Genomic DNA, 130,507 nt, shown 5'->3' on the forward strand with positions numbered 1-130,507 from the left:
CTGGTTAGAGTGGCTCAGTTGGTTGAGGGGCATCCTGTGCACCAAAAGTTTGCCAGTTCAATTCCCGGTCAGGACACATACTTGGGTTATGGGTTTGATTCCCGGTCAACCAATTGATGTTTCTCTCTCACACTGATATATCTCTCTCTTTCTCCCTTCCTCCCCCTAAGCATCCCCTTGGGTGAGGATTTAAAAAAAGAAAAGATAAATGTTACACTTTAGCATATTTTAGGACAATATTCTAGTGTGAAATCCATTCCAGAAATACTAGGATAAGTTCCAGGCATGGAGGAAACAAGAGAAATATCAAGAGACAATCAATTGCAATAGTCACTTCTTGGGGGAAAAAAGCAGATTAGAAACACAGTTATCAGTCTGGAAACAGGAAGCCTTCAAGGGCAAGACTGAAGTCTGTAAAACCATGAAGATCAGAGGTAGAGTGCACTGACTGGTTGTCAAACTCAGGATCCCAGAACTGGGGAGACCCTCCTTCAATTCGGAAGAGGCAAATATGCTACTTCTCAAAGAAGGTATTCGTTTTTCACAATTAGTAAATTCATGGAACTCCTTATCTGTAATCAGCAATAAGAAGATTTAAACAGCTTGAACAAAAAACAAAACAACCCCCTGGCAATGGGCAAGGAGACACCTGATTGGTGGTGTTGCTCTTATATCAGTCAGGGGCAAAGCAGATGTACAGTCCTTAGTTCATCCTAGCTTGATGCCTGTGTCGGTGGCCAGAGCTATTTTATGCCTGAGGCACATAAAACAAAACAAAACAAAACAAACAAAAAAACAACTTAGCCTTGGTCAGCGTGGCTCAGTGGTTAGAGCGTTGACCTGGGCACCAAAAGGTTGCAGGTTTGATACTCAGTCTGGGTCAGGGCAACTAATCGATGTGTCTCTCTCACATCAATGTTTCTCTCTCTCCCTTTCCCTCCCTCCCTCCTTCCCTCCCTTGCTCCCTCCCTTTTACTCCCTCTAAAAATCAATGGAAAAATATCCTTGGGGGAGGATTAAAAAGAAAAAACAAAACAAGAAGATTTAAATGGCTGAAATGAATTGGGGGTCAAGTTACAAATTACCATGAAGGAAAGTGGGATATTTAACCATCTGATGTCAGCAGTGAGAACAATCGCACCACTCACCATGCACGCTTACACCACTCTCCTAGGACCAGGAGCCCTGGGCTGGTGGACCTTGGGTCACTGCAATGATGACTTAAAAGCCCTCGCAGGTGGAGGCTGCCATCATCTCTGAGGAAACTGCGTGCCTTTAAGGCAGGTTAAAGTCCTTGTCAATTCAAAGAAATAACTGTTTTCAAGTTATTGGTTTTATGCCAAACAAATGAATATCACACATCATTTATGTTATTTCACAAGGCCAAAATTAGGGGTAAAAGTATCTTTTCTTAGCCTCGTAAAGTGCTTAAGTCCACTTTGGTCGTTCCTCTAAATATTTATGATTCACAAATGGTCTTTCCCCTAAGTGCCTTTTGAATCGTATTTAATCAGCATTTATTTATTTATTCATAGCGAACACTTATTGAATGGCAATATATCGATATTGGGATATAGGTATTAATAAAATGTGGCCTCTGCCCTCCAGGAGTTCACAGTCAAATGGATAACTCACGGGATGACTGGTGAGGGCTGTGTCCAGAGGGTGCTCTCAGTGTCTGGCCCTCATCCCAGCCCTGACCGTTCCTGGGCACCTGAGACACCTTCCAGAGGTTGATGAAAGAAGGAACCACGGAAGGAGACAGAAACAATGATCAACTGGTTTTACAGAACCCGGAAAGAAGGGTGTTCCTGACACCATGGAAAGATAGTAGTCTAACGCTGGGGAGAACTCCAATGGGATAAGCTCTGATCTGGGCAACTAGGAGACCATGGGTGACCTGGCGGATGCCGCAGAGGGGCTGTCTGTAAGGATGAGAACAGGATGGCGTTGGGAAAGTATCTCACATGTGGGCATCATCGACTTGCCTGTGAGGTTTGTCCGTTGGAATTAGTGCTACTGAGGCACAGAAAGAGTTAGGTAGATAGGGGCGGGACCGCGGGAAGGGAAAGTAAAACCAAACGAGGTGGCGTTACTAAGACACCCCAACCTGGTGGGGAAGGAAGGGCCTGTGTGAGAGGCATGAGCTTTACAACGTTTGAATGTTAGTGGTGGAGCCACAATGGATACCCGACGTTCCTGTTGCAGGAAAGCACATCCTCCGCAGGCACATGGACTATTAGACTTTAATTAGCTTGGATGCTAAACTACTCTGCATGCTGGCAAACGGCACTTCCCATCGCCCACATGGCTTATGGCCTTGTGGGACTCTACACACAGACTAATAGTCTTTAATTTGCATGGATGCTCTCAATAAACTTTGCTCCCATTAATTGTTTTTGTCTTCATTCTTTGTTTTTGAGAGACAAGAACTCGGACTCAAACACCCACATTTTTGGCTCCCCTACAACTTAACTATTCAGCATCTTAGCACTGACAAAACCATGTTGCATTTGTTGTACCGTATACTCATCACAGCCCCATGAAGTAGACAGGATTGGTATTTTATCCCCAGTTTCCATGGAGGTGATTCACCATTAAAAAAATGAAAAACAAAAGAGTGCTGAGTTAAAAATAAAATGGCTAGCTGTTGTTTTCATTGCATTTTGTCAGAGGTCAGAAAGAAGAGTCAAAATCTAGAGGCAGTAAGAGCAAGGCCTTGTTATGAGGAAAAGCAGAGGGAGCCAGAAGCCTGAGGTTGGGAGAGGGGATGGAGGACAGAGGGATGGGTACATCTCATGCTATCCCCAGGGATGAGGCCTAGGCTGCACATGAAAATCACTTGGGGAGATTTTTTTTTTTAAAAAAACACCCATCCTGGGCCCAACCCCAGAGATCCTGATGGTATTTTGAGAGAATTCTTCCCATAATTTGTGCAGCCAGGATTGAGAACCATGGCTAAAGGTGTCAGCTAGTACATTTTCAGGGATTGTTGTGAGGATAATTTATGTAACGTTCCTGGCACTTAGTAGGCACACAGTAAATTTTGGTTTCCTCTCCATCTTTTTTACTACCTTCTACATAATTTAAATATATGACAATGGCTTTGCCCCCACCCCCCAGCCACCTGCCACATATTCTGCAAGCCTTGCAAGAAATGTGTCCTTGCTTTCAAAATTGTGACCTATGAGATCATTGCAAAAGAAAACCATTTTTTAACCATCATTTTCTTTATTTTGCCAAAATTGCATTTTTGAGTCTATTGTTGGCAGGGACCGCAGCATCATTTTTAAGCATTATCGCACAGTCTACGCTGGCATTGTGGAAACCTGACATAAAACACTCTTTCTATCCTGCTTTGATATTGATTTAATATCAGAAGACCATTTTCTCTTCATCTCCACCAGATGCTAAAAGGAACTTTAGGTGGATAAGAAGGACATTTCCTGAGCAAGATAATGCTCATTTAACCTACAATAGAAGTCAACTTTTTCCTTTCACTTGAAATATCTTGTTGTATTTATATAGTTAGAAAGGGACATATAACTGTGTTAAGAGTCAGAAGGATTCTAAATAATAAAGATAAATCTAAAGGACACATTTACCTATTTAATTTATGTGTACCCTTCATTTTTCCAGTTTTATTGAGATATAGTTGATAAATAACATTGTGTAAGTATAAGGTGTACAGTGTGATGATTTGATATGCATGTGTATAGTGAAATAATGACCCCATCAAGGCTAATTAACACATCCATCACCGCACACAGTCACTATTTTTTGTGTGTATGTATTATGGCAAGAACATTTACGATCTTAGCGTTTTTGTTATGGTTGCTTTAAAAATCTTGTCAGACAATTTTACTATCTGATTTGCTGTAGTGTTTATGTGAATTCATTTCCTTAACAAGTTGTGCTTTTCCTGCTTCTTATTATGACAGGTGATTTTCCTTTGTATTCTGTACATCTTAGATATTACATTAGAAGATTTTTGCTCCTATTCAAGTCTCTTATTTTATATCTTTTGTTATTGATTTCAGAGAGGAAGGAAAAGGGAGAAAGATAGAAACATCAATGATGAGAGTGAATCATTGATTGGCTGCCTCCTGCATGCCTACATTAGGGATTGAGCTTGCAATCTGGGCATGGACCCTGACTGGGAATCGAACCATGTCCTCCTAGTTCATAGGTTGATGCTCAACCACTGAGCCGTGCTGGCCGGGCTGCTGGGGTCCAATCCCAGCGGGTCCAGGGGTCCCCAAAGGTGTGGACGGAGTCGGCGAAGAAGGAATGACACGAAGACAGCCTTCAGTTGATCAGCAGCCTAGTCAGGACCTATAGCCAGGATTTCCAGCCAAAGTTCTGGTCGGAGCTCTGGTTAGGAACTGATGAGGTTCTGATGTTTATTGTCTTGTTACATTCGTATTTATACCAGCTGATTTTAATCCTGTCAATTTCTATTACAAAGGTTAGGGCGTTTCTTATCTCCATTCCAGGGAGTAAAGATTATGTAGCTTAACTACCCGCCTGGCACTTAATTAAGGGGTTGTATCCCCTCCCTAACCTCAGGGAAAGATCCCCACCTGGGGAAACAACCTTTCTCGGAGAGGTGACCTTGGTTAAAACACATGGCGCTAAAGAGAGCAAACATATTAAGAACAATATGCTATATATGCCAGGTCCCTTGAAACATATGCTGTGCAGATGTTTCTTTCCTGCAGCGACTGTGTCAAGCAGCAAGGATGGACCGGCTCCCGGCACCGGGCAAATCTCCTATTTTATCAGGAAGTCATTCTTGGTTATGCTTAGTGTATAAGGCCTGGCTTATACTTACATTTGTGAGCTGTAATTACAATGACAATTTATTGTTCAGAGCCCTTTCAATGCTATTTTGGCCTACTTCATATTTCACCAAGGTTCCAAATTTTACTAAGCATGCATTTACTTTCTACTTAGAAAAGTGAAACCTCAATATGGACATGTATTTTATATCCCATGTGTTAGCATGGAAGACCAAATGAACACCAAAATAATGACCAGGATTCCTGGCTGGGAGGAGAAGGAGCAAATGAACAGTTCTGGGATCAGAGGAGAAGCAGCAGTCGGACTTAATCCCAGGTAGCAGTCGTTTGCTGGTATGAGGTCTCTTGGTGCCTATGGGTTAAGATGTGTCCATCTCAAAGATACTCTCCAGCACCTCAGAAGTGTTTGCCCAGTGGCCAAATGTGGATTCAAATGTAGGACTTCAGACTCTGGAGCCGGAATGCTCTTTCAGAAAGTAAGACATAAAACAACATGATCTGAATTCATTAATAAATTAGTTAACTTTACTCATTTAAAACATGGTTGCAGAAGTTTTCCCTCGTATATGTGATCTTGTTTGTGACTCATCTATTTCAAGTGGACGGTGATACTTTAGAAACAGGTAGATAAACCTCTGTGCTTACGGAATCAGTGAATCTCTACAGACCAGGCCTCTGATCATTGATTACTACCATTGAAATAATTTTACATATTTAGGCCTTTTGCTACTTTTCAAATGATCTTTGATTAATTTTTAGGACATGAAATAATTCAATATTCACATGTATGGAATGCTGAATTAGGTTTCATTTTTAAATAGCTTCAGTGTGATAAAATGAATCTCTCTGTTGGTCTTTCTAATGTTATCTTGAAAAATTCATATATTGACATCTACTAATAGACCTTCCATAACCTCTGGTATAGCTATGACTTTCTTTCTTTTTTTCTTTTTCTTTTTTCTTGCTTTTCTTTCTTTCTTTCTTTCTTTCTTTCTTTCTTTCTTTCTTTTTTTCTTTCTTTCTTTCTTTCTTTCTTCCTTTCTTTCTTTCTTTCTTTCTATGATTTTCAAATACTCCCCCAGGTACTTTAAAAAAAAAAAAAAAGCTTGTAAGGTAAAAAAAGATGTTCATTTTATCTTAAGGATGAGAAAACTGAAATTTGAAGAAATAACTTATTCAGAGTCACACAGGTAGTAGCAAGATTTGAACCAAAGGCTTTCTGAAGAACTTTGCAATATGCTTGGCTGCCTCTCACTTTTTCTTACTGATGGCAGAGTGGAGCAGTCTGGCAAGCATTCTGAAAATGAGATAGACTATTCCAACAATAGCTTTTTTCAGTATAGCAAAGATTTAGGACTAGTATAGGAGAGACTTATTTGCAGAATTATGAAAATTGTGTTATTAACGTAACGCTTACTAGATTTGTTCTCTAAACCAATTGATCTGATTAAGCTCCAATTCCAGTGTCTCAGGGCAGCAATTCAGATCCTTTGGCCAGCAGAGGGCAGCACTAGGCTGGCTCATGGAGGATGGTCCCAAGCAGGACTAACATCATCCTGACCTGGTGAAGCTCATCTCAGGCCCCTGAAGGGCACTGGTGGCCTGGCTCTATAAGTCATGAAGGATCTAGTGGGCACGAGAATAGAAGAAGGGTGCCCTTTCTTCTTCTCCAGGCTTCCTCTCTGGTCCTCTGCATGCTTACAGAATGGAGAAAAAAATTGGGACAATTCTGAACCAAATACACATTTTCGCAAGTAACTCATTCCACATAGTGATCCTGTCAGTAACTGATAGTGCAGTTTTTTTTTCTACACCAAACACATTAATTGCTATCTTCAAAAGTATTAATTTTTTAAAAAATATATTTTATTGATTTTTTACAGAGAGGAAGGGAGAGAGATAGAGAGTTAGAGACATCGATGAGAGAGAAACATCGATCAGCTGCCTCCTGCACACCCCTACTGGGGATGTGCCTGCAACCAAGGTACATGCCCTTGACCGGAATCAAACCTGGGACCCTTCAGTCCGCAGGCTGACGCTCTATCCACTGAGCCAAACCAGTTAGGGCCAAAAGTATTTCTGACTGTATGTCCTGCAGCAAAAATTACAAATGCTTTCCTGGAAGCTAGATGAAATTACAAAAAAATCTTAAGTTTTTATGCAACACACCAGTGACTTTTGGGAAGAAAACAGTGCTCACCAGGGGAAAAAAATGCTGTGCTTTAAAAAAAACCACACAGAAAGAAATAGCAGCTTTGTGACATGGTAGAAGTCAATTGGTAAAGATTTTTTAATATACAATTTTATATTGAGTTTTTATCTCTTAATTTTTAATAGTATTAAAATAAGAAGTATTAATATATTTATAGACCATTATTATTTAAATAGAGATTTTAAAATTAGATTTCAATTGGTAACATTTTTGATAAAGACATAGAGTGATTGTCTGCTCCAAATTCATAACTTTACAAATGGAATTTTAGAAATAGAGCTTAAGCAGTGAGTTTTTTTTGCCTGGAAATCTGTTAGAGCAGCGGTTCTCAACCTTCCTAATGCCGTGACCCTTTAATACAGTTCCTCATGTTATGGTGACCCCCAACCATAAAATTATTTTCGTTGCTACTTCATAACTGTAATTTTGCTACTGTTATGAATTGTCATGTAAATATCTGATCTGCAGGATATATTCTCATTGTTACAAATTGAACATAATTAAAGCATAGTGATTAATCACAAAAACAGTATGTAATTATATATGTGTTTTCTGATGGTCTTAGGCGACCCCTGTGAAAGGGTTGTTCGACTCCCAAAGGGGTCGTGACCCACAGGTTGAGAACTGCTGTATTAGAGGATCCTAGGGAGAAATGCTAATCTGAACAGAAAAGTTAGACAGTTTGACAGTTAAAATAAGAAGGTTGGAGTGTACATTTGGAACAGAGCAAGCAAACAAAATTCCCACCAAGCAAGCAAAACCAATTTCTGTCCTTTCCTCCCTCCTTCTTGGGCTTCTTTCCTTACTCCTTCCTACCTGCTTTGCTTTCCTGAACATTATTTTTGACCTCATTCCGTAAACCAAAGATGAAAAAGTCAAGTGCGATACATTTGTGAATGTGATTAACATTTTGGATGGTTATGTTGAACTCTTAGTAGCTTCTGAGCTTAAAACCAAAGCAAAATAAATTTACCAAAAAAAAGATAATTCGTAATTAAATAAAATGATCAAGAAAGAACAAGGACTAGCCCAGTTTGAGGTGAGGTAAATTCTGAAACAACCTGCATATAAACACAAGGACAGCCTGGGAAACTGCAAAGACGAACATAGCTGTTACCTTGGGGTGTAAATCTGTGACTGCTGATGGAGGAGCCTGAAGTGTAACAAAATTAATAAAATACTAGTTTTGTTTTTCTGATTGGAAGGCAGGCTAGGAGAATTAAATGATTCGCCTTTGTAAGTAGCAGGGCCACCCTGTCTTTGGTTTCAGTGTTCTGTCTGTCCTTTAAATCTGTTGCTTTGAAACTGCAAATTGAGTTTGGACACAATGGACTTTAGAATGCAGATCTTGATTTGGGAATATCTACACAGTAATTTTATTTTATTTACGTTATATACTGGCTGTTAATTTAGTAAGGGCTTGTCTAAGAGTGTAATTAGTGTAAGTTGAAGAGTGAATGTGTGAAACACAGGACAGAGGCATTTGGTTGTAATTCTGTACTTCATATGCTATAGACTTGCCTTTTCTATTCCAGCTGTATCTTTAAAAATACAGTAAATGAATTTTATGGAGAATGAACAAACAGTAGCGGTTGTGCATGTTAGGGCTCCAGTCCATTCAGTTGTTTTGTGAGGCACAGCAAATATAAAAACATGACAAAGGACAAATGTTGTTCTCTACTCTGCAGAGGTGCACCGAATTCTGCTGCTGCCAAGGTAATTTATAATAGATAATTATAGAAATAAATGAGCCGTCCAGTCACTCATGTGCTTCAAATCAATCACTGAGCACAAAGCTCCGTGCGCGGAGGGGACGGGGGCGTGAAGAGCCTCATTCAATGCCTGTGAGGACTCTGCTCACCGCGAGGGCTCCTGGAAGAGTTTGCAGCTGAAGGTTTTGTGGGCAAAAGAGGCTTCCTATCTCCTTCACATTATTAACTCGGTGAAGCATTTGCTCAAGCGAAAGGGGAATAAGCACTCTAATCATCCGTAAAACTAATTAACTTCTTTTTTTTTTTTTTCAAATGTCTTATCAGATTTCTCCTTTGTAGCTTTCCTCCAATTCCTCAGGACTCAAGGGCTCGAGACTGGTTATCAAAAAATGTATTAAGCAATCAAACATGTCTTTGAAGGAGAGGTGCCTTTGCAGCCCTGAAAAGCTCCAGTCTCAGAGGCTTGCACCAGGGATTTGAACCCTGGGTCTTCCCCTCCGCCCCGCTCTCATCTTGGATGGGCTGTTTATAACTTTAGCTTGTAGTTTCCGCTTCTGTAAAATGGGGTGAACAGAAGTGACCTTGTGAAGTTGTTATGGAGAGATGAGAGATGTAAGTATACTGTGCTTGACCCAGAGACCAGCTAGCACGACTGACGCAAAACAGCATTGGTGCACGAGGTAGTTCTAGTGGCCAAACAGAAGTGTGTGACCTGCAACGTGGAGGACACAGCATTCCTGCGGATTTGGCCCCGAGAGGCCAGGGAGTCAGGAACTGGACAGAGATGGTCTGGGCCCCAGAATTTTATAAGGCTTATTTGGCACATGGTAAATCCTTCAGTGGAAATCAGACAATGTCATGGGCAAGTCTGGTCCAGTGAGTGCTTTACTAAAGGTTTATCGGCCCTGGAAGGAGAAGACATGTAAGCCCACTGCATTTGCCTGGGGATGATGAGGCGAGGGTGGAGGGGACAGAGGAGCTAATCAGGAGGGTCTGCCCAACTGTAACTTCAGTGTGACTTCAGAGGTGTGGTCCTGTCCTTAATCTTGGAGGTAGGTTTAATCTTCCAACAAATTAGAACCTGGCTCATGCCGACCTCAGAGCCCTGCATGCTCCAAGCACGCAACAGCCTTCACTATTTGCTCTCAGCTCATTTCTTTTTAGATAGAGAATTCATCTATCCCTACCCAAGCCCCAGACAACAGCATACGAACATTCAACCAGTTTATGAGTGAACTGTGAAGATAAAGTTCACAGTAAGTGCACTATTAAATGAGGGAAATTTGAGAAGTGACAAGATAAGAGAAGGATTAAAATCTTAGCCATAAAATCCTGTGCCCAAACAAAGATATTTCATCACCATTATGAAAAGCCATTTGTATTCCTTTTTTTTTTATAATGTTTTAAAACTATTAAAATACTTTTAGAATCAAAGAGGCAATGTTGTCCTAGCCGGTTTGGCTCCGTGGATAGAGCATCGGCCTGCAGACTGAAGGGTCCCAGGTTCGATTTCAGTCAATGGCATGAACCCAGGTTGTGGACTCATTCCTCAGTAGGTGGTGTGCAGGAGGTAGGCAATCAATGATTCTCTCTCTCATCATTGATGTTTCTATCTCCCTCTCCCTTCCTCTCTGAAATCAATAAAAATACATATTAAAAATAAAGAGGCAACGTTTCAGTTGAATACCATACTAAAAAATGTAATATGCTTCAAACATTCTAAGTATATAATTCTGAGCAATAAAACAATACAGGTAAAAACAATTATAGGTACTCGCTTCGGCAGCACATATACTAAAATTGGAACGATACAGAGAAGATTAGCATGGCCCCTGCGCAAGGATGACACGCAAATTCGTGAAGCGTTCCACATTTAAAAACAAACAAACAATCAAACAAACAAAAAACAATTATAGAAAAGAAGGGGGTAGTGGCTTTCCTTTGCTAATGTGGAGAGATAGGCGGAAGCAATATTTAACCCCAGTGATATTTAGAGGAAAGCCTTGTCCAAAGTTAACCTTTGAAAATCAATTTTAATTTTAAAAAAGAAGAAACACTACATACTCAAATCAAGATAACAGAAAGGACAGTGTTTCAAAAGACTTCTTGACTTCAAAGTAATTTATTCATCTACTTACAATGGTTAAATGACATTTTCCTGAAATATATGACTTTTCAAAGCCTAATTGACGTTTCTTTCTGTTGATCTGATGTCAGAACAATAAATCATTATGATTGCAAAAAAGAAAAGTTAATCTTAATGTATAAAATATTTGTAACTTGAAAGGTTGTCTACTAGTTTTAGTCAATCAATCCGAACATCTATCTATACTAATAAAAAGGTAATATGCTAATTAGACGGGAGACCTTCTGGAAGACCTTCTGGATGTCTTTCCGGACAAAGCCATGGTGGCAGGGCCAAGGCAGAGGTAGTTAAGGGCGATCAGGCCATGAGGGGAGGGCAGTTGGGGGTGATCAGGCCGGTGGGGGGGGGGCAGTTGGGAGCCAAAAGGCTGGCAGGGGGGCAGCTTGGTGTAAGCAGGCCAGCAATGGGGGGCTGTTGGGGGCGAGAAGGCCAGCAGGCAGAGTGGTTAGGGGCAATCAGGCAGGCAGGCAGGTGAGCGGTTAGGAGCCAGTGGTCCTGGATTGCGAGAAGGATGTCCAAGGGATCGAGCTTAAACGGGCAGTTGGACATTCTCTGAGCGGCCCCAGATTAGAGAGGGTGCAGGCCGGGCTGAGAGACACACCCCCTCCACGCACAAATTTCATGCACTGGGCCACTAGTCCTATATTATAAAAGCATAATGTGCAAATTGCTGGATGGCGGAACGACCAGTCACTATGATGTGCACTGACCACCAGGGGGCAGATGTTCAATGCAGGAGCTGCCCCCTGGTGGTCAGTGTGCTCCCACAGGGGGAGCATTGCTCTGCCAGAAGCTGGGCTCATGGCTGCCCAGCAGTGGGGCAGTAGTGTAGGACATCAGTTGGACATCCCCCGAGGGCTCCCAGACAGCGAGAGGACACAGGCTGGGCTGAGGGAACCCTCCCACCCCCCACCTCCAGTGCACGAATTTCTTTTTAGTCCATCAATCAGAACATCTTTACAATAACTGAGTTGGGTACTGATATACTCCCATGTCTTCTGAAGGCTGAGGCTTGGATTTAGAACAGCTCTTCCACTACATCTCAAAAGGCCCCCTTTAAAATACCATCTGACATCGCTGCGCTCCAGCAGGATGCCTCAAGGTGGTCCTGTTTGTAAGACTGGGCATTCTCCTCTCACCCTGGAAAGTGAGATGTAGACATTTTTCTCTTACTCAGCTCACTTAGTTGTTGAAAGGTAATTTTTTTTTTTTCCTGTTATAGTTCAGGCCATGTAGAGATATAAGTTCTTTTTATCTTAATCCCCAAATTCCTGGAAAGAAATTTAGGTTGATCCAAGGTGGGATACTCTACTGTAGCTTCCAGGATCCCACACCTTGATCAGTTAATGTGTGTATTGCATCATTTTTTCCTGAATTGGGCAGTTCTCAGTACCTGTGGGTTTTCTCCCACTCACGTTTAAGTGTCTATAATTGTCTTTAAAATTACTTGCAATTGCCTGTTTATCCTTTTCTCTTTGGCCTTTCCCTTCTCTTCATCTGACTGCCTCCAATGACTATACCATAGTTACCTGGGATTAGGAGAGTGAGGAATGGGGCTAGGGGATGGTGAAAAGCTGGATAATGTAGCAGGATAATGTCAGCGCCCAAGCAAATGTTAAAATTATTAAATCCTGTATATCTTTAAACAGACTTCTTACACCAAAAGTGTGACTCGAAACGACTTTTTTTTTTTTTTTTTTTTAAATTATGGACTATAAAAGCGCTCCTGGACACCAACCAGTTTCACAGCAAGTCAGTGACCGCACCTTTTGGGGCCAGAGCACTTGGAGCAACACTGGGCGGTTGGTGCCGGAACTTTGCGCGCCAGGCGGCGGTCAGCTCGGGGAACCTTTAGGCCAGCGCACAGGCGGCCCCGCGCGCCCGGAAGAAGCGGGGCATTGTGGGAAGCGCCCTCAGTTTCGGCGGGTTCCGTTAAAATGGCGCCCTTGTCGCCGCCGGTTCCCGCGGGGCCTTAGGGTTTTGGGGACACCGGGAACCCGTGGCGGGCACAGGCGGCGGGGCGCGCCGGCCTCGAGGCTGGCGGGCTCGGGCCGGCGGCTCCGCGGGGCCCCCGTGGGCAGTCTCCGGCGAGGATGGCGACCCCCGACCAGAAGTCGCCGAACGTCCTGCTGCAGAACCTGTGCTGCCGGATTCTGGGCAAGAGCGAAGGTAGCGGGGCTGGGCCGGGCTGGGCGGCTCGGGGTCCGAGGCGGGGCCTGGAGGCCGCCCCCTGCGAGTGCCGTTCGGAGGCATCCCAGGGGCTGGCGGGGCCGTGGCGGGGCGGCCCCAGGCTCCGCAGGCCGGCAGTAGCGGAGCCGCGAGGGGCGCGGCCGGCCGCAGGGATGCTGCTGCCTCCCGGCCGAGGGAGGGGAGGCCGGGGTCCCCGGGCGGAGGGAAGGAGGACAGGGCCTGGCGTGGGCTGAGTCACCGCTCCCCCCGCGCTCAGATCCCGGGAGGGAAGCCTGGGAAGACGTCAGCGCGCGAACCGCGTCCACCTTCTCCGAAGCCCCAGGACGGGCGGGCGCGAGAGCGGCGGGCTGGCCCCGTCACACGTCTGTGACCGCGCTGCGTGCGGCCGCGGAGGGGCTGTCAGGCGGTGCGGCCACATCAGGTGCCCCTGCCCTTAGGAAAGGATCGCAGCTTTGAGTGTGATGCAGAGTGGGTGCTTACGACCTGGCCCTGCCATGCGTTTCTGTGAAGGGCTGAAGGCTGGATTTCATGCAAAGTTATTTCTGGAGAGCTCACATAGCGAACGAATACTGCTACCCACACACAGTTCTGGACAGTCTGCAAAGCCATTCTGTGGTCGTGGTACTGTAAACCAAAAAAAGGGGGGGACTGTATGTCGTTTCTTGATTATATATATTTTTTTTTTGGCGGGAGGGAGTGGGGAGTGGGGATGCACTATGAAGGAATTTTCTGGGTAATCGTAGCAACTGGGTTACTTATTCCTTAAGCACCATAATGTGCAAAAGAACTCGTGCAGTGTTTGCGAGACGACTTGAAGCAAAATTACGTTTCAAATAGTAATTTATGATTGTGTACATACTTGTGTCATGATTTATGACAGTGTACATACTTGATTTGGTGTTCTGTGATAATGTTATGGGCAAAAGATGACGTTTTTGGGGGTCAGTCTGTTAAATGGCACTGACTTCACATATATCTTGCTACTTATGTGAAGGTTCACTCTGTCAAGAACTCTTGGGGCGTCCCCACCCCCAGGCCCTCTGCTAGGTCCTGGCGAGGCAGAGCTGCACAGACAGGGCTTCCCTCTTGCGCGCTAGTGGAGACCTGACACAGTAGGTAAATGGATGATGTTAAGTAGTGATAAATGCTGTGATACAGCTACAGTCCTGCAAAGGGATGCTGGGGGAAAGCCTGTGAGGAGAGACCTAAACGCAGACCTGAATGGAGGGAGGGAGGGAGGGTGGGCCCGGGGAACACCCGGGGAGGGGTCGGTAGAGGGTGCAGTGGCCGGTGATGGGTGTGAGTGTGCGGTGTGGGCTGTGTGTCCTCCTTGTTACCCGTCCGACTTGCTGTTTCTAATCGTGGAAGAAACCAAAGAGCGAAGGCTGTTGGTTGTGATGCACTCACTTTAGCGCCAGTGTTTGCGTTATGCGGTGGATCTTAACTTGTTCTCAAGGATAAACCCCACATTCCCGTGGTCACAGCTGGACTTTGGAGGCACTCATGACGTAGCATGATGTTTCTGAATTTTAAAAGAAGTTAAATTTGAGACTTCTTTTGGTTGACTTACTTTCTTCTCTTCAAGTAGGTTGAAACACCTTTAGCAGAGTGCTGCATCTCCATTTAGAATTGTGTCTAAGTTAAGAATAAATAGGCTTTCTAGGATATTCTGAGGGGATCCTCTCTGAATAAAATATAAAATCCGTTAACGATGATGGTCTCTTTGCTCTGGACAAGTAGGGTTGTCAATCATTATATTTGTAATTCCAAATACTGCTATTAATAAAGAATTTACAAGTATTTAATAGCTTGCCTTGTCCTATTTTAATTCGTCCTACCTTAGCAAAGGAGCAATATTAATTGCTGCCTTTATAATTTTGACATTAAAATTTTTTCTTTTCATTAGTGTGTATTTTATCTGGTAACTAAGTAGAATATTTGATTAATTTCTTCATTTTTTAATGACGTTACAGTATGCCTTATGCTTTTTTAATACTATGAAATTGGGGCATAATAGACACTTGTTACTTTTAATGTGAATTTTATGAGTCAATTTTTTTTTTTTTAAATATATTTCATTGATTTTCTACAGAGAGGAAGGGAGAGAGACAGAGGGCTAGAAACATCGACGAGAGAGAAACATCGATCAGCTGCCTCCTGCACACTCCCCACTGGGGATGTGCCCGCAACCCAGGTACATGCCCCTGACCGGAATCGAACCTGGGACCCCTCAGTCCGCAGGCCGACGCTCTATCCACTGAGCCAAACCGGTTTTGGCAATGAGTCAATTTTTGATAGATAATTAAAAAATTTTTTTTACAGTTGGTTTTAAGAGATTCAGAAACAAAGCACCTACCTTAAATAGTGCTTGACATTTTTATAAAGTTATATAACCATTATTTCCTACCTTTCCCATCTTATAACAGCTGTGAATTTGTTTGAAACAATTTTGCCAACCAGTGACAGGAAAATTCTCTCTCCACATCCCTGCCCCTTCCCCAGAGCACATTTTACTTACTATATTTTTGGAAACAATTTGCTTGATGTTATAGTGTTTTAACTCAGAGGCAATACTCCTTTTCATACTTTGTAATTCACGTTCTAGCTGCAAGAGAAAGGAGAAATAAAGGAATTTTTATTAGATAAGTATTTCAACATAAATGCTTAAGTATGACTGTGGTACACTACATATTAAAGTAAGGTGATTGTCCTAATCTGTGACACTTCTGAGTGTACTGTGAGCCATGGTTCAGACAGATAAAGGAAGGGTGTCATGTTGATTCATGGACCGACAGGAGAGGGAGAAAGAGAGATAGAAACATCAGTGATGAGGGAGAATCATTGATGGGCTGCCTCCTGCACGCCCCCTCACCGGGAATTGAGCCTGCAACCTGGGCATGTGCCCTGACCAGGAATTGAACCCCGAGTCATAGGTCCATACTCAACCACTGAGGTACACCCAATGGGCTAAACAAAAACTTTTAGGGGTCTTCAATCATAAGAGTATAAAGGGACCCCAAGACCAAAAAGTTTGAGGACTGAAAATCTAGAGCAATGTTTTTTATTTTGTTTCAGTTTTAGAGCATTGCTTTTCAACTAAAGCTGTGCATCAGAATCATCTGTGGTTACACAAGAAACTGGTAGCATTGATTGTTTGTGGCAAGAGGAACTGGTGACCAGACAGTAGTCCAGGGAAGAGGACTTTATTTTATTCTGTCTTGGTGCCTTTGGGATTTGAATTCTCTAAATGTGATACTTATTCAAAATTAATTTTATGGATCCCATCTCCAGAGATTTTGATCCTCTAGATCAGTGGTTCTGAACCTGTGGGTCGCCGCCCCTTTGGCGGTCGAACGACCCTTTCACAGGGGTCGCTTAAGACCATCCTGCATATCAGATATTTACATTACGATTCATAACAGTAGCAATATTACAGTTATGAAGTAGCAACGAAAATAATTTTATGGTTGGGTCACAACATGAGGAACTGTATTTAAAGGGCCAGAAGGTTGAGAACCACTGCTCTAGATCTTTTTGCAGCTTAGCATCTGGAACATTAAACCTTCGTCTGGCATGGGGAATTGCTGGTTTAGGTGCTGGACAGTGTTAGTTCGCTTCCCTTTGCAACTCACTGTCCCTTTTCCTGTCCTTTAGAAAAACAGCATCATGTGCAGAGAGGAGATGCAGGATGGCAGAAAGTTTTCTTGCCAAACAATTCAACTTTCCCCCCATCACTTTCTGAATCCCTAGAAAGCGTACAATTGTAGAGTTTTTGTATTCACTTGAGCTGTGCTTACTTTTGTGCATTGAGTTCAGTTGTCTTCTTTTACCTGGGATACCAAAGGCAACTGTCTTTCATTTACAAACTCTTGGGTCCATATCTAAATGTTGGAGCCTTCACATTTGGGACTGATCTGCAGTTCCATTGCATTTCTTGCCCTGGTTTTGCATTTCCTCTAGTTCAGTGGTTCCCAACATGGGGCACATGCCCCAAAGGGGGACAATTTGATTTTAAGGGGGGCAATTTTATTTTTAAGGGGGGCAATTCCAGAACAGCAAATTTTTTGAATTTCTTATGATTCTAGGGGCCTCATATTCAGTATATAAATATATATTGTGACATATTTATGCATTTATTATATGTTTTGAAACGTTATTTGCTACTTTTTCATATTACTTCATATTATTATTATTATTTTTTAACAATTTAGTGATTTCTTCCTCAGTACTTCAACTGTCCCTTTGTTCTTTTATTTTTCTCTTTCATGGATGCCATATTCTTAGGAAGCTTGTTTAGACCAAGTTAATGGCTTTTTAGGCTTCCTCCACATGAATAGGAGTTTACTTTTTGAATAATAAGAATTATATGTCACAGGGGGGCATCAGGATTTTAGAGATGCTTAGGTGGGGCATGGCCAAAAAAAAAAAAGTTGGGAATCACTGTTCTAGTTCCTTTTCTGCTTTGCAGCCAGGGGTATTTTCTAGACAACAAATCTAATCAGATCTGTTAAAGAGACTTAATTTGTTCTCTACCTGTAATCTATAGGATGAAGACCAAATTATCTTTTTTTTTTTTTTTTTTTTTTTTTTTTTTAAATTAAATCTTTATTGTTCAGATTATTACATTTGTTCCTCTTTTTTCCCCCCATAACTCCCCTCCTTCCAGCTCCCACCCCACCCTCCACCCTCACTCCCCACCCACTGTGTTCATCCATAGGTGCATGATTTTTGTCCAGTCACTTCCCGCATCTCCCACACCCCTTTTTCCCCCAAGAATAGTCAGTCTATTCCCTTTCTATGTCCCTGATTCTATTATAATCACCAGTTCATTCTGTACATCAGGTTATTTATTCACTTGATTCTTAGATTCATTTGTTGATAGATGCATGTTTGTTGTTCATAATTTGTATCTTTACCTTTTTCTTCTTCTTCCTCTTCTTAAAGGATACCTTTCAGCATTTCATATAATACTGGTTTGGCGGTGATGAACTCCTTTAGCTTTTCCTTATCTGTGAAGCTCTTTATCTGACCTTCAATTCTGAATGATAGCTTTGCTGGATAAAGTAATCTTGGTTGTAGGTTCTTGGTATTCAGCACTTTGAATATTTCTTGCCATTCCCTTCTGGCCTGCAAAGTTTCTGTTGAGAAATCAGCTGACAGTCGTATGGGTATTCCCTTGTAGGTAATTGAGCCTCTTTCTCTTGCTGCTTTTAAGATTTTCTCTTTGTCTTTTGCTCTTGGCATTTTAATGATGATGTGTCTTGGTGTGGTCCTCTTTGGATTCCTTTTGTTTGGGGTTCTCTGCGCTTCTTGGACCTGTAAGTCCATTTCTTTCACCAGGTGGGGGAAGTTTTCTGCCATTATTTCTTGAAATAGGTTTTCAATATCTTGCTGTCTCTCATCTTCTGGCACTCCAATGACTCTGATATTAGACCGCTTAAAGCTGTCCCAGAGGCTCCTTACACTATCTTCACACTTTCGGATTCTTTTTTCATTTTGCTTTTCCAATTGGGTGTTTTTTGTCGAATCTTTGGTTTGATTATTGTACTCCTCTGGTCTGCTATTGGGTATAATATTCTTTATTTCAGTCCGTGTATGCTTACTTTCTAATTTCTTTATCGTAGCATCGAGGGTCTCATTAGTTTTCGTGAGGTTCTGCACAAATTTATGGCAAGCCCTCAAAATTGCGATTCTTAGCTCCATATCCTCCATTTCTGTCATGTTTTTTTGTCTCCGCATCTTTTATGCTTTCTTGGTGCACCCCCTTGTGGTCTCTGTGCGCAGTCTTGTTCTAGCCAAGCCTTAATTGTTGTAGTTAACACTAGAGGGATTTGACCCTCAGGCCGACTGGCTATAGGAATCAGCTGTGCGGAAAACGTCTGTCTTCTGGGGAGGCGCTAATCCAGCCTTTGCCTGAGGCGATCGGCAAATGGCTGTGCGCAGGCTTTGGGCGGGGCGGGATCAACAGGGCAGGCGGAGGGAGCAGTTATGGCCACGCTCAGTCCCGTTCCCAGAGGCTCTGCTTCTCAGAACCCCGGCAGCCGCTGCAAACCTCGGAGAGAAAGCTGCCCTCAGGTTCCAACTGATGCCGGGTAATCCCGCTTCTCCCGTTTGAGTCTGGGTCCCTAGAGACTCGCCCGGATCTGGAGCCCAGAGTCTGAGACTCACTCCCGACAGAAAACGACAACCGCGCCCTCAGCCACCAGCCCGCTTTCGCGCGCACCTCGGTACCTTTGTATTTTCCACACTGCGCCGCCTCTGAGCCTCGATTTGCTGTTCTCTTTCCTTCTAGTTGTAGAGTCTCTCTTCAGCCAGCCTTCCTGTGGTTCTGGGTGATGTCCGTTCAGGAAGACCAAATTATCTTGCTTACAGTTAAAAACTATGGGTGCTTTATTGAGTTGTGATTTTCATGGCTATAGTAGACAGCATGCATTTAAACAACATTTTCAGTTTAATAAGAATAACATTTATTGAGTATACTATATGATTACACTGTGAGATAGTGTATTTAATTCACAAATGACTCAGGGAGGTTGGAATAATTATTGTCAACCTCATTTTATTGGTGAGGAAACTAGGACTTGGAGAAATTAAGTAGTTTGCTCACTGTCACCCAGCTAGTGAATTGTAGGGCCAAGATGGAACCCAGGTCTCTGATTCCAGAGCCTGTTATCTTGAATTAACTCACTCCTACTCTTCTGTGTAGAATCTGACTGCTTATTTCTCATTGTGCTGACTGAGGTGGGAAAGTCACAGCCCTGCCGGAGGGATGGCCTCTCTCCTCTGCCCTCATCAGCTTGTTTTGTGTCAGCAGCACATCTGCCTCTCTGGAACTTGTCACACAGTGTATCCCTGATTTCACTGGTGTCCAGTTCTTAAAGAAATGTTTTCAGAGGCTTGGCAGAGGAGTATTACCTGCTTCCCTTTCCAGGCTCCTGATAATCACCCACCCTCACACATTCCGAGAGCAGATCGGAGGTGAAACTAGAATACATTCCTTTGCTACTTTGTGGTCAAAACATTGAATACTTTAATTTTTAGTTTGGATTAAGCCAGATCATTAAAGAGCTCCTCATTTGGAGCTCTTGTTGAAATGACTTCGGTTTTTATGGTTTAGATTTTAGAATCCAATGGCATTGGCCTTTCTTTTTTTTTATTGATTTTTTTAGAGAGAGAGGAAGGGAGAGAGAGTTAGAAACATCAATGACAGAGAAACATCAGTTCAGCTGCCTCCTGCACACTCCCTACTGGGGATGTGCCCGCAACCAAGGTACATGCCCTTGACCGGAATCGAACCTGGGACCCTTCAGTCTGCAGGCTGACGCTCTATCCACTGAGCCAAACCAGTCAGGGCTAGCCTCTTTTGAGGAACAGTGTACCAAGTAGCTCTGTGAATCTTAATATTGTGTCCTTTTCACCAGTTTCTTTGGCTTTTCACAAGGCAGGCTCTACCTCTCTTAAAATTCACTTCCTTAGAGAGGCCTCCCCAACACACCTATTTCAGGAAGTCTTCCCTGTAATTTGCCACCATGGTGTCCTGTTTGTTTCCTTAGTAGCTCTTATCACAATCTAATTACCTTCTGTATTTATTTGCCCCCCCCCCCCTTTTTTTTTGGTAGTCTCATTAAGGCTGCCTTGTTGACCACTATTTCTCTTCTATTCTTTGGGCCTGTGTGGTATTTGGCATATAGTAGGTGCTTAGAAATTATCCATTGAAATACAGATTGAGTTTAGTTATACTTAAAAGCTGAACAATACTTTGGTAGTATTAAACTAGAAATTTGTAGTTGACATTGTTTGATATTTCACACTTTAATCTCTGATGGTAGGTTAACTAAACAAAGAACAATTGCTTCTGCTAATTTTTTTAATAGTCTGGATTTTGTGTGTCTACCTGTGAATCACAGGATAGATAGATTTGGTTTAAGAAATAGCAGGTGGATTTTTCATATATTTTATAATTAGCAAGAAAGATAGATTGGAAATTTGGTTGGCAGGCAGGTAGGGAAATTGAAGTGTGGCTGAAGAGGTGGACATGAAATAATAAGCATACCAAAGGTGTAGAGGAAATGTAGAGAAAGAGGAAGAGGAGAGAATTTCTGTTATTGAAGAGTTTTGAATTTTTGGTAAAAGAAAATTCATAGATTTATGAAAATTTTGGATTAAGGATTTTTATTTTATACCACTAGAGGCCTGGTGCACGAATTCATGCACCAGTGAGGTCCCTGTATTCTTTTGTGCTGCCGCTTTGCCTCTGGCAGCCACTGTCTGTTCCGTCTCTGTATTTTGCTTTTTCCAGAGTATCGTGTAAATGCAGTCATATAGTATGCAATCTTTTGAGATTGGCTTTTTTCACTTAGCCTATTTGAGATTAATTCATGTTGTGTGTATCAGTAGTTCTTTCCTTTTCATTGCAGAGTGGTGTTTCATTGTATGAATGTACTAGAGCAGTGGTTCTCAACCTTCCTAATGCCGCAACCCTTTAATACAGTTCCTCATGTTGTGGTGACCCCCCAACCATAAAATTATTTTCGTTGCTACTTCATAACTGTAATTGTGCTACTGTTATGAATTGTAATGTAAATATCTGATATGCAGGATGTATTCTCATTGTTACAAATTGAACATAATTAAAGCATAGTGATTAATCACAAAAACAATATGTAATTATATATGTGTTTTCTGATGGTCTTAGGCGACCCCTATGAAAGGGTCGTTCGACCCCCAAAGGGGTCGTGACCCACAGGTTGAGAACCGCTGTACTAGAGTTTATTTATCCATTCAATCATTGAAGGACATTTGGGTTGCTTCAAGTTTTTGGAGTTGTGAATAATGCTGCTATAAACATATATGTACAGATTTGTATGTCACCATAGTTTTTATTTCTAAATACCTAAAAGTGTGATCATCAGGTCCTATAGTCTGTGTATGTTTATTTTATTTATTTATTTTTTTAAATCTTTATTGTTCAGATTATTACATTTGTTCCTCTTTTTTCCCCCCATAACTCCCCTCCTTCCAGCTCCCACCCCACCCTCCACCCTCACTCCCCACCCACTGTGTTCATCCATAGGTGCATGATTTTTGTCCAGTCACTTCCCGCATCTCCCACACCCCTTTTCCCCCCAAGAATAGTCAGTCCATTCCCTTTCTATGTCCCTGATTCTATTATAATCACCAGTTCATTCTGTACATCAGGTTATTTATTCACTTGATTCTTAGATTCATTTGTTGATAGATGCATATTTGTTGTTCATAATTTGTATCTTTACCTTTTTCTTCTTCTTCCTCTTCTTAAAGGATACCTTTCAGCATTTCATATAATACTGGTTTGGCGGTGATGAACTCCTTTAGCTTTTCCTTGTCTGTGAAGCTCTTTATCTGACCTTCAATTCTGAATGATAGCTTTGCTGGATAAAGTAATCTTGGTTGTAGGTTCTTGGTATTCAGCACTTTGAATATTTCTTGCCATTCCCTTCTGGCCTGCAAAGTTTCTGTTGAGAAATCAGCCGACAGTCGTATGGGTATTCCCTTGTAGGTAATTGAGCCTCTTTCTCTTGCTGCTTTTAAGATTTTCTCTTTGTCTTTTGCTCTTGGCATTTTAATGATGATGTGTCTTGGTGTGGTCCTCTTTGGATTCCTTTTGTTTGGGGTTCTCTGCGCTTCTTGGACCTGTAAGTCCATTTCTTTCACCAGGTGGGGGAAGTTTTCTGCCATTATTTCTTGAAATAGGTTTTCAATATCTTGCTGTCTCTCATCTTCTGGCACTCCAATAATTCTGATATTAGTCCACTTAAAGCTGTCCCAGAGGCTCCTTACACTATCTTCACACTTTAGGATTCTTTTTTCATTTTGCTTTTCCAATTGGGTGTTTTTTGTCGAATCTTTGGTTTGATTTTTGAGCTCCTCTGGTCTGCTATTGGGTATAATATTCTTTATTTCAGTCCGTGTATGCTTACTTTCTAATTTCTTTATCGTAGCATCGAGGGTCTCATTAGTTTTCGTGAGGCTCTGCACAAATTTATGGCAAGCCCTCAAAATTGCGATTCTTAGCTCCATATCCTCCATTTCTGTCATGTTTTTTTGTCTCCGCATCTTTTATGCTTTCTTGGTGCACCCCCTTGTGGTCTCTGTGCGCAGTCTTGTTCTAGCCAAGCCTTAATTGTAGTTAACACTAGAGGGATTTGACCACCAGGCCGACTGGCTGTAGGAATCAGCTGAGCGGAAAACGTCTGTCTTCTGGGGAGGCGCTAATCCAGCCTTTGCCTGAGGCAATTGGCAAATGGCTGTGCGCAGGGCCTGGGCGGGGTGGGCTCAACAGGGCGGAGGGAGAGAGCCGCTATGGCCGCTCTCAGTCCGTCCCCAGGGGCTCTGCCTCTCTGTCCCCACAACCGCTGCAAACCTCGGAGGGGCCGTAGCCAGACAGTCCCGCTTCTCCCGTTTGAGTCTGGGTCCCTAGAGACTCGCCCGGATCTGTAGCCCAGAGTCTGAGACTCACTCCTGATTGAAAACGACAACCGAGCCCTCAGCCGCCAGCCCGCTTTGTGCGTGCACCACCTCACCACCGCACCACCGTACCTTTAAATTTTCCACACTACGCCTCCTCTGAGCGTCGGAATGCTGTTGTTTTTGCTTCTAGTTGGAGAGTCTCTCCTCAGCCAGCCTTCCTGTGGTTCTGGTTGATGTCCGTTCCGACTTTTAGTTGTATTTTTGAAGTGGTTGTTTACGGCGGCAATCTCCGGTGTTTACCTATGCCGCCATCTTCGATTCCCTGTTCAGTCTGTGTATGTTTAGCTTTGAAAGAAACTGCCAAACTATTTCAGAGTGGCTGTACAGTTTTATTTCAGTGTAATGGAGCTTCAGCGGCTCTGCATGAGTCCTCACCAGCACTGGTGGTAGAATTTTTTACTTCAGCCATTATAATAGGTGAGTAATGGTATCTCATTTTGTTTTTAATTTGTATTTCCTTAATGAGTAATGACATTGAGTATCCTTCCATGTATTTCTTTGCCACTTATCTTCTTGGTGAAGTGTCTGTTCAAAACTTTTGTATGTGTCTTATTGGGTCTTTCCTCCTATTGAGTTTTGAGAGTTCCTTATGTATATATGGATTCAATTCCTTTGTTGGATATGTATTTCCTTTTTTCCTCGGTATTTTCATCTTTTATCAGTGTCCTTTGCAGAGCAAAAGTTTTTAATTTCAGATGAAGTCCAATTTATCAAAATTTTAATGGATCATAATTTTGGTGTCTTATGTAAGAATCTTTGTCTAACGAAGTCACAAAGATTTCTTTCATTCCCCCCCCCCCCCCAAGAGTGTTGCAGTCTTATGTTTTACAGTTATTATCATCTGAGAGTTTATTTTGTATATGGTGTGTGTTATAGGATGAGGTTCTTTTTTGAGTTTACCAAAGAAAGCATTTTTGTTTTTTAACATTTATGTAGTTTTTACCTTTTAGACTAAAGGTTTTTAAATTGGAGTTTTAAATTGATACCTTGGCTTCACTCCAGACCAATAAAATCATGATTTGTGAAAGATGGGTTTTAGAATATTTTTAATGAACTTTTAATTTTAGAATTTCAGATTTACAGAAAAATTGTAACAATAATAAAGAGTTCCCATATACCCCACAACCTTTCCCCCATTATAAGCATCTTACATTAGTATGGTATAATCTATACCAGCGATTCTCAACCTGTGGGTCGCGACCCCTTTGGAGGTGGAACAACCCTTTCACAGGGGTCGCCTAAGACCATCAGAAAACACATATATAATTACATATTGTTTTTGTGATTAATCACTATGCTTTAATTATGTTTAATTTGTAACAATGAAATTGGGGGTCTGATGTTTTTCTCATGATTAGACTGTGTGTTTGCGAGGAAGATCCCAGAGGTAAAGTGCCATCATATTGTATCCAGAGTACACACTATCAAGGTGGTTCATTGCCCTGGATCTTGATCTTGATCACTTGGTTGAGGTGGTATTTGTCAGGTTACTCCACTGCGTAGCACTCTCTCCCCTTTTTATACTCTACTCTTGGGAAGGAAGCTACTGTGCAGCCAATTATTAAGGAGGGTGTGTTAATATTTTATACACCTCCATGAGGGGCTAATATCTACAAAAATTTTTTAAGTTATGTGGGATCAATGGTAATATCCCTCTTTCATTCCTAAGTTTGTTTCTTTTCTTATTTTTCTTGGTTACCAATTTATGTTTCTCAATTCTATTAATTTTTGTTTTCACTGATTTTTTTTTCATATTTTTGTTTTAAATTTTATTAATTTTTGCTCTTATTTTTATTATTTCCTGATGCTTACTTTGAATTTAATTTGCTTTTCTTTTTCTAGACTTTATTGTATAAGCTGATAATATTGATTTGAGACCCATCTTCCTTTTTAATAAAAGCATTGTATATTATAAAGTTTCCTCTAAACACTGCTTTAGCTGTATCCCACACATTTTAATGTGCTTATTTTCATTCAATTCATGATATTTTCCAATTTCCCTTGAGACTTTCTCTGGCCAGTGTATTAAGTAGTAGTGGATTAATTGACTTAAATATTTGAGGATTTTTTTAGATAACATTCTGTTACAGATTCTTAAGTTAATTCTATTACTGATAGATAACATATTTTTTTTTTTTTTTTTTTTTTTTTTTTTTTCAATAATAATTTTTATTTCTTAAAGTATTACAAAGAGTATTACATATGTCTCCTTTTTCCCCCCCATGACATTCCCCCGGCCCCTACCCCCCGCCCCCCCCCCGTGTCTTGTGTCCATTGGTTAATCTTATATGCATGCATATAAGTCCTTCAGTTGGTCTCTTAATCCCCCCCCAACCCTCCCCAGGCTCCCCATTGTAGTTTAACATTCTGTTCAATGTTGCTCTGCTTCTGTATCTACCCCTGTTCATCAGTCCATACTGGTCCCCTTTATTTGTCCCAACCTCACTGGAGTAGTCTCAACCTCACCAGGGCCGTCTGAGCCTCACCAGGGCCGTTTCAACCTCACCTGGGTCGTCCCTACCTCACAGGGGCCGTTTCAACCTCACCGGGGTCGTCCCTACCACACCAGGGCCGTTTCAACCTGACTGGGGTTGTCGCTACCACACCGGGGCCGTTTCAACCTGACCGGAGTTGTCCCTACCACACCGGGGCCGTTTCGACCTGACTGGGGTCGTCCCTACCTCACGGGGGCCGTTTCAACCTCACTGGGGTCGTCCCTACCTCACGGGGGCCGTTTCAACTTGACCGGGGTTGTCCCTACCACACCGGGGCCGTTTCGACCTGACTGGGGTCGTCCCTACCTCACGGGGGCTGTTTCAACCTCACCGGGGTCGTCCCTACCACACCGGGGCCGTTTCGACCTGACTGGGGTCGTCCCTACCTCACGGGGGCCGTTTCAACCTCACCGGGGTTGTCCCTACCACACCGGGGCTGTTTCAACCTGACCGGGGTTGTCCCTACCACACCGGGGCCGTTTCGACCTGACTGGGGTCGTCCCTACCTCACGGGGGCCGTTTCAACCTGACCGGGGTTGTCCCTACCACGCCGGGGCCGTTTCGACCTGACTGGGGTCTTCCCTACCTCACGGGGGCTGTTTCAACCTCACCGGGGTCGTCCCTACCTCACGGGGGCCGTTTCAACCTGACCGGGGTTGTCCCTACCACGCCGGGGCCGTTTCGACCTGACTGGGGTCGTCCCTACCTCACGGGGGCCGTTTCAACCTCACCGGGGTTGTCCCTACCACACCGGGGCTGTTTCAACCTGACCGGGGTTGTCCCTACCACACCGGGGCCGTTTCGACCTGACTGGGGTCGTCCCTACCTCACGGGGGCCGTTTCAACCTGACCGGGGTTGTCCCTACCACGCCGGGGCCGTTTCGACCTGACTGGGGTCGTCCCTACCTCACGGGGGCTGTTTCAACCTCACCGGGGTCGTCCCTACCTCACGGGGGCCGTTTCAACCTGACCGGGGTTGTCCCTACCACGCCGGGGCCGTTTCGACCTGACTGGGGTCGTCCCTACCTCACGGGGGCCGTTTCAACCTCACCGGGGTCGTCCCTACCTCACGGGGGCCGTTTCAACCTGACTGGGGTTGTCCCTACCACGCCGGGGCCGTTTCGACCTGACTGGGGTCGTCCCTACCTCACGGGGGCTGTTTCAACCTCACCGGGGTCGTCCCTACCACACCGGGGCCGTTTCGACCTGACTGGGGTCGTCCCTACCTCACGGGGGCTGTTTCAACCTCACCGGGGTCGTCCCTACCTCACGGGGGCCGTTTCAACCTGACTGGGGTTGTCCCTACCACGCCGGGGCCGTTTCGACCTGACTGGGGTCGTCCCTACCTCACGGGGGCTGTTTCAACCTCACCGGGGTCGTCCCTACCACACCGGGGCCGTTTCGACCTGACTGGGGTCGTCCCTACCTCACGGGGGCCGTTTCAACCTCACCGGGGTTGTCCCTACCACACCGGGGCTGTTTCAACCTGACCGGGGTTGTCCCTACCACACCGGGGCCGTTTCGACCTGACTGGGGTCGTCCCTACCACACCTGGACCGTTTCAACCTCACCGGGGCCATCCCAGCCTTACCGGGGAAACAGGAAGTTTGGCCCTCTGTCCCCTGCCGGCGGCTCCCCACTAGACAAAATCTCCAGGCATTCCTGGTGGTTGCACATCCAGCGCTCCTGCCCTCCACCAAGTGCACAGACTGCCTGTCTGCTGTCCCCCAGCGCCCCACCAGAGACTGGGACCAGTGGGCATGTTTGTGCGCTTGCTGGTACAGCAGATCCACAGTGCCGGCCGAGTCAGGCCCAGCCCTGGCCGGCCCTGGACCCGACTCTGCCCCCCGATTGCGTCCCTCCCAGATGCAAGGAGCTGAAATCTGCAGCCTGCTGGGATGGGCTCTGTACATGGTGCTTCAGCACATCCTACTCAGTCTCAATGCGCTTCTTTCTATGCGAGGAGTTGAAATCTGCAGTTTGTTGGGTTGGGCTCTGTACTTGGTGTCACATCCTACTCAGTCTCAATGTTCTTTCTCTCCTTCCAGTTGTAGAGCTTCCACTGGGCCAAGTTTCCCATGGTTCTGTATGATAGGTGTTTGTCTGATATTTGGTAGTTTCGATGTTGTTGTGCGAGGTAGCACGCACAGGTCTCTTCCTTATGCCGCCATCCTGGTTCTCCTGGGTCTGCTTCTTGAGTGTGTCTCTCATGGCTGCGAGCAGTTGAAGTCTGCAATTTGTTGGGATAGGCTGCAAAAGCGCAGGTGGGTCTTTTTGTGCACCTGGCACAGCTTGGATGGGGATGTAAGTTGATTAAGGCTGAGACTCAGGGAGTCGCCATGGCGGAGCAAATAGCACTGGCTGAGTCTCCGCGGCCCCTTGAATCTCTGCCAGGGCTTTGTGTCCCCCAGTGCCGGCGAACAGCTGTGCAACAGAGTCTCCCTCGCTTTCTGATGGCTGCAAGGCCGTGCTGCCTCTCCCTGTAGGGTCTGGTGCTTCATGATCCCGCCTGAACCAGCTCAGTGGATTTGAAAGTTTGCAGAAGAAAAGGCGCTTCTACTTGTGGGTCTGGCACAGCCCAGATGGGAATGTAAATTGCTTAGGGCGGGATCACAGGGAGTCGCCGGGGCGGAGATTCAGCGGCCCCTTGCCTATCCAGGACACCAGGACTTTGCGTCCCCCAGTGCCGGCGAGCAGCCGAGCGCCAGAGCCTCCCTCGCTTCCTGACCGCTGGAAGGCCGTGCCGTCTCTCGCCTTGGGGCCTGGGGCCTCAGAGACCCGCCCGAACCAGCTCAGTGGATTTGAGAGTTTGTAAAAGCACAGTCATTCCCTCTTGTGCCTCTGGCACAGCCCTGAGGGTAGGGCGGGGTCACAGGGAGTCACCAGCGTGGATGAAATAGCGATGGCGGCGTCTCCGCGCCCCTCGCCTCCCCGGGACACCACCAGGACTTCTTGTCCCTCGGTGCCGGCGAGCAGCCGCGTATCAGAGCTTCCCTCGCTCTCCGACCACTGCAAGGCCGTGGCCGCCTCTCCCTGTGGGATCTGGGGCCTCAGAGACCCGCCCCTAGCAAGCCCAGAGGATTCGAGGGTTCGTAAAAAACCGAGAATCCATTTGCAGCCCGCGTGGCGTGTGACTGCGTACCTCTGGTTTTGGTGCCTCCGTAGCTCCCACTCAGTCTCACTGTGCTTCTTTCTTTTCCTCCAGTTGTAGATCTCCCACTGGGCCAACTTCCCCATGGTTCTGAGTGGCGGTTGTTTACTTCATAGTTGATAGTTTCAATGATGCTGTGAGAGAGCAGCACACACAGGTCCGCTCCCTACGCCGCCATCTTGGTTCTCCAGATAACATATTTTGGATAATTTCAGTTATTTTATATTTAATACGGCTTATTTTGTGACCCCCCGCCCCCCAAATGTAGTTTGCCTTCAGGAGAGTTCCATGTGCATCTGAAAAGAATGACCTTGACCTTTGTTGATGGATGGAGTGTTCTGTAACTTGGATGTAGTTGGGTGTTGTTGTTGAAGTCTATATGCTGGCTCACTTTCCCATCTATTTTTCTGACTACCAAGAACAGCACTTCTTATAGTGGAGGCTGTGGGCTGGGGTTTTAGTTTTGTTACTGGTTTTTATTTGGTGTAGGATTTGGCAGCACACTGCAGCGCGGTTGAGCTTTAGTGGAAAGGTGGAGCTGGATGTAGGAATTTTCACTCCCAGTGTGGAGGTGGGGGTGGGGAGGGAGCTGGATCCTTAATGTTCCATCCTCTACTTTTACTTCATATTCTTTGCTCTTTTGGTGTTCCATTCAGACCCTGTTTGGTTTGCTTGGGTAAGGCAATCAAGCAGTTGTCGAGGATCCAGGAGTCAGTTTTCTATCCAGACTTTCAGCCAGTCCTCCTTCTACCCTACTTCATCCACATCTTCTGAGGTCCTGAGTTCCCTTTCTGGAGCCTCCCTGGGCTTCTTTGTTTCTTGGCCTTTGTCTCCCCTAACCCTTTACCCCAGTAGGCATGGAGCTTCAGGTTTCACTGTCCCCCTGAATCAGTTCCCACCAGCCCATTTGCTTTCCAGCTTCTCACATTTTGTTGACTTCTCTTTTGCGTTGTTTCTGCCTTGTTTTCTTTGCCCTTATTGATTTATGACTTAAAAAATACAAACAAACTTTGGTCCTGGCCTGTGTCACTCAGTTGGTTGGAGCATTGTCCTGTGCAGGCAGAAGGTTGCTGGTTCAATTCATGGATTAGGGCACATACCTAGGTTTTGGGTTCAGTCCCTGGTGGGGGCGCATATTGTGACTTTTCCTGTTCCTTTTAAAAAAAAATGATTATCAGTCCAATGTGTTTTCTGTCTCTTAGAATTTTTTCAGATTATCTGGCCTGCTGTCTCCCTTTCTTATTTTATAGAACTGTTATTTATTTATTTATTCATTTTGATTTCTTAATAGCTTTTCCACCCTCTCATTTTAAAACCTTGGGAAGGTAGAAGGTAAGTACATGTGCCAGTCCACTGTCTTGAACTAGAAGCTTCAGGTGATCAAAAGTGATTGGCATGCAACAGACCAAAGAATTTCTGAGGGAAGGGGGTGGGAAGTTTAACCAAAGAATTTATATGCATTATGTGTAACCATGGACAGAGAATAGTGCAGTGAAGACCTGGAGAGGGGTAGGGAGTAGGATGGAGGGGATCAATGGGAGAAAAAAAGGATACATCTCTAATCCTTTCAACAACAAAGATAAATTTTTAAAAATTAAAAAAACCTTCAAGACAAAAAAAAAGTGATTGGCAATAATTTGCATTCTTTTATTTACCTTTCAGCTGATGTAGCTCAACAGTTCCAGTATGCTGTGCGAGTTATTGGCAGCAACTTCGCCCCAACTGTTGAAAGAGATGAATTTCTAGTTGCTGAAAAAATAAAGAAAGAACGTACGTATTCTTCCTAAATGTTAAAATATGTTGGATTCATAAACTTGCCAAACCTTAATGTGCACGCACACACACACAGGGTGGGGCAAAAGTGGGTTTACAGTTGTTGGTATAGAAAATAATACATTAATCAATAATATAAAAATAAACTCTGTACTCATCACTGTTAACCTACTTTTGCCCCACCCTGTATATAGTTCCTAAGGCACTATTATCTATTTATCTGTATGTTTCTATGTATGTATATGTATATATGTGTATATATGTATGTTAAAAATAAAGACAATTTAATTCTGTCTTTTGTTAGAACATAGTGTAAGAGAATTGTTTAAATACTATTATAACAATACTAGAGTCCCGGTGCATGAAATTTGTGCGCGGGGGACGGGGCGGGGGGGGGGTGTTCCCTCAGCCCAGCCTGCACCCTCTCCAATCCGGGACCCCTCAGGGGATGTCTGACTGCCGGTTTAGGCCCGACCTGCAGGGATGGGCCTAAACTGGCAGTCGGACATCCCTCTCGCAATCCGGGACCGCTGGCTCCTAACCGCTCATCTGCCTGCCTGCCTGATCGCCCCTAACTGCTCTCCCCTGCTGGCCTGATTGCCCCTAACTGTTCTCCCCTGCCAGCCTGATCGCCCCTAATCGCCTCTGCCTTAGCCCCCGCCACCATGGCTTTGTTTGGAAGGATGTCTGGAAGACGTCCGGTCTAATTAGCATATTACCCTTTATTAGTAAAGATAATTTGGTTTAAGAGTGTGAGGAGATAAAAGGATTTACTATAACTTCCTGCTATCTTACGATTTGTAGTATTTAATGTAATGCACCTTTTGACCAGAAAATATAGAACAGTATTTTGGCAATAAACAGCTCTTAGTGAGTCAAGTATTGCTTCTATTAATTGTCAACATCCAAACTTATAGTACTTTAGAATTTATTATGTGAACATTTTAATTCTGAGGTGATACTGAAAGCTTTCTTGAACGTTGTTACCTTAGAGCAATAGTCGGCAAACTGCGGCCCCTTGAGTGTGGCTCTTCCACAAAATACCATGTGCGGGTGCGCACGTACAGTGCAATTGAAACTTCGTGGCCACACTCAAGGGGCCAAAGAGCTGCATGTGGCTCGCGAGTCGCAGTTTGCTGACCACTGCCTTAGAGAAAAAAGCTTTCCATTTATTAGCACTAGGTTACTAATGCATTCTTTGTAAGGTGGAGCTCTGCTGTCCCTCTGTACCATGGAATATCTAAAGGAGGGAGGCTTAGAGCATTGGGACCCATGTATGAGAATTGCTCTTGTCCGGCTGGAGAGTTTTTTTTCTCTGGTAGCCAGTTCCCCACTCTTCAGTTTTCTGGGCAGTCTTGAGTCCAGGTCCAGTTGCCTGAAAAGCAGCTACCTTGAAAGTCAGTGGTTTTCCTACTGGGGCCTTGCTGTTAAACTGCCCAAATGAAATGGGCTTTGGCCTTATTTCTAAGTGTGCTGGGAAACTGGTAATGACATCTAGGAGATCTGTTCTTGGCACAGTTTCCCACCCTCGCTGTTGCATTATTAACTATTTGGCCATTGATCTGTGTGGATGTCCTTTTTCAGAACTGTGTAACTGAGCTGGATGGTGAGGTAGCAGGTGCTAGAGTTGAGGCTGGGGCATGTGAGTAACTGGATCTGGCCATGGCTACATTTACATGTTTAGAGGTTGATGAGCAATGCAAGTCTGAAGTGATGATTCTGCTGATATGAGTCACTTAGTGTGTATGTCTTATTTAAGGTAGAGAGGTAAAAATGCAGTATTTATCCAGCTATCTATATATGTAAAAGGCTAATTTGCAAAGTGTCCCCTTGGGAGTTTGACCGGGAGACCGAGTTCAATCGCTTGCTATGATGTGTGCTGACCACTAGGGGGCGGTGTGAAACGAAGGAAGGCCCTGGCCGGCAGCCGGCAGCCGGGGAAGGGAGGCCCCAGCTGGCAGCTGGAGGACGGCTCAGGCCAGCAGCTGGAAGACCCTGATCTGCCCGATAGCTGGCAAGGCCTAGGGACCCTACCAATGCACGAATTTTGTTCACCGGGCCTCTAGTTAACTTGTAAGAACTTATTTTCCTTTCTTATTATAAAGCTGATATATAAGAACACTGTACTCTGTTCTTAAACACTGATGATTATTACATTCTAGATTATTTTTACATTTTAGGTTATTTATATTTTATATTATTAGTGAGAACTCCATCTATTTATTGGATACTATATTAACAGACCAATCCCTTTGCAAATTTACATTTCCAGGCCTCCTGGTGAGCATGCTACACATATGTGTAGTAGCTAAAAAAAAGTTTGAAATTCAGACTTAGAGAACTGGCAGCTACATTGTTGCAGTATATGGCAAGGAAGTGTTGGAATTTCTTTTTTTAATAAGAAAATACTAACCATGTACAGTCTTTTTCCTGTGTATTTTCTGTGTTTTTGAAATAAGACTTGCTGTATATTGACACAGTTTGCCTCTGCCCATTCCCACCAGGTGTTCACAGCTTCTGTTAGGTACCCCTGCCATTATCCTCTCAGAGTCCCCAGCACTTATGTAGCCCAGTTATAGTTCATAGAATGTTATTGATGGCCCTCTAATGTAATGGTCATCATTGATCTATCATTTTTCAGTAATTCTTACACATAGTTTTTATAGTTTAACATTTTTGAAATTTGATTAGTTTTTTAAAAAATATGTTTTTATTGATTTTAGAGAGAGAGGAAGGGAAGGGGAGAGAGAGATAGAAACATGGTTGAGAGAGAAACATCGATTGGCTACCTCCTGCATAATAACCCTTGCTCTGGGGATGGAGCCCGAAACCTGGGCATGTGCCTTGACTGGGAATCAAACTGGTGAACTCTGGGTGCATGGGTCAGCACTCAACCACTGGGCTACACCAGTCAGGCTGAAATTTGGTTAGTTTTTGATAGATGATTGAGTTACAGTAGTTTTGTTCTCTGGAATAATACAAAAAAGTTAAATTTTCCATTTTATGTGGCTCACGTGAAGTATGAAACGCTAATATGTTTTATATTGAAACAAATTGCAAAACGCATCATGTGTGATAAAATTTAACACCTATTAGTTTCTTAATTTTTCACATTGGTGAGTGGAGTACATTGTAACTCAAGGTTCGTTTTGCTATGTTTAGCAATCTGTTAGATGAAACTTTTCTTTTTTTGGTAAATATTCTGTGTTCATTTTTATTTGTATTGGTTTGTTGTCCTGTGGCTAATTTTATATCTGGAATTAGTGTCAGTCTCATTCTATAAAAGAGCATTATTTAATTTCATGGTAGTGTTTATTTGGCATATTTTTTATGTAAGCTTTAAATGATAGTAAAGTATATTAAATTTTGGTTGCATTAGTTTTGTTGAATGCATTTAGTAAGAATACATTTTAAAGATAGTTTTACCTTTTGGCATAGGAAGACTTGAAAGTGGAGATGAGATGAGGATGATGTAACCTCTGGTATGTGGTTCATATAATCAGTACATGATACCAGCACCATTTCCTAGCTAATAAATATGAGAAAGTGTTGAATGTAAAGTCAGTCATTGTCTTTCTAAAAATGAATTTGAACATTCAAAGCTCAGTGAGTTTAGCTGATGAAATTTTAACACATTGCGTACCGCATAGAAATCTCTAAGACATACGCCAGGGGCCGCACGTTTTTGGGCAAACTGCACGTTATTTAAATCATCATAATGCACTTTAGGTGTTGTTTTTCAATAATTATAACATTTCTATTTACAAAAACAATTAAACAATTAAAGTTCCTAGTACTTTTTTAATGTATGGTACTGCGGAAAACATTTTCCTCTATGAAGAAAAACAAACAAAATTTACATAAGTATCTAGATTCGCTCCTTTTTCCATGGGCGTGAAAAATGAGAACACTCGTGAGCGGTCCTTAACAGATGGCGCGCGAAACACGAGAAAACTCCTGAGCGGTACGAAATGTGTTAAGAAAGCAGTCCTACTAAATTGGGATAAATAAACACAAAGGTTACTTGGAGAAGCTCTTAGCTAGCTTTTAAAAATGGTGCCTTTTCTCGTAGGTGTAACGGGCTTCTTAGAGAGAGATGGTGCATGAGTATTATAGATGTGGGTGAGTGGGGTCTCTTCCCTCAGGGATCCAAATCCTGTGTGTAGTCTTCTTCATGGAACAGAGTAGAGCATGGACTTCTCATTTGTAATCGGGAAATTTGTAAGTGTAGTGGCAAGCATCTGAAATGCTTACTAATAGAATGAATTAGTGGGTGAAAGTAAGCTGTTTTGATTTTGATTTTGAAACAGTAATTGGCTATTAATTTTGCTGTATGTGTTAACAAAAATGCTTTGAATGTATAGTTTTAAGTCAGACTATTATGAACAGTATATTTTTTTGTTACTACCCTTTGAATTTAGGGTTCCGAAGATGTTTTCACTTCACATCCCTCCCTCCAGATAGCAATTATTAACTATGGTAGTTAAACTGATGGTAAGAAAAACTACATTGTACTGTTTATTCATATTTATAGATAGAAACTAAAAGGTCTCATTATTTTTTTACTTGAGTTAATATTTACATAAACTATTTGATTCCAGCCTAAAGTTGTCCATATTTTCCCAATGTCAGAGAGATTACATGAATTGACCAATTTACAGAGCTGAAATGTCACTCATTGTCTAGTTTTTTTTGATTCTTAAGCTCAGGATTCTTTTCAGACTCAAGTTGTTTGTTACTATAGGTGAAATAGTATAAAAATGAATTTTGCTGTATGTGACTAATATACTTATTTTCTTTTCTAACTTTACAGTGAATCGACAAAGAAGAGAAGCAGATGCTGCATTGTTTTCAGAACTCCACAGGAAACTTCATTCACAGGTATTCACAAGTATTCTGAAAGCCATTCCAGTAATGGTGAGGCTGTGAGAGTGATCTGCAAACATCTGAACATGTTTCTGTGATATTAAACTTTCTGTATTGAGTAATGGCTTTTAATTGTGGATGGAGTTTGCTTTTTAAAAGATTTTCAATGCTAGAAGTAAGTTTTAGCTGGATTTAGTGATACATTGCTTATAGAGATGAAAAAAAGCTACATTGGGAAAGTAATCAGACTTATATACACAATACGTATGTTTTACAGAAGCCTTAAATCTGTTACTGGGAGGAAGCACATTGGTATAGCAGCAAAAGCTTATCTTGATACACTTCATTGTTTATCCAATCCTAATTTGTACTCGTACAGTGAATAATTTAAAAGTTGATTTTGAACATTTTGTGATTGGTTGTTGATACTTGCACACAGTGGTTTTTCTAACCTATTTTTATAAAAGACTGCCAGCCTATACACCAATAAATTAATTGAATAATAGGGTGAGATTTTTGTGATCCTAGTTTATCTAGCTGTCTCTACTCTTTATGGAGAAGAGAGTTAAATCCAGAGGAGTTTAATATTTTGCTTAACAAATACTAGGGTATTACAGCAATAAAAATCACTGAATTGCACCTAAGGCTGCTGGTAATTAACTGATTATTTTTCAGGTCTTTTATTTATTTGTAAAAATAAGCTTAATTTATTTTGCTGACCACTTTGATTCCTTAATTCAACTTGATTTACCTAGATTCACTGTTTTATGCTTTTTCATCTTTGATAATATTTACTTTGCTGGTAGTAGTTCTTACCTACATCACCACCTCTCGTTTCCCTTTCCCTGTGCAGTTGCATCTCAGTGTGCAATCCCTCTATCAAACGCTCTTCAGCAAACTGATCCTGACTGTTGAATTACCTATTCTTCTATGTTAAAAAAAAAAGTTGACACCACCTTTAAATATGTTGCTTACTAATTTTCTATATGCAGTTTTGGGTTTTTTTTGGTACTTTCTCCACTCTCCACCCCGTATACATCTTTGTTTTTCTGAAACAGCTGAGGATCTAACCCAGGACTGTTGCTGCACAGGTAGAACATCTGCCGTGTTCTTGATGCCTAATAGGCATTTTTATGTAGCCACTCCTTAGGAAACACTCATAGGGGCTTGCAACTTGGCATCCTGGGAACTGAAAGGATCATACTTTAAAGACTTCATACTTCTAGGAGTCCATTCACATCCACCCACATTAAACCTGCTTCTCTTTCCATGTTCTCCCTTTTGATGAATGATAACACCATTTATTGATTGCCAAAGACTAGAAATCTGGATGTCATTTTGACTCTACCTCTCTCCCCAAATTCGATCTGTTCCCAAGTCTTATTGATTGTTTCTCTTATCTGTTCCTATGGAGTCAGGCAGACCTGGGTTTGAATCCTGGCCTAAAGCTTTGTGGTTAAGTTATATAACTTTCACCTCCGCTTCATTTATTTATGGAATGAAGAGAATAAAGCTGTGTCTCAGTGTGGTTGTGATGATTATGGGATATGATGTCTGTAGGGACTTGTCCCAACAGGCCTCCTTTAAATGACAGCTGCTGATGACTAACTGCCCTCTAACGCTTAAAGGAAACGGGATTGGTAGAGAGAGCCCCAGAGGCTCAGCTTATGGGGTTTGTCACAGTTACCTTAGCAGATAGTCAGAGAATCCCAGCTCAGCCTCTGGTCATTTCCCCTCCAGATAACTGCCATTTCCTAAGGAGGGCCTCCGTGTCTTGATTTTATCTCCCCTGTAGTCCATTCTCCACAGGACTGTCAGTAAGTGGATCCTTCCTGCATGGAATCCTTCAAAGGCTGCCTATTGTCTTCCCTTAAAAATCCGAATTTCTTGGTACAGCATACAAGACATCCTTTGATCTGATCCTTCATTCAGTTTTCAGTTTCTATTCTCGTGTCTGGCTTCAGCCAAATTTATTTCTTTCAGTTCTGTGAAGAAGCCATGCCTATCCCCCTTTTCTACCTTTGCATCACCCATCTTTTCTTTTTTTAAAATTTTTATTAAATATATTTGTATTGATTTCAGAGAGGAAGGGAGAGGGAGAGAGAGAAACATCAATCATGAGAGAGAATCATTGATTGGCTGCCTTCTGCATGCCCCCTAACTGGGATCAAGCCCACAAACCAGGCATTGCCCTTGACCAAAATTGAACCTGGGACTCTTCAGTCTGCAGGCCAGTGGTCTATCCACTGACCATTTTGGTTTGGGCTGCATCACCTGTTATGCCCAGATTTCAGGATCCCCAAAAGACCACCAGGTAGCCAGCCGAGTCCGATGCAAAAGCAAAAGAGTCTTTATTCGAGCTAGCTCGAGCTCCCCGTCCACCACACTCGCCGACGCAGCGGCAGGAGGCAGAGAGAGAGAGAGAGCTCTGTGGGGAGAGGGGTTTTATAGGGGGGTTGGAGTAAGGGGAGGAGAGAGGACTGTGGGCCCTGCCGATTGGCCAGGCTCAAGTCGGGGTCTTGTTACACAGGATGTGGTCGTATCTATGGCGCGCACTTCCCTTGATTATCATTGGTTAGTTTAAAGAAATCCTGGGTGTGGCTAGCAGAGGCTTGGGCTTCCGGGAAGAAGCTCCTTGCTGAGCACATGGCTGCTGCCCAAAATGGAGGATTCAGGGCAAGATGGAGGGCGTAGCCCTCGCCCTTTCACACCCATCTTTCTGAGAGATTCACGTTTCCTCTGGGACTCCTTTCCTGAGCCTGGAGCACTTGAATGATCCTCCTATGCCGAAATGTAATTTGTCATACTGAAATAAGTTGCCCGTTGTCAACTTACCACTGGACTGAGGACTCTGTCAGAACTGGGCCTCTTTCTTCCTGTGCTGTCCCAGCTGGAGACTTTGTTGTTTCTGCAAAGTTCTGTGTAAATCAATTTTTAAAATTAGGCAATAATTTAAATACCCAGGTTGAGCTTATTCTTTAGAGAAACTTTCAAGGAACATTTTATGTATTGAAGAACTTGCATAATGTAAGTAACCACCCCATAGTTTGTTTTGTAAATAAATATATTGATATATTCTAGCCTGTGCATAAAAAAGGTAAGGCTATATGAATAAAGTAGAATGCTCTGGAAATTTGGATGAAACGTATTGAGGGTGTGCTGCTGTTAATGGTTGTGAATCAGGGCAGAGGGATAGGTAATAGAAAATTAATGAAATCTGTCAGATAACCTTACATAGAAACCTAGGAGTTAATTTTCCTGACAACTAAGATCTTGAGTTTGGGTGTGTGTGATGCCGAGACTTATATCTTGCACTTTTGAATTCTTTAAAAGAATTTTTTTCAACTTACTATGTTTTTAATCCTCGCCTGAGGATATGTTTATTGATTTTAGAGAGGAAGGGGGAGAGAGAAAAGAAGAGAAAACATTGATGTGAGAGAGAAACATCCATCGGTTGCCTCCCATATGCATCCCAAATGGGGATTGGATCTGCAATCTAGGAATATGCCCTGACTGGGAATCGAGCCTACATCCTTTCCATGTACAGGATGACGCTTCAACCAACTGAGCCACACCAGCCAGGGCTAAAATAATTTTTTATAATACTCTATTTTGTGGCCTAAATGGGACATTGATAAGGGTAGGAGCAACACAAATTTTATGATGGCATTTTTCTTATAATTACTATATTTGCAAAGTTGGTTATTATAAGAATTATTTCAGAGGGAAAATATTGTTATTTAGGAATAGGGCAATTTAAAAAACATGTTCTTATTAGGGACTTTGGAGTTAGTTTTCAGGGGATTAAAGGTTCCAAAGATACTACCTCTTGAGAACATTATCTCTAGCCTTCTGATGGGTAGTGCTATTTGCAGTGCTTGGAAAATAAACAAATTTAGATTTAATGTTACTATGTGAATTTTAAATTATAATTCTATTTTGGAAATAAGGATAATTTAGAAGAAACAAGGGTAAAACTGGGGAGTAATACAACATTGTCCTTTTAATGTTTTCTTTCTAAACAGGGAGTTTTGAAAAATAAATGGTCAATTCTCTACCTCTTGCTAAGCCTTAGTGAAGATCCACGCAGACAGCCAAACAAGGTGAGAAGCTATATTTTACCAGCTCAATACCTTTATAAAAGGCACTTTCCATTTGTGGTTGGGCCAGTTATGCCAAATTTTTATAGAAATTGGGCTGTTATACTTAAGAAAATAGTATGAGTAAAACAAGCTGGTCTTGTATTTTGGGCAGTCATGGAAGGCTAAGAGATTTTTTTTCCTTTTTTTTAAAGGATAATTTTAATCATTGTTCTGTTTTCTTAAGATGTTTTGCAAAATTGTTATTCAAATATAACAATGTTCAATTAAAATAGAGCATATACTAGCAATTTTCAAATTTTTTACTGTGTGACGTTATTAATATTAGCACAGCTGCATAATTCTTTGAGTTAGGAGACCTTTTATAATTTTCTTGTGTTTTTAGATATCATTATGAACATTAATTAGTTATACCAGTGAAAACTTTGTTGTCATACAGGTTCAATTTTTGACCTGTGTAGTGTTTGAAAAAGCAATTTGGCTGCTTCATGTGCCAGCGTGTTTGTTATAATAAAATGCTCTACTACATTCTCTCTCTCTAAAAAAAAAAAAAAAAAAAAAATCAATGGAAAAAAAAAAATTATGACTTCCTCTCTCATTGATGTTTCTATCTCTCTATCCCTAGCCCTTTTTCTCTCTCTCTCTCTCAAAAAAAAAAAAAAAAAAATCAATGAAAAAAATGCTCTACTACAGAAATTTGAGTGCTTAAAAGTTGAAGAGTGTGGATGAAAGAGTCATATTTATTTATATCTAAAGTCTTATTCTGAGTAATGAGCATTCTTCCATTATATAAGATTGCCAAACTTAAAAAATTTGAGTAATGAGAGTTTTAGTTTGCATAGATTCTGAATAAAGTGTTTAGTTCTCACATCACATGGGAGTTTTATTGTTCAGAAAACTTCTAAAACGGTATCAGTTCTGGCATATTTCAAAAGTATAACAACTAATTTATTGTCTGATAAGTGCAAAATTCAGTTACAGAAATCTAAAATCTAAACACACATTATCTTTGTTGATTTGGGAAAAGTGTTCTGTAATTTTATATCTCCATATACTTTATACATTTTAATTTATTTTCAGGTTTCTAGCTATGCCACGTTATTTGCCCAAGCATTACCAAGAGATGCTCACTCAACTCCGTACTACTATGCCCGGCCTCAGACTCTCCCATTGAACTACCAGGATCGCAGCACCCAGTCAGCACAGAGCTCTGGCAGTATGGGAAGCAGCGGCATCAGCAGTATAAGCATGTATGCCCTAAATGGCCCGACCCCTACACCACAGTCTGTTCCAGGGTAAATCAAGTCTACATGATTAATCCCTGAAATAGTAGAAATAGGAAAGTCCTCAGGCTTTTAATCAGGCATTTTGTGTTCACTGAAACTACCTTTAGAAGCTTGTACTACTATGTGTCGGGAATGTTGTAGGCACTGTGTCTGATATGTTTGGTCTTTGGATATTACTCTCCCTAAATACTCAGTTTCAGATGGGAATTCTTTCCACTTCTAATCTTAGTTGACTGTAGATTTTTGGCTAACTCAAGCTATTAATGCAAATGCATATTAGTGCACAAGCATGATGTGCAGAGCCTTCCACTTTGAGGTAACTGATTGACATTTCTCTTGCTACATTCTCATATTTATCTATCAGTGAACATTGTCCCCTTAATTGATGTATGTGATTCTCTTCATTGAGTTATTTTGAATAAATGTAAATTAAAATAAAGCTGTCTCCTCAGATTCGAGATCTGCAAACTAAGAATTATGGCATCTTAAAGTACAAGTGAATTAAGATGAGAATCTACGGAACACACAATACTTTGTAGCTTAACCTGCTGTCACATCTAATTACATTTTGCAGAAATATAGAATTTATGGTTGAGAATACAGCAGATACCAGAATTTCAAAGTGTACTAATGGACTTAGAACTTTGTTTATTTTTACGTACACATTTCAATGTTCATTCCTGGAAATCGTATTAAAGTAGACTATTATAAAACACCAGAAGAATAGTGACCAAGGATTCACCATCAAATAATGTTTTCCACATGAGCATAATATAATTATAAATCATTGTTGACTTAATAAAATTATGTTCAAGTTATTAGAAAATAGAATGTACCATACACATTGATTGTAAATGGAGTCTAGAGTTCTAGAAAGACAGCATTACGCATTCTATAAGTTTAATCTCAAACTTGTATCCTGGCTAAAAGAGTAGATACTTTCTCATTTTCACCTTAAAATTTGAAATAATTATTGTCATGATATGAAAAAGAAAACTTTGTAGAGAACTTTGAACTGAAGTGGTATTTTAGAATTTTTCTCTTAAATTTAGAACTGTATTCAAAGACATAGTTTTGGTAGTTATTTTCCCCATTGAAAATAGAAAAATGTAAGAGCTGTTTCGGTTTTTGCTTTTCTCTCTTACTTCATCAGTGGATTATAGATGGACCCACCAGTATTTTACCAGTAATAAATCAGCTCTGCCACTTGGAAGAAGCAGTGGCATTGTTGAAATTTTTGTTTTTGCATTTTTAGTCTCAGGAAGTGATAATTTTGTTACAGTTTTCAAAACATACGTCATTGGAAATCAGCTGTCATGTTCTTAGATTTTCAGAGCATCTTTGACATAGTCTCCCAATTATTAAAAGTTAACTTTTAGACCTTGGATGTGTTTTTTCCTTAGATTTTGTTTGTACATTTAAACAATGAATTATAAATTAGGTTTTTCTTTTCCTGTCGAGCACCATGAAGGCTGGGAGACAAGTGAGGTCAGGGAAGAGAGACATAGTCCAAGTTTTATCACTCCTGTGCTCAATAAATGTTGAGTGAATGAAATGGTGTTAATATTGAAGTTAAGCCCAGCCGGTGTGGCTCAGTAGTTGAACATTGACCTATGAACCAGGAGGTCATGGTTCGATCCCAGGTTGTGGGTTGGATCCCCAGTGTGGAGTGTGCAGGAAGTAGCCGATAAATGATTCTCTCTCACCATTGATGTTTCTATCTCTCTCGCCTTTCCTCTCTGAAATCAATAAAAATATATTTTTAAAAAATATTGAAGTTAAAATTAGTAATGAATTTCAAAGTGGTTTTAGAGGAGTAGTGTATGTTATATGTTTGTAAAGAAAAGTCAAATAGATTTTGGTTTTTATGGTGGGAAATATGTGTGGAGGTGGCAGTAAGAGCTTGAATGCCAGCTAAGGATCCCAAGGAGACTTTGGATTGATCATTGTTGTTATATTTGGATATGGTTAAGTCATTCACCTGTCTCAGATTTATAAGATTATATAATTCAATGTAGTCATATAAGAACACTTTCTGGAAGTGTTTTTGTCTCTTCATTGACTAGCCTGGGTATATGAAGATATAAAATGAGCTTTTCTTTTTTTTAGACAGTCTCATCAAGCTCCAGGAGTAGGAGACTGTCTTCGACAACAGTTGGGGTCGCGCCTAGCATGGGCTTTAACTGGAAACCAGCCTTCTTTACAAACCACTACCTCAAAAGGTATACCCAACACTGTTTCTCGCAATGTGACAAGGCCAAGGAGAGATTGGGATGCAGGTGGTGAGTAAGGATATATTTTAATGTAGCTTTTTTTTGAACATTTAGAATTTATGCTTCATTTGTTTTAAAATACTGATCATAACTTCTGAGTGTTTTCTGGTTCTCTTGATGAAATTCAGAATCATAAATATTGTCTGTGATGCCTTGGGAAGTTTGGTTTTGTCACCCCATGTTACCCTACCTTGTATTCATCAGCGCCATCCACTTTTTGGGTCATTGTCTTAGTGTTTTTCTCTGTCTGGACCTCTCTCCCCTTTCTTGTCACAGTCCCCTCCTCTTTTTATTCTGATTTTCTTCCTGAGAAAGGGGGCTGGATTAAGCCCCCTAGTAAAAGTGACCACCTTCCACCACAAGTCCAAGTTCCATGAAGGAGGGGCATTTCTGTCTTGTTCACTGTGCTAGAAACTAGCATAGTGCCTAGAATGTTGAAGAACCTAGTTGAAGATTTATTTGGTGGGTTAATTGAATGCCTCATTGAATTTTAAAGTTCTGTTAGATTCCAAAGAAAGTTTGAATTTCTTACATGAGAACACACAAATAGCGATATTTGGAACATTATTATCCTAAAAAATAGAAGAATGGGTTTTATTGTTGGTTCATAATCTACTGATTCTGAAATTCCTCTAGCTATTTTCTATCCTTGTGTAGGATGGGAGGATGAGCTGTGCCTTTTAGACTTGTGAGGACATTCATACACAGCTTGGCCTGCCCCCGTGTAGCTGCACTTACCAGCCTCTAGCTGTCCTGTGACATGTGACAGGTGTGTGCTCTTGGGTGCAGAAGCTAATGCCTAGACCAGCGGTTCTGAACCTGTGGGGTCGAGCGACCCTTTCACAGGGGTCGCCTAAGACCATCCTGCATATCAGATATTTACATTACGATTCATAACAGTAGCAACATTACAGTTATGAAGTAGCAACAAAAATAATTTTATGGTTGGGTCACAACATGAGGAACTGTATTAAAGGGCCAGAAGGTTGAGAACCACTGGCCTAGACGGAGTCAGAGTGCCCTTCTCTGCTTCTTTCTTTTTGTTTGCTATGATTCCTGATCCCTAACCAGTGCCTTCAAAGCTGTGTTCTATACAAAGCTAAGAGATAAAAGGACTTAAAAAATGTACTTGATTAATCCAAAAGAGCAGAAGTACAAAGGAAGAAAACGGTGGGATAAATAAAAAACATACCAGAATAAGGTACATTTAAATGCAAGCATATTGGTAATTACATTAAACTCATGGGGATAGATACTTTTTTCAAAATATTTAAAGAAAAAAGAGACATTTTAAATATAGGGACACAAATAGGTTAAAAGTAAAGGGATGAAAAGAATACCTCTTATAAATACTAACCAGGAAAAAGATGGGTGACTATATTATTAAAGTCGATAGTGTCAGGAGTGTTAGAAAGGACAGGAATTTCATAACAATAAAAGAATCAGTTGTTTAGGAAGAAATAATGCTCCTAAATATATATATTCACCTACTGACAGAGCTTCAGATGCACAAAGAACAACTGAACAAACTGCAAAAAAACCAGACAAATCCATAATTACAGTTGGAAAATTCAACCTGTCTCTCAGTAATTGATGGAAAAAGTAGATAAAAATGGTCAATAATGATAAGTAAGGGTTGAGCTATACTACTAGCAAATTGATGTAATTGATATTTACAGAATATTTTCCCTACGACTGAAATACAAACCTGTTCTGACTGTGCTTTCTGGGTTCTGGGAATGCTGATCTCCGACTGTATATTCTGACTGTGCTGCCCTGGTTCTGAGAGTGTTGATCTCTGACTGTATACTCTGATTAAGTTTCTCCTGTCACTGATATAGTGGGTATCTGGGCATTGCTTTTGAGTAACACCTAAATTCTGACTTAGCTTTTGTTCCAAGGTTTCTGGAAATTATAAATAACTTTTCTGCTGTATTGGGAATGGACCAACATTGGTATATTTGCTGTATAGTAAGCCAGGTTTTCCAAACACCATCTATGAAATAATTATTCATCCCTTTGTGATTGATTTGTGCTGCTCTTTGATTATATATTAAGTTTCCACATGTTGCATTGTCCTTTGAAAAGACTTCTGTATGAGGACTTTGTGATCTCCATATTTTTTCAGAAAATTCTTGTTTCTAATAACTTCATGCTCTCTTTTCCATTTTAAGCTTCTTTACTTAGTTTTAAATTTTTGTCCTGAATGCAAATATATAATCTGGAACTAATTGTGTCATAAAATTCATTTCATTTTAAAAATGTGTTTTTCAGTAATTGCTTTCTTATAAAAACCATTTTACAGGTACTTCGGAAGTTACCGAGGCAGCCCTTGTCAGAGACATTTTGTACGTATTCCAGGGCATAGATGGCAAAATCATCAAGATGAACAACACTGAGAATTGTTACAAAGCGGAGGGAAAGGTACAGTAACTAAAACCCCTTCTAAAATATTTAAAAAAAAGAGAGAGAGATAAATGTGATTAAGACCAAATAGGAGCTATTAATTTGTGAGGTGTTATTGCAGTAATGAGGGTTGGACTTACAGAATTGTGTGTACCCCGCCCCCCCGCCTGCCCCAGCTGGTTTTGCTCAGTGGATAGAGCATCGGCCTGCAGACCAAAGGGTCTTGGGTTTGATTCCGGTCAAGGGCACGTACCTTGCTTGCAGGTTCTTCCCCCTCCAGGTCCTTGTTGGGGCATGTGCAGGAGGCAACTAATTGATGTATTTTTCTCATATTGATCTTTCTCTCTGTCTTTCCCTCTCTCTTCCATTCTCCCTAAAAATCAAAGGAAAAATATCCGAGGGTCAGAATTAACAAAAAAACCAAAAAACCAAAACACAAAATTGTATGCATCAATCAAGTTGCACTATTAAATTCTTGTTTATATTTCCCTGTGCAGTTTGTGACTTATGTAGTCTTGTTACAAGGCCCTTGGTCAGTCTTTCCTATCCTTTTGCATCCTTCCCCTTGCATTTCTTTCTTTCCTTGTTTTCACTGATGCAGTCCCCCAACTTAGCTGATTTCTGTATCTCGTGATGGTGATGTCGGAGGTACCTGAGGGACAGGATATGGCTTGGCATCTCTGCTGCTGGATATTGGTTTCCAGATAAGGTGCCTCAGCTTGCTTTTCCTTCACATTCTAGAATCTGCCTTTTCCACAGCCCCTTCTTGTTGATGCTGTGTTCTTCTTGACTCTCAGCTATTTCACAAGGTGACTGACATCACAGACTGTCCCTGCCATGCTTGGGGACCCTGACCAGCCAGTCACTCCTTGGGGTGATGCTACTCAAGCTTAACATTTACTCAGGAGGTGTTTTACTTCTCTGCCTGTCACTTGATGCTTTTGTTTTTCAGAATCTCATTGTTTTCACTTTAATGACGGTATATTAGTTATTTTTAAATTAAATATGTCGAAGCCCAAGAATTATATTAAAAGTACAAATGGTTGAGAAAAATAAGAATTAAAATTCTAGTGTTAATTTTTAACTTTTGATATTTACTTTTTAGGCAAACCTGAATAAATCTTTGAGGGATACGACAGCCAGACTTGCTGAGCTGGGATGGTTACACAATAAAATCAGAAAGTACACGGACCAGAGGAGTCTAGACCGTTCGTTTGGACTTGTAGGTCAGGTATGTTCATTATTACTAGAATGTTTGGGATGCCATTCACTTTGGGAAATGCTTAATCCACTTAAAATTTCATGAAAATAATTCTTAAGAGGGTTCTTTTTAAGTAAAGAAGCTTTGGTAATGTCTACTGTATCAGTCATGTCCATTCAAGAAAATAGAAATCACAGGAGGTATTGACAAAGATAATCAAATGTAGCACATTGTTTCCATAGCTATTGGAGGACTACAAAAGCAAAAGAATATAAACACTAGTTAAAACAGAGGTAAAACTTGGGAGCAGAGAGAAGGTGTTGGGCTTATCAGAATACAGAATGTTGGAAGAGGGGCTCCCAGCGGACACAGCCCTCTGAGGAGGTCCTGCTGGGACACAGGCCTGTGAACTGAGACACTCCCAGCTGCTGCATGTGCCCCGGGCAGCACAGTGAGACTGGATTGGGAATGCTCCAGAAGCTAGAGGGAAACCAGCTGCTGCTGCTGACCTGAATGGTCACAGCTGGAGTAGTGTCTAACTGGTCCTCTGGATCCTGACAGGAGGCAGCCAACTTCTTTAATGGTTAAGCAGCATAGGATTTTGCCCTCAAATTGATTCTTGAGCAGTAATTATTTCTAATGAAGTCTCAAAAAATTATTGAGGGGGAGAGAGAGAGCTGAAGTAAACTGCAGGACAGCACAGCACAACACAGCAACGTGGCTGGTGATTAGGAGCGTGGCTTTAAAGTGAGACTGCCCAGGGGTCACGATGGCCTCACCTTTTAGTAGTTATGTCATTTGGCACAAGTTACCTCCCCTTGGCCTTAATTTTTGTGTATGTAGAAGGGAGGTGATGATAATAGGTAAAATGAAGATAATCTCCAAGGTGGTTAGTATTAGGAGACAGTGCCTAGAAAGCTGTTTTCCCGAGCCCAGCACTGCTGTTAATACCATTCACCAGTGTAGATGGGTCAGGGACCCTTCCCTCTCATTGTAACACAGATAGGAAGTAGCAAGGCCTTCAGGACTCCTCCTGAAGGTTTTAATGATAAATGGAATTTGCAAGCCAGTTGAGCTCATTGGCCATCCCTCCCAGCCGCATGCTTTGATTTCTGTGAGTTGTTGCACTCTTTTCAAAAGGGACCATTTTATCATATCTTTGTATCGTTCTCTCATGAATGCACATTCCACTGATATAGCCTAGTCAACTTATTAGATATGAAATAAAACCCACAATGAATACAGGAAAGTTAAATAACTATTACATAGATATTCTACTAAGTAAATTGCTAATCACTACAGTAATGTCGTATAGTATTTTATATTGCTGGATTTAAAAGCCTTTTCTCTCATATTTACTTTTAATAACAGACCTCTAAAATTAGTAGGGCAAATGTAATTGTCCCCATTTTGCAGATATAAAAGTTGAATTTCAGAAAGTTTAATTGAGTTGTCCATGTTGTCTTGACTAGTAGAGGCAGATATGGGATCAGAATATGACATGTAATTTCTACTCTGTAGTTCTTTGCATTCCACTCTCAATTTCTGTACTACCTAGGTACTGAAGAAGTAGTGGTTTAGCTTATTAGAAGAATCATTGAGTGCTCTTTTGGAGTGGTCATTTGTTGCAGTTAGCATGGGTAGTACTAATTTGTGCCTGTTGGTCCAGAGTAATTATTATTAGTCCCCTTTTACTCTCAGAAGTGTCCTGGCTCTAGACATTCTAAATAGAACAAATTTTATTTTTAAAGGAAGATATTGATTCCTAAGTATGAATCTTATATTTGCTCTATAATAAACCAAGATGAGAAAAACTTCAGTTAAATCAAAACCTTTCATGTTGAATACATAGGGTTCTGAAATGCTCAGATTGTAATTCTGTTATTTTGGTGGGAGAGTACTTATATGCTGACTTGTATACTCCTCTGTATATTTATGTTCTACATGATGAATTATGATTTATTTCTACTGATCAGCAGTTTGGTTTTTTACTTTTATGTGTTTGTGCACATGTCTTTCTGTCTTAGACACTGGGATGGGGTTTTTGGAAAAAGCGAGGTTATGCCTGAAAAGATTCCATGTTGTTTTATCTGTAAATATTACTTAGCTGACTATTGAAGTATTCCTTTGAGTTTGCAAAATTTGTATATAAAATTTTGTAAAATTTTTATAGTTTATAAGGAAGGAAATGTTTATATTAGATAAAAATCCACAAAAAATACAGTAAAAATAAACTGAATAGATGACTGATTATGTATTGCCTTAAAATAAGCAGAAAAGTATAGCGAGTGATACAGTGGGGCCTTGACTTACGAGTGTCCCGACTAACGAGTTTTTCGAGATACGAGCCGTCTAGGTCAATTTTTTGCTTTGAGTTGCGAGCTAAAATTCGGGTTACGAGCCAGCTTCATATACCCCACCGCTAGTTGGCGCAGCGAACGTCACAGTGAACACCACAACATCAGCCCAGCATCACGTGTCTCACTCTTTCACAATTGATTTGACATACGAGTAATTTGAGTTACGAGCTCCGTCACGGAACGAATTAAACTCATAAGTCAAGGCCCCACTGTGCTTAGAGAAAACAGGTTTTATCCTTTGCAAGTTCTGTTCTAGGCTGTCTCGGAAACCAGAGCTTCCCATTGAGTATCCCTGGGTTTACATCCCACAGTTCATTCCAGAAAGTTCTTGTCACAGGGCTATGTGAAGGTCCTCCTTACAGCTTCTGATTTGAAACCTTTTTAGCATTTAAGATTGGAGAGATACAAAAACATTTTTAGTAATATGAAAGAAAAATGAGCAGTGCAAACCAAAAAACACTGGGTGAGAATTGGCATAAAGTTGGCAATTAAAAGTTTTTCAAGCTGAAACCGGCTTGGCTCAGTGTTGTGGCCCCACCCCATAACAAAGAAACAGAATTTCCGGAGGATGAGGCCCAGAAATCAGGATTTTAAAAAGATTCCCAGGTGATTCTAATGTGCAGCCAAGGTTGAGAACCACTGTCTTAAAGCATTGTGCTTGTGCAGTTCAAATGAGTTGATGTCTAATGACTGTGTTGTGTGTAAAGATTATGTCGTGCTTTAATTATACTTACCCCTTTCTGCACAGAGCTTTTGTGCTGCCTTGCACCAAGAACTCAAAGAATACTACCGATTACTCTCAGTTTTACACTCCCAGGTAAATACCTTATTTTTACTTGAATTTCTTCATGATTTGAAGTGTTACAAAATGATAGTTACATAGAACTTTAAAGTTTTTCACATATTATTTTTATAAGATAAAAATCTGTTTGTTAATACTGTTTGTAAGGTCTGGATATCTATAAAGTTTCACTGTTTTCCTAGAGGCAGTTAATTGCTAATTTTAGGGTCCTGTCTACCATTTAAACAAATCACTTGTAGTTTGAAGGAACTATTGTTCTTTCAGAGGGAAACTTTTGCTTCATTTTTATGAGAATAATCCTCTCTCCATATTTACTTAACCTGGATTAAGAAATGGTTGACATATTTAGTGACCTGTACTTACACATTATATCTTTATTGTTTTTTAGCTACAGTTAGAGGATGATCAGGGTGTGAATTTGGGCCTTGAAAGTAGCTTGACACTCCGTCGCCTCCTGGTTTGGACATATGATCCCAAGATAAGACTGAAGACTCTTGCGGCCCTGGTGGACCATTGCCAAGGTTGTTTTGCATCTGATGGACCTGCTTCATCTCAAAGCAGGATTTAGGGAATGTCATCTGGGTTTGTTTTTGTGCCTGTTCTTTTGTATCCGTTTTATAGCTGTTTATCTATATTCCTCTTTTACTTGACTCTTAGCCAGAAGGCTTTTCTAGAGTTTCATTCCTCCTGAGATTATGTAGGAATGTTTAGCTATATGTTACAAGTTCCCATGTTTGTATGTCTGGCTTAGTTCTCTCCTGGACTCTCGGTCTGTGTTTGTAGTTGCCTTCTGGACCTTTTTTCTTATTGTTTGTACTACCATGGCCAAAAATCTCTTTTTTTCCCCTCATTTGTAACATTGGGGCACTAATAGTCTGTACCTCTTGAGATTATTACGACTATGAGATGTGAGATGCCAGTCATCTGCTCGTAGTTCATGGATCAGTGTTGGATGCTGTTCTCCTATTGGATGATTCTTAAAGACCATAACTTCAGCATGTCTAAATCCAAGTTCATCATACCATCTGTGCCCTGCCTCCTCCACCTTTATACTCCTCCCAGCCCCCTCTCCCCCATCTGTTTCAATATCCAGCTAGCTGCTAACATCCTGATACCTCTAACTCCTTCATAGGTCTCAAGTCACTGCCTCTCCCAAATCAGTGTCCTCAAACAGGATTCTGTTTGAATCCTGCTCTTTATTCTCTCTGTGCTATTGTAATAACCTGCTCACTGACTCTGTCCTCAGTCTCACCCACCTCTATTTTTGTGCATGCATGAAGAATCTTATTAAAATCAGATCACCTTAGTCCTTCTCTTAAAATCTTTCAACAGTCTAATAAATTCCTGAATTCTTAACATAAGAAATTCTTCACGTGCTTATATTTTTGGACTTGATTTTTGCCACTCTCAATTCATTATACTGAGCTATGCCCCCAGGATACAGGGGACTATAATCTCAATGTGGTGTAGTGTTTTTAGGAAGTTGAGATTAGCATATTATACCAGAAGAGAAAAGAAAGAAAATAGAAAATATTAAAGTGTAAGTATTGTTTTGTAAACATACATATATATATTATTTGTATACTGGATTGCAATATAAAGTGTGAATCTTAATGTGTTTCTCAGTCAAAAAAGTTGAAAAATCATGTTCTGAATCATATAATAAGTCAAGTTTTTACTACTAAAAAACTCTGTAGGGACCATGGAGAGATGAGTGACTCGCTCTGACCCATGTAAAGCCAGGGGGAAACTTTTGCTCTCTTGGCTCTTGATCCATGACATGTTTATCGCTGCTTCTATGTCCAAAGTGGTATCAAGAAAACAGACATACTTTATCTTCATTACTTGACCATTTTGGTTAGCGTTAAGTTACTGGTTTCTACTGTGAGTCTAAATTTGGGTGTTTTTCATGTATTCCCCCTCAGGAAGGAAAGGAGGTGAGCTGGCCTCAGCTGTCCATGCTTACACGAAAACGGGAGATCCATACATGAGGTCCCTGGTGCAGCACATTCTCAGCTTAGTGTCTCATCCTGTCCTGAGCTTCCTTTACCGTTGGATATACGACGGGGAGCTCGAGGACACCTACCATGAAGTAAGGAATGCTACTCGATTGTCAGACTTGGATTTATGAAGCATGAGCACCCAATTACTGTTTTTCCCCTTGTGATTACTGTTTTCCCGTAACAGTAATGCTACCACACTTTATTCGAATGCTGTGGATATTTTGTACAGTGCTTTGAAAGCCAGTTATCTCGTTTTTTGGCAGAACTGTATTTGGTTAATGGAAAATTGTTATCCCATTTTTAATAGTGGGAAACTCAGCAAGGTTAAACACTTATTCAAATTTACAAGCAATATCAAGTTTACAGCAAAGTTAGGACTAGGTCTCCTAAGTCTTAGTCCAGTTTTCCTTGCAACACAGTATTATATGTTCTGTTCCTTTGCATGATTACATGAAACTAAACTAACTATGGTGCTAACCATTTTAATGAAACAAGTTACTTGTATACGTACCCATAGTACAGTTAGTTCTGCTATAATGCAATGTGTGTTCCTAAAACAGTCACCATGCTAAAATCACAGAGTAAAAACCATAGAACTTTTGACAAAAGGTAGAATGAAGGGGGGTATCACACTAAAAATTCTTATCAGTGATGTTAAATAAAAAAGTGTATAAGAACTTCATTGAAGTTGTAGCACAGTTTTAAACACATATTAAATTGTTAAATAATATATAAATTCTAGAATAAATGTGGTATTTACCTTGAAAAAGCCCTAATGTTGGCTTGTGGACATGGGCCAAAGGAGGCTTGTCTGAAGTGGAACAGAAAGTTGTGGTTGCTGACACACATGATGATGGATTAAGGCAGCTGGTGGTTTGAGATGTGTCTCTGTGTGCAATTTGTGGATTCCTGTGTGGCTGGGTTACTATTTTCACCTAGTTTCTCATGGAAGAAATTGCACTTAAAATAATCATGAAATTTGTGTTAACACTCAAAGTTTCCTAATTATCAATTATGCCGTAATAAGTGTTAAAAACATGCACAATAGCAGAACCAACCGTATGTGGCATTATTTTGTGGGTGCTTTTGGAACACATAAGGGTGTTCTCTATGTGCATATGTATTGTGCAAATCACTCAGTATGTCTTGTGGCTCTTTCCATGGCAGTATTATAGTTGTACTTTATGACTGCATGTTATTTCACTGTATGGACTTATATTTTATTTAGCAGCTCTCCTATTGATGGAGATTGTGTTCTTTGTAGTTTTATACCTTATGAATATTATTAAAATCAACCTCCTTACATGTGCCTCTCTGTGCATATTTGTGAGTTTCTCTAAGGTAAGTATTAGGAGGTGGGATTGCTGGGTGTGGGGAATGCATACTTTAAATTTTGATTCTGCCATTTGAGCTCTGGAGTGGCTCAACCAGTTTTCCTGACAGTCGTCAGTTTTCTGCTAAGGTTCTTGTTCCTCCATCTTCATTAGCATTTCATATTACGTAACTTTAACAAAAGTGTTTTTAACTTTAAGTATGAGATGTAGCATCTCCAATGGTATTTATTTGCATTTTACTGGTTACTAGTGAGATTGACCAGCTTATCATGTTTTTTTTCATTATTTTTATTTCCTCTACTAATTGCTATTTATATTCTTGCCCAGTTTTTCTGTGGATTTGTCTGTCTTTTTAGAGTTGAGTCATGGAATAATTCTATACATTTGGGTAACTTATTTGTAGTGGTACTTTTTTCCTTTAATTATTTTTCTTTTAACTTTATTTTCACATTATTCAGATTGAGAGAAGAGTTGTTAGATAGTACAAAGAATCATAGTGTTGACCAAAACTCCCTGAATGTTTTGCCACATTTTATCATATAGTAAATTCCCATATACACCTGAATCTGCTTCTGGACTGTTTTTATATTGTTGACTATTTGTCAGTATTATTTAAATAACTGTAGTTTTATGGTTTCATATCTGATAGGAACAGTTTGTTCTTTTTATAGCTTTCCTGTCTGTTTTTGCACATTTCTACTTAGATATGAATTTAGAATCAGCTTGTCAATTCTGCCAAATTAAAAATATATAGGGATTACACATTGATTTATAGATTAATAAGAAATATTTTCATGCTTTCTGTGTTTTTGTTAAATGAGCTATATTTTTAAACTATGAATTGAAAACTTTGAAAGGTCTGATATATGTTTTCATTTGACTAATGATTCCCTTTCAGTTTTTCAGAACTTTCTTTAACCTATATTTTTCTAAATGCTAATGTTAAGAATAAAAATCTGTTCCTACTTTTAAGGTAAGGAATTTTGTGTTGCCTCAGATTCTTTTCTGCCATGCAATTAATTTCTATAGCTTTTGCTGTGTTGTATTATTTTTAACATTTTTATATTCAATTTGTAGAAATTTCCTGCTCTTTTAAGGTTTTAATTTATTTTACTTTGCCTTTAGATTTGTATCACTTATTTAGACTTACATGTTTTATGTTTAACTGGTCTTATTCCTTACCACTAAGCTCAATTATAATTTCCTTCATTGAGATCTACATACAGAGGAGTACACAAATCATAAGAGTAAAGCTTGATATCTTACTACAAAATGAGCTACCATCCAGATCAGGATAGTATCTTATCAGCACCCTCATTGTATGTTCTCCTTCCCACCGCCACCCACTCACTGCCCCTTTCCTTATTCCTAAAGGTAAACACTTTCCTCACTTCTAATAGCATAGTTTTGTCTTATGTTAAATTTTACATAAGTGGCATCAGATTTTGTATATGCTAAAATACATTTTACATGCCATCTGAAGAGAAGCATCTTTATATTCATCATAGTTAAGTATGAATCTTGAAGTTTAAATTTCTGGAAAGTGCTATATAATTGTTTTTTAATTAGGACTTTAAATCAGACAAATATTCAAGGTGAAATGGAGACTTTAATTCTTGTGCAGTTCATTTTTTATCACTTTTGTGATAAGGAAACTTTTAGGTAATGCTTTCATTTTGATAAGAGTGAAACATCATTTTCGATTAATTTGAGGTCTGTTATTCTGTAATTACAGGATGAGGTGAATTTTGAAAGCTGTTTTTACAATGCGTTTATTACTAGTTTTAGTTTTGAGGCTTATCTGTTTATCACCCATTAAAATTACACCTATATAATTAAAAAATAATCTTTTAAGGCAGCCTTCTAAAATTAAATTGTTAAAGGATGACAATTTTTTATTTAATAAAAAATATATTCTAATCCCTCCCTCATCCAGTAATTAATATGTTACTTATAATATGAATTTGTTTACTGCTATGAACTTCTTAAATAGCTGCTGATCAGTTAACTTGATGAACCTGGTTTTCCTCAGAGGTTGGCTTGGGAATTGTCTGAGATATATAGTGCTACCAATTAAAACAAAAATTAAAGCCACAACTGGCTTATTATCTTTTTATTTTTTATTTTTTTTTATTTTTATTTTTTAAATATATTTTATTTTTTTTTACAGAGAGGAAGGAGAGGGATAGAGAATTAGAAACATTGATGAGAGAGAAACACCGATCAGCTGCCTCCTGCACACCCCCTACCGGGGATGTGCCCGCAACCAAGGTATATGCCCTTGACCGGAATCGAACCTGGGACCCTTGAGTCCGCAGGCTGACGCTCTATCCACTGAGCCAAATCGGCTAGGGCGATCTTTTTAAAGTTCAGTGCCTAATTTCTACTTTTGTCTTTTTTCTTGAGAATAATTTTAATTCGTATTGTCTAGCAACCAGATTTTTAAAGTAGTCCTTAATTATATTACTAATTTGTTATAGACATCTGTGTTTTTAAAAGAGTTTTAAAAGTACCACCAGTTTTTTATTGATTGTCTGCCTTGTGTGTTATTCAGCCTTATTTATTTATTTATTTTATTGATAGTAATTATAGGACTTGAGTTGATGTAAAATGTAGAGAATTGGACACAAACTTCCAAAATTGATTTTCTTTTGGACTTTTTCTTTACTATTTCTGAACATTGGTTCACTGAGGTAAAACAAACTTTTTAAGACTAGTATAGCTTAAATTTGGTGTACTTTTTTTTTTTTAAGAAGTCTTGTTTCATAGAACATGTATAAGGCAAAGTTCCAGGTTTTATTTATTTAAAGATAAAATACAAAATAAGTATTTATGACTGTTGAATACAGTATTAGCATTAGTAGCTCAAATGATCAATCCCTTAACAAACTTATCTCAGCTTGCCTCATTGGTAAAGTTATTTATTTTTAGATGTCTTTATTTAACTATAGACTTCCGGAAATGTTGGAAGAATTATAAAAACATTCCCAGGTACCCTTTCCTCAGATTACCTGAATGCTAACATTTTACTGCAATAAATTTATCTTTTTAAAAAGATTCTATATTTAGTGGTATTCGTACTTAGGATCTGAGTTTAAATGGGACTTTAGGAAATTAAAGATTTGTAAATTTTTATTTTTTAAAATATATTTTTATTGATTTCAGGGGGAAGGGAGAGGGAGAGAGAGATAGAAACATCAGTGATGATAGAGAATCATTGGTTAGCTGCTTCCTGCACACCCTCTACTGGGGATCAAGCTTGCAACCTGGGCATGTGCCCTTGACTGGAATCGAACCTCGGACCCCTCAGTCCACAGGCTGATGCTCTAAACAATGAGCCAAACCTAAAAGCTAGAGCTAAAGATTTGTAAATTTTTAATTTGCTAGTATTATACCTCAGATGTTACTGTTTACTAGTTTTGCTTGTGGGATTTTAAAAAATTCATTGTGATTGATAGAGCTAAAGTTAATCCTTCTTGACAATATATTTTATGTTCTTTGTGATGGGCTTGCATTGTTTAGTTCTGCTATGCCATTGGCTTTATCACTTAACAGTGTCTTGTTATAACTCATCTGCTTTATTTCTGTGGGGTAGAGCTTAAGAGCTCAGGTTCTGGAATCATATAACTTGGGTTTGACTTTCACCTTCAGTTTCTAATGGCTCTGTATCCTGAGTGAGTAATTAAGCTTCTCTTGGCTTTACCTTCTGCATTTTTATATGTGCAGAATAGTAGTGCCTATTTCATGGGATTTGGTGTGTGTGTGAGGATTCAGTCAGGCAAATAGTAAGCATGCAATGTGTTATCTGCTGATAATATAAGAAAAACATTGCATACAATTTGAATATCCAGTAGCCCTAAGATGTCGGTGGTCTTTCTTTTATTTTCATTGTTCTCTGACTTGTGTGTTTTCTGTTGAACCTTAAATTTATAAATATTCATTTAAGTCTCTTTAATTTATTCTGGGTTCTCTTTAATTTATTTTAAATCATATGTTTACCATAATAATTTGGTAGTTTAGACAATTGTATTCTGTGTTTGATCCTTAAGTAATTAAAATTTGGGAATTATTTTTTTCTTTAGTTTCTACATGGGCTAATTTTTTCTTAATTTGCACAATGAGTTATAACTTGGTTGTAAAATCAGTTTTCTTCGAGTGTATGTATAGTTAACTCTAAACTGGTATACATGAGCTTTATAACAACCCATTTAATAGTAGTTTATTTAATATTTGCATAAAATTGCTACTTTCTAGAACAAAGAAAGCACAAAATATGAATAAGCAGATAGTTAAAAGGGAACCAAATAGAAATTTTAGAGTTGAAAAGTACAATAACTGAAATGAAAAAAATTATTCATGGGGCTCAACAGCAGGATTCGTGGGATTCAAACAGAAAGAAGAAAATAAGCAATTTGAAAATAGATCAATTAAGATTATCCAGTCTGTGGAACAGAAACAAAGGGTGGGGAGATGAAAAGAGCCTAGGAAAACTCCTGTGTTACTGAAATTTGATGAAAAACATTAATCTCTACATTCAGGGAGCTCAACAAACTCAAAGTAGGATAAACTAAAAAAGATCCACAGTCCCAGGTTCGATTCCAGTCAAGGGCACATGCCAGGGTTGTGGGCTCAGTCCCCTAGTAGGGGGTGTGCAGGAGGCAGCCGATCAATGATTCTCTCTCATCATTGATGTTTCTATCTCTCTCTCTCTCTCCCTTCTTCCCTGAAATTAATAAAAATATATTTAAAATAAAATAAAATACAATAAAATAAAAAAGATCCACAGTAAGACACCTTATAGGCAAACTAGGAAGACAAAGACAAAGAGAAAAATCTTGAAAAACCTCAAGTGAGAAAAACTCATCATATAGAAAGGATCCTCTATTATATTTAACAGTTGGTTTCTCGTAGAATCCACAGAGGCTAGAAGGCAGTAGTATGACATATTCAAAATGCTGAGAGAAAAAGGCTGTTATTTAGGAATTTTGTAGTCTACAAAAACTGTCTTTCAAAAATGGTAAAGGAGATATGAAGATATTTCCAGGTAAATAAAACCTGAGAGAATTTCTAGAAATTAGCTCTCAAATGAAGAAATAGAAATTGTGAATAGATCTATATAACAAGTAAAGAGATTGAGCCAATAATCTAAAAAAAACTTTGCAATAAAGAAGAGCCCAGAATCAGATGGCTTCTCTAGTGAATTCTACTAAATATCTAAAGACCTAACATTAATCCTTCTCAAACTCTTCCGCAAAATAGAAATAAAAGCCAATAAAATACTAAGCATAAATTTAACCAAGGAAGTATAAGACTTGTATGCTGAAAACTACAAAACATCATTGAAAGAAATGAAAGAAGACCTAAATAAATGGGAAAACTTTTTGACTTCATTACTTTTGATTTAATGTAATCTGTCAAAATTCCAATGGCCTTTATTGCAGAAATGGAAAAGCTGATTGTCAAATTGGCATGGAAGGTCACAGAGCCCCAAATAGCCAAAATACTCTTGAAAAAAAAGAACAAAGTTGAAGGATTCACACTTTCTGGTTTCAAACATATTAATAATGCAAACTAATCAAAACAATATGGTACTGGCATAACTATAGTCTGGTAGATCGAGTAGAATTGAGTCTAGAAATAAACTCATTCATTTTTGTGGACTTGGTTTTTAATAAATGTCCAAGATCACTCAATGGAGAAAGAATTCTTTTCAACAAATGGTGCTGGGACAACTGGATATCCACATTAAAATAATGAATTAGGACCTCAATTGCATTCCACATATAAAAATTAACTCAAAATCGATCACACACCTAAAGCTATAAAACTTTTAGAAATAAATATACATATAAATCTTTGTGACTGGATTAGGCAATAGTTTTTTAAATATGTCACCAAAAACATGAGCAACAATAGAAAATAATAAATTTTATAATTAAAAATGTATGTACATCAAAGTACATGATTGAGAAAGTACAAAGAACCCACAGAATAGGAGGAAATATTTACAAATCATATATCTGATAAAGGCCTAGTATCCAGAATATGTAAAGAACTATTACTACTTGACAACAAAAAGATAACCCAATTAAAAAATAGGCAAAGTACTTACAGATATTTTTCCAAAGAAGATAGACAAGTGGCCAGTAAACACCGGAAACAATTCTGATCATTATTAGTCCTCAGGGAAATGTAAATCAAAAACTACAGTTAGATACCACATCACACTCACTGGGATGGTATTAAAAATATAAAACAAAATAATTGTTCATGAGGATTTGGAGAAATTGGAATCCTCATACATTGCTGGGGGGAATATAAAATGCTATAGTCACTGAAGAAAACATTTTGGCAGTTTTCAAAAAGGTAAATAAATGAAAACATACATTCATATAAAACCGTATGCATAAATATTCACAGTATTATTTATAGTAGTCAGGAAGTAGAAACAACACCAGTACTCGTCAATTGATAAATGAGTAAGCAAAATGTATATCTATACAGTGCAATATTCTTCAGCCTCAAAAAGGAATGAAATTACAATGCGTTCTGCAACATGGATGAATCCTGAAAATATTAGGCTAAGTTAAATAAGCCAGGTCACCTTGTATAATTTCATTGATAGGAAATGTGCAGAACAGGCAGATTCTTAGAGACAAAGTAGATTGTGTTGTCAGGGTTGTAGGGGAGACGGGTAGGGGAAATCACAGCCTAATGAATATGGAGTTTCTCTTTGGGTGGTGAAAATGTTCTGGAATTAGTGGTTGCACAAGCATGTTGTGAATAATACTAAAAAGTATTGAATTAACACACTTTAAAATGGTGGCCTTTATATTATGTGACGGGGTGCTAGCTATATCTGGCTCCTAAGATTTAACTTTCTGGTTCATTTGCTTAGTTTTCTGCCTCATTGCTGATTAAAGGAGTTCCTTGCTATCCACCACGTAGTCTCTGTGCCTAAGTAGAGCTCAGTGGTTCTGAATCTGCATGTCCCTTTGACCCACACTTGGGAACCTCGTAGGGAGTTTAAGAATTTCCAAATCTCCATGGTGTTTGTGATATGTGGCAATGCTTGACCTGATCCCCTGCAGCACCAACCAAGACTTGAGTGGGACATCTGCAGAATTTGCCCCAGAGATTGGGGGTTACAAAAGGGAGAGGAATTCAGAGTTCCTCCTTATTACACAGCAGCAATCATTTATAGAAACTTGGGAGTTTTTCTTGGAGGAAAAAAAAATGTTTGTAGTCAATTAAGAATAGGAAACAGTGCATACTAGAGAAATTCTATAGTATAGAACTTTTATCTCGTGTTTCTAAACTTAATATTAAATTAGTAACATAGTGATGGATGTGTGTGTGTGTTTTTTTTTAAAATGTATTTTTGTTGATTTCAGAGAGGAAGGGAGAGGGAGAGATAGAAACATCAGTGATGAGAGAGAATCATTGATCAGCTGCCTCCTGCATGCCCCCAAGTCCGCAGGCCTACACTCTATTCATTGAGCCAAACCAGCTAGGACTGGATTTGTGTTTTTATTAACATTCAGTGAGAATGCCTAGTGGCTGTTTTAAGGTATGTGCAACAACTTAACATGCAATGTGGAAATACATGTTTTCTATTGATGATAGAGTCACAGAAACTGTTGCTTGTTATTTGAAGGAAAAGCCACATTTCAGCTAGAGGATAGTGTAAATAAGGTGTAATAAACTTCCTAGTCACAGACCTCTCTGCATTCTGTGTTTGTGGATTCCCAAGTCCAGAAACCCTTAGTTAGAACAGAACTTAAATAACCTCTCGAACTGGCCCTGACACCATGGAATGGAGCTAGCTTTTTTTTTTTTTTTTTAAAATATATTTTTATTGATTTCAGAGAGGAAGGGAGAGGGAGAGGTATATAGAAACATCAGTGGTGAGAGAGAATCATTAATTGGCTGCCTCCTACACGCCCCCTACTGGGGATCAAACCCGCAACCCAGGCATGTACCCTTGACTGGAATCGAAGCTGGGACCCTTCAGACTGCAGGCCAACACTATCTACTGAGCCAAACTGGTTAGGGTGAATGTAGCTAGTTTTCTGCAGAATTATCACAGGGGTGAATGTGAACATCTATCTCTAGGTTTCCTGCCTTGGAACTGGTGGGATGCCAGTCACATGTGGGTCTGGGAACCATCTCTGCCCTTGTCTGTTTTTGTTGGGCTTCTTGGACCTTCTTTCTCTGTGGCCCAGCTGTGCACTCCTCAGTAACTTTCCTGCGTTAGGCTCTCTATGATGGCTATTCAGAGTTCACTTTAGGTGTAAGTAGCTTTGTTGCTGTTGTCCTGGGAAGCTCTTTGAAATGCCCAAGGTTACCTGTTTCCAGGAAAGGCTTTCTCTTCCCTTCCTGCTGCTGAGTGATGCTCAGTGTCCTGCCTTAACTGCTTCTGGGTTTGGCTGATTTGCAACCCAAGGATGAGTTTTTGCTCTTTTTACCTGAAATAAAAACTTCCAGGTGGTCTCTGAGCATTGCTCTTTCTGGTTTGGCATCATTAAAATTGGCCTCTTGGTCCACTAGTTAGGATTTTACTTTTAATTGTTAAAAATATATTATTCCCTAGCCCAGTGGAACAGGGACTGGTGTCCAACTTTTATTTTATTTCTTTTTGTATAAAATGCAAAAGCAGGCAAAAATAGAAAGCTATAATAATTTACAGATGTGCTGAATGACTAGTGTAGAAAGTACTTTAAGCATTTGGGGAGAGGTTTCTATTTGGCTTTTTAAGGGTAGCACTGTAGAAGAAAACCATTTTTTGTGTGTTTTTGTTAGGCTTTTTAGTAGCTTATGTGGATTCTCTCCATGATAATATGAGTGAGGTAAATAAATATGCCAATATGTTCAACGTAAAAACAAGATAGCTTAGTGTTAATTATTATTATTATTATTATTACTACTACTACTAGAGGCCCGGTGCACGAAATTCATGCGGGGGGGGGGGGGGGGTGGTGTGTTCCTCAGCCCAGCCTGCACCCTCTCCAATCTGGGATCCCTCTCACACTCCAGGGCTGCTGGCTCCCAACCGCTCGCCTGCCTGATTGCCCCTAACTGCGTCTGCCTGCCAGCCTGATCACCCCCTAACCACTCCCCTGCCAGCCAAGTCGCTCCTAACTGCCCTCCCCTGCAGACCTTGTCCCCCCTAACTGCCCTCCCCTGCAGGCCTGGGTCCCCCCTAACTGTCCTCCCCTGCCGGCCTGGTTCCCCCCAACTGCCCTCCCCTACAGTCCTGGTTCCCCCCAAATGCCCTCCCCTGTAGGCCTGGGTCCCCCCCACTGTCCTCCCCTGCTGGCCTGGTCACCCTTAACTGCCCTCCCTTTCAGGCCTGGTTCCTCACAACTGCCCTCCCCTGCAGGCCTGATCGCCCACAACTGCCCTCCCCTGCCGGCCATCTTGTGTCCACATTGGGGCAGCCATCTTTGACTACATGGGGGCGGCCATCTTATGTTGGAGTGATGGTCAATTTGCATATTACTCTTTTATTAGATAGGATGATGATGATGATGATGATGATGATGGTTGGCCTGGTGCAAGAAATTCATGCACTGGAAGGGTCCCTAGGCCTGGCCAGCGATCAGGGCCAATCTGTGGGGTGACTTGTCAGGGTGATTGGGGCCCCTGCTTGCACCGGCCTTGGTGCTGCCTGCTTGCTGGTCCTGTCCCCTGCTGCTGCTGCTGGTCACCTCCTTCTGCAGGGCGACCTGCAGGGTGATTAGGGGGGCCCCACTTGCACCTGCCTTGGATGGCCTGGCGCCATCGGTTGTTCAGATGTGCTGGTGGTTCTGATGTTTGGTCGATTTGCATATTAGGGTTTTGTGTAGATAGATTATTGCCTTTTGAATAAACTTGGCAGAGCTGTATAGGATAGGGGCCTCAACTAGGAGCAGGGAAAGAAGAGAAAATTAAAAGTACGATCTCTTGCTTTCAAAATTTGAAAATTTTGTTTTGCTTCAAATGTTTAAATGATCTAATAATCTCCATCCTTGAATTAGAAGGTCAGTGAACTTTAGATAATGTAGGGACTGCTTTTGGGATTATCTGTCTCTGTGGATCCATTAAGCTTTCATTATTTTGTTCCTTTTATACTTTTGCTGATAATTACTGAAATTTAAAGGTTTCCCATATACATATTTTATTGTTTTGGTCCTTTTATGCTCCACCACTGAACTAGTGTAATTTATCAGTTTACCTTGTCACTTCCCTTTTCAGGCTTCCTCTGGCTCAGAGCCTTTTTAGCTTCTCTAGGTGTGGATCTCTTGGTATTGCCTGCAGGATTGACAGGTTGAAGTTGTGTCTTTTGTGGTCTGTATTAATGGATCTGGTTCTTAGAAACTAAGTTCCTTGCTAAGAAAATTACCCTCTTCACTTCTGTTTCTAGTAGGGAGGCCTTGGCATTTGTCCAACAGTTAATGAGAAATCGTGGTACAATTATGTTTTATTTTTCCCCTCAGTTCTTTCTGTGGTTGACATAATGCTGAAAATTAAAGAACCTTGAGTGGGAAATGCATCAATAAAATAAAAGCATATTGCAATTATATTCTGACCTTGATTTTTCCTCTATAACTATATATTTTTCACAGGATTAATTAAATTCTAAGATGTATGTATTCCTCTCAGTGTTTGCTACTAGATGTTTGCTAGTAAAGTAATTGCATGCTACTTTGCCCTCAGATGAAGTGATGCTTTCATAACTTCTAAAGAAGACAGAATTGTCTGAGGTTCTTATCTTTGAAATTAAATTTTCTTATTGTTCATACTGATAAAAATCCTGCTGCACTCCAACTCTCAGGATAAATTGGTGTGTTGTCTGGAGAAACTAGCTCTTCTGTCTAACTGAATAACAGATAAATGCACTTTATATGCAATTAATCTGTTGAATGGCAAGCTACAGAGCAGTCATAGCATGGTGATTGAGTAACCTTTTAGATTAGTACTCCTGGTGGGATTATAACATGTTTTAATTTCTATCAGGGATAAATTAAGTATACGTTAAAGTGATGATAGTTTCATTATAGTAGTATTGTTTATCCCGCAGAAACATCATTAGTTATGTGTTTAAAATTAGAAAAGGAATATAAATTAAAAATTAAAAGATAAAAGATCAATAAATACTTTAGTAATTTAAATTAGTGCCTAATGATAAGAAATTTGAATTGAAAATAAATATAGCAATCTCATTGTGGTCATAAAAATGTTGGCATTTATTCAAATGCCTACTTATAACGGAGACTGTACAAAATTGATACCATCTAGCCCTAACTTACAAGGGTCAAATATAAGACTTTGACATTAAAAATTCTGTTTCCTTAAATATTTACCCTTGGTATTATATTTGTGTCAACAGAAGAAACATCTTTTTTAGTTGGTTGCCCTGGGAAAATGTAGTTGCTAAAAAAATTCCTACTGGTATTATATGTTTACTCACTGGCTTGAATTACTCAATTTTTTTGAACAATATTTTTTCTAATTTAAAAGTATTTGTGTAATTACAAAATTTTTGAGCATTTAAACAGTAGAAAAGTAAAATTTATTAGTAATCTCATGATAAACAGATAACCTGTGTTAATATATATTCCTTTTTCTAGTTTTAGTTATACATTTCTGTATGTATCATACCATGCATAGCATTTTGTAAACTTTTTTTACATGAAGTCAATAATGAAATTAATTTCATGCCATTAAGTATTATTCTTTTATACCAAGTCTTCAAATGTAATCTCTGAAACTCCTGAGTAGTACATAGGGTTATATGTTTTTGTGGATATATGCATTTTTCCTGGGAAAAAGATCTGTACTTGTTATATGGTTCTCAGAAGGGTTTGTGATAGTTAAGAACAAACTTTAGTTCGGCTGGCGTGGCTCAGTGTTTGAGCATTGACCTATAAACCAGAAGGTCAGGACACATGCCCAGGTTGCAGGCTTGATCCCCACCCAGTAGGGGGCACACAGGAGGCAGCTGATCAATGATTCTCATCATTGGTGTTTCTATCTTTCTCTCCCTTCCTCTCTGAAATAAATAAAAATATATTTTAAAAAAGAACAAATTTTATTTTAAATGACTACATAATGTTTTATAATTCATTATATATTTCCTTGCTTGTGCCCTGACCAAAAATATTTTATCCCAGTAATGCAAGGATAATATTTTATTCAGAATTCCATCTATATTCGTAAATGAAACTGACTTATAATTCCATTTTGGGTATTTTATCAGATTTTGCTAGTGTTATATTGGATTCATAACTAGCATTCTGTACATTTTTCTGTGATTTAGAATACTTTAACAATGATAACTTAAAAAGTAGGCTCTTAATTTGTTTTTATTATACTTCAGTTTAAAAGTCTGGGTTTTAAATGCCTTAGTGATTACATCTAAACATATTGCTCTTTTTAGAGTCTCCCCTCTCCTTTTTCTTGGGTTAATTTTGGTTATTTAAATTTTGCAAGGAAACCATTAATTTTGTATTGCTATGAAAATAATAAAAACATTTTTAAAATTATTTAAATCCATTTAGTATCTGTGGACACACCTTCCTAGTCAGGTTTGTGTGTTTACCTGTTTGTGATTTGGAATTTATTAAGTATCACCAAAAAGGCACTTTAGGTATTTTATGACTTAAATGGATTTTACAGTCTTCTTGGGGAATCAAACCGCCATATATAGCAGAGCCAGTGCTGAGCCTCAAACTATCCAGCTTCCAACTGAAACAACTGTCAGGTACTGAGGTTGTGGTCCAAATGCCATTTCTCCTTAAAAGGAACTAGAGCTCTTTGGAAAATTGACTGAATGTAGGTCTGGTGTAGAAACGAACAAGATGAGCCAGGAGCACCTTCTAAACCAGAAGCAAGGAAGACAACTCAGGTGAAGTCTGAAGAACTCAGGAACCTACTTGAAGATGCTCCCACATCCCAATCAGGATAATAACTAATGGATTGAAACTCCAGATATATGTAAATTCATGTTCATGATGATAAAACAAAAAGCTAATTAGTCACCACTGGAGGATGGTAAATAAAAACATCAACTATCTCCTCTTGATCTCTTGATATAGTCAAATTTCCCCCCTTTCAATCTATTGATATAATTAGTTATAATGGTAATTTCTGATGAGACATCCCTAGCTCAGAGGAAAGGATGGTGTATTAAGTAAAAGTTGCTGACCTGGCCATTAAAGAGAAAATTCTGTCTAGAAGGAAGCACAGATCCCTTTGTCATATTTTATCTAAGATAAAGTTTGAAGGAAAGAAAGATCTAAATAATAAAAACACAATTGGAATACTAAAAGAAAATAAGGGAGAATATTCTGTACTCTGGGAATGGGAAGGTTTTAGGAAGATAGAAAACTCAGAAGCTATAAAGGAAGACATTTACCTACAAAACACAAAAGTAGAACAAAACATAAACAGTGGCAAATAATTAACTTGGAAAAATTAAATTTGTAATACTTAATGATTCACAAACGCTCACCATACCTAATATAACAGTCTGTTGCTAAGAAAAAGACAATAGTCAGTGATGGCGAACCTATGACATGTGTGTCTGAGGGGACACGTGAACTCATTTTTTTGGTTGATTTTTCTTTGTTAAATGGCATTTAAATATATAAAATAAATATCAAAAATATAAATCTTTGTTTTACTATGATTGCAAATAATAAAAAAATTTCTATATGTGACACAGCACCAGAATTAAGTTAGGGTTTTTCAAAATGCTGACACGCCGAGCTCAAAAGGTTCACCATCACTGCAATAGGTCAAGGATCTAAAAAGAGTTCACAAGAGAAGAAAAGCAAATGGCAATCAGCATTGTGAAACATGCCCAACTCCCTTTGTTGTCAGCAAAATTGCAGTATAAGCAACCATGGTTTTGCTTAACTGACTGGCAAAATCTAAATGAGCAAGGATGCAGAATATCGAGTATCCTGCTGGTAGGAATATTAATCGACACAGCTATTTGGAAGAGAAATTGGCATAAAAAAATAAATATTTGACTCACCAGTTCTGCTATTAGAAATTGAGTTTATAGAAATAAAAGCACAAGTCTATTAGTATATATGACTAAAAAATGAGAATGGCCTCATTGGAATAGCAAGCGAACTGGAAACAATAGCAATTTAGTTTTCTCCTTATCATTCCTTGTTTTTTCTGATGTCAGCTATCGGGCTGGTTGGTGGGGGAAGCAAATGTGAGAAGCATAGTAGACAGGGGACAAGCTTCTGAGCATGGGTGGTTCTTGGGCAGAGCTACAGGAGAAAGTCACTTCCTGTTGTGCCATTAGGTACACTGGTGCTGGCCGTTCCCCTATGTCATGGTCGGCTTGTAGCCGACAGTCTGAGCAGAGTATGTTAGCCTAGGCACCTCTTGTTCCTGACTCCGGGCTCTGTGAGAGAGCCATGGAGGGCTGGCACACTGGTAGAAGGAGACACAGCTGAGTAGATGGAAGTAACAGATGGAAAACTATGAAGCAGGCATGAATTGAATATTCAAACAGCTCTAGAAGTCAGTATGTTTTTACTAAGGTCCGAAGCAGATTCAGTAGTCCTCATACTTAGATCTTTGCTGATACATGGTAGACGCCGTAATTGATATTCATAATGAAAACCATGAGTCTTCAAGAAAGAGCTTAACTTGTTCTCCTTATACTTTGGTTTTAAAAGTCTGGGAAATATGTGATTTCATTTGGAGAGATCTCTCCAAAACGCTTTTTAAAACAAATTTTAGTATATAAACGGTAAGTTTCCCTGTATCTAGAGAACTTTGCTTTCTAGAATAACATTCTTCGATATTGCTGTTAGGTAATATTTTGCCATGCATATAGCTTATTAATGTTTCAATGCCTCTTTGTTTTCAGTTTTTTGTAGCATCAGATCCTACAGTTAAAACAGATCGACTGTGGCATGACAAGTATACTTTAAGGAAGTCGATGATTCCTTCATTTATTACGATGGATCAATCTAGGAAGGTAGGATTAGAAGAGATTTTTGGGATTTTGATATTTTAATGCTATCTCAACCTGGATCATGTGACAAAATTAATCTTCAGTTAAAATTTTGTTGCATTTTAGGATTAGCATTCTTTTTTAAAATTTTTTTATCTTTATTGTTGAAAGTATTACAGATGCCAGGACTTCATCACACTATTATCTGGGTCCATGGATTATGCATATATGCATATAAGTTCTTTGGCTAATCTCTCCCCACCCACCCACCTCAGCCTTCCCTCTGAGATTCATCAGTCTGTTCCATGTTTCTATATGTCTCTGGATCTATTTTGTTCATCAGTTTATTTTGTTCATTAGATTAGGATTAGCATTCTTGAGGCGAAGTATATATTAATTGGATACATCAACATATTAATATGTGTTTGTTAATAACATCTTTTCAGTTCCTAGAATTCACTTCATACCATCTCACATGTTCTTGTTATTTAATTTCTAATCAGTTAATTTGTTTCTTGTGAATATTTGTTATAGTTGGATGATTGACCATTTTAATTTTATATAAAGGTGACTCTAGGATATTTTCTTTTTTTAGGTTCTTTTGATAGGAAAATCAATAAATTTCCTGCACCAGGTTTGTCATGACCAGACACCCACTACAAAGATGATAGCTGTGACCAAGTCTGCAGAATCACCCCAAGATGGTAGGATGATGGTCGTTGTGGTGATGGTGGTGGGACTGTGATGATGGCAGTGGTGATGATGGTGATAACGATAATATATATTGCTTGAAGTATTTTTCGTTCAACAGGACTAACACATTTTCTAAATTATTATCTAAAAATACCTTAATACAGGTATAATGTGTATAAAATGTTTATTACTATTTAAATGTTGCTCGCCTTTTTATACGGTTAAACAATAAGTGGTGGAATAGGTGTAAACTGTTTTACTCTTATTATTTTTTAATCCTCACCAGAGGGCATGCTTAGAGAGGGAAGGGAGAGAGAGGGGGGGATAGGAGGGAGAAGGAGAGAGAGAAAAGGAGGGAGGGAGGGAAAAACCACCGATTTGAGAAAGAAATATTGAGAAACACTCATCAGTTGCCTTTAATTGGGGATTGGCCCTGCAACCTAGAAATGTGCCATGATTGACAGTTGAACCGGCAGCCTTTCGGTGCACAGGACATTCAGTCAACTGAGCCACTCCAGCCGGGCATGTATTGCTTTTTTTATGTAGTGACAGTATGCCAAAATAAGAACATAAAGGAAAGAATGTTGCTAATGCTAGCCACACTTTGAAACTCAGAGGCTTGTCCAGAAATCAGCAAGGATTTACTAGTGTTTATTGTATTGAAAATGCTAAGTATCTTTCTGCCTGCATTAAATGACTTATGGTTATTCCTCATTCACTGCTATTTTCTATTTTTTCCATTTGCTGTCTGCCTCGGCCTCAACAATTTTATGGTATTTTGTGTCTTGTCTATATTTGCTATTTAGATTGTCATCTTGGTTCATTCAAGTTTACTTTTCATATGACATTGTGGTAACTATAGGGGAAATAATATGAATTCTCCATGGCTGTGCCTTTCATTAGCTTATAATCTAAATGAGTAATAGAGGCTGCTTGAACCTGAGTCTCGTTTTCTTGCCTTCCTCCCTTAACAACATGAGCTTCAGCAGCCGCTCCAGCTTCTCCACAAACTGCTGGACCCTGGGCTCCGTGCAGTTGTTCTGCCACTGGGCCCAGCCAGCCAGCAGAGGGTTCAGCATCTATGCAAGTGCCGGGGACTTGGGCTCCCAGATCTCTGTGTCTCACTCCATCAGCGTGTGGGACAATTGGGGGTCCTAGGGCCTGGCTGCAGGGATAGCTGGGGGTCTGGCAGGCATCGGGGGCATCCAGAGCAAGAAGGAGGTTATGAAATGCCTGAATGACCACCTAGCCTTCTACCTGGAGAAGGTGAGAGGCCTGGAGGCTGACAGTTGGAGACTGCAGAGCAAAATCCAGTAACACCTTGAGAACGAGGGACCCAGGTCAGAGACTGGAGCATTATTAAGTTCAGAAATTAAAAAAAAAGGTGTGCAGTAAAGTAATAAATAAAAGGAAGAAAGTGATAAATGAATTGAGATGTACAGATAAAGTGTTTTAAGTATATAATACAGTAGAGAATAATATTCTTAGTTGTAGATACCATATAGATCACTGTATAGACTTGCTATATAGGTCACCATATCTTGTAACCACTGTGCTACTGTTTGCTTCTTTGAGTTTAACTATTTCAGATTTTACATATAAGTGATATTGCACAGTATTTGTCTTTCTGTGTTTGGCTTATTTCACTTAGCATAATGTCCTTCAGGTCCAACCATATCACAAATGGCAATTGCCTTTTTTAAGGCTAAACAATATCCCATTATATCTATATATTACATTTTCTCTACCCATTCATCTGTCAATGGATATTTAAGTTGTAATTGTAAACACCTTGGCTATTGTAAATAAGGTTGCAGTGAACGGAGTGTAGGTATCTCTTTGAGATTCTGATTTCAATGCCTTTGGATAAATATCCAGACATGGAATTAATATATCATATGGTAGTTCTTTTTTTTTTTTGAGGAACCTCCATACTGTTTTCCATAGTGACTGAATTAACTTACATTTCCACCAATAGTGTACAAGGATTCCCTTTTCTCCACATCTTCACCAACATTTGTCACTTCGTGTCTTTTTGATAACAGCCATTTTAACAGGTGTGAAGTGGTATCTCATTGTGGTTTAATTTGCCTTTTCTTGATGATGAGTCATGTTGGACATCAATTCATGTACTTGTTAGTCCAGTGTGATTTTCAGTATCTTAGAGAACTCACTAGGGCAGACTTTCAGAATGTATTGAAAATGTAAACTTCTACAAATGGAAGCATAAGATATACCTGAATCATCCTATATAATATAAGCCTAATATGCTAAGTGTCCGGTTGTCTATTCAACTAACCAAAGCGTAATATGCTAATGATATGCTAAGGCCGCTCAACTGCTCACTATGATGTGCACTGACCACCAGGGGGCAGACAGTCAACTGGTCGACCAGTTGCTCTGATGTGCACTGACTACTGTGGGGCAGACACTCCAACCGGTAAATTAGCTTACTGCTGGGGTCCGGCCAATCGGGACTGAGTGAGATGGGTTGGACACACCTTGGAGCCCTCCTGCAGTCCCTCCCCAGCTGGCCAACCTCCCACGTCCCTCCCCAGCCCCGGATCGTGCCCTGATGGGTTCCCTCGGCCTGGTCTGCCCCCTCACGCAATCAGAGACCCCTTGGGTTTCAGCCTGATCCCGCTCAACGCAGGAGGGCCAGAAAGTCGGGCTCACCGCTGGTGAGCGCAGCAGCGGTGGCGGGAACCTCTCCTGCCTCCGAGGCAGTCGAACATTCCCTGAGGGCTCCCGAACTGTGAGAGGGCACAGGCCAGGCTGAGGGGCCCCCCACCCCCTGAGTGCATGAATTTCATGCATTGGGCCTCTAGTTAAGGAATAAGAATGTACAGGGAAGCTCTGGATGGTATGTCTTCTGGTAGGCCACTTTGGGCTAAAACTTTTAAACTTTTTCTTTGTAATGAAAATCTTTAATGATTCAAACAATGGTATAGGAAAAACATTTCTGGGAGAAAACATCTGGATTTTTAAAACTACATAGATCAACAGAAATATTCACTTTCTCCATAAACTAGGTACACAGCTCACTGAGTAGTGTCCTCATGTTATTGCATCATCATACTTCCCCTTCTACAGAAAATAGGGTATGTTTTCCTCAGTGTGAGCACCCTGCTTTTCCCATATTAATGTGTAATTGGAATAGTGGCAATGCTAAAATAAGTCCCTTTTTTTCTCTTTCTCTCTCTCTCCAATTTATTATGCATCCATTTAGAAATATTTGCCTATACAAATTTTTATGTTTATAGTTCCCTATTTCTAGCACATACTTATATGTATTTACATATATGCACACATGGAAGCCTAATGTACTTTGAATTTTCTCATTGAATTGTATAGCTTGTAGTTTGTTCCACATTGCACATAAAAATCTATCCTACTCTTTTTAATGGATGTGTAATAGTCTATTGTATGTTTGTATTTTTCTTTTGTTTTCTCTCTCTCTCTCTTTTTTTTAGTAATTGTTGTTGAAAGTATTACATATGTCCCCCTTCCCCCCCCCCCCCCCATTAACCCCCTTCAGCACCCCCACCCCAGGCTCTCACCACCCTATTATGTGTGTCCATGGTTTATGTATATATGCATACAAGGTCGTTGGTGGTTTGCCTCCCACCCAACCACTCTCCCCTGCCTTCCCTCCGAGGTTTTGCACTCTGTTCCATGCTTCCTAAAATAGGTTCTTCTTAATGGGTCTATTATTTTGAAGAACAAATAAAAACAATTCTAAAGTCTTCTGATATTTCCAAATTGATAACAGGTAGTAAGGGAGACTTAATCTGGACTCTGCAGACCTTGCCTCTTCTTGTTTAACTTTGAAAAGTAGTGTTCTACCTTTTTATTTTTTAAATATATTTTATTGATTTTTTACAGAGAGGAAGGGAGAGGGATAGAGAGTTAGAAACATCCATGAGAGAGAAACATTGATCAACTGCCTCCTGCACACCCCCTACTGGGGATGTGCCCACAACGAAGGTACATGCCCTTGACCGGAATCGAACCTGGGACTATTCAGTCCACAGGCCGACGCTCTAGTCACTGAGCCAAACTGGTCAGGGCTGTTCTACGTTTTTTGAATCTTAGATTGTTTCTTGACATTGGGATTATTTGCTAGCTCAAGTGTTACAGTTTTTATATAAAAGTAAGTATATAGATATAAATGGTTTTATGGTAAAAATTAGCATTAAAAAGCATTGTTAATCTTTACGTGGTTTTATGGTAAAAATTAGCATTAAAAAGCATTGTTAATCTTTACGTGTGATTTATTTTCAATTTAAAACTGTGGAAATGATGGGTTTTTGTTTGTTGTTGTTGTTTTTTACATTACTGCTTACAGTTAGGCTTCTTTGTTGGTGACAATCTGCTCTTATTACATGTCCCCTGGAAAATCTTCAGATCTTTCCTTAGAGTTTACTCTCTGATACTCTGATAATGGCTTTATGACGACAGCACCTAACCTTTACACTGAGTTGCACAATCCACAAAGCTCATTACATGTGCCATTCTGTTTATTCTTCAAACTAGTTTTGAAATGTCTTATAGGCATGTGTAGGTGATTCAACTTTGACCCGCCCTGTTCTCTTTGCACTTTTCAACAAAGTGAGATTTTTGAGTTAGTTCCATTGTAAAAGGTAATTTGAACTTCTTAAAAAATCTGTGATGATGCTGAAACGGGTTTAGCTTAGTGGATAGAGCATCGGCCTGCGGACTGAAAGGTCCCTGGTTCGATTCCGGTCAAGGGCATGTACCTGGGTTGCGGGCACATCCCCAGTAGGAGATGTGCAGGAGGCAGCTGGTCGATGTTTCTCTCTCATCGATGTTTCTAACTCTCTATCTCTCTCCCTTCCTCTCTGTAAAAAATCAATAAAATATATTTAAAAAAAAAAAAATCTGTGATGAACGGTGCTGTTAGGGGTCCTCCTGTAGGTCACAATGCAAATGTCTGCTGTAAATCCAGCCAGACATCAGTATTTTCAATTTCTTGGGCTCGGGACTCTAGTTTGCCTCCCAGCCCCTGACCTGTTTGGGCTGCCACCAATGCCATTTGCAGGCATTGGCAATGACTTGTACGTGTGTGTGCCTTCAGTTTTTCCTTTGTTAAAATACAAATTACGTATGTATGTGTACTTTTCCTTTTGTTCTTTACAGCTGCAGACTTATTCACAGATTTGGAAAATGCATTTCAGGGGAAAATCGACGCGGCTTATTTTGAGACCAGCAAATACCTATTGGATGTTCTCAATAAAAAGTATAGCTTGCTGGACCACATGCAGGCCATGAGGCGGTACTTGCTTCTCGGTCAAGGAGACTTCATAAGGCACTTAATGGATTTGCTCAAGTATGAAAACCATTTTGATTTTCATAAATATACAGTAGATTTCAACATGATAAGAGTCTTACAATTTTTGTTTAAAGAATAAATGACATTAGAGGGAAATTTGTTGAATTTCTATACAACATATGGTAAGATAAAATCGGGAAAAGAAAATTGTCACGTTGTCGTGTGAAAGTGTCCTTATTTTTGCTTGTTCTGTGCTTTGTCTCAGGAGAAGCCTGTGCACTTCACAAACACTGTGGCCCTGGCAGTCTAGTGTATGAGGAACACACAGCATAGTCACAATTTGCTTAGCCTAACTTTGAAAGTAGTCGTAAAAAGAAAATGTATTTTAAGACTGAACTTTTTAGTTTAAATTGCTTCTTGTTCTAAAAGTAACTCAGAAAAACAGCGATTACTACTCTTTTTGCTTTGTTCCATTGATTAAATGTGTCCTTCCCCTCTGTCCATCGAGATGCAGACAGCTCTGTACCAGAGCCCGTCATGCTCCTGGCTCTAGAGTAGACAATTAGACCCTCCGGATGCAAGCCGGGGCTCCCAGGCAGCACTGGTGAGAGAGTGAGCATGCATGTGTGGGCCACAGCATGGGACTAGTGATTTTCCAAGGCATGTAAGAATGGAAATTACTATTATTTTTTTGGTGTTCCCTTTAGGACACTTAAAAAAGTATGTTACTTCTCAATCATATCTGTGCTAATCAAGCAGTTGTTTCGGAGTCCCTTAAGGGGCTTGTTGAAATGGATCGCTGGACCCACTTATAGAGTCTGGTTCTGTAGATCTGGAGTAGAGCCCAAAAACGTGCATTTCTAACAAGGGCCCAGCTGAAGGTGATGCTGCTATGTGAGAACCCCTATTTCAGTCACATAAGCTCCTGTAGCCCCACCTCTAACTAGAAATCAGTCTAGTTATGAAAAATAATCTAGATTTTGGGGGCATATATGACAATAACTGACTTGCATGCTCATGGGTAATGTTTGATTGATTAGCTCATGAAAGAGTTGATTATCTGCTAAACATAAACTCTTTGTGATTATACTTACTCAAATAGCATGTCTGCACTGTTAATAGAGAAGGGGTTCTTGTTAGTTAAATACTGGTCATGAGATCACTGCCTGTTGGAGGGGTGAGTGGTGATGAGTGTTTTAAGGGGAAATGTTCTTTAAATGCCAGAAGGGTAAAATGGGAGTACATGTGAGGATGTGGGATGAGCAGACCCATTGGTGTAGATGTGCAGGTTGACATAGAGGTAGAGATTAGCAAGGCGTTTCTTACAGTTTAAAGTTAAAGCAACATTTAGAGGATGGCAATAATACAGATCAGATCATTTAGAAGATTAACATATTAGAACTATGGTAGGTTTTAATATTTAGAACAGGGGTGGGCAACGCCTGGCCCAAGGGCTGTATAACGCCCGCAAAATCATTTGGTCTGGCCCTGCCAAGGCATTAGGGGAGAGTTAATTAAATGTTTGACCAAATATAGCAGGCTAATTTTTAAGTTGGTAATTTTGTGTGACCCACAAATGATGTTATGGATATCCAAATGGCCTTTGGCAGAAAAAAGGTTCCCCACCCTTGATTTAGAGCATCTCATTTTTGGTATTAAATGAAAAATTTATTTCTTCTCAACGGCATGTTTTAAGTCTAGTTTTAAAGGGGAATGCCATCAATGTCTCGCTTGCCTCAGATTTATTTGAGTGAAGCTAAGGCCCCTTTTCACCTGTCCTGCCTGGTCTTTTAGTGCCATGCAGGCCTGCAGTGGATAGGGTTATATGCACATGTGGGGATGATAGGCTGCATTCTTAACTTGGTCAGCTCTTGGTCAGAGTTTCATATTTGGAAACTGAGATATTAATACCCTTTCACGAATGTTTCCTGATGATGCAGTAGTTTTTAGCCTTTAGAATCATGACACCACCTTTATCTGATTGTTTTGATTTAATGAAGACCCTTCCTCCCAGTGGACCCATGTAGGAAATTTTACACTAGTTCATGCTACTATTGGCCAGCCTCTAGTTGGAAAACTTTATTTGTTAACATGGATGGCACTTTTAAATATTTTTAATTTAAACTGAATAAAAATTAATTTTTTTTTTGAAATTTTAAGGAAATACTTTATTTTCCCAAATACTTGGTGAAATCCTATTTACAGTTAATTCTGGAAAAGTTTTGTTACCATGTCATATTGGTTCCATTTGTCTTTAGTTTTTATAACTTGAACTCTTTTTATAATTTTAAGTTTCTACACAGCTCATTAAGAATTCAAGTAACATTTTCTTTTTCTTTTTAAAAAATCTGTTAAGACCAGAACTTGTCCGTCCAGCTACGACTTTGTATCAACACAATTTGACTGGAATTCTCGAAACTGCTGTCAGAGCCACCAACGCCCAGTTTGACAGTCCTGAGATCCTCAAAAGACTGGATGTGAGGCTGCTGGAGGTACTGTAGCTCCAGGTTCTGTACAATCTGCACAAAGCAGTGAGCTCTCCCCGACCAGCACCTTTCCTCTGATGTTTTCCATGTTGTTTAAGGCGCGGCTAGTCTAGTGGGGAAGAGCCATTACTGAAAGACTGGGCAACCTGAGTTTGAATCCCCACTATGTCGTCTGTTATGGCGTCATCTTAGACAAGTCACTGCCTGTCTACACCACACTAGGTTTCAGTTCTCACCTTACAAAGGGCTCTTGGGCAGAGAACATGCAACACTTATCACAGTGCTTGGCAGCCGTCATTGATGCCCAGTAAATTGAGGTACTGTTAATGGTAACGTTGATAGGAGGCACAGTGATGAGGTAGAATTATAATAATAATATTTATCAAAAATAGATGTTTTTAGCCCAGCCGGCATGGCTCAGTAGTTGAGCATCAACCTATGAACCAGGAGGTCACGGTTTGATTCCCGGTCAGGGCACATGCCCAGGTTGCAGGCTCAATACCAGTGGGGGACATGCAGGAGGCAGCCGATGAATGATTCTCATCATTGATGTTTCTGTCTCTCTCCCTCTCTCTTTCTCTCTGAAATCAATAAAAATATACTTTAAAAAATGTTTTTAGTTTTAATTTGATAGAAGATAACATTTCTTAGGGAAATGAGTAACATAAACATCAGATACTGTTTGCTTAGCTATGGTAAAGGACCATTAGCAGGACCTGTTGGGTTTTTAAAAATATATTGATTTTTAAGGATTTGGAACATATAAGACAGTAGGTTTTGTCATAAAGAAATGGTGATGAATTTTAAATACATTTTATATATTCATTTAAAAATATTCCATTCATTCCAAAAATATTTGTAGAGCACCTACTGTGCACCTGTCATTGTCTAAATGCTGAGGATCCAGGAGGTACAAAGAAATGCAGTTCTCTGCTGTCATGCAGCTAACACTCAAAACTGTTGAGCAGTTTTTAAAAATTGGGTTTTATTTTATTACCTTTACTTTGAGGATTTGACAAGTTCTTTGGCATTAAGCTTAACACTGGTGGCAAGTCCTGCAGTTGTTTGTTTTTGCTCTTAGGTGTCTCCAGGTGACACTGGGTGGGATGTCTTCAGCCTGGACTACCATGTTGATGGACCGATTGCAACTGTAAGATCATTCTGGGTATTTTTATAATAGTCACAGCTATTTAGCTTGCTAAGCATTTTGCTGTTTTAGAATTGGCTTTCTTCTATAAGAACTTCTAATTAAACTGATCACTTGACATCTACGATATACTCAAGTGAATGAATATTTAAGCCCAAATTGTGTGTGTGTTTTAAATAACCATTAATGAGTGCTGAAATGGTGTATTATTTTAAGAATTCTTAAAAATATCAGTTGTTCCATCACAGGTTTCAGCAAGTATTTAATAAATGGATATTCATTTTGTTCCATTATTCTTAGACTGTAGTAACTAATTTAGGATAACTTGAAAGGAACTATAAAATGTATTTTAGGGAAGTTGTATTTTTATTTAGATAAAGTTTGATATATAGTATTCATTTCAACTGATGAGGAAATAGCAGCACTATTGTTCATAGTGCTTTTACCATGCTTAAAGGAAAGTACTATTTCTTTTAACAGTTACCAGGTCATGAAAGATTGACCAGCAGAGTTGCCTTTTTTGGGCCTGCAATTTAAATGCCCCTTCTTAAGTGCTCGTTTTTTCTTTATTCAGACTGGCATGGAATCTCCTTGGCCGAGATACCTCTTCAAACTTATTTCAGCCATTTTTATATCTGAAATATTGAGAAAGGACATTCATTTTTTTAATTATTGGGAAAAGTATTCTGTTTAGAAGTAATATATTTTGGGTCTACAATTTCTCCTTATAGTGGTTCTTGCAGAGTTTTGACTCCATGGCTGTTCTGCTTCTCAAGGTATAAGCCACACGTGCTGCTAAAATACTTTCATCAAAGCCATACCCTCCCTCTTTTCACTTCCAAGTTAACAGATTTGCCACTGGCAAATGGCTCTATCATGTCTACTGTGAAAGGTAGCTACTGGTGCAGTTCTTTTTACAAATAAGTTACTAATGTTTAAACTTTACCAGATCAAATCTACCAGATTTTAAATGCTCGCAAATTTAATTTTTGGTCATATTCAAGTTAGTTTTTAAATTTTTTTATTATCAACCTCATACAACAATTTTTCTAGTTTATCAACACATACATGTTTAAAAGTGATATCTTTACCTAGCAAATGCTAATTTGGTCATTTTGAAGGTCAATCTTCATATTTTAAGAATTCAAACTTGTCTTAGCAGAGTAAACAATAAGCTAAGTTAGTAAAATATTTAAAAGATAAATACCTTGACCAAAACTATAAATCAGTAGCTAAACAGGTTTCTGCAACTGATCATAAATCTCAAACTCCATATTTTAGACACACTTATTTTTTTAGAGAGGCATGGAACAGGCCAAGGATAGGAATAAATGTTTTCACGTTTGATTTATATCCTAAACAGTTTTAAATAATTTTAATATCCGAAACAGGATATTTTAACAAATTATTTAAATTAGAAATTTTCATATTATCTAATTTGTTAATATTGTATACATTACATATTTTTTCATAGTATAAAAGATACCATAGTAAAAACAGTTGTATCAATTACTTCACAAAATGTTAGTGCCTTGAATGATAAAGTGAAAATGGTCTATAAAACTGAAATGGTTATTTCATAATATTGAAGCTCTTACTAGTGAGTATCAAAGCTCATGCATTGCAAACCGTGTGTATACACTATTAAGCCTGCAATATTTAAAAATTTTTTAGAGTTTTGAAAACTCTAGTAGAGTCAAAGGAAGTTTATATAATATTTATTTAAAAAAGCAAATTAAGGATATATTCCTATCTATGGCCAATAGGTACCAACTCCAGTGGGTTGAATTGGGAAGGAGAAAAGGGTCTCATAATTTGATTAGCAAGGTCTTCCAGAGACATCTTATGGGAAATGATCCCTGGAATGTCTGGTCTTTACCATTCCAGTCTTAGGGTTAGTTTATGTCCTGGGTTAGTATATTTTCAGCTAAATGCTTTACCTATAGTCATATTATTGTACAACTGCAGGTATTCAGACTAATATTAGAAATTGAAATAATTTTTAACTATCAGATTAAATTTTATGCAGTGGTATGCAGAAATTACAGGAAAGGTAAGAGAGGACGATTGCATTTAAAAGTATACTCTTAGAGTCAAATTTTGAGAGAGAATGGTTTTCTGCTTTTTATCTATTAAATTAAATTACCATATTATCTATTCCCTTTCTATTCTCATTAATTGAGATTGTCATTTTTGTACAGTTAGTTATAATAGGTACAAATCTTATATTAGCTATATAATTATATCTTATATAACATATAATTTTAGCTTCTTATTAACTCTGAAAAGGGATGTGGAAAGATTATCTTTAATCTTCTCTTTTTGATAATGGGCAGGATAAAATCCAGTTATTTCTGTCATTGGTCTCCAGAGTATTAGATAAGGTATCAGAAGCATATTTGTTTACTTTTATCTGAACTTTATTTTACAAATAGGCAGTGAACTGAAAAAATATATACCTAGCAAAACTAAAGTGTGAAGGATGTTTTCCCCTGTGTAAATACAGTGGAACATGAATTGTTATTAAACAGAATTTCTGTAAATCAGGTCATGTTAAATGTGCTCGGGAAGTTTGGTACTTAAGGGAGCCCTGTAAGATATTATTTGTATAGCAAGGAATCCTTTAATTTATTTGTAAAATTATTTAATTTGGTCACCCTTCATTTAAGTAATTGCAAGAATATTAATACTGTAAGCAGCACATTAAAATGGGTAATTTCTAAAACATTCATAGTTAGTGTTGGAGTCTCTCAAAGCAGCTCCTAATCACTCCTATTTAGACATGTAATCATTAGTATTGAGCACCTACCAAATACTGGCACAGAAAAGCATACAGAAGAATAAACAGATAGTCCTTGTAAAAGGTAAAAAGTGCCAAGAATATACCAAATAAGACAAGGTAAAACATTCTATAATTAAGTGCTGAAATTGTAACGGTCAAGCAGTAAATGTTCCGGGTGTCTAAAGAGGGGAAATGGTGAGACCAGGGAAAGGTATGGCCTTTGTCCTTGAGGCACAGGTGGGGCTTGGGCAGAAGAGAATGATGGGCTAGGTCAGTGATGGCGAACCTTTTGAGCTCAGCGTGTCAGTATTTTGAAAAACCCTAACTTAACTCTGGTGCCGTGTCACATATAGAAATTATTTGATATTTGCAACCATAGTAAAACAAAGATTTATATTTTTGATATTTATTTTATATATTTAAATGCCATTTAACAAAGAAAAATCAACCAAAAATATGAGTTCGAGTGTCATCTTTGACACGCGTGTCATAGGTTCGCCATCACTGGGCTAGGTCACAGGGCAGTAATGTGAGTTAAGGCCTAAGGGCGTGAACGTACAAAGCTGGGCACAAGAGTGAGAAGCAGACTTTAGGAGAAGAGCGCGCACTCCTGAATGCTCAGCCTTGACCTGCTGCTGAGTGCCAGGCCCTGCTCAGACCAGTTACTTTCAGTAACACATGTAAATGGGTTCTCTGTAAATCAGGTCATGTTAAATGTGCTGGAGGCATTAGAAAGGGATGAAAATGTGCCCATGTCGGTGCTGCACACACATGTGTGTCAGAAAAGTGTTGGACTGAAATCTGCAGAAAACCCTGTTACCTTTATGCATGGGACATACTTACACTAGAAAATTATTTATGGTTTATCTAACATTCAAATTTAACAGGGTGTTCTGTGTTTTTATTTGCTAAATCTGGCCACTATAGGAGGGAGGTCGGCATAGAAAGCAGGCCTGGCCCTATCCCTACCCACAGAGCTTATTCTCCCTGGTTGTGAAACTACTGTCTTCAAAAGCAATAAGTACATGTGTTCAAATAACCTGGAGGCCTCTTTTCAGACGAGAAGATTCTTCTTGGTCCTCCTTCCATGAGATTCACCACCCTCACCTATCCTTCAGGTGGGTGGGGGTAGAAAACACTGCTATGCTTTTGGACTTGCTATGAAGATTCCACATTTTAGATGAGGGTTAGGCCAGGTTTAAAAATCTCACTAGACCATTTACTAGCTGTGTGACCTTGCTTAGGTCTCTATTTCCCATCTGTAAAATTGGCATATTATTGTGAGTTTACTTGGCAGGCTGCTTAGCATGTAAATAATCAATGTCGTTGTTATATAATGATACTTTCTTAAAATGTACTATATTAGTTGCTTACATACTACTTAGCATCTATTAGAGTTGATTGTGTGTTCTCTGCTCTGGCTTTTTTGTTAAAAAAGAAAAAATTATTGAGACCTGTACTGGGAGAATCCTTATGTCACAGAATACTATCAGCCTGTCTTCTGCTGTTCTTTTTAGGTGTTCACCCGAGAATGCATGAGCCACTATCTAAGAGTGTTTAACTTCCTTTGGCGGGCCAAGCGGATGGAATATATCCTCACTGACATACGGAAGGGGCATATGTGTAACGCGAAGCTCCTGAGAAATATGCCAGGTAACCCCCATCAGAAGGCAGTCAGGTGAACTGTGCGTTCCACCTGGTGCATGCATACCAGCAACTTCACCCTCTGTGTTGTGTCCAGCAGTTTAGCAAAAATGAAAGTTGTCTTAAAAGTAATTGAACTGAAAAGTGCTTCATTATTGTGCGTTTGGATTGGGCTTTTGTGATAAGATTCACTTGTAATACTGCTTATCTTGATCTCAGTGCAAATCAGAAAAACAGCAACATTGAGTCAAGTTAGATTTTTTTTAGACTATGAAATTTATTTTAGAATCACATTTGTTTTTCACTGTAGTATTTATATGTGTACTTTAATTTAAAAATAATTACTTTTAAGGAAAGAAAGTTGTTTAATAAATCACTGACTCATTTAACATTCACTTAGTGTTTTAATAAAGTCTATTTGTGTATTGCCTTGATGTTTTGTTTTGGTTCATAAACCAGAAGATGGACATATTTTATAATATTATTTTGCAATTAAAAGCTATAGTAAAAATTCTCATGTCAGATAGTCAGTTTATTTTAATGTTTTAATATTGAATGATTTCAATTATGAATAATTTTGAAATCTTTATATTAAATTTGAACAAAGCCTTTGAGAAAATATTTCAACAAGTATGTCTTTAAAGAAGAAATAAGCTATTATATTCTTAATCTTTTAATTGGTAAAAGTAATTATTTAAAAAGAAGCAGTTGTTTAAAGGAAGGCGGACGTGACCTCTGCTTGCTATTTAGGTCAAGGCTGGTCCTTGAGCCAGCTCCAAACTCCAGGATAATGGCACCCAGAAGCCTGGGGTCTAGAGGGCACCTGTCCACGTGCTGACATATAGAATAGACAGTTTTTACTGAGTGCCGTGTTTTCTCTGTTGCCAGCAGGTCTTTTCCAATGGATCATGATATTCCTGCTCTTGGCCTCGCTTCCTCTGGACTCATTTTATAGAAACTTAATCATAGGGATCCTCTGAAATAGCTGAGAAGGAAGTGAGGGGACATTTTCTTTTAAATGCTGTAATGGTTGTTCACAGTAAATATTGCCTTCAGCAGCCACTTTCTAGTAAATGTGGAGTGACTGGCACGTGGGTGCCTCTTGAAAGGAGACAGAAGGAAGAATCAGTTGAGGAGAGAACCTCGCGCTGTCTCCCGGCTCTGCATCTCAGGAGCCTCTCGTGGTGTGTCACAGGATTACTCATGTATTCCCTGGGTGTGCACTCGCCAGTTACTCAGTTTACCTGCAGTGCTCCTTCTCTGCGTTCTTTTAAATACTGTTGAGTAGAGCGGTTCTTAGCTGTCACTTCTCTGTGCCAGCATCTTTCTTGTCTGATTTAGATCAATCCCAGGTGAAGCAAATACTTTGTCATTGTATCACTCTTCTCCTTTCAAAATAAGCATTAGTATTATGTTTAGCCCTGGGAAATCTAAGCTCTATAACAATTTTAAATATTAGCTGGTTCTGATACATTTTTCTGATTTGAATATCAGCTTAGCAATGTCTATAAATTTGCTTTTCTCTTGTATTGAGTAATCAGCTATGAGTTTTGTTTTCTTTCAAAGATAACTTATACATTTGTTTGGTCAGTTTTCTATGTATGGGAAAAATATATTTATCTTTTATAAAATCAATAACTTTAATTTTACTTGATCTTATTATGTATAGTTTAGTTTCAGCTTCTTTCACTAATCCCTTTTCCTTAATAAAACTTCTAGCTGGGCTAGGGTGACTCAGTTTGGTTGAGCATTGTCCTGTGCACCAAAAGGTTGCTGGTTCAATTCCTGGTCAGGGCACATACCTAGGTTGTGGGTTTGATCCCCAGTCGGGGAGTGTACGGAAGGCAACTGATCGATGTTTCTCTCAGATGTGATGTTTCTCTCCCCCGCCCCAACTCCTCTTCCTCCTATCTAAAAATCAGTAAAAACATATCCTTGGGTGAGGATTAAGAAGAAAAACAACTTCTAAAATATTTTTAATAGTATAATATTTTCTTTTTAGTTGAATGTGTAGTCCTTTTATTTAATCTTTTTTCCCCACTAATATAAATAATGCCATAAGCTTTTTTTTTTTTTGGTAAGTGTATCCTATCTAATAAAGAGGGAATATGCTAATTGACCCTCTCACCATTGCAAAAGATGGCAGTGCCCACAGCCAATAGGAGGGAATATGCTAATTGACTGCCACACCCTCAAAGAGCCACAAGATGGCGGCTCCCATCCCCTCAGCCCCCCAGCCGCTCAGGGCTGCCCGAGGTGCAGGCAAGCCTCGGCTGTCAGCTGCCCGGCCGCCCAGGGCTGCCTAAGGCCCAGGTAACCAGGGCCGGCCGAGGCTTGCGCTGCCAGCAGTGGCAGCAGCAGAGGTGTGATGGGGCGTTGCCTTCCCCTGATCGCTGGGTCACCTCCCGCCCCTGGGGGCTCCTGGACTGTGAGAGGGGGCAGGCCGGGCTGAGGGACCCCCCCTCCAGTGCATGAATTTTCATGCACCGGGCCTCTAGTATTTATATAAGCTTCTGAATATTTCTTTAGATAAATTGGAAATGGAGAATTGGGAGGTTAACAGGCATGAATTTTAGTTTTACTTTATACCTGCTAATACTTAGTGTTTCTGTTTTCACTTTATTGGTACGTATTGTCTGTTTACATTCAGGAAAGTTACAATTAATTTACTTCCCCATAAGCACAGCTCTCCCTGCTTGAAAGTTGTCTGCATTGCTATTTTAAAAAAAATATATTTTATTGATTTTAGAGAGGAAGGGAGAGGGAGTGAGAGATAGAAACATCAATGATGAGAGAGAATCATCGATTGGCTGCCTCCTGCTCGCCCCCTACCGGGGATCGAGCCTGCAACCCAGGCATGTGCCCTTGGCCGGAATCGAACCCGGGACCCCTCAGTCCGCAGGCTGATGCTCTATCCATTGAGCCAAACCAGCTAGGGCTGCATTGCTATTTTTGTGGCTAGCACTGGATTATTATATTCAAACAAATTATCAGTTTGATAGGTGAAAATGGAGTTCATTTTAATTTTAAAAATGCCTTTAAAATTATTGATCAGTGTCAACACTTCTTTTTCTCCTCCCCTCCCCTCCCTTCCTCTCCCCTCCCCGTCCCGTTCCCCTTCCCGCTCCCCTTCTCCTCTTTCTCTTGTCATTTGTGTTTCTTGAGGGAAATTGTGTGGTTTTTTACCTTGTTTCTGTTGGGGTGTAATGTTCTTACCTTTCGTTTATAAGGAAGTGTTTTAAAGTTGTTAGTGGCCAGGCAAGTTAATGCACAGAAATCAGCCAGGTAGTTAGGCTTGTTAATGCAGCAAATTTAGGAATGTCCCGCCAACCATAAATCTGAGGCAAAAATATAAAAAGATTCTATAAAGTACTTCTGTAAACATCCTTTGGAATTCTACACGTATGCACAGTATGTGTAGGTGGTTTGATCATATGTATAGTATCAGTAATCATCACTCTAGGAATCATTTTAATAATGCTCATCAACATAAATGGGTTGGAGTAAATAGTTACCCTTGAAAATGATGTGTTTAGGACAAGCGTTTTTGATAATGGTCTACCCAGATATTTATACCCATTTTTATTTATTTGCCATTCAACTGGACAAAAAATAGTTGTTGATACTAAAATAGTTTAAAGATTTTTTTCCAGTGGTATGGAATTTTGTTTTTGGTTATATTCAGTTAATCAAAAAAGTATCTCTATTAATGGCAACTAAACTTGTATTTCAAATAACATTTAACAAAATGAAGTAGACAAATGTAGGTAAATAAGTTAATATTCTTTCTCAGCCTTCTATATTGGAGTAAATGGAGGATCCCTTTCCCAAAAGAGTGGTATTAAAGTAATGTCTTTTGGTGGTCTTTATTAAAAATAAAATTGCACGTGGTAGGGGCGAGAGAGGTGGTCAACTTCCTTATAGGTGACATGTTGCCATGGAAGTGTTATGGCATTTTGTTAGTTTAATTGACAGCTATTTTTCTTTCTTGGTAGTTAATATAATAATGACGCATTTTACACTTGACAGTGTTCCAGACTGAGTGAAATAGCTTAAAGATGAACAGACATTTTCTCTTTAAAAGTTTATTTTTGTCTCACTTTTGTATGTTTGGATGAGTAAGTAGTCCTGACTAATGATGCATTCATAAGAAGTTCTCTCTGCTGGACAGTAAGCCGAGTGCTTGGTTTGTTAGCACAGATGCTGGGCTGCATTGTCCGGCTCAGTCCCCACAACACCAGCATTGGGCTGTGCTCTCAGACTATGACCTCAGGCTGATTTTCTCATCTTCTGCCTCACTTTCCTCGTTTGGGTTATCAGGATTAAATCTGTATAAAGTACATAGGCCAGCGCTGCCTCGAGCGAGCACCCTGTGTACAGTTGTTGCAATGTGCCTGATGATACAGTGGACGGATGATGTCTGCAGGAGGACCTTAACCAGGATTAGAGATACTGAATATAAGAGCTGTGGAGAATCCTGGGTCTTACCAAGTCCTTTGAATCCTTAGCCTTGAGAAATAAATCAGATGGGTAATTTGATGAAGTCACTTTTTAAAATATGGTAGCATCAATTATAAATATAGGTTGGAGGAGGTGATTATGAAATTGTGAAGAAAATGACTTAGGGTATTTTAAAACAAGAAACATTTATAATTTTTAGCAACACTCAACTCTGTTTATGGTGCATCTCCACGTGAGTAGGTGCTTCTCACTGAAGATGCCAAAACCATATGGTCAAGTCCTTTATCTTTTAACCGTTTGAGTCCCAAGCAGCGCAATTGCGCTGCTTGGTATTTCTTGACATAAAATAAAACAAGCGCTATCACGCTGTTTGGGTCTTTTCGTACTCATTTAGAGAAAGCGCGGTTGCGCTGTTTGGGATTCTTCGACAGTGTTTTTTCAATACCCCCTGGGACTCAAACGAATCGTATGTTTTCTCGACATAAAATCTCAGCAGCGCGATCCTGCTGCTTGGGACTCAAACGGTTAAGAGCCATTTGTGTTTTTTAATCGAAGTTGAAGTTCTTTCAACAACCTTTAGAGGGCAGTAAAGAATTACAAATGAATCTAATACCTCTTAAACTAGAGAATGATCATTCTGGATTTTATATATACTACTATCTACTGTTAGTTAGCCTAGTGGGATATATTGTATTTATTGGACTCAGTGCAAATGTTGCTTTGTTTTGGGGAGTCTTAGAATTATATAGTTCTTTGTGGGTCAACTATAAAAACACAAGTACTTACATTTTAACCTTTTTTTTTTTAATATATATTTTATTGATTTTTTACAGAGAGGAAGGGAGAGAGATAGAGAGCCAGAAACATCGATGAGAGAGAAACATCGATCAGCTGCCTCCTGCACACCCCCCACTGGGGACATGCCCGCAACCCAGGCACATGCCCCTGACCGGAATCGAACCCGGGACCTCTCAGTCCGCAGGCCAACGCTCTATCCACTGAGCCAAACCGGTTTCGGCTTTAACCTTGTTTTAAATGTATTTTCAAGGTGCTGGGTAAAGAGATTCAAGGGGTGTTTCAGGTGTGAGTTGTTAAATTGTAAGTTTTAGGAATTAAGGGACCAAATTATGCATTGTGAATTTAATCTTATGAATAGGGTTCAGAGTCAGAAATTATGAAATACAGCATATATAGTGTTTGATTACTCACATGGGGAAGAGAAAGAATTGTAGTGCTGCAGGGATTTTAGACTTTTATTATGTGGACTCTTTTATCAGATTTTTTTTTAGCAGGCAGTATCCTGAGAGCAGCAGCCATAGGTCTACTCATTCTCAGAGGTTTTCTTTTAAGAGAGGGCCATTAAGATGTATCTTAGACACAAGAAAAGGTGATTTTTCAAGAAAGAAAACATATTATTTGGTAGTACTTTAAGACTATAAAAGAAAAGAACACATATTTTAACATTGTTGTTAAATTTGCCTTGGTCATGGAAACCTTTGAAAAGGATATGAGTTTAAATAGTCATCTGTTTAAATAGTCATCTGTTTAAATAGTGAGGGCCTACTTTGTGCTCCTCTCCTTGGTATCCAGTGACGGATATGACAAACAAGGTGCCTGTGGTCACAAGGTGCTTGTGGTCATCACGTTTATTGCCCCTTAGGGCCAGATGCACACTTAAACAAGAGCTTACAATACACTGTGATAAGTTGTTTGACATGGACAGACCAGATGCTATAGGAATACAAAAAGACACTTGTACACAAAAACTGGTTGCTGAAGAGTTTTGTTTGTTTAAAGGGCAGTTTTAAATGTTGATGGGAAGAAGGAAGTAGAGTTTGATGAATCCTAGAGTGAAAGAAAGAGGACATTTAGGGCACAGGTGGGGCTGGGTTAGCTTTGGAGCTGTGCTGCTGCCACATGAGTGTGTGGGCTCCATGGCCAGTGGTGGGGGCTTTTCCACATGACCTAGGAGGAGCAGTGGAGAGAAGGAGGTGGATCAAAGTGTTCAGGATTGAGAGGGCTAAACAGCTGCTTTAGAGTAAGGGAAAATAATGGATTTCTCCACACCATGGAGTAGCTGAGCTCGGATGCCATGAATTTTGGGTTGATACCAACATTACATGGTGATTGTTTTTGTAAATGTTTTTGTTTTATGGTCATTCAGTTGCATTTTCATTTCCAAATGTGGGTGACATTAAAGATTCTAGAAGATTAATCAGTAGTGGAGAAATTGTACACTCAAGTAAATCAGAGATTATCAACAGAATTAATGAGTTAATCACTACAGGTCTTCTTATCAAACTGTCTTAATGCCAGAAAAAATATTTCTGGTTTGCCAAGGAGCTCAAAAATGAAATGTGAAAATGTTAGCAAAAATGTGCCACCTACTACTAAAAACCAATGCATTAAATATCTAAGTACTGCAGGTTTGATTGTCGGTGTGACTCCAGTGAAAAAAAAACTCCAGAGGAGACCCCAAGAAATACAGACTAAAAGAAACAATAAAGACTTGAGCTTTCCTGGAATTGAGCTCTTTTTATTATGCATAGAAAATTGATTTGGAGCTAGATGGTGAAAAGTAGCCACGAAAAAAATATTTTATGCTTCTGTAGTAAATAAATGGTCGCCTAGAGTTAGCAGTGAGAGTAATCTAGTTAATACTTTCATAAGAAATCTACAGGAGTATATGAAGAAACTACAGCTTTGTCAGTGATGTTAAACTTTCTCTGGGAGAAAAATGTCAAGGTGGATAAGCGTAAATTACAGTATTCACAGGGCTGGAAAACAAGTTGATGGCGTTCACTGTGAATACATGCAAAGCAGTGCATTTTAGGAAATATTCATTTAGGAAATGGAGGGTAGATTCAGAGACATTGGATATCACAATGAGACCTGAGTGTCATTATGTTTGATTTGTGAAGACATTACTCAATTTGTTTCCCTGTGAAAAAGTCCACCAGAATTCTGTGATAAAATGAAGAGCATTAAAAAAAAAAAACTTCCATAAATGATATCTAGATTTATATAACTTTGTGTCACTAAAAAAAAATCACACCCTAGAAAGGTCTTGCTGACCAGTATGTGCTGTGCACATCTGCACAAATGTTGCATGTTTACATATAACAGACAGTGTTCCAGGTAAGGCTGCCTGGCTCCAGCGGGGAAGATCCAGTCTGTCATCCCAGCTCAGGGTTAAAACCCAAAATGGAAATGGTAGTCACCATTGAAATGGCAGTAAATGGTAGTTACTTCTCTAGAAGCTTACTTAAACCGTAATACGGATGAATACCACTTAAAACAGCATTTTATTATGCTCTTTACATTGAAAAGTAATTTTGGTTAAATAGGCTATGAGTATTAGACTAGAAATCTTAGCCCCACTTGATAGTTTCAGTGAAAAATAAAGTACATTCTTCATTCTCGCTTACAAATGAAATGTGAAGCTTATACCCTGTTCTTTAGAAGAATATTTGCCATATTCACGGAGTACAGATTCCTAATGGTGTGGAAGAGATCAGGTGTATTTGGAGCACGTGCTGATCTTCTGAGGTGGCTGTGCTATTTCTTCACTGGCCAAATAGTACATGTTAGACCAGGCCAGCAAAACCCCCAGTGCCACTTAATTCTGGAGTATTTTGTAAAAGTATATATTGTGACTGTTATTTTTTTCACACCTGTTTATATATTTTACTTCCACATTATTGTCTGAAGAAGGGACAAAAATGATTTTTCAAATAACTGCATACAGCAACAAATTATTTATCCAGGGAGCTGATTAAAGGTATTTGGAGTTATAACAGTATGTCAAGTCTGACCCCTATTTAAGTCTCTATGTAGTCCATCCTCTGAGGGCCCCATCTCTGATTGAATCCTCATGTACAATAGTGCCCCATCATACTTGGGTAGTTTTTGAGCAAAAATTAAAAGTACAAGCAGAGAACGTCTGCTCTGTGGTGACCTTCAAGCCTTTTGATGGTTTTATAATCTCATAAAGAATAGAAGCAGGGTCGGCTCCCTCCAAGGTTTATTTTTCTCTCAGGTGACAAGGTCACATTCGGGTCCTTAAGGAAATGTCACTTTTGTCTCCAAATAGCTAGAGAATAGTAACTGTTTCATGCACAGTAGGGAGATTAATTGTAAAGAAGCCATAAAATTGAGCTTGCGTTTATTCAAGATACTGCATTATTTTTTTTATTTTTTATTTTTTTTATTTTATTTTTTTTTTAATTAAATCTTTATTGTTCAGATTATTACATTTGTTCCTCTTTTTTCCCCCCATAACTCCCCTCCTTCCAGCTCCCACCCCACCCTCCGCCCTCACTCCCCACCCACTGTGTTCATCCATAGGTGCATGATTTTTGTCCAGTCACTTCCCGCATCTCCCACACCCCTTTTTCCCCCAAGAATAGTCAGTCTATTCCCTTTCTATGTCCCTGATTCTATTATAATCACCAGTTCATTCTGTACATCAGGTTATTTATTCACTTGATTCTTAGATTCATTTGTTGATAGATGCATGTTTGTTGTTCATAATTTGTATCTTTACCTTTTTCTTCTTCTTCCTCTTCTTAAAGGATACCTTTCAGCATTTCATATAATACTGGTTTGGCGGTGATGAACTCCTTTAGCTTTTCCTTATCTGTGAAGCTCTTTATCTGACCTTCAATTCTGAATGATAGCTTTGCTGGATAAAGTAATCTTGGTTGTAGGTTCTTGGTATTCAGCACTTTGAATATTTCTTGCCATTCCCTTCTGGCCTGCAAAGTTTCTGTTGAGAAATCAGCTGACAGTCGTATGGGTATTCCCTTGTAGGTAATTGAGCCTCTTTCTCTTGCTGCTTTTAAGATTTTCTCTTTGTCTTTTGCTCTTGGCATTTTAATGATGATGTGTCTTGGTGTGGTCCTCTTTGGATTCCTTTTGTTTGGGGTTCTCTGCGCTTCTTGGACCTGTAAGTCCATTTCTTTCTCCAGGTGGGGGAAGTTTTCTGCCATTATTTCTTGAAATAGGTTTTCAATATCTTGCTGTCTCTCATCTTCTGGCACTCCAATGACTCTGATATTAGACCGCTTAAAGCTGTCCCAGAGGCTCCTTACACTATCTTCACACTTTCGGATTCTTTTTTCATTTTGCTTTTCCAATTGGGTGTTTTTTGTCGAATCTTTGGTTTGATTATTGTACTCCTCTGGTCTGCTATTGGGTATAATATTCTTTATTTCAGTCCGTGTATGCTTACTTTCTAATTTCTTTATCGTAGCATCGAGGGTCTCATTAGTTTTTGTGAGGCTCTGCACAAATTTATGGCAAGCCCTCAAAATTGCGATTCTTAGCTCCATATCCTCCATTTCTGTCATGTTTTTTTGTCTCCGCATCTTTTATGCTTTCTTGGTGCACCCCCTTGTGGTCTCTGTGCGCAGTCTTGTTCTAGCCAAGCCTTAATTGTTGTAGTTAACACTAGAGGGATTTGACCCCCAGGCCGACTGGCTATAGGAATCAGCTGTCAGGAAAACGTCTGCCTTCTGGGGAGGCGCTAATCCAGCCTTTGCCTGAGGCGATCGGCAAATGGCTGTGCGCAGGCTTTGGGCGGGGCGGGCTCAACAGGGCGGGTGGAGGGAGCAGTTATGGCCACGCTCAGTCCCGTTCCCAGAGGCTCTGCTTCTCAGAACCCCGGCAGCCGCTGCAAACCTCGGAGAGAAAGCTGCCCTCAGGTTCCAACTGATGCCGGATAATCCCGCTTCTCCCGTTTGAGTCTGGGTCCCTAGAGACTCGCCCGGATCTGGAGCCCAGAGTCTGAGACTCACTCCCGACAGAAAACGACAACCGCGCCCTCAGCCACCAGCCCGCTTTGCGCGCGCACCTCGGTACTTTTGTATTTTACACACTGCGCCGCCTCTGAGCCTCGATTTGCTGTTCTCTTTCCTTCTAGTTGTAGAGTCTCTCTTCAGCCAGCCTTCCTGTGGTTCTGGGTGATGTCCGTTCAGTCTTTTAGTTGTATTTTTGAAATGGTTGTTTGCGGCAGCGGTCTCCGGTGTTTACCTACGCTGCCATCTTGGTCAAGATACTGCATTATTATAAGATAAAAATTTTTATTCAGTTTTCAAATACAATTATTTTGTTTTATGCCATTCTTTATTAGCTCCTTATATTCTGTAAAGTAATATAGTGCTACTTGAATAGATAGCTAAATCCTTTTTTTAGCTTGAATGGCACAGAAATTGATTATGAAAGGGTTGTTTCTTAACGGGTGAGGAGTTAAAGCTAATGATTTTTTTTTTTTTAAGATATATTGTAGATACACAGTAGGGAGAGCATGGGGTTGATTTTCAGTGCTTTTCCCTGTGGTCTCTAACATCAGTCCTCTTGACCCTTGCAGAGTTCTCTGGCGTGCTGCATCACTGTCACATTCTGGCATCTGAGATGGTCCATTTCATTCACCAGATGCAGTATTACATTACATTTGAGGTACATTTGAGTCATTCCTTGATTTTAGTTTTAGTCTTATGACTTTGCATGGTGTTATTTATGGAAGATACTATACTAGGAAGAACACAGTCTTACCCTAAGTTTCATATCATTTCCTAGGTGCTTGAATGTTCTTGGGATGAACTTTGGAACAAAGTGCAGCAGGCCCAAGATTTGGACCACATCATTGCAGCCCACGAGGTGTTCTTGGATACCATCATCTCCCGGTGTCTGCTGGACACCGACTCCCGAGTAAGGCTGATGTGTGGTTTAGAAACAAGAAACAGAAAAGATCATAATCTCCTTTTCTTGAGTTCCTGTCTAATGGAGAATCTTAGTTGCCTGATGCCCACAGTAGTGATTAAGACAGTCTTATTAATAGTTAAATGTTCACAGCGCACTGTTTGTAAATACAGTTGGAACAATAGTGCTGAAAGAAGCATGCGCTCTAAAGTGGATGTGAAGATGGCAAAGTGTGGGATAATGTCCATTCATTTCCTAGGTGTAATAATATCCTCTTGTGGTTGTTCAAAAGAGAAAAACTAATCATGAGCGATGGCTTTGATGTGTGGAGGGATAATATCTGAACAAAGTAAACTCAGCAAGGCATGTGAAAACAAAACAAACAATAACCTGTCTGAAAGTCCAGAAGAATGGTGTGAGAAAACTCAGGGCCCTCCGGGCTCCATGCTCATTTTTTTTCTTTAAAATATATTTTTATTGATTTCTGAGAGGAAGGGAGAGGGCGAGAGAGATAGAAACAACGATGAGAGAGAATCATTGGCTGCCTCCTGCATGCCTCACACTAGGGTTTGAGCCCGCAACCCGAGCATGTGCCCTTGCCCAGAATTGAACCCAGGACCCTTCAGTCCGCAGTCCAGCATTCTATCCACTCAGCCAAACCAGCTAGGGCAAGTGATTGTTAAATTTTAACACACAATTTTTTCTCCTTGACTATTGAAATTATCTTTTTCCTCCTCAAATTATTAATGGTTTTTTAAAAAATCTGAGATGGCCAAGGATAGAGTTGATTCTCTTTAGTTGTGGCACATGGTGCCGTCAGTCCAGGAAAGAGCTCTCATGTTCGTTAGGTTCCCCTGACCCTTTCACACCATTGGCGCCCATGTCAATGTGTTTGCTATATATCCTTGTGCATATATATATGTACATATAATTTTGCATGGACATAGTGTTTATTTACATAAATGATTTTGTGCTGTAGGTCTCATTCTGACTCTTCTTCCGTGCTGCCCTAGGAGAAAGAATAACTAAACTATGGTAGCTGTATACTGAAGACCACTACACCGCAGGCAGTGAGCTAGGGAAATGTTCTGTGGCCTTGATACGTTTCAACACATTTAGAGTCCCGCCCCCCCCCCGCCCCCCCCGCAATGGGCAACCACCTTTTCATTCCTAGTATAAAATATGATACCATTTTTTATAAAAACCTTGCTGAATTAAAAAATATGTATTTTATTAAGAATTTCCTTTCTTATAGTCTTGGTGTGTGGTTTTGCTATGAATCACCAAACCAAAAAAACAAAAACCCTTGAAGTACTTTCCATTCCTTTCCTTTCTGAACTGTAGAATAGTCCAGCTCCTAACTCAACCACTTACTAGTAGTTTTGACACTTGGGATAGCGCTTCAAGTTTGTAAGGTTTTTGTGGGAATGGAGGTAATTTGCATAGAGAGCTTGGGGTATGTCATACTGGCGTTGCTATGATGATACAGAACTACTATGGGATTTTGCCAGGAACTGGTAAAGTGCTGCTACATAGTAGGTGTTCAGTAAATGTTTGATAATGAATGAATGAACAACTAATGAGCATTTTGAGAATGTGAGTTGATACCTTGTTTTATAGTATCTTATTACTAATTATCTATATTTTATTTGGAAAACTTAGTATGTTGGGGCTGTATTCATAAAAAAAAATGTCATCTCTTTAGGCACTTTTAAACCAGCTTAGAGCCGTGTTTGATCAAATCATTGAACTTCAGAATACTCAGGATGCGATATACAGAGCTGCCCTGGAAGAGCTGCAGAGACGGTTACAGTTTGAAGAGAAAAAGAAGCAGCGTGAAGCTGAGGTATGGTTTTTATACTAGTGGATTTATTAGTTTAAATAATGAACGTATTGCCATTATAATAACAAATAAAACAAATAGTTTTCATGCTAAAATGTTCCTAAAGCTGAGACTGTGCTCACATCCACATTTGGAGTCCTGAGGAAGAGCTGTTTTATAGGGAGAGGTCACCATCACTACCATCATGCTTTAAGAAATAAAGGTGACAGTTTTCACAAGAATCACAAATCTCTTGCCACTTTTCATTAGTAAGTGTCGAGATGCTGATATCTATATTTTACTGCCGTCTCAGAGTGGTACCCGACTCTGCATTGCTTTCTGTTTGAAGCTGTGGATTCATATATACTTATGGGAACCAAATTTCTACACATATGGCTATTTTCAGTGACCTCACTAAAGTATTTTGTGTCCTCCAGGACCTTGAATTATGAAGATTTATTGATCAAGTTTGGCTGTTTATGAGATTTTTTGTATTTGACATAATTTGTATAATCTTTTACTTTTTAAAGATGCTTATTCTTGGGTTGGTGACAGAGAATTATTTCGGTTAATATGTCTTGATTAGTTTTATTTTGAGTATTTGTTGCCTTAAAATTAGTGATAGAGGATCATGTTTACCTTGAAAATTTTACAACTTAGAGCACAAATTATTTCTTCTGGATATTTTAGAAACAGAGTAGTTGCTTCATTGTTTTTTGCCAGGTGTGGTTGTCTGTGATTATGAAATGTCAGCGTTTGTATGCACTGAGAGGCACGCCTAGACACCAGACAGACTGAAGTTCAACCCCAACCCCAACTCATGGGCTCTGTGCCTTGTGGTGACTTGACTGACTTCTCTAAAACATAACTTCCTTTTTGTAAAATGGGAGTGAGTTACTTACTTACATGTGGTAATAATATGTCAATTATTTAGTATTTAATAATTATTCAGTAAATGCTAGCCACTACTGTGATGTTTAAAACTGCCCAGATGCTCCAGAGAATTTGCTCTTCTGTAAAATTACTAAACTATGTAAATCTACAAAAACCAGTTTTTAGGATTTTCATACTCTGATAATAGGATGGCTGCCAGTTGTGTGGGGAGTGACGATTCTCTCTCCAGACTGTTAACCATCAGTGCTGGAGTAGAACAAGATCTACATAATAAGATTTATTCAATGTATTTTATTCAGATATGCTTAGGGATGGATACAGGAGAAGATCTAAAAGCTGAGAAATTATTTAAATTCATTAGGCAAAGTAACTTATGAAGCAATCATTTAGACCTAAGGTCCAATGACGTTTTAAAGAGATTATGCAAGACGACTCATAACAAGATCTCAGCACCCTGAGATTGCTGAGAGTAATAAATCCTGAGTCTGATGGAAGCTGGTTCTGCCTGCTTCACTCTCAGCAAGGTCTAAGGCAGTGGTTCTCAACCTCTGGCGCTTTAAATACAGTTCCTCATGTTGTGACCCAACCATAAAATTATTTTTGTTGCTACTTCATAACTGTAATGTTGCTATTATTATGAATCGTAATGTAAATATCTGATATGCAGGATGGTCTTAGGCGACCCCTGTGAAAGGGTCGTTTGACCGCCAAAGGGGTCGAGACCCACAGGTTGAGAACCGCTGGTCTAAGGGGTGCCAGTCTTTGACCCATCTGGTTCCACTTTTATGTATACCACCTGTGTTAAAAATATATGCAAAGTGATGGAAAGATGCAAGGCTGTTTATTACAGTATTGTTAGTAATAGCAAAAGACTTGTTTGTGACAAATTATCTAAATTGTTACATGTTCTAAAGTATAATACTGTAGTTATTTAAAACAATGAGGGAATTCTTTATTTGCTCATATGTATTGATGTATTTCCAAGGTACATTATTAATTGGGGATAAAGTAAGCTAGAGAATAATTTGGCATCAGAAAATTATCATAGAAGTTTTTAGTAGTACAGAGGGACGTAGAAAGCACCCCCCGGCCCCACTCCTGACATTTCTTCTCAGCCCTACACTAACAATATCTTCCATCCAGATTTCAATTTAATTTGGTACTTCTGACTCTTCAGGGTCAGTGGGGAGTGACAGCAGCAGAGGAAGAGGAGGAGAACAAGAGGATTCAAGAATTTCAAGAGTCTATACCAAAAATGTGTTCCCAGTTGCGAATATTGACGCATTTCTACCAGGTACATATTAGAGCAGTGATGGCGAACCTATGACATGCATGTCAGAGGTGACACACGAATTCATTTTTTTGGTTGATTTTTCTTTGTTAAATGGCATTTAAGTATATAAAATAAATATCAGAAATATAAATCTTTGTTTTACTATGGTTGCAAATATCAAAAAATTTCTATATGTGACATGGCATGAGAGTTAAGTTAGGGTTTTTCAAAATGCTGACACGCCGAGCTCAAAGGGTTCGCCATTACTGTATTAAAATGCTGTCCAAATCACATTGCTCATTTTCTGTAATGGACAGTTGGCTGTCAAAATGATTAGAAAGGAATTATTTCAATCAATGTAGTGGTGAGTAGCACCCACAGTGGTTCCCAACCTTGGCTGTGACCTATGGTGCAGCCAGGTCTGAGAACCCCTGCCTGGGTGGTTCTAGTGTTATCAGTGTTGGGGGGCAGGAGGGGATGGCTGCTCTGGGAAGACCAGCGTGCATCTCTGCAGCTCAGACCTGGAGAGAAGTGCACAGGGAGGTACATCAGGATCCTAAGTGTAAGGAGCTGCCAGGCAGCCAGGGGGCTGAGCTCAGGGAGAACAGGTCTGAAGTTGCTGATGAGAGAAGCTGGTCCACAGAGTCCATATTTCTATTTTGTGGGTTTGGTTTCTAATTTCATCGTTTCTCAGTGTGATTTTCATGTTGAAAATACAGAGGAAAAGATTTTCATGAAGAATTTTTCCATTTGGTTGCTAATAACTAATTAGAAAGGCAAATCAGACTTTTAAAAATTACGTTTTTGTGTGCTATGATAGTCATGTGGTTCAAAACTTAAAATGAAGCATCACCACATTGTACCATAGGCATATTGTGTGCTTCCTGTGATCTTCATAGCTTTGAGTTTTATATTTTTCTTGAGTATATCTAAGGGGGAAATGTGTCCCTTTTGCAAGTGCTCTTACTCTGACATTAGCCTACTATTGCATTTTGTTGGAAACATGTTTCATAAGTGGTAGTAATGACTGGTTTATGTACATACAGACATTTTTGTTGGATAGTGTTTTGATAATTAAATGCTTTCTTTACCCAGTGTGTTGTACATATAGTATGTATTCATGGTTCTTAAAAATGGATTCCTAATTATTAGTTCTACTAGAGACCTGTTGCATGAAGAGAGTCGTACAATAGGCCTTCCCTTCTCCTGGCTGCCGGCACCGGTTTTCCTCCGGCACCGGGACCCAGGCCTTTGCTCCAGCTGGAGCCGCCTTCCATCCTCCATCTTCACGGCCCTGGCCAGAGCCGCCTTCCGTCTTCCGTCTTCTCAGCTCCGGCTCACCTTCAGTCTTGCTCTGCCGCTTGGAGCCTATGTATGCAAATTAACTGCCATCTTTGTTGGAAGTTAATTTGCATATCACACTGATTAGCCAATGGGGGCGTAGCGAAGGTACGGTCAATTACCCTGTTTGTCTATTATTAGATAGGATACTGTTAATTAAGAGAGTTATACAGCTGCAAAGGAGTAGTATATAACTTAAAAATGTGTCCATGTGTTCATTTCTAAAAGGGACAGTGATGGTTACACATTTTCCTGATAGAGTTGGTACATTTTTTTAAAAAGTAATCTTCATCAGTATAATCCCTAGTGTTACCCCTATTACAGACTTAATCTCTGTAAATCATTACCATTCACATGATTGCTTTTCTTTATCAGAAAAAAAAGTCCTTTTCTTTTCTCTTTGTATAGGTATGAAATGGTAGGGCATTAACAGTCCCTTATCATTAACTGCTTATGAATAAACATGCAGAGCCTCAAACCTGTAGAAAGAAATATTCCTCAGGATCCCTTTAGTGACCTTCACACACCATCATAATTCATCACTCAACAAGAAATCACTGTATATTTTTAAGATTTTTATTTTTCACTTACAGTGGACATACAATATTATGTTAATTTCAGGTCTACAACATAGTGATTAGACATTTATTATTATCCTATATAATAAAAGCCTAATATGCTAAGTGTCTGGTCATCTGGTCATCCGTTCAACCAATCAAAGTGTAATATGCTAATGATATGCTAAGGCCGCTCAACTGCATGCTATGACGTGCACTGACCACCAGGGGGCAGACAGTCGACCAGTAGCTGTGTTGTGCACTGACCACCACGGGGCAGACACTCCGACCAGTAGGTTAGCTTGATCAGGGTCTGGCTGATCAGGACTGAACGAGAGGGGCCAATCACTTCCTAGGGCCCTCCTGCAGTCCCTCCCCGGTGGCCAGCCTATCGATCATGCACTGGTGGGGTCCCTCGGCCTGGCCTGCGCCCTCTCGCAATCCAGGACCCCTCAGGGGATGTCAGAGAGCCGATTTTGGCCCAATACCGCAGGCTAGGCCAAGGGACCCCACTGGTGCACAAATTCGTGCACTGGGCCTCTAGTTTTTTAATTATATATTTTTAAAAATACTTTTTTATTGATTTCAGAGGTGGGAAGGGAGAAGGAGAAAGGGAAACATCAATGATGAGAGAGATTTTGTGATTGGCTGCCTCCTACATGCTCCCTACTGGCAATCGAGCCACAACCCGGGCATATATCCTGACATCCTGACAGGGAATCAAACTATGATCTCCTGGTTCATAGGTCGACACTCAACCACTAAGCCACACCAGCTGGACAGATGTTTTTATATTTTTAGCAGTATAATCCCTTAAGAACTTTCTTGTAAGTCTTCAGTCATCTAAAAAGACAAAGTGATATTCACACACATGCACACTATATGCTTGTTCAATTATAAAATTACTTTGCATAATATATATGAGTCTCCACACATAGAGCTCTCCAGAAGCAAGGAGAGGGAAAGTGGCAGCTGTTAGAGTTTAGGAAGGATTGACAAGTATGGGGGTGTTTCAGTGACTTTTTCTCTGCAGACAAGCACTTTCCCAAACCTGAAAGTATGGAGACAAAACAGCACATACCTTGATAAATAAATGTCTGCTAGCTGTGCACAGGTTGTGCAACTTGATGGGTGGAGTTTGGACTTACTAAGTAACTCCTTCAACCCTAGTAGAAGCAGTGGGTCAGTTTGTTGTATTTAAGTCTGAGTAAACTCTGACATACATTGTCTTTACTGAGCCGCCTTGGAAAGGAGGTGATACAGCCACATTCTGCCCTACCCTTTAGGATGGAACCCTAAAAATATGGTTGAGAGCATGTAGCCATTTTTTATATTCTCAATTTGTTTTCTCAGCAGGGCTTTGTGATTAAATGCTCTTACTAGTATAACTCATATGAAAGATGAAAAGTTTAACACTAAGTTTTTAAGGTAAAAAGAATAGGATGTTTTAACATCATTTGCTTTGCTCTTTTGATTGTTCTTGTAGAACTTGGGGCAAAATGGAAAAATCTATTGGTTAGTTCTTTTAGATAAAATTTATTGGTTGCTAATTTGTATTTGTAAAATGGACATCTCTTCCTAATGTGGGTTCCATTAGGTGGGTAAACTGCAAGGTTCTGGAGCAGTTCCCATTACTCAGGACACTTGCCATCGTGGTGTTTATGTTTGGAAGGAAAAAATAACCCCATGTGGGAATACATTGGGGAGGTAGGGAAGCGGGGGGCATGTTTTGTGGATAGTTCCTTTCTGAAATGAATATTTTGCTCTTTTTGTTTCTTTTTAGGGGATTGTGCAGCAGTTTTTGGTGTTGCTGATGACCAGTTCTGATGAAAGTCTGCGGTTTCTTAGCTTCAGGTTGGACTTTAATGAGCATTATAAAGCCAGAGAGCCAAGACTTCGAGTGTCCCTGGGCACCAGGGGGCGGCGCAGTTCCCACACCTGACTGTTTCCTACCGGGTTAAGGAGCTGTAAATGCTATTAACTGCATTATTTGACATTAATATTCACATTTAAATTCTCAAGGCAACTGGCATGCTGCGGGCACCCACCATTCCTGCCCACAAATACTTCAGTGTTTCAAAGGCATGGCATCTGGTAGAATCAAAGTCATGTTTTTATACATTGGAGTTGAAGATGTTTGTAATAGCACTAAATTAAATAGGCTGGTTTGCACTATTCACATTTATTTTTTAAAGTCTTCATACTTCAAAGATACCACACTTTGTTGAGGCTTCTTAAGCTCTTCATGATATAATTTATATTTGTCACTTTTTAAAAAGGTCACAGTTTCTTTTAGAGAAAATTAGGGCAATGGATATTAATCAGTTAAGATGGTAATGTCATTGGTATTTTTTTAACATCCTCTTTAGAGGCAATTTTTGTTAATATAATCAAATTAAATCTAAACAAAATGTCCCTACTAAAAAAATATATAGAGCATTTTATTTTGTTTCTTAGTGTTGTAAAATATTAACCTCTGTAAGAACCTTTATAGCTTAGTGCATTTACACGTTTATTCTTTTCAAAGTTTACATTTTTTATATTTAATTTGCGCTTTCAGATGACTGCTAAAATAGTGTAGAACAAAGTAAGAGTGATGTGGAACAAAAACATCCTTAAACCTAGATTTTTTGAAACCATTGGCTGAAGTGTAAATATGGATGACTAGAAGGTTAATGAAGTATTTTATTTTCAAAATTCTGATAAGCATTGGGAAGAAATTGACTTGAATAATGAAGGTTTCCTTTTTCCTTGCCTATTTTTTCATTGTAAATATTTATATACTACTGACCAGATGTTGGAGGGAAATGTTTTTGTAAAAATGTCATATTAAGTCACATAAATCTGCCTTTATTATGTTGCATAAGTGAAAACTTAGAAAATTAAAAGCAATTATCTTTCACACGTATTGGTTCTTTCTTGAGGAGTCTATGGAGACACAGTCCACTTGCCAAGTTTTGGGGGCAGGGATTGACAGAGTTCGATTTAATGTGCTTCAGTGTATGAATTATTTTGTCAGCAAAACTAACAAATTAGACAGTGTGTAAGTTTCAATGTAGAGTCAAAGGGAATATTACCCACCCAGTATTCACATGATATAGGTGACCTTTCATATCTGTGAGTTCTGCATCTGCAGGTTCAACAAATCACAGATCAAAAATATCGAAAATAAAAAAAGTCATGCTGTTGCTGATGTGTAGTTAGGCCTCCATGGTTGTGTCTGTACTGAACATGTACAGATTTTTCTTGTCATTCCCTACACAATACAGTATAAATTTTTTACATAACATTTATGTTAGGTATTCTAAGTAATCTAGAGCTGATTAAAAGTGTACAGGGGATGTGCGTAGATATATGCAAATATTACGCCATTTTATGTACGCAACTTAAGCGTCCTCGGATTTGGCTGTGAGTGTGGGGTCTGGAACCAATCTCCCACAGATACTGGGAATGACTATATACCCTTTTAGTTATCTGATATCCACATCTGATTCCTGTGGAGTTCTGGCTGTGTAGAAAGGAATCCATGGTGAAGGTCAGAACGTTTTAGGTTATACATTTTATTTAGTTAACAAATTCATAAAAGCAGAAACTTGAAGCAGCTTTCCCAATGCAAAGCTTCTCAGAAATGGAATGTGTACTGCAGTCTTCAAGAGAAATTGCCCAAAGTGTTTTGACCGTGGAGCTTGCTTGTATTTGAAGTTTTCTTTAGAGATTAATTCTCAGTAGAAACCATTCAAGACAATTCTACTTTGGGGATTAAAACTCCATCTGAACTTAGGGGCCATCAAGCAATTACGCCAGATTTGTGGGTTATACAGGAGCTTCTGAGAAGGGGACCCCCTGTGTGGAACCAGGACAGTCCTGGCAGGGCCAGGATGCAGATCTCACTCAGAACAGAACTGTGGGTCTGGGAGATGGAGATGTGAACCACAGAGGTCAGGGCAGTCCAGGGATGATGGTGACAGGAGGCTTTGGAAGAACTCATTGCAGACTCACTGGAGAAGTCACTAATGGACAGGCAGGCCTGTCACAGAGCAGGGTCCCATCAACCAGAATCAGCAAAGGGTTTGATGAGTGGGGGACACCAAGTGGTTGAGATGTGAAGAACTGCCACAGTGGGTGAAGCTGCCCTGGAGGCATGGCCCTGGGAGGGTCACTTCATCCAAAGAATGGTAATCATTCTTACCTTTCAGGGTTGTGAAGATTACTAGGTGTACTGGTTAATTATGCGGATTTTGTAATCAAAGAAAACACGATAATTTCAAGAGAAACATCAAAAGTGCTTTATTCAAAGTAATGTCCATCGCTAGCTACACATTTCCCTCATCTTTAGGTAATTTGTGGATACCACCCCAATAGAACTTTTCTTGTTTTGAGGCAAACAATTCAGAGACCCAATTCATACATTTTGAAGTGCTGCTCAGAAAGTGCATGTGCCATCGATCAGAACAAGTGGTAATCTGAAGGAGCAAGGTGTGGTGAATACGGCGGGTGGGTTAATACTTCTCAGGCAAGATCTTTTAACGTGTCTTTAACTGTGTCTTTAACTGGTTTTGAAGTGTGTGATGGTGCGTTATCATGAAGGGAAAATTACTTTGCCGTGTCTTCTGGCACATTCTGGTTGTTTCACGATCAAAGCATGGTTCAAATTGATTATTTGTTGTTGGTAACGATCAGTATTAACGGTTTCACCTGGTTTTAGAAGCTCATACCTTCTAAACACCACACCTTCCTGATCCCACCAAATGCAGAGCATTGTCTTCTTTCCGAAGCGATTTGGCCTTGCAGTCGATGTTGATGGTTGACCTCGATCAACCCATGATTTTGTGCATTTGGGATTCTCAAAATAAATCCACTTTTCATCACCAGTCACAATTCAATGCAAAAAAGACTTTTGTGCCGTTGAAGCAACATTTTACTGATGACTTTTCGGTTTTCCATTTGTCTTTTGTTCAGTTGATGTGGAACTCATTTTCCTTCCTTTAAAACAGCGGCTCTCAACCTGTGGGTCGCGACCCCTTTGGGGGTCAAACGACCCTTTCACAGGGGTCACCTAAGACCATCGGAAAACACATATATAATCACATTGTTTTTGTGATTAATCACTATGCTTTAATTATGTTCAATTTGTAACAATGAAATTGGGGGTCACCACAACATGAGGAACTGTATTAAAGGGTCGAGGCATTAGGAAGGTTGAGAACCACTGCTTTAAAATCTTTCCGATTGCTTGTAAACAATCGGAAATTGTTTGCTGAGCAACGTTCAATCTTTCTGCAAGTTGTTTTTGAGTTTGACACACATCTTCATCCAGTAATGCTTGTAATTGTTGGTCTTCAAACTTTTTCGGTTGACCTGGACGTTCTTTGTCTTTCACATTGAAATCATCACTTTTAAAGTGTTTAAACCAGTGTTCACCAGTATCTTGAGATGGAGCATGTTTACCATAAGCTTCCCGAAGTATACAATAGCTTTCAGCAGCACTTTTCTTCAAAATAAAGTAATGAATTAAACCTTCCTGCAAATGCTCTTTTTTTGGCACGAAACTTGATATTTTTAAGTGTAAAAATATCTATGATGTTAACACCTTCAGAAAATTTGACTTATGAAGTTTTGAAGCTTATCAATACAAAATAGCATACATATCAACTTGCATATATATCAACATATGTATAACTCCATCTATTGAAAAAAATTCGCATTATTAACCGATACACCTAGTAGAGTTAATGCATGCATAGGGTCTGGCTCATGATTGTGCGCCATAAGCGTATGTGGATGTAAGCGGTGGACCTTCCCCACACGCCACGTGCGTCTATTAAAAAAAAAATGTTTTCCCTAAGTGGCAGCCCTGACCAACTTTAAAATCATTTTTGTTGAGAATTTTCAGCTGAAAATTTTTGAGACCTGAATTGTGAGTAATATATTTATTTTTATAATACTCGTTGCAAATTGATTTTTTTAATTCAAAATATTGTGACGTGTGGGGATGGTTTCTGTTTTGGACACATGGCAGTTAACTGGATAAATGGTGCTCTTATGGTCTGGTAGAGTGAAGGCTCTTGTCCTGGGCAGCTCAGGTAAGCTTCAGCCTAGATTTTCTGTCATGGAGGATGCCTCTTGCCCAGGAAGTTCAGTTACCGTGGCCGAGGGCACAGTTATCCTCAGGGTGGAAGGACTTGCCACTCTTGTGTCCTGCTGCGTTGATAGGTGTGGCTGAAGAGGGGAGTAGGCCTGCCTTTTCTCCTCGAGTATCCACACCAGGAGAATTCATGGCGTTGTGATTTCCCTATTCCTAAGGAGAGTGTGTCCTCCAGACAGAGGGTACAGGCAACTTGAAAATGCCACTTATTAGGAAAAGAGCATTTCATCAAATAGCCACAGTCACATTCCAACCGAATCAGGAGGCACAAAGTCTATGTAAAAGGTCAGGTGTTGCCAGAAACTGCCCCACCTGTGGGTCGTGTGGACAGCTAAAGCTATGGGCTGGGCTGTGGGCCATGGTGAACACGGGCTGCTCGTGGCTGTAGCTACAAGTAACAGTGAGAGGCCTCCTATCCTGGTCTTCCCAGAAGAGTGCTGTAGACCTGAGGGTGGCTGGCCGCCCAAGTGAGCAAGAGGAACAGATTTATGAGTCCAGGATTTAGGGGAGAGGCTAGGGCTAGAGATACTCGTTTGGGAATCATCAGCATAGGTAGTATTTGAAGGCGTGGGATTCAATGAGATTGACCGTGAAGAAACTACATACAGAGAAGAGGATTCAGGACCGGTTTGAAGTTCTCCCAACATTTAGAGGCTGAGCAGGCGTGTTGGGGTGTCACAGGTGACCAAGAGAACAGTGTTGCAAGAAATCAATGGTCAACTCTTTAGCTTGCTGAAAACCAGAGTTCGATTATCATAAGAGAACTGATCATTGCATTTGGTGAGAAGATGATTTTGACAAGAGCTATTTCATTGGGGTGCTAGTTGGTCAGTTTTATTGGTGTGTTTTTTTTTAAAGAAACAACTTTGGGTTCCACGGATATTTCCTACATAATTAAATTTTGAATGTATTTAAGACATGTAGAGTTTAAAGATTAATTATAAAGCCAGAAGCCATCCAATGTTCTACCTGCTGGTGTGAAATGTAGAATATGTCCAGTAACCTGGAGCTCCCTTTGACTCTTCCTGATTCTATTTCCTGCTCCCTCTGTGCAGGTAAGTCACCTGGCTTTTGTGGCGTCACTCCCTTGCTTAAAAAAAAAAATAAAATTATCACCTATGTATGCACTCCTAACAATAGATTGTTAGTGAATATTTATTTCAACATTTTATATGGGAATCCTGTTGATCCTTATAATTTAAGTGTGTTAATAACTAACTGATAGCTCCAGCTGTAACTGAAGTTCACTCATTGCTGTTAACTACAGGCACACCTCCTTTATTGTGCTTTGCTTTATTGCACTCAGCTGATACTGCGTTTTTCACAAATTGAAGGTAAAACCCTCACCAGCAAAAAAAATTATGACTTGCTGAAGGCTTTTTGGCAAAATATTTTTTAAGGTGTGTACATTGTTTTATTAGACATAAGGCCATTGCACCCTTAATAGACTACAGTATAAACAACTTTTACATGCAGTAGGAAACAAAAAAAAAATTCGTGTGACTCGCTTTATTGCACTATTTGCTTAATTGTGGTGGTCTGGAAATGAACCCGCAATATCTCTGAGGTATGCCTGTATCCCAATGTTTTTATCATACCACAGTTTACTCAGCCAATCTATGTTAATGGATGTTTGGATTATTTGCAATTTTTAGTTATTACAAACAATGCTGATGTGAACATTCTTGAATATGTTTCTTTGGGCTCATATGCAAGAGTTTTTCTAGCGTAAATACCAGGAGTGGAATTGCTAGGTCATAGGATAACTTCAACTTTACTACGTAGTGCTAAACTACTTTACAAAATGTGCCAAATGACATTCGTACCCTTAGTGCTTGAAAGTTCTTGCACAGTGTCCTGGAACACTTGGTATTGCCAAAGTTTGGCCAAATCTGGCTGCTATATGATGGTATATTGTGACTTTAATTTATATTTATTAAATATTGATGAGGTTGGATATTTTTAAATATTTTACTGGTTATTTGAATATTCTCATTTTTTGATTACGGTTTCTATCTTTTGTACTTTTTGAAGGGTTGTTTGCCATCTTGTTACTGGTTTATAAGAGTTCTTTATATGTCTGGGGAGACTGTTCTGTGAGCTTCTTTGCAAGTCAGTGAGGCCTAAGTGTGGCCCATCTGGGTTAGGACAGCTTCACTGGGAGCCTGCACCCTGGCTCTGGGATCTAAGAACATGTTGGATCAATACCCAGATGACTACAGTTCTGAAGACCTCTAGGGTCACCTGGCAGGTGTGTCCCATGGGGTCCCAGCCTCACCTGAGACCTTTGCCCCATGGTTTCCCAGCATGCTTGCCTCACCCTTGTTTTGTTGTAGTGGTCTCTCGGCAGGAGGGACTGTTTTCATAATAGTCACAGCACCTGATGCTCACCAGGTATCTCCTACAGTTTGCCTTTCCCTGCACAGCCACCCAGCAGGGTGTTTTTGGGCCTGTGTAATTTGAGGAGATCCAGGTTCAGGAGGAAAAGTGGCCTGAGGTCACCTGGCCCAGTGAGGGCAGGCCACCAAAGCCTGTTTGGCCCTACACCAGCCATTGAGGCCAGCCTCAACGGGGCTGTTGTCCTGCACGGGCACCCAGCTGGGGACAAGCAGGACTGAGATCCAGCCCAGCTCCTCCCACCATGCCGGCAGGCTGCCTGGAGGAGGTGTCAGGAAGGCACTGCCACTCCAGCTTCCTCCTGCTTTGCTGGGGAAGAGGGTAGGGGTTCAGTACCTGGGGCCACCCAGCCTAGCCTCTGCCCTGTTCAGAAGCACATCTCCAAGCTCAGTGAGGGGGGTGTGTGCTCTAGGAGGAGAGGAAGGAGAGCAGCGTAAATTACACATGTCTCTTTGCACTCTGGAAACATACCTCTGCTTTCCAGAAAATTGAGTCAAATGGTATGGAAATTTGGCTAAGTGATTATGGATATTGTTCTGTAGACATGTTGCCAGGTGTCTCTTCAAGAAGAGAAATAAATTTGTATTTCTCTGCCTTTATTACAGCCTTAAGATTTTAATAAAAATGCTGCAAGGGAATATCGCATAGCAACTTGCCTGGGCAGAGATGAATGTTGCTGACAAAAGCTTCAGACTGTCTTGCCTCATGTGAGGTTTCCATTGCTAATCTGACCCTGTCACCCCGAGGGACACTGGAGAGACTGATAGCCTACATTTTCCCCCAATAGGTAATGCAGGACCCAGCCTCCCCAACGGAGCACCCTGCTCCTTCTAGTCTGGAACTTATATTATTTTTCAACTAAAAAAGAAAACAACACGAAATGGAAGGCGCACTTTATTATTATTTAAAATACAGAGGGATGCTGGTGATGTGATGCAGTCTGTGTGTTAGGACACAAGTCATACACTGTCATGAGTTGTCCCAAGAGAAAAGAGGTGTGGGGGCAGGGAGGGTTCCATGACTCTTGGAGGGACAGTGGCTGCTCTTTGATGTGCTTTCATTTTTTGAAGAATGTTTTTGCTAAGTATAGAAATCTAGGTTGACACTTTCATCACTGAACATCATGTTTCCTCATCTTCTGTCCTCCTTTATTTCAGATAAGAAGTCAGTGGTTCTTATATATATACTATGTTTTTTTGTGTGTGGGGGAGGGAGCTGTTTCCAGATTTACTCTTTATCTCTGATTTTTAACAGTTTGATTGGTGTGCCTTGGAGGGTTTTCTTTGTATTTTTTCTACTTTGGGTTTACAAGCTTCTTGGATTCGGGTTCTCTATTATTTTGTCATTATTTCTTCAGACATTTTTATTCTCCAATTTCTCTCTTACTGTTTCACTTCATTACTGCTGTGTGTGTGCTCCATGTGAGTGATGTAGGTGCTTATATAGGTGGGTTCTGACTTACGGCGAAAATCACATTACGTCGCGCTGTAGGAATGGATCTCTGACATAACCCGAGGACCTACTGTAATGTGCAACACGGATTAGAAGTGCAGCCAGTGAGGCACTTCTTCATTGGGACCCGTGTATCCTCATGAGGATTCTTTTTTTCAGACATGTAGTCATTGAAACAATTGAAATATCATGTCAAATGGTTGTACAGCAAAGTGCTAAGCCCAATATTTCATAACTAAAGAAGTATATTTAAACATAGGACTCCCTGAAACCATTATTATTTATACCGTGTGTTAGCAGAAGCAAAGAAGTTGACTGATAAAATTATTTAAAACTATTTCATTCTATATCATTCTTCTAAAAGTTCTATGTCTATATCAATTTTTTGTTTTATCATATGCATAATGTACTAATACTTCTTGTGTGTATATATATATATATATATATGTATTGTAAATAACTGTACTGGCTTGTGGGAATTCATGCTTGAATTTTTGTATACTAGTTCTCATTTTAAAAAGATTACTATTTTAGTGCACTCTCAAAGAGCACTGGTGTAGTTAGGATTTGGGGAGATGTTGCAGATAATTTCTTTTAAAAAAATCTTTTTAGTTCAGTTGCAGTGGTTCAGAGTTTGAGCATCAGCCTGTGAACCAGGAGGTCACGGTTCAATTCCCTGTCAGGGCATATGCCCGAGTTGTGGGCTCGACTCTCAGTAGGGGGCGTGCAGGAGGCAACCAATCAATGATTCTCTCATTACTGATGTTTCTATCTCTCTCTCCCTCTCCCTTCCTCTCTGAAATCAATAAAAATATTTTATTTATGCCCACAACCCAGGCATGTGCCCTGACCGGGAATCGAACCATGACCTCCTGGTTCATAGGTCGACACTCAAACTCTGAGCCATACTGGCCAGGCACAATAATTTCTTAATAACAAAGTGCCAAAGGTAGCATGTGATTCATTTTCTTTTCTTTTTAAAAAAATATATATTTCTTTATTGATTTCAGAGAGGAAGGGAGGAGAGAGAGATAGAAACATCAATGATGAGAGAGAATCATCGATCGGCTGCCTCTACACGCCCCCTACTGGGGATCGAGCCCACAACCCAGGCATGTGCCCTTGGCCTGAATCAAACCTGGTACCCTTCAGTCTGCAGGCTGACGCTCCGCTCCATCCACTGGGACAAGCCGGCTAGGGCGTGATTCATTTTCTTAATAAAGAAAGAACACATTCAAAATTATCCCCATGGCCGAATTTCATTGGCTTGCATCTCAGAAGTTTCTTGGGTGGAGATAAAGAGGAGGGGAGAGGTAGGGAGGACAGCATTCGTCCTATCGCTGCTAGAAAAGCGAGAAGTCCGAGTAGCATGGCCATGGACCCACCTCCATGAGGCCACCACAGCTCCATTACATGTTCTTCTTTGCCGTCTCCACATAGCCTTCGTTTTTCTAATGGTCCCGGTGCAGTGCACGCTGCTTTATTTTGCACCCTGCAGATTCTAGGGGAGAGGGGCCATTCTGTTCATGCAGAGGCTGTGATAGGGTGCAGGAGTTACTAGCTCAGAGTACTGATTTCTTTCCCTCAATGTACAAGAAAAGGTTCTTGGATCCTTCTTTGTGTCTCTATCAGCTCTTGTATGATTTTATTTCTGGGATTCAAGACCTGGAGGAAAGGCCACAGAACAACAGCGTGTCTTGGTCACCAGTGACATACTTCTCATTGGATCTGTGTGTCCTCATGAGGAATCTTTTTTTCAGACACGACAGTCATTAAAACCTAGTATCAAATTGCATTGTGGACTGGGGTCGGCAGGCACTGTTGCCTGGGCTGCATCTGCGGCCACGTGATGACAGAAGGTCACAGCTGAGGCTCAGCTGCTCCTTGGGGCTCTCAGAGTGGCACCCAGAGCTCCACCCAACTCTGTAGGATCTGGTGATGGTCATGAGCACAAATTGGGGCCCAACAGCATAGACACATAACTTTAGACTAACATTCTATCCCTCAAGAGACCATTTTTGTTTTAGTTTTTTAATTGAAAGATTAGGTAACAGGATAAGGCAAGTTTACTCCTCAAGTTAAGTTCCCTGTAGCCTGCCCCTTTGCATCACCATTTGGGATGAATGCAGAACTGTGACATGTGCTGACTGTCTCATCGGGGCTCCCCAGCCCCTGCCGTCCCTCCGCCCAGGTCCCCATCAGCATCAGGGGCAGCTCCATCTGGATGTGCTGTGTCAACTGAGTTCTCACAAGTAACATTTTAAATCATCACTCCAGGAGCTAATATATATTTTTATAATAATCTACAAATACTTTTATTAATTTCCTCTGAAGAAGGAAGGGAAACCTTGCCTCACTTCCAAGGAAGGATATAGCTCCTGCCTTGCCCAAGCTGATGTGTTATCAACCATATCATTAGCTTGCCTGCTTTGTCTGCATGTCCTTGCTTAATATTTCATGTCACTCTGTGGCCTTTTGTGCCAGGATCCAGGCGGCTCTGAAATATCCATTCATTATGTCCCCGGAAACTCATTGTTGATGTTGTTACTACTCAGCAGTTTATAGATGTTGACAATCGGAGACATTGGTTAAGTGACCTGCTTGTAACCAGCCACCTGGCCAAGGAGGGAGGTCAGCACCGAGCCGTGGGGTTGCTGGCTCCTACTCTTTCTTGCTCGCTGCTGTGGTCTCATTATTTGGGGCCTCTGTGTGCTTGTCTTCGATGGCCATGAGCTGGATTCTCTGGAAAACATGCTGACCCAGGAAGGCAAACATTGCATTGAGGGGAGAGGCTGGAAGAGAACTGGGCAGGTGCAGGGCTGGACCAGGAGCTGCCCCGTGGAGAGCTCTGGCCAAGCCTGCTTGTTGGTGAATCTGGCATCAGGAAGAAAGGGCCAGACTCTGCGCCATCACCTTGCTTGATCAGTGACAGGTCATCCTAACAGCTAAGGCTGATATGAAGGCACTGAGAGTTGAAGCCATGGCTGCTTCGGGGTACTCTACCCCATACAATGCAAGGAACACCTGCAAAGAAGGGAGTGGAAGGAACCAGGCCTGTCCAAGCAGTTAGTCCTGGCACCACACTGGTCCTCATCTCTGCCCTGCAGCATCCTTCCTAAACCCCCCCTCTCAGCATCGCCTTTGCTGGATCTGGCAGCTTACCTGGTGGTGTGATGCAAACCCACATTCCTGAGGCCACATCCTTCTCAGGCTGCTGTCCCTGTCCATTCCAACTGCTCTAGGGGCACCCACCGTGGGCCGTTGGGTCCCACATGCTCCTCCCACAGCCCTGCCTCCTCTGCAGTCCAGGCTGGTTCTTCTCGTGGATGGTGGTCTCCTTGTCTGCTCCTCCGTGCACACTGAGCTCAAAGAGGCGGCTACTGCTTATAGTTCAATGTTGCAGGTGGGAGTAGGATCAAGTTAACATCACCTGGCAATGGTGCCCTAACTGATAGGAATTTGTGTGTCCTTTATGTTGGGGATTGTGGTGGGTTGAACGGTAGCGCCCCCAAAGATATATCTGCAGAAAATCCCTGGAACCTGCCAGTGTTACCTTATTTGGAAAAAAAGGTCTCTGAAGATGTCATTAACTTGAGGTCCTGAGATGAAATCATTATGGATTATCAGGGTGTGGCCTGAATCTAGTAGTGTCCTCCTGACAGACCCACAGATGGAGGAGGTGGAGGCCATGTGAACACAGAGGCAGAAATTGTGGTGATGCAGCCACAAGTCAAGGAATGCATGGGGCCACCAGAAGCTGGAAGGGGCAGGAAGGATCCTCTCCAAGAGCCTCCAGAGGGAGCACATCCTGAGACACCTGGATTTCAAACTTCTGGTCTCCAGAACAGTGAGAGAGTAAAATGCTCCTTTGTGATCATTTATTATGGCAGCCCCAGGACCCTGACATGGAGACACACAGTTCTTGTCCGTTAAAGGACTGAGTGAGTGCTGAGGGACAGAAGAAATGGACTCTACTGAATATCTTCTGTTTGCCTCTCCAGACACGCTGTCCACCCTTGTCCACCAGCCCCGGCCCAGGAATACTAACCTCGATGAATCAGTCACATTAACAGACTCTTGTACCTCCTGCTTCCTACCAAGTGTCTCCCGGTGGATGGTTGTTCTCTACCTCGGCCACACCTTCTCCCAGGTGTCTTCACTGACATCTGGAGCCATCTTGGGTCCTGCCCTGGGTCCCTGTCCCTCACTGAAGGGTGCTTCTCCATCCCTGTTGCTTTCCAATCTGGCCTCTGCGGCCCCCTGTCATCTCACTGTTGGGTACCCACATTGGGTTCCCACTTTCTATTTCCTGATGCAGTCCTGACAGGTTCAACTATCTTTTTTTTTTTTTTTTTTTTTTTTTATAATAATTTTTATTTCTTAAAGTATTGCAAAGAGTGTTACATATGTCTCCTTTTTCCCCGTGGGTTCAACTATCTTGACCACTCAAGATTAAACGGCACCTAGACTTTGGGACACACTGAATGTAATTCTAGACTCGGTTGCATCTTCTTTTCTGCCTTTCTTTTAACCATGATTCTAGGTGGTGAATAAAAACTGCCACAGCACTAACTGATACATGAAATAGGAAGTCTTTGATTGATTTGTCCTAGTCCTGTGGGAAGGCTGGCATGGGCCGTGGCTGCCCATTCACTCTGCCTGGCTTCCTTGGCGGTGTTGGAGCTCTCTGGTGATGAGGGTGGTCAGATAATTCTTCAGAACCACGTGAGGCTGCGAGCACCTGTAAAGACGCTAGTGGTCCAGAGCAACTTGCTTTGAAAGTCACTCTGCCTATTCTGCCCTTTCAGGGTTCGAACTCTCTCTTCCTCAGAGGAGAGAGGGACAGCAAAGCCACTCCCCTAGTGGCATCTAAATCCCACAGTGCCCAAGCCGGAGGTGTTTGTGGGTGGGTAGTGGGCACTCCAGCCCTCGTTGTACACGTCTGTCCATCTGTAGACGAGCTGGGCACAATGTCAAGTCGACTCCAGCTTCTGAGGGGTGTGAGGGGAGCTGCCCTTCTGCCTGCCTCCAAGAGTGCGTGTGCCCAAGGGTGGAGAGCAGGAAGAGCTGCATAGTTTCCAGCTGTGATTACAGCACATGACTCTGTGCCGTTTGGATTTGGTGGCTGCTCTACGCCTGAGCCCTCACACTGACCAATGAGAATAGCCATGCGAGGCATGAGCACCTCTGTTCTTTTCACAGAGCAGGTTGGTGCCTGGGGGTGGTCTAGGGTGGCTAGGGCTGTGAGGCTAGGGAGGCTCAGGGAGGTGGTGACCTGACAATAGAGGCAGCCCCAATGGCCACATCCTCTTACTCTTAGCTGTACTTTCCCTTTCTTGTCTCCACATCAGTAAGCCCACCCAACCATTCCACCAGAGGGCCTTCCATTGCTTCTTCCGTTGGCCAGGCTTCTTCAGGGGCAACCCTATGGGAACAGGGAGAAATATGGGGCCTGGTTTTCATCTGCCTTCTCTCTGGGCATCTGTGCCATTTCTAGGGGTGCATCAAGCAGCTCTGGGGCTCTGATGGAATAATTTAGCATCCTGTGGTCGCCCTGTCAGTCCAGACCTTGTGGACCTTTCTGCCTTAGGTGGCTCTTCCCCACCTCCCTCCTTCCGTTTGGGTTGCCGTATTATGACAGGCCAGGGCAGGCGTGGTCTGGTGGCTGCTGCTCTTATTTTTATTTTCACCTCCTCCTCGACCTGCATACACTTTGCTTTCATCCAGGGTTTAGGAGGTTTGCTGCAATTTAAATGGGCTGTTCTTGCTTGTTGAATGCTAAACCTGAAGCCACACAGCTGATTGGTAAATCAAACTTAGCAAATAAATCAACCACTCTCTTTTAGCATTGTCTTACGGTCTTATTACTCATATCTCCCTTCATTAGAGGTTTTTATTGTCTTCTCTTCGGCTCAACAAAGACAACAAAATCTGCCGTGTTAATTTTGTAATTGAGGTCTATGCAAACATATTGCCATTGCCGTGGAAAAATGTTTACTCTCTCTCAGCTGAACACACAGTACATTTTTAGTTGAATAAGATCCAATTGAAAGGCATAAATCAAGGGTTTAAAAATAGATTGAGGATCACAAATGCTTAGTACGTCCGTATACTAGTCGAGTATTAAATGGCAGCAAAACGTAGATCAGACTGCCTGGCATTGCTGGTAGAACTCAATTTAACCTCCTTAATATGTCCCTGTATTTCAGATCATTTCTCATAAAAACCTACAGAAGGGCTCCTGACAGGAAGAGTCCGCATTGGGAGGGATAGAATAGCAAAGGACATAAGATGGTAAAATAGTTACCCTTTTTTAATTCAAAGCTGAAATCTGTTATTGTGTTGTTGTTTTTTTACTTCTGTGAGAGGAAACAGTAATACTTATTTATGTAGTGAGGCTTCAAGCAGAGTTCAAGGACGGAGCCTGTTGGACACATCTTGGCCAGGATGATGTACCTGTCCATGGAAACTAAGACACTTGAGGTGAGAGAGAAAAACACACAGATGGCTCCCCTAAAACACTGTGATGAGCTCATGCTCACTGAATTACTCCATATCTGGAGACAAGGTGGAAGTCAGTGCAGACGGGATTGGCTAAACATGACTAAAGGCAGGGATCAGAAACAATAGGGAGCTTGAAGGGGCTTTGCAATGGGTGGCCTTTTCAGAGGTACTAGCGCAGAATCTCTTTTGAGAAAACCCACCACCTTTAATCAACACATCGACAGTATCTATTGTTATAACTACAAATGTTCACTTTCAGAATTTCATTTTGCATACAAAGAAACTGAACCTTGCAGACATTTAATAACTTAGCCCCCAAATCACAAAACTATCCAAAATTCAAATTCAGGTCTCAATCTGCGCTTGTTGGGGGTACAAGGATGACTTAGACCTAGTCCCAGATGGGTGGGACTTCAACCTAACTGAAAAGATGGCAAGCATGAGCAATAATTGTAATGAGGAGGAGTAGATGGTAACAACCAAGTGACTCAAAGTGAAATAAAGCTTCAGAGGAGTGAGGTTTAACTAGGTGCAGGGGAGACTGGATCAGACTGGGTTTGGAAGGATAGGACTGGCGTGGCTGGAGAGAGGGGAGGGCATGAATAGAGGTGAGGGCACATCAGGGTGGTTTTTTTTTCAGAGTTTCTAATGCTCTGCCTTATGACTGTTTTATCTTGACTGACAGCATCAGAGTCCAGAATCATGAATGATAATAGCTCTCATTTGCTGAGCATGTTTTCTGGGCTCCAATCACATGCAAAGGCTTTAAATTCATTGACTCAACTTTCCCAACAATCCTATTGCTTGCCCATTTTGCAGGTGAGGAGCACAAGGCTTGGGTAGGGAAATCACCTTGTGTATGGTCACTTGGATCCCAAGGGTTGGGGCAGGTTCTCACAGCCTAGTCTATCAGACTCCAAACCCAGGGGCTTTGTCACTGCATCAAACCACCGCCAGTCTCCCCAGACCCTCAAAGTGAGCTCTGCCTAGTGTACCTGCCACTCTGGTGCAACCTAGTGTCTTAGTGCCTGGAGGGCTGATTGTACAGGACAGACACATCCATGTATAAAGAGGTCTCCTCCTTGGTCCCACCCTCGGGGAGGAGGTCGCAGTGGTCTGAGCAGTCTCATTTTCCAGTGGAGGTGGAGGGTTGCTGGGGGTGCGGGCTTTCAGGTGGCAGATGCATGTCTGGGACAAGCCCTTGACCACCATTATCCACTATGTGACCAAGTCGGAAGCTAGAGGTGACACCTAATAATCTAGCCTGAACTTTCTCAAGGGCCAAGCATGGTGGTTGTTATTCTTGGATGAGCCATGGAGAGCAGAGTAGGACGGTGCTGGAGGCTCTGGACCCGGGAGCCAAGCCCAGGCTCTGCCCCTGGCCCCATCCTTCCTCAGCCTGAGCCTCTGTACCTCCAGACCCCAGTTGATCATGGGGTGAGCCAGTGAGGCGTGGGGCAGTTGATTTTACATGTCATCTCAGCCAGGCCATGCGCCCACGTGCTTGGTCAAACACTAGTTGGGATGTCACTGTGTTATTCTCACATGATAATAACACTTAACTCAGTAGGATCTGAGTAAAGCAGGCTGCTCTCCATGATGTGGGTGGGCTGCAGCCTTTCATTGAACCCTTAAGAAAGACACCGAATGTCCTGCATAGGATTTTGTCTCCAGATGGGTTTCAGAATGGAATGTTCCACCCTCTTCCTGGGTTTCACCAAACTCACCAGCCCCTCAACTGGGTGAGACAATTTCTTAAACCTTTCTCTCTCTTTCAAACACACACATATCCTATTGATTCATTTTCTCTGGAGAATCCCGACTAAATCAGTTAATGAGAGTGTGATAGTGTGTGTCGCTCTCAGGGCTACAGAGAGGAATGGGTGATGGCAGGGGGGTGATGACAGTGGGTGATGGCAGGGGGCAATGACAGTGGGTGATGGCAGTAGGTTATGGCCAGAGGGTGATGGCAGGGGGGCAATGACAGTGGGTGATGGGAGTGTGGGCCGGGAGGTCTGTTGGATGGAATGTGCTAATCTAAATAAAGACCCTTCGGACAGGGCCTGGCACGTAGTTAGTTCTTGATGGTGGCCAGAGGAGAGTCACTTTTCTTGTTAATGAGGACTGTTATTTTCTCAAACTTGTTTGTTTCATAGGGCCTAAATTAATCTTTTTTTTTTTAATTTATTTTTTATTTTTTATTTTTTTATTGCTTAAAGCATTACAAAGGGTATTACATATGTGTCCTTTTTTCCCCCCCACCCTTGACAAGCCCCTGCCCTCCCTTACCCCCCAGTGTCTTATGTCCATTAGTTATGGTTATATGGATGCATACAAGTCCTTCGGTTGATCTCTTACTCCCCTCCCTCCTGTCCCCCAACCCTCCCTGGCCTTACCACTGAAGACCGACAATCGGTTTGAGGCAGCTCTGCCACTGTATTTATTATTGTTCAAAAGTTTGTAATGGTCTTAATTATCCATGAAAGAATGAGATCATGTGGTATTTTTCCTTCATTGACTGGCTTGTTTCACTTAGCATAATGCTCTCCAGTTCCATCCATGCTGTTGCAAATGGTAAGAGTTCCTTCTTTTTAACAGCAGCATAGTATTCCATCGTGTAGATGTACCACAGTTTTCTAATCCAATCATCTACTGATGGGCACTTAGGCTGTTTCCAGATCTTAGCTATGGTGAATTGTGCTGCTATGAACATCTGGGTGCATATATCCTTTCTGATTGGTGTTTCTGGTTTCTTGGGATATATTCCTAGAAGTGGGATCACAGGGTCAAATGGGAGTTCCATTTCCAATTTTTTGAGGAACCTCCATACTGCCTTCCATAGTGGCTGCACCAGTCTGCATTCCCACCAGCAGTGCACAAGTGTTCCTTTTTCTCCACATCCTCTCCAGCACTTGTCGTTTGTTGATTTGTTGATGATGGCCATTCTGACAGGTGTGAGATGGTACCTCATTGTTGTTTTGATTTGCATCTCTCGGATGATTAGTGACTTTGAGCATGTTTTCATATGTCTCTTGGCTTTCTGAATGTCCTCTTTTGAAAGGTGTCTATTTAGATCCTTTGCCCATTTTTTGATTGGATTGTTTATCTTCTTTTTGTTAAGTTGTATGAGTTCCCTATAAATTTTGGAGATTAAGCCCTTATCAGATATGACGTTGGCAAATATGTTTTCCCACGAGGTGGGTTTTCTTGTTGTTTTGTTGATGGTTTCTTTTGCTGTGCAGAAGCTTTTTATTTTGATGTAGTCCCATTTGTTCATTTTCTCTTTAGTTTCAACTGCCCTAGGAGCTGTATCAGTGAAGAAATTGCTTTGGCATATGTCTGAGATTTTGTTGCCTTTGTATTCTTCTAGAATTTTTATGGTTTCCTGTCGTACATTTAAGTCCTTTATCCGTTTTGAGTTTATTCTTGTGTATGGTGTAAGTTGGTGGTCTAGTTTCATTTTCTTGCATATGTCTGTCTAGTTTTCCCAACACCATTTATTGAAGAGACTATCTTGGCTCCATTGTATGTTCATGCCTCCTTTGTCAAAAATTAATTGAGCATATTGGTTCGGGCTAATTTCTGGACTCTCTATTCTATTCCACTGATCTATATGTCTGTTCTTGTGCCAGTACCAGGCAGTTTTGAGAACAGTGGCTTTGTAATACAGCTTGATATCTGGCATTGAGATCCCACCTACTTTGTTCTTTCTCAGGATCGTTGCAGCTATTCGGGGTCTTTTTTTCTTCCAGATGAATTTTTGGAGAGTTCGTTCTAGATCTTTGAAGAAGGCCATTGGTATTTTAATGGGAAGTGCGTTGAATGTATAGATTGCTTTGGGTAGTATGGACATTTTAATGATGTTGATTCTACCAATCCAAGAACATGGTATGTTCTTCCATCTGTTTATGTCTTCCTCTATCTCTTTTTTCAACGTCCTGTAGTTTTCTGAGTAGAGGTCTTTAACCTCTTTAGTTAAGTTTATTCCTAGGTATCTTAATTTTTTTGGTGCGATGGTAAATGGGATTGTTTTTCTGATCTCCCTTTCTGAAAGTTCACTATTGGTGTATAGAAATGCCTCAGATTTCTTGGGGTTAATTTTGTATCCTGCTACATTGCCAAATTCATGTATTAAGTCTAGTAGCTTTTTGATGGAGTCTCTAGGGTTTTGTATGTATAATATCATGTCATCTGCAAATAAGGACAGTTTTACTTCCTCTTTTCCAATTTGGATGCCTTTTATTTCTTCTTCTTGCCTAATTGCAATGGCTAATACTTCCAGTACTATGTTGAACAGGAGTGGTGAGAGTGGGCATCCCTGTCTTGTTCCTGTTCTTAGGGGAAATGGTGTTAGTTTTTGTCCATTGAGTATGATGTTGGCTGTGGGCCTGTCATATATGGCTTTTATTATGTTGAGGTATGATCCTTCTATTCCCACCTTTCTGAGAGTTTTTATCAAAAATGGGTGTTGGATTTTGTCGAATGCTTTTTCTGCATCAATTGATATGACCATGTGGTTTTTTTCTTTCAATTTGTTTATGTGATGTATCACATTTATTGATTTACGGATGTTGTACCATCCTTGCATCTCTGGGATAAATCCTACTTGGTCATGGTGTATGATCCTTCTGATGTACTGCTGGATCCGATTTGCTAAGATTTTGTTGAGGATTTTGGCATCTATGTTCATGAGGGATATTGGCCTGTAATTCTCTTTCATTGTGATGTCTTTACCTGGTTTTGGTATTAGGGTGATGCTGGCTTCATAGAATGAGCTTGGAAGTGTTCCTTCCTCTTGAATTTTTTGTAGTAGTCTGAGGAGGGTAGGTTTTAGTTCTTCCTTGAATGTTTGGTAGAACTCCCCTGTGAAGCCGTCTGGCCCTGGGCTTTTGTTTGCTGGAAGCTTTCTGATGACTGCTTCAATTTCTTCCATAGTTATTGGCCTATTGAGGTTTTTAGATTCTTCCTGATTGAGTTTTGGAATGTTGTATTTTTCTAGGAATTTGTCCATTTCCTCCAGGTTGTCTAGTTTGTTGGAGTAGAGTTGCCCGTAGTATTGTTTAACAATCATTTGTATTTCTGTGGGGTCTGTTGTTATTTCGCCTCTATCATTTCTGATTTGGTTTATTTGGGACCTCTCTCTTTGCTTCTTGGTGAGCCTGGCTAGGGGTTTGTCAATCTTGTTTATCCTTTCAAAGAACCAGCTCTTGGTTTCATTGATTTTCTGTATTGTTTTTTTGGTCTCTATTTCATTGATTTCTGCTCTAATCTTTATTATCTCCTTCCTTCTGCTCACTCTGGGGTTTTCTTGTTGCTCTCTTTCTAATTCTTTGAGTTGTAGAGTTAGATGATTGACTACCATTTTTTCTTGTTTTTTGAGATAGGCCTGTAGAGCTATAAACTTTCCTTTCAGGACTGCTTTCATTGTGTCCCAGAGGTTTTGGATTGTTGTGTTTTCATTGTCATTAGTGTCCAGGATGTTTTTAATTTCTTCTTTGATGTCATCGGTAACCCAATCAATATTTAATAACATGCTATTCAGCTTCCAAGTGTTTGAGTATTTTGGTTTGTTTTTATTGTAGTTTATTTCTAACATTATGCCATCGTGGTCTGTGAAGAAGCTTTTTATGATTTCAATCTTCTTGAATTTGTGGAGACTTTGCTTGTGACCCAATATGTGGTCTATTTTTGAATATGTCCCATGAGCACCTGAGAGGAATGTATATTCCGCAGCTGTGGGGTGAAGTGTTCTGAAGATGTCAATTAAGTCCATCTGATCTAGTGAGTCATTTAGGATTGCTGTTTCTTTGCTGAGTTTTTGCCTAGCGGATTTATCCAGTGATGTCAGTGGTGTATTAAAGTCCCCTACTATGATTGTATTGTTGTCGATCTCTCCCCTGATATCTTCCAGAAGTTTTCTTATGTATGTGGGTGCTCCTGCATTGGGTGCATATATGTTTACCAGGGTTATATCTTCTTGTTGTATTGATCCCTTTAGTATTATGAAGTGGCCTTCCTTATCTCTGGTTATGGCCTTCACTTTGAGATGTATTTTGTCAGATATAAGTATTGCTACCCCAGCTTTCTTTTCCTTTCCATTTGCGTGAAAGATATTTTTCCATCCCTTCACTTTCAGTCTGTGTGAGTCCCTTCTAATGAGGTGGGTCTCTTGTAGACAGCAGATGTATGGGTCATGTTTTTTTATCCATTCAGCCACTCGATGTCTTTTGGTTGGAGCATTTAGTCCATTTACATTTAAAGTTATTATTGAAAGGTATTTGTTTGTAGCCATTTCTTTTTTTGTGTGTGTGTGTGGCTGTTTTCTTTCTGAGCTTGATATTTCTTCTTTTTACACCAGTCCCTTTAGCATTTCTTGCATGGCTGGCTTGGTGGTGATAAACTCCCTTAGCCCTTTTTTGTCTGTGAAGCTTCTTATTTCCCCTTCAATTTTGAATGATAGCCTTGCTGGATAGAGTATTCTTGGATTCAGTCCTTTGCTTTGCATCACTTTGTAGATTTCCGTCCATTCTTTTCTGGCCTGATGTGTTTCTGTTGAGAAATCATTTGCTAATCTAATGGGAGCTCCCTTGTATGTTACTTTCCGTCTCTCTCTTGCAGCCTGTAAGATTCTCTCTTTATCCTGAACATTTGCCATGGTAATTATGATGTGTCTTGGTGTGGGTCTTTTCAGGTTCACCTTGTTTGGGACTCTCTGGGCTTGTGTGACTTTTTTCTTCCCCACCTCAGGGAAGTTTTCTGATATTATTTCTTCGAATAGGTTTTCTAATCCATGTTCATCTTTCTGTTGTTCTGGCACCCCTATTATTTGTATGTTGTTTCGTTTCATGTTGTCCCAAAGCTCCCTTAGGCTCTCCTCCTGTCTTTTAATTTTTTTCTCCATTTGCCGTACAGTTTGAGTGTGTTTTGCTTCCTTGTCTTCTAATTCACTAATTCGGTCCTCCGCTTCTCCCAGTCTACTGTTGATACTTTCAATGGAGTTTTTTATTGCAGCTAAGTCGCTTTTCATTTCTTCTTGGGACTTACTTAAGTTGTTGATTTTTTCATCTGTTTCTTCTAGCTTCTTGCATAAATAGTTGAGTTTTTCATCTGTTTCTTCTTGCTTCTTGAACATCTGGTGCATGTACTCTAGGAACCTTATTCTGAATTCTTTTTCCGTCATGTTGCATATCTCTGTCTCACTTAGCTGCTTTTCTGGCGAGTCCTCCTTTTCTTTCCTTTGGGGGTTTCTTTGCCTACCCATGTTTGATCTCGCTGACATATGTAGATGTTGAGATGTTCAGTGGCTGCTCCCTGGGTGGCAGGGGCTCCTTGGGTTGTGGTTGCTGCTCAGACGGTTGCGGTAGCAGCTGCTTTCCAGTTGGCAGCAGCTCCTCTGGTGGGTGTTGTTCACAGCTGTGTTGGCTCTTCTGGCTGGTGGGGGGAGGCTTCACGTACAGCTGCTGTTCCACAGACAGAGGGTGTGGTGATCAGGAGGCTGTGGTGATCAGGAGGCTGCGGTGATCAGGGGGCTGCTGTTGCTTGGATCTGCTGTGTTGATTTAAAGGCACAAAATACAACAGAGCAAGGCACAACGTACCAGGCACTGAACACAAGTATATTCACAATATTAATAACCCCAAATAAAGGTGACCACCCGAATTAAGAGAATTAGGGGATAAGGGAGAAAGAAGAGAAGAAGATAAAAGAGAGAACAGAAAAGAAAAATAAGAAAAAAACTAACAAAAAAGGAGTGCAAAAATAGAATTGGGAAAAAAGAGGGGGGAAAAAAAGAGAGCGAAAAAAGAGAATGAAGTAGAAGCGGGGAAGAGACTATTTGTATGAGGAGCAAACTCCAATAGAACTGCCACTAATCTCAACAAATTCCAGCAACAGATCCCTGGAGATGAATGCAAACTACAAACCACCAATAATATCCAGAGGGGTAAGGGAAAACAGAAGCACAAAAATAACCGGGGTAGGGTGGAGGAGGGAAGGGAAAAACCCGCAGAAAAAAAAAAAGAAAAAGAAAAAGAAAAAGAAAAACAACCTCACAACCAGTCCTAAAAAAGAAGAAAAAACACAAAACAAAACAAACAAACAAATAAAAAAAAAGCCCAATATATTCAACAATCAAGAAAACAATAGAAAGATAAGAGAAAAAAAAATGTTTGGAAAGTGAAGAAGGATAAAGAATAGGTGTATAAGGATTTAGAGCAGTGGATTGGAAATAGGATATATAAGTAGGGTGGAATTAGACAGGGGGTAAAAAGAAGGAATTGGGAAAGTCTGGAGCAGGAATAGGGTAAGAGAAACAGGACACCAAAAGGGGAAAAGTAAGGAAGAGGGTTTTAGCAAAGAGGTGAAATTGAGATAGGGAAAATTAATGCTAAAGGAACGATGAAAATAGAATGGAGAACACTAATCCCAAAAGAAAATAAAGAGAAAATAAAATGGCACTTTAAAAAATGGTAAAATGGTAGCAGTAATAATACTGGTTAAAAATAAAAATGTGGTAATTGAAAGGGTAAAATCAGGTGATGGAAAAAGAAGAAAAAGAAAAAAAAATTGGTTTCTTAGTAAAAAGGTGAAAAAATTAAAAAAAGAAAAAGAAAAAGAAAAAATTTGCAGTAGTGATGGTCTTTCGGTTCTTCTACTCTTCAGCCTGGTTCACCTTAGTCCTGCCAGGTATTTAGGAGAGTGTTGAATTTCCCTGCATTACACTGTTCCTCCGTGTTGTAAATCACAGTCCTGATTTTAAAGCAGGCCGTATTTGTGATCCAGTCTGTATTCCCCTAAGAGTCAGTTTGTGGCTCAGCCTCTGGGTGGCAGTGTTTTTGGGTTGGCCTCTGAGGCTATACAGCTTCTCTATCCTTTTTTAATCCTTACCCTGCTCTGTGTTGTTGGTGGGACTGAAAATCCCTCTATAGGCCAGACCCTGGTAACTCCCAGGGACTAATCAGCTTGTTTTAATCCTTTATCTCATACAGGGTGGAATCTGGGTGTGGCTGTGCTCCTTGCCTGGGGGGCTGGGGGGAGGAATTCCACCCTCTGGAGGAATGGCTGCCCCAGTCCTGGGCCCAGGGGTGTCTCAGCACTCAATTCGCTGCCACCTCCTCCGGCTCCCCCTCTTTCCTCAGCCTCTCCCCAGATTCCCCTCGTCTGCACCTTCACCCTCTCTTCAGCACAGGTGAGTGTCTGTATCCGAACTGTCCTATGAGCATGGTTCAGTGAAAACAAAGAAACAGACAAACGCCGGCCGGCCGCGGAAACGCTCCTCTCTTACCGGTCTGGGAAACGCTCCTCTCTTACCAGCACTGCATGGTCTGGGAAACGCTCCTCTCTTATGGGCACTGCATGGTCTGATCAGTTCCTCAGGATGCCCCCTTTAGTCTCAGTTCTCCGCAATCACAAAATCCAAATCTCAAATCTCCTGGCGCCAGCAAACCCGCGGAACTCCTTACCCCGGTCAGGGTCTGTGTCTGTCCCAAGAGACGCGGCTGTCTGCCATGCGGTCTCCCTCCGACCCTCTGGGCTCAGGTCTGGCAAACTTTCCTGCCCAGATCCCTGGTTTTTAACCTTTCCAGGGGAGGTCTGCCCTTCCCGGCTGCAAACCGTCTCACCAGCTGAGTAAATTTGCCAATTCGGGGTGGGTGTTATTAGTTTCAGCTGCTTACTCCGTTTGCTCCGGGACAAGACCTGGGACGCGTCTGCCTATATCGCCGCCATCTTGCTTCTCCTAAATTAATCTTGGAACCACCCATGAGCTGAGTGCCACTGTTTCCTATTTTGAGTTAAAAAAACCTGGAATCAGCCCAGCTGGTGTGACTCAATGGTTGATCATAGACCCAGAAACCAAGAGGTCTTGGCTCGATTCTGAGCTAAGGCACATACCCTGGTTTCGGGCTTGATCCCCAGTAGGGGGCACGCAAGAGGCAGCTGATCGATGATGTTCCTCTCTCATCAGTGTTTCTATTTCTCTATCCCTCTCTCTTCTGACTCTCTCCAAAAATCAATAAAAACATATTTAAAAACAACAACACTTGATATCAACTCTGGGGATGTGGTGTTGCTAAGGACATGGGGTGGTTCAGATGGAGTTAGGTCCATCCAGCTGTTCGTCCCCCTGGGCGGCCCGACGCGGTGACAGGCTTCCCTGCCGGGTGCTGCCTGCCAGGCCTCTGCTGTGCAGGGCTGTCAGACTGCCTTTATGAAGCTCTATTATCAGCGATTTAGAATCAAGCAGGTAAAGTGCGTTCTCAGTTGAAAAACATCATGTGGGATCTTTAGCTGAAAAACATTTTCTAACAAATATTTCTAAAGTCTATTTGGCCACTTAAAAAGTAATGTATTTCTTCAAGAGTGTTTGGGCTTGCCACTTTTAGCCTCTTAAAGGTTCAAATGAAAATTTTCCTTTTTCATATAAAACTATGCAGCAATTTAGTCTGCCACAAGAAGCAAACCTTTTTTGGGTCTTAAAGGAATGATTAAGGATAGAAGGGGTAATGCTGGCGAAAGAGCCCCTGTGCACACACAGAAAGGGTTCTAATGGAAGTCGCAGAAGAGCTCTGAACTCCCAAAGCAGATTTCAGTCACGGGAATCTCAGAGCCTCACTCAGAGCTGGGCTGTGCCAGGGGGGAGCCAGCAGCCACATTGGCCATTTACATTTAAATTACTCCATGTTAAATACACTTTAAAATTCAGCTCTTCAGTCACACTAGCTACATTTTGAGTGCTCCTGGGCCCCGAGTCACTGGTGGTTCTGCACTGGGTAGTGCCCATAAGAGAGCATTTTCTTCACTGAGAAATTCTGCTGGACGGTGCTGCTCTGAGCAGGCCAGCTGTGCCCGTGGGCCAAATCCGGCTCCCTGCCTGTTTTATGAATAAAGATTTATTGGGACACAGCCACACCCACTTTTATGGACTGTCTGGCTGCTTTTGCACTACTGTTTCTAAGTTGAGTTGCAGCAGAGACCATATGACCTGCAAAGCCTAAAGTATTTTCTATCTGGCCCTTTATAGAAAGTGATTGCTGAGCCTGCTCTAGACCACAGATTTGAGGTCAAGCTGGGCACATCTGTGAGGGTGGCGTGATGGCCTGCCTTACGCTGGCCACATGGAGCTCATGAGCCCTGGCCTCGCCTGTGGTACAACTGAGTGGACAGGTCCAAAATGTGCCAGGCAGGGACAGGATGGTTTCTGTGCATGGCAGCTCCAGCACATGCCACAGAATGTGCTGAGTGGTAGGTGTAAGGACACATGGCCTCATGTGTGCATGCACATGTGCATACATGCATGTCCACGTGTACAGTGTGTTCACATGTGCACACATGTGATGTGAATGTGTGTGCATGAGTGCACATGTGTGTGTGTGTTATGGGGTATGCATCCAGCCAGCCTGTAAGCAATGCTTCTGTGGGTGATGGCCATGGGGCTGTCTGACACTTTCCATTTCCAAGTCAGAGCAAGAGAGAGGACCACACACAGCAGAAACTACTCCCCCCCCTCCTTTTTTTAAAATAAGGAAAAGGCCACCAGATTATTTTTCAGAGAGACTGTGGGAATAATAGGCCTGCTGGTTCACTACCCCCTCCTCACCCCCCCCCCCCCGGCCCCCTGGGAAAAGAAACACTTTATTCCCGATCACACCAGGAGACATATTTCTCTCTGCAGGGCTGCTTCTAGAAAATGCAGTTCCCTGTAGCAGCACAATCTCTGGAAGAAGAGAAAGCTGACTCTTAGAATCAAAGTGATGACGATAGTGCCCAATGCTGATAGCAAAGTCCTCCAGACCAATGGACACACGCAGCGACATGCTGGGCTTGGGGCCAACATGGGGCAGTGAAGGGCTGGTGTTAGTTGCTTGGAGGCTGGACTGGAGAGAGAAGCTGCCAGGCCAGTGAGAGACAAGGTGGACCATCCCATTCAATCCTCCTCCTTGCAGGAAAGCCTCCGTGAGGGGTATACCGAGGAGTTCACAAGCAGCAGCTGGGTCCTGCAAGGCTTTGGTGTGGGAATTACACAAAAGCAGCATCTTTTGGAAGAATGAGTGAAATTCCTGGAGCGGGCTTAGCTGCAGAGCATATGCTTTTGTGAATACATTACAGGGGTGTGCTGATGGGTATCCAGCTAAAATACCAGTGAGAACAGAGACTCTAGAGTCAACTACATGTAAGCATATTATCTAGATGCTTTAAATGACTACTTGAACTACTTACCTTTTCTAGTTTTTTGTTTTGTTTTTAATCTGGAGTTTTAAGTTTCTCGGTAATATCACTACAGGTGGGAAGATGCTTTGGGTCCTTTGGCCTCAGAAGATGCAGGATTGAAATCAGTTCTTTTAAGCACAACCATTGGCCTGTGGTGCTGACTTATTGATGTAGGTAACTTCATTTGGAATTAAAGTGAAAAGTAGGGAAGATGTTGGGGAAAAGTTCGAATGTATGACTGTCCATCAGCATTTCAACTTGTTTTACGGTTTAGAACAAGCATGTCAAACTCGCGGCCTGTGGGCTGTATGCCTCGTTTTCTTGGCCCATATTAGCCTTTGAGTTTGACATGCTTGCTTTAGAATATAATAGCCAGAGACAGTAGCTCTCAACTTATGCAGGCGCCAGAATTGCTTGGAGTAATGTTGCAGAGCAGGGCCCTAGTAATTTTGCTTCTAACAAGTTCTCTGGAGTTGTGGATGCTACTCATCCAGGAACCTTATTTTGAGAGCCACCAATCTGAGAGACAGAGCCGCGAGCTACATCCTGACCCCTGCAAAGGATGCAGGGTTTTTCAGAAAACAAATCCAGAGCTTCTGCATTTGGAGCTGGGGAGGACATAGATAAGAACAAGCCCAAAGGGAAATGTGTTTGCTCATGGCAAGGAGTACTGCAATAGCATCAGGAAGAGCAGAGGTGGCCCAGAGGCATTTGCGGCCATTCCAGCACATCGGTGGGGACTTACACCTCACTGTCTCACCATCCACGGGTCTGACACTGCATGGTGCCAACTAGGAGCCAAAATAGCAAGAGCAATGATCAGCCATATCCTGAATGCTGTGTAGCTAAAGGGCTGAGTGTTCATTCATTGCACCAATACCAGTCAATGACTAGAAGCACATGTGCCAGGAAGAGAACAATAGAGCTGGGTGATGGGAGAAGTGAGAGAGTAGGCTCAAGACCAGGACAAGACTAGTACCCAAATGACCTTGGCAAGGTATTTGCAGAAAGAAACTTCTTGATATATATGTGGTGCATGAGTGAGTATGTGCCTGAAAGAACTACTGGCTAAAGGCTCCCCCAATGGGGAGGAATTGGAGCTTAATACCAAAGATCACACATATTTGTACTGCTATATTATTTGAATTTTTTTCTTTGGTGTTTATGGGTTAAGTTACCTAGTAAACTACACATTGCTCATTCTTTCATTTGGGTTTCTTAATCAATTGTTTTGTTGTCCTTATAAAGAGCTTATTTAGAATCCATTCCCATACTAAAAATAGATACTTCAGTGTAAAATTATGTGTAAAATTATGTGATCAAAATTGCATTTTGATCAGATGTACCTGGGGAACCACTTATATTTTCACATAACAGGAGAGAAAAAGCTCCTTACCTGTTTCTCCCTAGTTCCCTTTATAATTTGTAGGGAATGTTGCTAGATAGCAACAATTTTTTTGTATATCAAATTAAAATAGATATTTAATGTCTTTATTATTTTTTATTAGAGGCCTGGTGCACAAATTCAGGGTTGATCAGGGGCAGGGCTGGCCATGTGGAAGAGCTGTGTGTGGTTGGCCAGCCCACCCCGCCCCCCAGCTGAACTCCTACTCAAACGCCTAGTTGAGGGGACAATTTGCATATTAGCCTTTTATTATATAGGGTTCCTCTCTTTTCAATCTTCTTCACATCTTTACTTGGCACACACTGGCAAAGGCGACACCCATTACTTGTTTCTTTGGGACACATGCTGAGCAGACACTGACACACATTTGGATTAGATTCTAATAATTATACAACTTTCAGACTCTTAAGGGAAGATGCCCAGTCTAACAGGGGGTTCTTGAATAGACTGGTCTATGGTTAATAGGGGACAGTGGATGATGAAGGGGAAATCTCTCCCCTATTCTGGGAAATAACTCAAGCATTTCCTCATGATAGCCAATAGCATCATTTTTTTATATTTATTTATTTTTGTTAATCCTCATCTAAGGATATCTTTTCCATTGTTTTTTTTCCCATTGATTTTTAGAGAGAGTGGAAGGGATGGGGAGAGACACAGAGAGAAATATCAATGTGAGAGGGACACATCTATTGGTTGCCTCCTTCATTCACTGTGAC

At 40.5% G+C, this 130,507-nt stretch overlaps 1 protein-coding gene, 1 non-coding gene and 1 pseudogene across 3 annotated transcripts; all 3 read left to right on the forward strand.

Moving 5' to 3' along the window:
- Positions 1-622: 622 nt before the first annotated feature.
- LOC139007909 (small nucleolar RNA SNORA48) lies at positions 623-767 on the forward strand (annotated as a pseudogene).
- A 9,729-nt stretch (positions 768-10,496) lies between these two features.
- On the forward strand, positions 10,497-10,603 carry LOC139007734 (U6 spliceosomal RNA). Its single transcript, XR_011470899.1, has one exon. It is a non-coding gene; the product is annotated as a U6 spliceosomal RNA (small nuclear RNA).
- Positions 10,604-12,809: 2,206 nt separating this feature from the next.
- On the forward strand, positions 12,810-102,583 carry TUBGCP3 (tubulin gamma complex component 3). 2 transcript variants are annotated; one of them, XM_070408578.1, is made up of 22 exons: positions 12,810-13,041; positions 30,880-30,987; positions 35,804-35,871; positions 39,882-39,959; positions 41,037-41,251; positions 43,352-43,524; positions 45,821-45,939; positions 47,027-47,152; positions 50,231-50,299; positions 50,673-50,805; positions 52,210-52,376; positions 68,500-68,610; positions 69,182-69,290; positions 74,440-74,629; positions 76,929-77,064; positions 78,140-78,208; positions 82,505-82,640; positions 93,463-93,551; positions 93,672-93,803; positions 95,500-95,640; positions 97,688-97,804; positions 101,465-102,583. In XM_070408578.1, the coding sequence occupies exons 1-22, from the start codon at positions 12,966-12,968 to the stop codon at positions 101,621-101,623; spliced, it is 2,721 nt and encodes a 906-aa protein (XP_070264679.1). In that variant the 5' UTR covers positions 12,810-12,965; the 3' UTR covers positions 101,624-102,583. The 2 variants fall into 2 exon arrangements, with proteins under 2 accessions (XP_070264679.1, XP_070264680.1); XM_070408579.1 differs by lacking the exon at positions 78,140-78,208.
- Positions 102,584-130,507: the final 27,924 nt, after the last annotated feature.

The sequence above is a fragment of the Myotis yumanensis genome, unplaced genomic scaffold (genome assembly GCF_028538775.1).
Source record: "Myotis yumanensis isolate MYYU_CA2020_CCGP unplaced genomic scaffold, mMyoYum1.0.hap1 SCAF_3, whole genome shotgun sequence".
NCBI lineage: Eukaryota > Metazoa > Chordata > Mammalia > Chiroptera > Vespertilionidae > Myotis > Myotis yumanensis.

Bases quoted from the DNA above. Each gene is read 5' to 3' on its own strand.
- TUBGCP3 (XM_070408578.1), top strand. From the start codon at position 12,966: ATGGCGACCCCCGACCAGAAGTCGCCGAACGTCCTGCTGCAGAACCTG. The intron at 39,960-41,036 runs GTGAGAAGCTAT...ATTTATTTTCAG, and splicing joins CACGCAGACAGCCAAACAAG to GTTTCTAGCTATGCCACGTT. The intron at 82,641-93,462 runs GTAACCCCCATC...TGACCCTTGCAG, and splicing joins GCTCCTGAGAAATATGCCAG to AGTTCTCTGGCGTGCTGCAT.